Raw genomic sequence first — 144,179 nt, 5'->3', positions numbered from 1 at the left:
TCTGTCAAATAAATAAATAAAATCTTAAAAAAAAAGAATGAAGCCATGCTTCCAGCAATATTTGTTTGGAAAATAGTTCGGATGGCACATACAATATTCAAAAGTGTTGAATGTGCTTTAGCATAGGTTTCATTAAGTAAGATTAGAAATGAATTTTTTAAAAAATTTATACAGTTGGGAGTCTAAGAAAACAGATTTCAGGCCCTGGCCTGGCTTTCGGCTCTAGTTCTAAGATCTCCAAAACTGTGTGCTGGTTTTCTCTGCATCCAGAAAAGATTCCATTTGTGTCTGTGGAAGGAAAGTGATGGATATTCCTGGATCTATGCACATCTTCAAGGACACTGCACAGGAGGCTGGCCTACTACTCTCTACCTTGCCAGCTTTGGTTCCAAATACCATTCTAGCAAAAAGAAAAACACATTGTTTATTTTTTCTAACATTCTAACTCCAAAGAAAATGAAATATAAATTAAGAGATTCTTCGCCAACAGAGTGATAATAAAGCCACGATCCCTGTTTTAACCCCTGGATATATCAATTGGCATACTGCAGAGAAAAACCAGGGCATGAAAATAAATCATAGCCCTTCCTACTCACACCTGCATTAATGATGCCTTAATAAATGGCAGGAGAAAAATGAGACTACTATGCATTTGACATTTAATCAGCTCAGCACCTACAGTGTAAGTATTAGATGCTCATTTTACAACTGGAGAAACTACCTTCCAAAGGTCATATGACTAGGAAGCAGAACTGGTAAGATTTGAACCCATGTCTGATTGATTCCAAAGGCTGCACTTTTGCTAAGGCATCATGGTGCCCTGCACTACACCACGAGCAGACAGCTTACAGCAGACCATTTCTGCTAGTGGCTAGTCAATTTGGTACACATACGTGATTAAGACTGGGTTGGGGATGTCTTTTCCTATCTGAATGGGCAGCAGACAATTCTGTTCTTTTACAGGATGAGAAACGTCAAAGTTTGGACAAATTAGAGCTCTCACTAAAAACTGCAATTAGATAAACTAAAATTAGATAAATATGAAAAGAATAAGATATGTTGGGGTGCCTGGGTAGCTCAGAGGGTTAAGCCTCTGCCTTCGGCTCAAGTCATGATCTCCGGGTCCTGGGATTAAACCCCACATCAGGCTCTCTGCTCACCAGGGAGCCTGCTTCCCCCCTCTGTCTCTGCCTTCCTCTTTGCCTTCTTGTGATCTCTCTCCGTCAAATAAATAAATAAATAAAGTCTTTTTAAAAAATAAGATATGAGGAAGTGGAGATGCAATGTTGGGGGTTTGAGGGGTAGGAAAAGAATAAATGAAACAAGATGGGATCGGGAGGGAGACAACCATAAGAGACTCTAAATCTCGAAGAACAAACTGAGGGTTGCTGGGGGAAGGGGGGTTGGGAGAGGGTGGTAGGGTTATGGACATTGCGGGGAAGTGTGCTGTGGTGAGTGCTGTGATGTGTGTAACCTGGCGATTCACAGACCTGTACCCCTGGGGCTAAAAATACATTATATGTTTATAAAAAAATAAAATTAAAAAAATAAGATCCATCATTATTTCTTTCATTGCTATTTTTGGATTTTTGTCCTTTGTTTTTTCATACGTGCTTGCTGAAACATCAAGGTTAATGTCTTCATCAGGTTCCAACTTCCCAAGTGACCTTTATCCCAATTACCCTTCTACACAATACCTGCTTCAAAATACTGACCTTCAAAATGCTTCTAAGATGCAACTTTATCTATAGATCTCTACTCTCTGAACAAGAACCTCCCACTTACCTTCTTCTAACTTCTGGAGTTAAGCAATTGATTAAAGTTCATTTGAAAGAACAAACCAGTAATAGAAGGGAATTTTTCAACCTGATAAAAAGAATCTAGGGGGGGATAAAAAAAACCCTACGAATAATTTCATGTAATGGTGAACATCTGAGGTCCTAATATTGAGAATAAGGCAGTGATGTTACATCTCACCATTTCTATTTGAGAGAGTACTAGAAGCTCAAGCCAGTACACTAAGGTAAGAAAAAGTAGTAAGGGGCATACAGATGGGAAACCGGAAGAAGGAAACTGTCTTTATTTGCAGATGTAACATGACCACGTATGTAAAAAACTAGTCTAACTAACCTACAGAAAGCTATTTGTACTTACAAGTAAGCCTTGCAAAGTTGTATAGTACAAGAGAAATACACAAAACTTAATTAAATGCCTATATATTAACAACAAACAATTCTGAAATGAAATTTAAAAGTAATAAGTGCAGGGGCGCCTGGGTGGCTCAGTGGGTTAAGCCGCTGCCTTCAGCTCGGGTCAGAGAGCCCGCATCGGGCTCTCTGCTCAGCAGGAAGCCTGCTTCCTCCTCTCTCTCTCTCTCTCTCTGCCTGCCTCTCTGCCTACTTGTGATCTCTGTCTGTCAAATAAATAAATAAAATCTTAAAAAAAAAAAAAAGTAATAAGTGCAATGTTATCAAAAACATGGAATTCCTAGGGAAACAATCAACAATACATAAGAACAATCCACTAAAACCAATAAAGTATTGCTGACAAAAAGTAAATACTATGATACTTAAATAATAGGCAATAGATAAATAAATAGATAATAAATAAATACTATGATAGTTAGATGGAGGAAACAATATTGTTTAGATGTAAATTCTCCCTAAATTTAAAGAAATCGCAGCAAAAATCTCAGAAAGTTTTTGTGTGTGTGTAAATACTGACAAATGGATTTTAAAATTTACATAGAAATTCAAAGGACCTAGAGTCACCTAAACCTTTTTGTTAAAGAAAAATAATATAGAAAGAGGTACTCTTCCCAATTTCAAGACTTACTGTAAAACTACAGTAACCTCAACAGTGTGGTATTGGCATAAGAATAGACATATAGATTAATGGAACTGAATAAAGTGTCTAGGAACAGACACATATGTGGTCTACGTGATTTAAAACAAAAGTACTCAAATAATTCTGTGTGGAAAGAACCGTCTTTTCAACAGATGGGGCTAAAACAACTGGATATCCATACGCGCTAAAAAAAAGGACTCTATCCCTCACACCACACACAGAAATGAATGTGAAAGCTAAGACTTTAGAAAATCTTTGTGGTCTTGGGTTAGGGAAAGATATTTTAAATGGGACGCAGAAAGCACAAACCTAGAAACAAAATAGTAATAAATTGTACTTCATCAAAACTTACAACTTTTGCTTTTTCAACAATACACTTTATAATGTTGAAAATACAAGCCACAACCTGGGAAAATATATTAACAATATTAACAAAAGACTTACAGCCAGGACTTTTTAAAAAATAAACTCTTAGACCCCAGTTAACATTAGGCAAAAGATTTAAACAGACACTTCATAACCAAAGACATATGTACTGGCCAGTAGCTCTACAACAGGTGCTCAACATCACTGTCATCAGAGAAATGCAAAATAAAATCACAATCACCACTACTCCTGCACTAAAATGGCTAAAATTTGAATAAGTGCCAACACCAAGTGAAAGCAAAGATGTAGCACAACTAAAATTCTCAAATACTGCCAGTAGGACTACCATAGTGTACAACCATTTCAGAAAACATTTTGTAGTTACTCATAAAGTTAAATACATGTTTCCCATACTACTGAGCAATTCCACTCCTAGGTGTTGAGCTAAATGAAAACCTATGTCCACAAAAAAACTTATATGTGATCCTGAATATTCATAACAGAGTGTCTCAAAATAGCCAAACACCTAAAATAACTCAACTATCTATCCAGAGGTGAGTGGATAAACAAAGTGCCGTATATCCCTACAACTTATAAAATGCATTTCAAAAAATGAACAGATCCATGCAACAACATGGATGAATCTCACATAGAATCTCAATTCAGGGCGCCTAGGTGGCTCAGTGGGTTAAGCCGCTGCCTTAGACTCAGGTCATGATCTCAGGGTCCTGGGATCGAGTCCTGCACTGGGCTCTCTGTTCAGCAGGGAGCCTGCTTCCCTCTCTCTCTCTCTGCCTGCCTCTCTGTCTACTTGTGATCTCTGTCAAATACACAAATAAAATCTTTAAAAAAAAAAAAAGAATCTCAATTCATATGAACTGAAAAAAATCAAACACTAAAGTATGTACATAAAATTTAATTTATATGAAATTCTAGAATAGGAAAAATTAATCTATAGAGATACAAAGGAAATTCATATTTGCCTGAGATCATGAGTGGGGTAGGGAATGAGGATTAGCTACAGAAGAATTTGGAGGGATGATGGAAATGCTCTATATATTAATTTTGGTGGTAGTCACACAGATATATATATTTTTCTAAATCTGAATGCCGTACACCAAAATTTGTATTTACTACATGTAAATTATACCTCAACAAAGTTGATTTAAAAGCTAGATTTAAGATATTATTTCTCACCACTCAGATTGGTAAAAATCAGAGTTAGAAAACATACTATGTTGCTGTGGAGGGAATAGAAACTCTCATATATTACTAGTGACAGTGCAAAATTAGATCATCCATAGGGAATTTGCCAATAGCGGCCAAATGACATAGGCATTTACTTTTAACTCATGTATCTCACTCCTAGGAATCAATTCCAAAGGTGCATTAGCGAAAATATATACACAATTTTTCATTAAAGTACTGTGTTTTCTGCAACAGAAAGTAGAACAATAGGAAAAACACCCAAACACCTAAGGACCATGATATATTCAGGACAGAGATGCAGGTCAGACTTCTCTGAATATGCCTTGTGTTTCAATTATGTATATGAATATATTATGTTTCCTACTTCTATTCACTAAAATCCCAAAAGTAACGATCAACCCAGTTGCAATGAGCATCTTAATTGTGTTCTCTAAATACCATTTCCCATTTTTTAAAAAAAGCCAGAGTTCTTCTTTTTTTATTTTTAATTTTTTTTAAAGATTTTTATTTATTTATTAGATCACAAGTAGGCAGAGAGGCAGGCAGAGAGAGAGGGGGAAGCAGGCCCCCCGCTAAGCAGAGAGCCCGACGTGGGGCTCGATCCCAGGACCCTGAGATCATGACCCGAGCTGAAGGCAGAGGCTTAAACCACTGAGCCACCCAGGTGCCCCAAAGCCAGAGTTCTTAAGAGAGAAAGGTCATCCCAGGCCTGGGAAAGAAAATGTATGATGGATCATAATAAAAGTCAAATAGGGGCACCTGGGTGGCTCAGTCTTTAAGCGTCTGCGTTTGGCTCAGGTCAGGATCCCAGGGTCCTGGGATCGAGCCCCATGTCTGGCTCTCTGCTCAGCAGGAGGTCTGCTTCTCCCTCTCCCACTCCTTATGCTTGTGTTTCCTCTTTCTCTGTGTCACTCTCTGTCAAATAATAAATAAAATCTTAAAAAACAACAAAAAAAAGTCAAATAAAAATTGGAAGCAACAAAATACTACCCAAGTCAAAAGGACTCAGAGCCAAAACTTGAGAACCTCCCACTGGCTGAAGACGGTACGACTTGAGCATCAGTAAAGGTTATAAATACATGGAGTGAACAAGCAAATTTTTAAAATCCTTTAAAAAGTACACACATTCGTCACTAAGGATTGTTAGGAAACCAATTCATTAATTTGAAAACTGGTAAATAAAGGGAAAGAAAATTGCCATCAACAAATCCAGACTGCAGAAAAAGCAAGATAAAAAAAAAAAATCAGGACAAATACCTAGTTTTTTCAAAACTAAATGCCAAGAAAAAATAAAGAGTTGGGGGAGTTCTCTATAGATTACAAAAGATTAAGTGACTCACCAACCTGACACCAATGTGTACCCTGTATTTATATACTTATTTGAATAAACAATTTCTAAAAAACATTTTATGAGACAACCAAGGAATATGAACATTGACTACATATTAGATGATGGTAAGGTGTTACTGTCAATTTTGCTAAGTGTAATAATGGTGTTAATAAGGCTTTAAGGGAGTCTTTATCATTTAGAAATATATAGTATATTTAAAGATGACAGATCATCTAGGATCTGACTCAACCCAATGAGGCACAGAAACAATGGAAATGGATACACAGACAAGAAGATTGCCCATGAGTTCATTACTATTGAAGTTGGACAGTGGATACAGGGCGTTCATTACGTTATTCTCTCTAGATATTTGTATGTTTAAAATTTGTCAAAATAAGAAAGGTTTTTTTAAGCATCAGTAAATAGTTGAAAGGAAAAGAGAAATCTAATCTGATCATATGAGCTAAAAATAGCTGCCACAAATAAGAGAGATCAGACTTAGTGAAAGCTACAACTCAATATAAAGAATTATATTCTAAAACCCAATTTATGGGGGCACCTGGGTGGCTCAGGTGGCTCAGTGGGCTAAAGCCTCTGCCTTCAGCTCAGGTCATGATCCCAGGGTCCTGGAATCGAGCCCCGCATTGCATCAGGCTCTCTGCTCAGCAGGGAGCCTGCTTCTCTCTCTCTCTCTCTCTCTCTCTCTGCCTGCCTCTCTGCCTACTTGTGATCTCTGTCAGTCAAACACATAAGTAAAATCTTTAAAAAAAATTTTTAAAAACCCAATTTATGCAAAAAGTTAACAGTAAGCTAATATTTGGTAAGTTCTGATTGGTGAAACATAAATAATCAATTCTATAATGAGACCATGAGTTCCTGGAACAGCAAGACAAAAGCAGCATGTGGACCACCAGGAAACATGTATCCACCTAAAGCAGAGACAGCAATGAGGGACTTCAGTCTGGATGGAATAGCTAACACACAGTAATAGAAGGACAATAAGGATCTGAAACCAGAAGCAAAGCAATGAAATGAAAATGCTGCTATAAAATCTAGAGACAGTTCATAGGAACAACTGATGGAATTTGATACCGAGATGAGGGGAGAAAGAGGAGCCAAAGATGATTCAATTGAATTCAACGACTATTTACCGAACACTCTGTGTCTGACATGGCTTTGAAGACCTGGCAGTCTAATTGAAGAGATAAATAATTTAAATAATTAACTATGATATATACAAATGTTTTATGGCAGAAATGAGCATGAAAGTTATAAGAGAACATAGACTAAGGAGCAACCGAATAAATGGCCACATTAAGATGGCCATTTTAGAGATGGTGGAAATACCGGAGAAAGAGCAGTCTAGAAAGGACGGTAGAGGAACGCCTGAGTGGCTCAGTCAGTTAAATAGTTAACAGGTGCCTTAGGTTCAGGTCATGATCTCAGGGTCCTGGGATGGAGCCCCATGTCAGGCTCCCTGCTCAGCGGGGAGTCTGCTTCTCCCTCTGCTCTTCTCCCTGCTTGTGCTCTCTCTCTCTCTCAAACAAATAAAATCTTAAAAAATATAAACTAAAAAAGGACTGTAGCACCTGAAGTGCTTAAGGGACATCGAATTGCATGGGTTCAACAGAAGGTTAGACGGAGGTCATATCAGCATCTAAGCAATGACTTCCAAAATAAATAGACTAGTTAAGTTTGTTAAGATAGGAAAAATTGCCATCTTTACACATAGGTCCTATAAATGAAATATTTTCTTTTATCAGCATCTTCATCGAGTTTACATTTTTATTTATTTCAATCTTTCTAGAATGCTAAAAATATTCCAATTGAATGTTACCATGAAGACTTCATGAAGTCATCTGAGCCTAAAGTCAAATTCCCTGATGCCCTGTTTAAGTGCATCATTTAAGACAGATTAAAGCAATTTATTTACGAATGCTTGCTTCATTGCACTTATCAGTATAGATATCAAATGGTATAGCGATAATAGCTGCTTTCAGTGAGAAAAAATTGTTACCTCAAAGAGGGAAATGCAATACATCTTTGTTCAAGGGCTGTGTACTGAGGGAGGGCAGGTAGATGCAGCTCGGCTAAGGTAACTAAAGAGAGCTAACTTTTCCAAATAAAAACAAATCCTATTTCCCTTTAGAAATCTTTGTGCTCCACTTCAGAAAGCCCTGTTTTGGAGTTGGTCGTTTTCTAGGAAACTCTGGGGAAATGAGAAACTCTCTCCAAATTGCATGGATCACTCGGTCCAAGTATAGGCAGTAGAACAGTGACCCAGGAACCCAGGAGGGCGAGCCCTGGCTCTGCGTGGCTCAACGGTAAGACACTGTCTTCAGCATCACTTGGCATGTGGAACTCAATAAGCCCAGTGTGTCGTGTGGCATGAAGCTCAGATCGCAGCAATTGGGACCGCGCGCCGACTTCGGACGCACCGTTTAGAGTCGTTTTTTCGGGTTGAGAGAGACACCCAGGAACACCCCAGACAGAATGAAAGGTCACCATGAGCTATCACTGGACACTTGCATATTCACTTGTTAAATTTGCTAGAAACCATAACAGAAATCCCCCCGATGGCCGCTTTCATCCTGTACACATCCGAGATATCTTTATAGTGAGAGACGCGAGTCAATATTCTCAAAAAAAAAAAAAAAAAAAAAGAACCTCCCCAACTTGACAAATGAACGGAAGTTGAATAATGGCGTGGACGGAGACGTTTATTTAACCGGCGCCTCCTGGAGATCCGGGACGGAAGAGCGCCTCGAGATCCCCGTCCCGCAGCAGGCGCGGTTTTATTTTTATCTAAGCGGCGGGCGCGATACAGTACATGACTAAACATAATCCGATTTGATTTGTGTTGTAGAAGCTCTCCAAAGAACAAATCTGTAAAATTACAGCATGTGAAAGCTTAACACAGTGATATAAAATGGCAGTGGCACGGTTCATATCTTAAACTGACAGACTGATGGTGATTATTGCAAGGACAATGCCCTGCATATGTCAAACGATTTGCAAATAATTTATGTCACCTTCTCCTCCATTATTGTTTTTGCAGAGGACATAAACTGTGTCACCAATATTAAACTGTCTGCAAAAAGAGCCGAGCTCAGCTTTCTCCTCTCCGAGAACGCACAGCCATCTGCACCCAGACAAACATGCATATGGCCGTCATTTGTCCAACATCTTACACAGTGTGAAGGTTTTTTACTTGAAATGCCAACCTGGGTGGCAGATGATGTATGTGTTTCCCCAGCCCTGTGATTACCGGGCCCGCGCCGCTGTGCCGCGCTCTCACCTCATCAGTTCCACAAGCTGCGCTCCAAGGTGTGTGAGGCATTTGCCGCGATATGGCTTCTGACACGCGGGGAGGCGGGCTGCTCGGCGGCTGAAGAGCGGCCTCCGGGTTTTGTTGCAATCGGGGTCAAAGTCTGACCTGCAGAAATTAGCGCGGGGGAGAGATTTAGGACTCAAAAACAGCGATTTGAAAACGGGAATGAATATATTTTGGTAAAGGGGAAAGCTGAGGGCGCTCTTGCCACCCCCTGGTTAACTGCTGTGCAGGCTCCCTTCCACATGGCCTGGGTTCCGGCTGCTTGGAAGAGAACGTGGTGGAAGGTCTGCTTGGTGTCATCCGTTGTAAACAGAAAGGGTCACACCTACAGCTAGAAGGTGTCATTAATTGTAGGGATTTGCCATGACTGTAGACCAGAAGGAGAGGGAATGGTCATCCCTACCACAACAGGATGAGGCAGCTCTTCTGTAGGTCTAAAGGTTGAGGAGCAGAGAGGGGCCGCCTGGGTGCCTCAGTGGGTTAAAGCCTCCGCCCTTGGCTGAGGTCATGATCTCAGGGTCTTGGGATCAAGCCCTGCATCTGGCTCTCTGCTCATCAGGGAGCCTGCTTCCCCCTTCCTCTGCCTGCCTCTCTGCCTACTTGTGATGTCTCTCTCCCTGTCAAATAAATAAAATCATTTAAAAAAAAAAAGGTTTAGGAACACAGAAATAAGATTTTCTTTTATCTGGATACACATCCCCACACACACAGGGTGCAAGTGAGATCCTAAAACATAATTTCTAAACTATGGAGACAGGATTACTTACTTGCTTACTTGTTTTTTTAACTTGTAAAAACTCCCACAATCCAGACATTTGATTCTTTTCCTCCTATGATCCTCTGTTTTTATCAGGGAGGGAGAGGGAGCAATGAAGAACTAAAAAGTTTAAAGACTGTCCCAAAGGGATGTGTTTAGACATCAAATAGTTTTTACAAAACCACACATTTTGATGAGTTAAGTGTAAATGCATCAGAAACATATGGATTTATTTTCCTATAAAATTCACATGGACATAAAATATCTCCCCCACCCCCCTCTTTCAATGGCGGGTTGTGCGGGGGTGGGGGGGAACTAAATGAAGACATGTGATATTTAGTTCTTGTCCTCTATCATTTACCATATTTGGACATAAACAAAAAATTTTTCAAACATGGACTTTGAAAACTTGAGCAAATACCTAATTTTAATAAAAAGAAGTCATTTCTCAAAATCTAACTTACAAAACAAAAATCCATGTACTTACCAAAATGAAAAAAATCCCATTTAGATCTAGTTATGCTTATGGGAGTAAGTGAAATAAAACCCATCAAGGCCATCTGAGTAGAGACTCAATAGGATGATTTCCAGAAAATGAATACTCTCAACTGAAAAGAACAGCCAGTTAACAGAATTTCAATCAGTATTTGCCACTTCTGATTACCTGTAATTCTTTCAATTAATGACAAGACGGAAGAAAATGGAAACATACATATGTTAATAATAAAATGATAGAAAAACAAGCAAGATGGATTTAGTGAACTTACATGTGGGGGAGTTTTAAGATGTGGCCAGCAGCCCCCAGGAACTTATTCTGACAAGTTTAATTTACATGTTTTAAAACGAGCATTGTCAAGGTTGGCAAAGCCGTTACTCCCAGTTTATCCCTCCTCCAATCCCCAGGCTTTTTGTTCTCCTATACCCTACAAATACCAAGGACATGGATAGTAAAGATCTCTCTCTTTTTTTTTTTTTTTTTAATTTATTTGACAGAGAGCGATCACAAGTAGGCAGAGAGGCAGGCAGAGAGAGATAGAGGGAAGCAGGCTCCCTGCTGAGCAGAGAGCCCGATGTGGGACTCGATCCCAGGACCCTGAGATCATGACCTGAGCCAAAGGCAGCAGCTTAACCCACTGAGCCACCCAGGCGCCCAAGATCTCTCTTATGTATAAAAGATTCTTCAGGTGATTTGTTCAATTAGAATCATAAAAAATTAATCTTTTAAACTGCCTGCTGGACATTGCCATTTGGATGCCCAACTCAGTTTGTCCAAAACTGGCTTCCAAACTGTCAATATCTCCTGAATATGCTTTTCTATCAACTGGGGGTTTTTCTGCCATTGATGCTCCAAATTTTTCCACCACCTTTTCTTCCACCACATCTCATTAGCTATCAGCCCTGTACCCTTTTTCTTCCAAGCTTTTCTCAGATCTGCCCCTCTATTTCTTTTTCCTTGGCAATCTTCGTAATCCAAGTACTCATTACCTCAACTTACTGAAAGGGGCTTTCATTTTTGTCTCCTACCTACAGGAGGCATAGAGCACATCATTTCCTTATCAATCTGGCTTAAGAGCCAATTTAATCATAGTTTATTCTTCTCTTCAATAAAAATAAGACCTTGGATTTGTAGATTGCTTCATAATCCACAAAGAATTTTCATAAAACTTAATTTGTTTGATCTTCACACCAAACCTGTGAGGTGGACAGAACAGGTATTGACACTCCTATTTTGTAGATGAGGAAGATAAAACTTGGAGAAGGCTAACTTGCCTGAGACCATTTAAACAGTTACCAGTTGAAGCCAAGAGTCCAACGCAAGGTTTTTTACTCCAATCCCAGAATAATTACCATTACACCACACTGTGTAGGACGACTGCATGTTGCCTAAGTGTCAAAATTGCTAGTGTGCTCAAGGCCATTTGTTACCTCATCCAAATTTATACTTATAACTTGGTCTTTCATGATTATCCTACAGAAACCTTTGATCCAATCACACTGATTTACCTACCATCCATGAATTTGCCGGGCACTTGCTACTCATGCTGTAACCTTTTTTTTTTTCTTTTTTTAAGATTTTATTTATTTATTTGACAGAGAGAGATCACAAGTGGGCAGAGAGGCAGGCAGAGAGAGAGAGAGGGAAGCAGGCTCCCTGCTGAGCAGAGAGCCCGATGCGGGACTCGATCCCAGGACCCTGAGATCATGACCTGAGCCGAAGGCAGCGGCTTAACCCACTGAGCCACCCAGGCGCCCCCATGCTGTAACCTTTTAATCAAAGTCTTCCGCTATTCAAAATCTACCTATCTTCCTTCCTTCCTTTTAAAATGCAAATCAGGTTTATCTTCTCCATGAAGCTTCCCACAACCATTCCATTAAATGTAAATAATTTTTCACATGTTTAAACTCTGTCATTTTTGGGAAAATTTAATTGTCTATGGCCTTCTGTCTCTTCTTAAATGGTTGCTTTTTGCTTTCTCATTTAACTTTGCACACATCTTTGCCTTATCTGCCCCTATAGATTATAATCTGCTAGAGACCACAGACTGTGTCTGTTTTTGTCTCTCCTTCAGAATCTAACAAATACAGCATTAAAGATGCTCAGTAAATATTAGTTTAGTTGAATTAAATTCATTTGAATTGAGTTTTGTTAGTAGATGGCATTTAGATCTGGCCTTATTATTATACATATTATAGCAACACTTAAAAAATGTATCGGGGCACCTGGGTGGCTCAGTGGGTTAAAGCCTCTGCCTTCAGCTCAGGTCATGATCTCAGGGTCCTGGGATCGAGCCCCAAATCAGGCTTTCTGCTCAGCAGGGAGCCTGCTTCCCCCTCTCTCTCTCTGCCTGCCTCTCTGCCTACTTGTGATGTCTGTCAAATAAATAAATCTTAAAAAAAACCCCAAAACTATTATCATAGTATTCCATATATAGTTATCTTGACTACCCTCTCCTAGATGCTTTCAATTTAATTTGATTTTTTTTTAATTTTAGTTAATTTAAATACTATACATATTATTAATCATCATCAAATTAGGAGTTTAAAATACACTAACTTCTTTCTTGGACTCATTTGGAAGTCAAGTTTCCATGTGGCACATTATTTTCTGATTAAATTTACAGAGAGATGGTGTTCACTGACTCCTATTAGAAAACCATTTGATCAACTTCTATGACAGAAATATGTCATTAATCAATAGTAATTATTGAATAAATTGTAAAGCTTTGACAACATACCAAATGAACTGGACATCTGCCTTCACTTTAACCCTTCATATATTTATTAATCATCTTAAGATAGTTTCTAACACAAGCATAAATATAATAAAGTTCAGCATTTCAATTTGCCATTCAGGATAATTTTCTTTTCCTGTTGTTGGAAAATACAAATAGCAATTTTCTTAAGGTTTTCTATACTTACTGAAATGATTCTTCTGAAAGTCAATCATATTAATCCTGGCTTTTTAGCATTTAATGGGTCCTTAACACACTTTCAGAGTTCTAACATCAATTATATACATAGAATAATATTTATTTTACACAGAGCTCTCTTGTCTACCTTCTTGGACATTTAGAGTATATTTATAATAGCAGTTGTAACATCACTGTGTACTAATTCTGTCATCTGTGTCATTTCTGGGTCTGTTTCTACTGATTGATTTTTCTTCTTGTGTTTCTTTGCATGCCTGGTAATTTTTTTTTTTTTTTTTTGGATTCCAGATATTGTGAATTTTATATTTCTGGGTGCTGGAGATTTTTATGTTCCTTAAATATTTTAAGGTTTTGTTCTGGAATGAAATTAAGTCACTTGGAATTAATTCAATTCTTTTGAAGCTTGCTGTCAAGCTTTCATAGGAATGTCCACACAGCCTTCAGCCTACTAATTTGGCCCTAATCCCCTTCTGAGGCAACACCCTTCTGAGGATCCCATTTAATGGCACATGTATCAAGTGTTCTTTCCGCTCTTGACTGGGTGGAACACAAACTATTTCCAGCCTACCATGAGCTCTAAAGATCATTCTGCTTGTTTTTTTTTTTTTTTTCAATAGTTCCTTGAGTCTTGGTAGTTTCTTCTTATGCATGTGATGAGCAACACTCAAGACCAGAAGCAAACCCTTTTATAGATCTCATAGAGTTCTCTATGCTGTTGTCTCCTCTCTGGTACTCTACTTTGTGTTTTCTGGCCACCTTGGCCTGTTTGAACTCTGAACTCTTGTCTTCTCAACTTTTGTCCTTCAACATGGAATCTAGTGGGCTCTGTTTGTGCTCCCCTCTCTTGTGTTGCAACCTAGAAATGCTCGCTAAGCAGAAGCTGGGACAATTGAAGGACTCACTTTTTTCCCTTTGGGCAAAGATCACTATCCTGAACTAACTACTATTTCTTGTCAGAAAACCATTGTTCCTTACAGTTTGTCTGCTTTTTTTTTTTTTTTTTTTAGTTGTTTAAGACAGGAGAACAACTCTAGTCCCTGTTACTCCTATACTCCTATCATGACTACAAGTGGAACTTCTTAAACCACATTTGAAAGGTAAAGATTACTCTAGGGTATAGAGTAAAAATGAGCTTTTCTTTTTTGAAACTGTCAAAAACAAAAAAACAAGCAAGCCCAGAAATGAAAATTTACCCTTTCTAAAAGAAACCCTTCAGTAACAGTATTCAGTTCAGAGTGAAAAAGTAAAATACATCAACTCTTTAGAGTAAAATCTTTGATTTATACAGGTATGAAGAGGTAATCCAACATTTTAAAGGTGATTTACCCAACCTCTTTTGAAATCACTTTAATTTCTTAAAGGTCACAAAAAGCATTGTATTGAAATGGCTGATACACTATTGAAATTTAAGATATTTTTCCCTTTATGTTATTTGGTATCAAAAAAAATAAAAAATAGTGTGACTGGCTGTACAAATCTACTCATAGTCAAAAGGAAAAAAAGAGAGCAAAAAAGAAAGAATAAAATAAACATAAAAATTGAACTGAGCAAGCTAGTACTTTTTCTTTCTTTACATGCCCCACTTTGTATTGGTAAGACCAGATAATGAGTAGCACTTTTTCTTTGTAACAATTCATTAATCAGAGAAATGATCCTTGCTAGTGTTTAGATGTTTTACTTAATTTGGTACCTCTGGCCTGCTGCCCCACTAGTGCCAAAATTATTATTTCTCACCCAGCAGGTGATAAATAACAACTTCAGTCGTGATTAATACCATGAATCCTTCAACCTGACTAATGCAAAAAAACTTGAGACCTATAGAACAAGTGGGTGATAATTGTTGTGAGGACTGTTGGAGCTCCGCTCAGCCTGTGAGGGAAGAAATCCATAGGAAATGAAGCGTTTGTTAGCAGGCCAGCTGATCCTAAGAGGCTTCATTAAGCCCCACTCAGCGACATTCGCCATTTGAATACCAGTGCTAGGCTTTCTCCTTCCCAATGCTAAGTTTTAAGTATCTTCAGAGAAAAGAAATCACTAACTCATTTTTGCATGCATTTAAATATTTATCGAATGGTTGAATGAATGGATGAATGAATAATAAATGAGAAAATAGAATTTTAGCCCAAGGACTCGACATTGTAATATGGGTCATTTGAGAGCTACATGTGATTATCTCTTGTCATTTCTCTAATAATGCAATTGTGCACAAATGTAGTTTTGTTCAAACCCATAGCAAAATTACCATTCTCTGCTGGCAAAAAGAAAACTGTTAGCAATGGCCAGTAACTAAAGCCACATGGTGCCATCAACTTTATTATTTTAATTTAATACTAGATAGATACCAAGGTAGTAGTATACCAGTGGTTCTCAATTAGGCAGATGGTAAGGGGAATACGTATTGTTTGAAAAGCTTCCCACAATATTCCTTCTCTCCTAATTGAGAAACTCCTTTGATTGAGACTGTATATTTCAAGTCACAAGCCAATAGCTTCATAATGGTGGTCAACCAGTTTAGTATGGCCTATAGACATATTTGTTTGGCAGGCAAGTTGTTTTGTTTTGTTTTGTTTTCTTTTCTTTTCTTCTTTAATGCTTCAGGTAGAGGGATGAATTCTCCAGTTTGGCACAGCCCCCACTATTCCCTATTGTCTTACTATCCAGTCTGTCTCATTCTACTCATTACAAGCCTGACTTCTGAACTGAATTTGTCATTCCTGGCTAAATGGAGAAGTATTAAACAACAACAGAGGAAAAACACCTAAAAACTAACTTGGATCCAGGATACATGGCTAAATATATCAAGAGCTTTTCAAGATTCACGAAATTACATAAGCATCAATTTCTTCAGCTAAGAAATATTTTACTTCTGCCCTTATCTAAACAAGCAATGCCTGGCATGGTATCAAAACCACTAGAAAATTGCACAATGTTGGAAGTGATGTGGAAACACAGAGGAGGGGAAGGTAACCAAACCTAAGTCTCAGGATGACTCTTAGGAATAGTTTTAACTAGGATTTGAAGGAAATGGAGAAAGAGAATGAAACAGAACCCTCTTCCCTCACTAATATCTCACAATTCTTAATAAAAAGTAAAGAGAAGTAGCTTAAATTGGAATCTAGAGTACTGATTTATTTATCACTGATTTGCTCTTTAAGAGGAAATAGAAAACCTAAAAAAATAACCAAAAATGTAAGTAGAATTAGTAGTCAAAAATCTACTCCTCCCCCAAATCCAGTAACTTTTAAAGAATGGTAATCCCTAGGTTTCAGAGAACAAAGAGAAAAGTGTCACTTGATTCATCTCTTTAAATCGACCTTATTTAAGTATAGTATAATTTCCATAGAATAAAATATAGTTTGATGAGTTTTGCAAAAATTTGTTATACATCCTATAAACAACACCATAATCAAAATATAATTTTTTTCCATTACCTCAAAAAGTTCTCTTATGCCCCTCTGTATTCAATTAAAAAAATAAATGAAATAAAAATTAAAAAACACCTCACCCCAGGCAACTGTTGATCTCTTGTCACTATAAATTAAATTTGCCTACTCTAGAATTTCATATATATGTACATAGAGTAGACACTTCCACTTCTGGCATCCTACCCTCACCAAAGTTTTAAGATTCATCCAGGTTGTTGCAAGTAACAGTAATTTGTCCCTTTTTATTATTGGGTTGTAATCCACTCTTTGAATATACCAGAACTTATCAATATATCTATAGATGGACTTTTGGATTTCTCTCAAAATCCAGGCTATTACAAATTGAGTTGGAATGAACATTGAGGTACAATTCTTCATATGGATATGGTTTCATTCCTCTGGGGCAAATACTTAGAAGTGGATTTGTTCAGTCATACAGTAAATGCGTGTTTAAGAAACTGCTAGTTTTCCAAAGTGCTCACATCAATGTATATCCCCACTGGCAGTGTATGAGAATTCCAACTGACACTACACATCTTTGCCAATACCTGTTAGTGTCAAACTTTTCAATTTTTGCCGTTTTTATAAGCATGTAGGGGTATCTCATTGTGGTTTAATTTACTTTTAACTGATAACTAATGACATTAAATTTGTTTTCATACATTTATTGCCATTGACAATATTTTTTGTATAATTTCTGTGTATATCTTTTGTTCTAACCTGGGTTGTCTTTTATTAACTTCTAAGAGTTCTTTATATGTTCTAGATATAAGATGTTTATCAGATATATTATTGCAAATATTTTCTCTCAATCACTCCCACTCCCAGAGTGGAAATCCTCATCATTTCATAGAGTCTCTGGGGGAACAGAGGTTTTTAATTTTGATGAAGTCCAGATTTTTAATAGTTTCATTTTTTTAAAAGTGTTTATGTCCCACCTACAAAATCTTTGCCTACCTCAAGGTCATAAAGATTTTTCCCAGTATTTTCTTTTAGAAGTTTTAGAGTTTTAACTTTTACATTTAGATCTATAGTATATCTTGAGTTCATATTTGTAGGTAGTTAAGATTTTTTAAAATATGATATTGAATTGTTCTAGAACCATCTGTCTTAAAGGCTGTCCATTTTTCTTTTGGAATTATTTAGTTTTATTTATTTTCTATTGTGTTTCTGTTTTCTATGTCATTTGGAGTTTCTCTATTGTATGTCCATTTCCTATTTTACTGATTTCCATTACTTATTATTTCCTTCATAGTACCTATTAGGGGTTATTTGCTCTTTTTCTAGATTCTAAAGGTGGAAGCTGAGATCATTGATCATAAACTATTTTTCCTTTCCTAATATTAACATTTAAAGCTATAATTTTCCCTCTTTGCACAGCTTAAGTTAAATCCCACAAATTTGGATATATTTTTTGTTATTTTTAAATTTAAAATATTTTCTAATTTTCTTTGTGATTTTGATTCTGATCCTGGGTTATTTTGTTTTTTTGGATTTTTTGTTTTTAAAGATTTTATTTATTTATTTCATAGAGGTCACAAGTAGGCAGAGAGGCAGGCAGAGAGGGAGAGAGAGAGAGAGGAGGAAGCAGGCTCCCTGCAGAGCAGAGAGCCCGATTTGGGGCTCAATCCCAGGACTCTGGGATCATGACCCCAGCTGAAGGCAGAGGCTTTAACCCACTGAGCCAGCCAGGTGCCCTGATCCTGGGTTATTTTGAAGTGTGTTGTTTCATTTGCAAATATTGGGGGATTACCCCTGACCTAAATTCACTCAATAACTATTTGTTGAATATCTACAAGTTCAATAAATATGTACACTTCTAGAGATAAGGAACAGTAAATTAGGCAGATCTTTATCCAGACTACTTATATTACACAGATCCTGCAAACTAAAGATCTTTATTAAATAAGTAAAAATAAGCACTTTGGGAAATGGAAACATCAAATCTGATTAGAACGTAACTTTCAAGAGTATTAGTCTAGCGATGAAATAAGAATACGGTACCAAGAGGGTGCCTGGGTGGCTCAGTCATAGAGTGTCTGCCTTTGGGTGGGGTTTTGGTCCCAGGGTCCTGGGATGGAGCTCACATCGGGCTCCCTGCTCGGCGGGAGCCTGCTTCTCCCTCTCCTGTTCCCCCTGCTTCTGTCCCCACTCTCTCTGTTTCTTTCTGTCAAATAAATAAATAAATAAATAAAATCTTAAAAAAAAAAAGAATACAGCACCAAGAGAAAGACTATGTGGTTATTCAAGAACTTGATGAAATGCTTCCTGTGCTGTCCAATAAGAAATGCAACACTTCTAAATTCTCCAAGGGAGCAGACAGATAAGGAATGCCTAATCTGTTATTGCTTTTAGAGAGAAAAAACTTTTAACATCATATAGTCAAATGACTGGCAATAAATGATTACTGTGAATCTACAATATGAATATGTTAAATTCTTGCTCACATAATTATGGCCTTCTATTCAGGAATATATCATAATCTTTCAGTCTATTTAAAACATCAACTATTTATCATGATAACTAGAGAAGGAGTGATCTTTCCTAGTGAGAAGACTGGATTTTTTTTTAATCATTAATTGCCTTAATTTCATTACTAGCTTTGTCTTTTTACTTTGAGACTCCACAAACTGTCAATAATAAGACTTGCTTCTATGTTTTTCCTCACGGTATTTTCTTCTTGGCTTTCATTTTCTCTGTTGTACTAGTTCTGAATAATAGTCCTGTGATCATACTTTGCTTATTCCAACAGAAAAAAATAAATAGGACCGGGAATTCAAACTGAAAACAACAAAAACCTAAACATAGCAATATCCTTAATGTTTTGTTTTAAATTCTCCCTGGTTTTATAGGAATGACACTTTACACTGATGAAAGTATATTGCATTAAGTTCAGTACGGCAACATATCTAATTTAAAGAAAAAAACAGCATAGAATTAATAGTTTTAGTTTATAGTTCTTTTACACATTATTATTTTTAAAACAATTTTGTCAAGTTTAATTTGAAAACCTAGACAGGGAAAAACAGTAAGAAGCTAATCTCCTAGAAACAGCTTTGTGCCTGTGAATGGTATTTTTTTTCAAATATATTATTAAACCAAAATGAAATAATTGCATGTTGAACACTAACAAAATATACATGTAATATGGGAGCAGAGTACACTCTCATCTCAGGAACACAATTTCAACTTAATAATCATTGAAAGTACACATATTAAATACTCAGGTGTAAAAACCACAAATATACTGAATAATATCTAATAAGCCAAACTTAGGACATTGATATAACAGTCAGTAGAATTACCTAAGTTCATATTTCAATAATTTGACATATTTGGTAATGTTTTCAAAATACTTAGTAAATAACAGAGTGTTTTTTAACGTATAGTCTTTGACTATCTCACCCTAATGGAAGAAGGTGTGAGTCATGAGCAAAAACCATCCTTTATCAAATTAGAATAATACTTTCTCCTCCAACACAACCTCTTTGGTATGTAGGCAAGGATAAAATGAATACTATATATCTTTAGTGTTTTTATAGGATGTGAATGCTAGAGTGACATCACCAAGATGGTGACATAGGTTGTTCCTGACTTCACTTCCCCTCACAAGAACAACTAACAATTATTCAAGAGCGAGACACCATTTGGGGTGCCTAGCTGGCTCAGTGAGTAGAACATGTGACCCTTGATCTCAGGGTTGTGAGTTCAAACCCCATGTTGGACATAGAGTTTACTTTAAAAAAAAAAAAAAAGAAGAAGAAGAAGAAGAAAATAACACCACTGAGAATCTTAGAACATGGGGTAAGACCAAAGCACTCCCAGTACCTCAAAGACCAAGACAGACCGCATTAGAAGAGTAAGAAAAGCAGCTACACACTAACCACTTCGCCCCTTCCCAGACCAGCACAGCACCACTCAGAGAGGTCTCCCCTGAGCCTATGATTCCCATTGGGAAAAAAGAACCAAGGGGGAACAACCAGCACTTTTCCCACTACTGCATTGTGGGTCACTTTGTAGGCACCTCTACTCTGATCTTGTCCCACAAGATTGCAGAGGGATCTGCAGGGCCCAGCACCACCAGGAATCTGACTGTGACAGAGGAGAGGAGAGGGATTTGCAACAACCAGCGCACAGATCTTGGCAGACCAAGTGTCTATCTACAGTGCCCAAGTAGTGGTCCCAACCACTGTGGCAACCAAAGTGGTTTCCTCATCTGTACAACGAAGTCAGGGCTGCACTGGAATCATGGAGACTCAGTGAAGTACAGATCTCTTTATCCAGATCCTCAAACAAGGAGTTTTGCTGGCCCTAGAACCCAGGCGTCCATGCCCAGGAAAGGTGCTTAGTCATAGCACCACTCGCTATGGAGTGGCTTCCAGCTCCATCCAACCAGAAGGGCAGGTGACAACTTCTGAAAGCTGTGCTGGTCCTGCAGTACCCAAGCTCAGATGCAGGCAGAGCCAAGAGTTTGCAGAACAAAGCCAGTGGTCCTGCTTGGTCGGGGAACTTGAGGTGTGGGTCGGCTTGAGTTAAGACAACATCAAAGAGTTTTACCAGCTTTAGAGATATTTCTGTCACTGTGCCACTATTTCTAATCAGCCCTGCTCACTGCTGAAATAGCCTCCAGCTTCTTTCCTCAGGAAACCTAATCAGAGCACACAGGAAGCTGTGAAGTCCATTCAACAGCCCTAGGTACAGAGAATGCAGCCCATGGCTTCCCCTATCTTTAGAGCAAAACCAGTGGCCTCACCTGACCACAGAATTAAGTGCACACTCTAGACTCAACTGGGTCCCCAAACAACAAGTTGTGTTCATCCTTGGTCCTGTCCTACATAGCCCTATCTATTACTGATTATGGTACCCAGCCCTTACCATCTCTAAGTCTAACCAGAGAATCCAGTCAACCATGGAGCCCATCCTAAAGCCTTACTTGGGTAGAGAACCAAGCCAGCAGTCCAGTCCAACTGTTCTTAGTCAGAGGCATACCCCGCTCCATCCCTGTCCTCAGAACTCACCCGAAAGTTCTGGGTGAGCTTTGGGTGAGCTGCCTCACCCAAAAATAAATAATGGTAGACCCCACCTGCTCAAGGACATTGCCAGAAGACATACCCAGAAACCCCAAATGAGCTGAATGGCTAGGCTACCAAAGTAAACCTATAAAGTCTTAAAGAGAAGCCTGATTACTCAATTGTGCATATAGCAATGTAACAAATCAAGGATATGAAAAAAACAGGACACCATCAAAGCAAAGTAATAAAGCTCCAATTACTGACCCTAAAGAAACAGAGGTATATGAATTGTCAAATAATTCAGACTAATCTTCTTAAGGACATTTAGTAAATTACAAGAAAACAGACAACTAAATGGAATTAGGAAAACAATACATGAACAAAATAGAAGTTAAACAAGGAAATAGCCACTATTAAAACCAAACCAAACAAAAAACAGATATCCTAGAGCTGAAAAATACAGTAACTGAAGAAGTAAACAGAGTTACAAAAGTAGTCAACCATTCAGGAGAAAGAATCAGCGACCTGAAGGATAGGACATTGGAAAGTACCCAGTCAGAGAAGCACAAATTAGAAAGAACGATAAAAGAATGATTATGGGACTCAAGGAAAAGAAAAAATATTTGCATTATGAAAATTAAAAAAAAGAGAGAGAAGAAAAAGAGATAGAAAGTTTATTTAAAGAGAAAAAGGCTGAAAACAGGGGAGATGAACGTCTAGATCCATGAGGCTCAAAGGACACCAAATAAATTGAACCTCAATTGAGTTACACAGAGACACATTATAATTAAATTGTGGAGTCACATAGAAAGGATTTTAAGAGCAGCAAGAAAGAGAAGTTATATATAAGGGAACTCCCATAAGACTACTGGTGGATTTCTCAACAGAAACTTTTCAAGCCAGGAGATATATTGTTCAGCCATAAAAACTGAGGAAATCCTACCATATGTGACCACATGATTGGACCTTGAGGGCTTTATGCTAAGTGAAAAAAGTCAGAGAAAGACAAATCCGTGTGATTTCACTTACATATGGAAACTAAAACAACAAAAACAAAAAACCAAAAAACAAAACTCATAGGCAAAGAGGTAAGACTTGTGGTTACCTGAGGCAGAAGTTAAGGGGAGAGGAAATATGAAAAAGGTTGCCAAAAGGTACAAACGTCCAGTTATAAAATAAGTTAGTATTGGGGATATAATGTACAACATGATAACTATAGTTAATATGGCTGTATGATACATAGGAAAGCTATTAAGAGAGTAGATCCAAATAGTTCTCATCACAGGAAGAAATCTTTTATTTCTTTTTTTCTTTCTTTTCCCTTCTTTAATATATATGAAAAGATGGATATTAGCTGAACTTACTGTGGTAATCATTTCACAATACATGTAAATCAAGCCATCAAGCTATATGCCTTAAGCTGACACAAAGATGTATGTCAATTATTTCTCAATGAAACTGGAAGTAAATAAATAGTAATGATGTGGGTAAATCAAAGTTTTGGAATTTTATAAAAATTAAAAATTATAATATAAATGTATATCTAGCATCCTGGCAATTACATATATTAATTAGCACTAAAATTCTTCATTCTAATTATAACCGCTTTTAATAAAAGTAACCCTAAAGCATTATAATATCTTAGAATACTTTGATTCATTCCAAGGAATTTGAATTATGCCAGATGCAATGTCACTATTAAGCATATTCTATTGCATTTTAATTATTTGAAAACTGATAGTCCAATGTAACAGGAAAAGCTATAGCTTACTATAATAACTAAGGTTACTGTAACATTTCTGGAAAAATTTCACATTGCAATTTAGTATGATAAAAATGGTATTTCTAATCAGTGAATTCATAAAATAGTATTGGGACAACAGCCTAGCCATTTGCATAGACAAGCAAATGTAAGCAAACAATAAAGCCAAAGTCCTCAACTCTCTCATCTCTTGCCTCACAATTTCTGGATAGACCACAAGAAGCACATGGATCAGAAAGCCCTAATGAAAAAGAATGATATAACTCAACACATTTAACATTTTAAAATTTACTTCTGGAAAAAATAAAGTAAAAACTAATGGCTAATTGATAAGGACAAATATCCACAATACCTATGAAAACAATGGGTTAATTTATCTATGATACAAAGATCACATGTCATGTAACTCAATAAGAAAAAATCCAATTGGTAACAGACAAAACCAGAGATTATAAATAACCAATAAAGATATGACAATGTTAAGCCTCACTTAAATAATCAGAGATACAAAATCAAAGAGTAATAAGATATTATTTTCACCTAGATTGGCAGATATAAATGTTTCACAGTAAAAGTTTTATGGGAATATAAATTGATATAACTTAGTTATGTGACCTTGAATTTCTTAATCTCTCTGTACCTCCTTATTTTTCTCATCTTGAAGAAAGGTGATAATAGTAAATCATAGAGTTGTAAAGAATAAATTAGTATCTGTAAAAAGCTTAGAACAGGGCCTCATACACTGTAAGCACTATATGTCTTCATTAAATAAATACATTTTAAAAATTCAGACTTTGTTTTTTAGAGCAGTTTTAGGTTCACAGCAAAGTTGAGGATAAAGTACAAAGATTTTTCACATATTCCCTGCCCTCACATAGCATAGTCATTATCAACATCCCCCACCAGAGTGGTACATTGTTACAACTGACAAACCCACATTATCATTGTGGCACATCATAATCACTCAAAGTCCATAAGTCACCAAGCATTACAGTTCTCTCTTATTATTTGTACATTTTATGGGTCTGGACAAATGTAAATACAGTTTTTAGGAGGATAATTTGACAATATATACTTTTAAGATTTATCGAAAGCAAGAAGCACATACTCTGACAGAAAATTTCCACTATTAGGAATTTACCCTTCAGAAATATAACCTAAACATGTAAAGATATATGTTCAAGAATGTTCATTACAATGTAACTTATACACACTGTAAACCACCAAAAACTCTTAATGGCATATATTTATATAATGAAATACTATGGAACCACTGAACATGTGTACACCTCTCCTTCTACCCCATAGCCCATAAACTGTCAACAAAGATATATATGTTTAAAAAATATATCCATAACAAAACAGTGAAAAGCAAGAAAAAATGTTCCCAGAGGGCCAGAAATTCTGAAGAACTCCTGATTTAAAAAATAATGCAGGTGGCATTAGATCTACATAGAAATGTTTGGAAAAAACCAAAGGCCCAAATAAAAGCAGAAAGTTATCACAAAACATGAGTCTAAGAAAATTCCATAGGTCAGTGGCACCTTATATAAAGTGCAGGAAGGGATTTATTCAAGTGATAAATTAGAAAAATGAATTCTAAGAAGCCAGGCTGATGAAGCTCTTCTCCATCTCCAGCTTTTGCTAAGAATAAGAAGCAAATGTTCAATAGTTGTATTTGCTCCCAGGATGACGTAGTGAGTACAGATCTGGGACCAGAGAGACAGCGAAGTGCACAAGGAACAACTAATCCCAAGAATGAGAAACAACACACTCACAAGACAAACTACCACCAAACTCAAGTTAGAAGTATATCATGAAAAATGAGAAGAACCAGATAAGATTATATTACTAGCATCCAAAGAAATGTGTAACAATTCTCAAATGCAAAGAAAGATAAGCAGAGAACCAAGAATTCAAACACATGAAGAAAACTAACCCCATGAGAAAGACTCAAATTCAAAACAGAAACTATAATCCAAAAAGAGTGACTTATGCAACCAAAGATAAATTTAAAATAAGATCTTCAGGACTCAAGAGACTAGTTATCTGTGAAACAAAAATAAACAGAAATCCTGGAAATTAAAAATACCCTTATTTGGATAGCAGCTTCTGCTAAGATAAGAGTAATAGAAACCAGATTTATCGTCCAATCCGAAATACCTAAAATCCAGACAAAAACATGAAGCAATGGTTTCAAGACAACTGGATATCAGGCAACAAAGGACAGTGATCCCTGAGAGGTAAAAAGTCAAAGTGATTCCTGTGCTTGCCCCTGATTGTCTCGGGTTTCCAGGATAGAGCACAGGAAAGAGGAAGCCAAGCAGAGCCTGGCAGGTTCCCTAAATTGGGGAGGAAGACAGGTGAGTCCAGGGAGACAAAGGCAGAGTTTGCAGGGTAGAATAGTAGAGAGGAAAGAGAACTCCAGAGATCTGCAGAGGATCCCCTCAGAATATTCAGCAGAGTACTGATCAGTGCACATGCATGGGACAATTATCTAAGGTTGAGGAAAACACAAGGAAAGGATAGAGGGAGCAGTACTCAGAGATCATACAAGGCTAAGAATAGTGCCTATTCCCACCACTGAGATTTTAAATGTCATAATTCACAAAATGTTAGTGCATTTAAGAAGGGTCTTGTTTCAGAAGAGAAAATAATTAGTCCTAGACTAAATACTGTTCCTCTCACATCTGACAAATATTAAAAAGAAATCCAAGAGGATCAAACCATTTCCAAGTACTTTAACTGCTTCCTAGAACAAAGCTGGAGAAAAAAAAAAAAAAAAAAATTTCTGGGTCCCCAAAAGATAAAATTCACAATATCTTGCATCAAATGAAAAGTTAGTGGGCATGCAAAGGAGCAGAAAGATAAAACCTATATTAAGGGAAAAAAAAGTCTATATATAGCAAAACATAAGTACACAAAAGAAGTACACAAAAGTACACATGAAGTACACAAAAGAAAATCTAAATAAATGAAGAGATTTACCATGTTTTAAGAGAGGAAACTCAGTATTTTTAAAATGACAATTTGCATCTAATTAATCTACAAGTAAAAAGGTCTTTTTTTTATTCATCATTAACTTAGAGATACCAGTTACCATAATATGACAAGAAAAAGAAACAAAATTTTAGAAGAAACAAAACTGCCATTTCCTGGGAATTGTATTCTTTTATCCATAGAAAATAAAAATGGATCCTTAGATTGTGAGAATAAGGTTTAGGGGCGCCTTAGTGGCTCAGTGTCTATTAAACGTCTACCTTCGGTGGTGCCTGGGTGGCTCCCTTGTTAGGCAGCTGCTGTCAGCTCACATTGGCTCAGGTCATGATCCCAGATTCCTGGGATGGAGGCCATGTTGGTCTCCCGGCTGGGCGGGAAGCCTGCTTCTCCCTCTCCCACTCCCCCTGTGTTCCCTCTCTGTCTGTCAGATAAATAAATAAAATCTTTAAAAATGTCTACCTTCAGGGCGCCTGGGTGGGTTAAGCCGCTGCCTTCAGCGCAGGTCATAATCTCAGGGTCCAGGGATAGAGTCCCACATCAGGCTCTCTGCTCAGCAGGGAGCCTGCTTCCTTCCCTCTCTCTGCCTGCCTTTCTGCCTACTTGTGATTTCTGTCTGTCAAATAAATAAATAAATAAATCTTAAAAAACAAAAAAAAGTCTACCTTCAGCTCAGGTCATAATTTCCAGGTCCTGGTATGGAACCCTGTGCTAAGCCCTGTGCTAAGCAGGGAGCCTGCTTCTCCCTTGCCCCTTCACTCTACCCTTCCTTCCTGCCACACACTCTTTGAAATAAATAAAATCTTAAAAAAAAAAAAAAAAAGAATAAGTAGGTTCAACAGGATTACTGGATAGATTTCACACAAAAGTCAAAAACATTTCTTTATACTAACAACTTAAAATTTTATTTATAATAGCTAAAAATAGAAAAAGCGAGCAAATGGCAACACCACCAACAAACAAGATGGACTTCTATGCAGAAAAACTTTATTGAAGGACATTAAAGAAACATATGGAAGCATGACACATTTATGAATATTAAGACATAATTTTGAAAAGGTAGTATTTCTTCCCCCAAATAACCCATTCAATGTAAATCCAATCAAAATCCTATTTTTTGCTTTTGGTGTAATTTTAAAAGTTGATTCTAATATTTTCATGGAAGTGCAAAGATCCAACTTCGATTCTTAAATACAAAGAAAAAGACAGGATATTTGCCTTATCAGATGTCAAAACTTGCTATACACTACAGTAATTATGAGCATTCAATTTTGATGCAAAATAGGACAGTTAACTTAATAGACCAATGTAACAGGATAGCCAAGAAACAATCCTATGTGCAACAGAATAGGAAATAGAATTGGGACTATGTATCAGCCAAAAAAACTCAAGACCAGTCAAGAAGGTCAATAAAGAGTGCTGAGAAAATTGTTATCCATTTTGAGAAAAGAATGGAATTAAGTAGCTACCTTATACCATTAAAAAAAAAAAAAATTCCAGGTACATTAAGAACTTTAACATCAGAGGCAAAACTTGTATAAGAAAATGTTGAGGAGTGGCTTTATAACCTTAAAGTTGATGAATATGGTGGATTGATGTTCAACATTCATTACACCACCCTTTTAGGATGCCTTTCTCTCTTGCAGAAGCCAGAAAGTTAAAACTTAACATTTTCTAGACTCCTTTACAAACAGGGTTCTGGATGTTATTCAGGTTCTGTCATCCAGATAGATGCATTTGTGAAAGATTTGAAAAGTAAGGTGCAAGGTACAATTCTGTTTCTCTAGCAAGTGTTTTCATAAAGGTTCTGTTTTTTCCATAGCAGCATCAGCAGAGGTCCTGATAATCTAGTCACTAACTCTGTCAGGTTAAGAAGGAGGGTGTGGGCGTCCATCTGGCCCATGCATAATCCAGCAGGCGTTGTCTTGACTCTTGCTCTGTGCTGCAGCATGGCAATGGCATCCCAATCGTGGCAGCTTCTTGATCATGGCAGGGATGGAATGGTTGGAGAGCCCATGGTTTCCTGATTATAGGAGGCAGGAGCATCACTGGTGACTGAGTTCTGTGGAATCATTGCTGAAAAGTATAACCTAGAGCACTTCTTCAGTATGCTAAAAAATTCTGTAAGCCATTAATATCTTGTAATAAATTTTTTCTTGCTTAAACTACCCAGAGTAAATTCTAGTGGCATTTTGTTTAGTTTTGCTTCTTACTATTTTGGAAGAATTGTTCATTAATGTAGTCATCATAAATTGTCATCAAAATGCCTTGTAAGGAACACAGGAATCAAGTAAGCAGAGTTTAGTCCTTCGTAGGACAATTCTTCATGCCAACCAGTACCTGAAGAACTTGGACTTTTTCCCTGACTTTTATAGAGGTGGGCTATGAAGGTGAAAATTTTATCTTTCTCAACATATCTGATTTCCCATTGTTTTCCTCTACAAATTTCAATGAAAAGTAAAGTGAATGTGCTTAGTTAGGCATTACACACAATGTTCTTTGCCTGTGTTACTTTGACATATGGTTTTTTTTTTTTTTTTTTTACATCTTCCCTAAGTGAATAAAGTAGGCAAAACTTACAAGGGAAACACTAAAATACACAGAAATATCTTACTCAATATCACACAACGCATTTAGTTTCCAGTTATGGGCTCTATGACATTCAGACTCACCACAACCATATTGTTCCTCAAGACTGTGTCCACCTGATAAGTTAAAATACAGAAAACAAATCAGCCTCAAGGACTTAAGGTGCACCTCCCATGGAAAATAATAAGGTGTTATTTTCACAAAAGATGGGACACTAAACCCCTGAATTATACATAAGGATTGGGAAGAGTTTCCTTTTTTATAAACAAGGGACAAAAAAACTCAAATCATAAAGAAAAAGACTGACCAACACTTCAAGTATATAAAACTTAAGAACGTCTGTAAATTAGATCACACCACAAATGGACTGAAAAGACAAACTACAAACTAGGAGTAAATATCTGTAGCACTTACAACCAAGTAGGCATTAATATCTGTAATACAAATAAGACTCCCATAAATTACTAAGAACAGGCAAACGACCCAACAGGAAAACAGGCAAAGCCAACTTAAGTAGTCATATCACACACACAGAAAAGGCAATGGCCAATAAACATGTAAATTTATACTAAGCCCATTGGTAATCTTGAAAAGACAAATTATAGGGGCACCTGGGTGGCTCTGTTGGTTAAGCGTCTGCCTTACACTCAGGTCATGACCCCAGGCTCCTGGGTTCAAGCTCCAGATTGGGCTCCCAGCCCCACATTGGGCTCCCTGCTCACCGGGGAGCCTGCTTCTCCCTCTCCATCTGCCTGCAGCTCTCCCTGCTTGTGCTCTCTGTCAAATAAATAAATAAAATCTTAAAAAAAGTAAAAAGTACAAATGATAACCATGTTAAAAAAAAAGTTAGTAGTTCCAAATGTTGGCAAAAAGAGAAGTATAAACTGCAAACTGGCACAATATTTATGAAAACAATTTGGAATTACCTTGTAAAATTAAATATATACATTACTTGACAACCCAGAAACTGGACTCCTATGTATATGCTCTGGAAAAATTGTCGCACATTCATACCAGGACATATGTACAGGATTGTTCACAAGCAACATTTTTTATAGCAGCAAAACTTTGGACACAACCAAATGTCAACTGACAGGAGAGCACAGAAATCAAATGTTACACTTGCGAATAAAATAATTGTATAATTAACCACTGCTAAATAGAAGAAATAGAAAATATTGTGTAAAAGAAGCAAAACAGAATAATGCATATAGTATGGTTTCATTTATAGAAAGACCAAAAGCAACAAAATTAAATCAAGTGAGTGATTAACACAAAACTCAGGAGAGTGGCAACCTCCAATTAGGGTAGGGTAAAGAGGTGTGATAGGGTAAAGAGGGTAAAGAGCTGGGATCAAGTGAAAATAGTGTCATACACAGGTCATCCAGATACTAGTAAATGTTCTATTTTTAAATCGAGGTGTGGAGATGATCTACATAGCAACAGTAGTAACAAAAAGGAACACATGTGTATATTATATCTTAAAAAGCTAACATCTATGAACTTATGTACAACATATATTAAGTAAATAAAGCAAATAAAAAAGAATGGGATTATAGAGGGCCCTCAGTTGGTAGCAACTGAGGCAAGGGAGTGGCTCATAGGTACACAGGAGTTTTTATTTTTTTCTCTTCTTTTTGCATGTTTAAAATTTTACACAATAAAACCTCTTTAAGAATTTAGCACTTTTAATTCTAAATGAGCATTTATCTCAAGATTAAAAAGCAGCCTAGATTTCCAGATTTCCATTTTTAGAATGTAGAAAGATGAAAAGAGCATTGCTCCCATCCTTAGAATAATGATGAACCACCTAACAAATTCATCCCAGTTCTTGACCAGTAGAGAGCTGAGACTGCAGGGCCAACTAACCCAGTCTAAGAAGAGAAGATACAAAAGCATTTGTTCACTTTAAAAATACTGGTCAACGGTAAGAATTGAGCTAAAATTTCTAATTAATTGCTAAAAGCTGAGTGTGGCCTCACAAAAGACCATTAAAACCCTTGGGGCCAAAAACAAAAGAAGAATTTACATTCACTCATAGGCTCTTGTCCAAGGACCTCACAGGAAGTTTACCAAAAAAAACCTGGAGACATGGTGGGAATCAAGAAGTGTCCCTTGTGGTCCCTTGCAGTAAAGGCACAAAAGCCCCACCTGGATTCTTCTTCCCTGTTTCTCACATGGAACAAAAGATGCCAAACAAAAGCAATTGTATCTCCATATGCAAAAAACCCAATTTAGACTCTTAACTTCACTCCACTAAAATTAACTCAATACAGAACACAGAATTTAATGATATGTAAGAGCTAAAACAATAAAACTTCTAAAAGAAAATCTTTAGGGCTCTGCATTAGGTCAAGATTTCTTAGATATGACAACAAAAGCATAATCCATAAAAGAAAAATTTGAAAAACTAGACTTCATCAAAATTAAAAATTTCTGCTTTTCTAAAACCATCACTGAGAATATGAAAAGACAAGTCACAGACTGGGAGTAAAGCTAGTATATATCACTTGAACATAGGCTCTGATTAAAAAAATATATTGTAGGGATTTGTTCGGGGGGGACAAGATGGCGGGGTACTAGGAAGAGGCGTCTTTTCAGCTGGTACCCCAAAGTGAGCTGATTACCTACCAAAGAACTCTGATCACCCATGAAATCAGCCTGAGATCAGAATTATACACGTCTGGATCTCTACAGGGGCAGAAGCCGCCAGTGAGCAGGTAAAGCGGAATGGGAACAGCGGACTGAGATCGGAAGATAAACAAAAGGGGGAGGGAGCCACCAGAGGCGACCGGTGGGAAAGTAATACCCCGATACGAGCGAGAGTGCCCTGCGTCTGGGGACCAGCATTAACTCGGAGACTGGTTGAAAGCACTCCAAAAGAGCAAAGGATCGCGGGGGCAAACTGTGGGAATCGGGGCGGCTAGGGACAGGGGCTTGAGTCCCCGGTCCCAGACGGCCTCCCCGGCGCGGAGGCAGAGAGAGTGCGGCGGAGAAACCGGCTCCTGGTCCCTAAGCCGCCAGCGTGCCCCAGAGCGCGGGGTTCCGGCTCCTGTGAGGGGATGGGAGCCGGTCTGCAGAACGCGCGCTAGCCCTACCACAAAGCTTGAGATGCGCGTGCACGTCGCTCCAGCTCTCCTGGGTTTCTAAGGCCCTGGGGCGCTTCTTGACCCGCGCCATTGTTTCAAAGTCTAAGCCTCGCGCCCGCGAAACTCTTCCCCGGACAGAGGCGCGCAAAAGCACAGCCTGCGGCTTACGGACCAGCGCCCCGTTCTCAGTGCCCCAGACGCGCGCCCGACCCACAGCCGCCTCTGAAAAGAGGTGCGCGCAAGCCGGGCACTCCCAGCCCCGGCCAGCGGCAAAATCTCAGTGTGCGATCGCTGCTTGGAACCTCTCTGGCGGTCAGGAGCTCCCAGACAGCCGCCACTGCCTTGGCTTTGGGGACGAGCAAAAGATCCTGCGCACCCAGGGTCTTTAACTTGGAACCTGCACTGCCAGCATCCAAGGGGGAATTTATTCAGCTTCTGCACCCAGACTGAGGCTTCTGAGACGGAGATCAGGAAGTGTTCCAGGGTGCACCTTGACTGCACCAGAGTTGATACATCCAGCTACATCTGTTCAGTCTTCTCCCACCAAAATGACTAGGAGGAGGAATGCCCAACAGAAGAAAAATACAGAGGATGGACCTTCCGCAACAGAGCTAACGGCTATCAACATAGACAATATGTCGGAAAGAGAATTCAGGCTAACAATTATCCAGGCAATAGCTAGGTTGGAGAAAGCCATGGATGACCAAACAGAATTGATTAGAGCCGAACTGAAAGCGACCAGACAGGATGTTCACAATGTTAGGGCGGAGCTTAAAGCTACCAGGGAGGAGGTCCACAATGCTCTCAATGAGTTCCAATCCAATCTAAACTCTCTCAAAGCTAGGGTAACTGAGACAGAAGACAGAATTAGTGATCTGGAAGACAAACAGATAGAGAGAAAGGATCAGGAGGAAGCCTGGAACAAACAGCTTAGATCCCACGAAAGCAGAATTAGGGAAATAAGTGATGCCATGAAGCGTTCCAACGTCAGAATTATTGGAATTCCTGAAGGGGAGGAGAAAGAAAGAAGTCTAGAAGATGTCGTGGAACAAGTCCTTCATGAAAACTTTCCGAATCTCGCGAATGAAACCAGCGTTCATGTACTAGAGGCTGAACGGTCTCCACCCAAGATTATACACTCCAAAAAAACATCACGACACCTGATAGTCAAATTGAGAAATTATAATTGTAGGTATAATCTCTTGAAAGCTGCCAGGGCAAAGAGGCTCCTTACTTACAGAGGGAAGCCCATCAGAATAACGTCAGACCTGTCCACAGAGACCTGGCAAGCCAGAAGAGGCTGGCAAGATATATTCAGGGCACTAAATGAGAAGAACATGCAGCCAAGAATACTTTATCCAGCAAGACTGACATTCAAAATGGATGGAGAGATAAAGAGTTTCCAAGACCAGCAAGACTTAAAAGACTATGCAACCACCAAGCCGATACTGCAGGAAATATTAACGGGGGTTCTATAAAAGAGGAAAAATCCCAAGAATAGCATTGAACAGAAATATAGAGACAGTCTACAGAAAGAAAGACTTCAAAGGTAACTCGATGTCAATAAAAACGTATCTATCAATAATCACTCTCAATGTGAATGGCCTCAATGCACCCATAAAACGGCACAGGGTTGCAGATTGGATAAAACGACAGGACCCATCCATATGCTGTCTACAAGAGACCCATTTTGAACCTAAAGATACACGCAGACTGAAAGTGAAGGGGTGGAGAAGCATCTTTCATGCCAATGGGACTCAAAAGAAGGCTGGGGTAGCGATTCTCATATCAGATAAATTAGACTTCAAACTAAAGACTGTAGTCAGAGATACAGAAGGACACTACATAATCCTTAAAGGGACTATCCACCAAGATGATCTAACAATTGTAAATATCTATGCTCCCAATATGGGAGCAGCCAATTACTTAAGAAAACTGTTAATCAAGATAAAGAGTCATATTGATATGAATACACTAATCGTAGGTGATCTTAACACGCCTCTTTCAGAATTAGACAGATCATCGAAGCAGAAAATCAATAAAGAAACAAGAGCATTGAACGACACATTGGACCAGATGGACCTCATAGATATATACAGAACATTCCACCCTAAAACAGCAGAATACTCATTCTTCTCAAGTGCACACGGAACCTTCTCCAGAATAGACCACATACTGGGTCACAAATCAGGACTCAGCCGATACCAAAAGACTGAGATTATTCCCTGCATATTCTCAGATCACAATGCTTTGAAACTGGAGCTCAATCACAAGGAAAAGTTCCGAAGGAACTCAAACACCTGGAAGCTAAAGACCACCTTGCTTAAGAATGCTTGGATCAACCAGGAGATCAAAGAAGAACTGAAACAATTCATGGAAACCAATGAGAATGAAGACACTTCGGTCCAAAACCTATGGGATACAGCAAAGGCGGTCCTAAGGGGAAAATATATAGCCATCCAAGCCTTGCTCAAAAAAATTGAAAAATCCAGAACACACCAGCTGTCTCTACACCTTAAAGAACTGGAGGATCAACAACAAATCAAACCAACTCCACACATAAGAAGGGAAATCATCAAGATTAGAGCTGAGATCAATGAGGGAGAAACCAGAGATACAGTAGAACGTATCAATGAAACTAGAAGCTGGTTTTTTGAAAGAATCAATAAGATCGATAAGCCACTGGCTACACTAATCCAAAAGAAAAGAGAGAAATCCCAAATTCATAAAATTATGAATGAAAGGGGAGAGATCACAACTAACACCAAGGAAGTAGAAACAATCATCAGAAGTTACTACGAACAGTTATATGCCAATAAGCTTAGCAACCTTGATGAAATGGATGCATTCCTGGAAAAATATAAACTACCAAAATTGAACCAGGAAGAAATCGACAACCTGAATAGACCGATATCTAATAACGAGATTGAAGCAGTGATCAAAAATCTCCCAAAAAACAAGAGCCCAGGACCTGACGGATTCCCTGGGGAATTCTACCAAACCTTCCAAGAAGAAATAACACCTATTCTCCTGAAGCTGTTTCAAAAAAGTGAAGCAGAAGGAAAACTTCCAGACTCTTTCTATGAAGCCAGCATTACCCTGATCCCCAAACCAGGCAAGGACCATACCAAAAAGGAGAATTTCAGACCAATATCACTGATGAATATGGATGCTAAGATTCTCAACAAGATCCTAGCCAACAGGATCCAACAACACATTAAAAAGATTATCCACCATGATCAGGTGGGATTCATCCCTGGGCTACAAGGATGGTTCAACATTCGTAAATCAATCAATGTGATACAACAAATTAATAGGAGAAGAGAGAAGAACCACATGGTCCTCTCAATTGATGCAGAAAAAGCATTTGACAAAATCCAACATCCGTTCCTGATTAAAACGCTTCAAAGTATAGGGATAGAGGGAACATTCCTGAACCTCATCAAATCTATCTATGAAAGACCCACAGCAAATATCATCCTCAATGGGAAAAAGCTTGCAGCCTTCCCGTTGAGATCAGGAACAAGACAAGGATGCCCACTTTCACCACTCTTGTTCAACATAGTATTAGAAGTCCTAGCAACAGCAATCAGACAACAGAGAGAAATAAAAGGTATCCAAATTGGTAATGAAGAAGTCAAACTCTCTCTTCGCAGATGACATGATTCTTTATATGGAAAACCCAAAAGACTCCACCCCCAAACTACTAGAACTCATAGAGCAATTCAGCAGCGTGGCAGGATACAAAGTCAATGTGCAGAAATCAGTGGCTTTCTTATACACTAACAATGAAAATACAGAAAGGGAAATTAGAGAATCAATTCCATTTACTATAGCACCAAGAACCATAAGATACCTGGGAATAAACCTAACTAAAGAGGTAAAGGATCTATACTTGAGGAACTATAGAACACTCATGAAAGAAATTGAAGAAGACACAAAAAGATGGAAGACCATTCCATGCTCTTGGATCGGAAGAATAAACATCGTTAAAATGTCTATACTGCCTAGAGCAATCTATACTTTTAATGCCATTCCGATCAAAATTCCACCGGCATTCTTCAAAGAGCTGGAGCAAATAATCCAAAAATTTGTATGGAATCAGAAGAGACCCCGAATCGCTAAGGAAACGTTGAAAAACAAAAATAAAGCTGGCGGCATCACCTTACCTGATTTCAAGCTTTATTACAAAGCTGTGATCACCAAGACAGCATGGTACTGGCATAAAAACAGACACATAGACCAGTGGAACAGAGTAGAGAGCCCTGATATGGACCCTCAACTCTATGGTCAATTAATCTTCGACAAAACAGGAAAAAATATACAGTGGAAAAAAGACAGTCTCTTCAATAAATGGTGCTGGGAAAACTGGACAGCTATATGTAGAAGAATGAAACTCGACCATTCTCTTACACCGTACACAAAGATCAACTCAAAATGGATAAAAGACCTCAACGTGAGACAGGAATCTATCAGAATCTTAGAGGAGAACATAGGCAGTAATCTCTTCGATATCAGCCACAGCAACTTCTTTCAAGATACGTCTCCAAAGGCAAAGGAAACAAAAGCGAAAATAGACTTCTGGGACTTCATCAAAATCAAAAGCTTCTGCACAGCAAAGGAAACAGTCAAAAAAACAAAGAGGCAACCCACGGAATGGGAGAAGATATTTGCAAATGACAGTACAGACAAAAGGTTGATATCCAGGATCTATAATGAACTCCTCAAACCCAACCCACACGAAACAGACAAACACATCAAAAAATGGGCAGAAGATATGAACAGACACTTCTCCAATCAAGAAATACAAATGGCTATCAGACACATGAAAAAATGCTCATCATCATTAGCCCTCAGGGAGATTCAAATTAAAACCACATTGAGATATCACCTTACACCAGTTAGAATGGCCAAAATTAACAAAACAGGAAACAACATGTGTTGGAGAGGATGTGGAGAAAGGGGAACCCTCTTACACTGTTGGTGGGAATGCAAGTTGGTGCAGCCTCTTTGGAGAACAGTGTGGAGATTCCTCAAGAAATTAAAAATAGAGCTTCCCTACGACCCTGCAATTGCACTCCTGGGTATTTACCCCAAAGATACAGATGTCGTGAAAAGAAGGGCCATCTGTACCCCAATGTTTATAGCAGCAATGGCCACAGTCGCCAAACTATGGAAAGAACCAAGATGCCCTTCAACGGATGAATGGATAAGGAAGATGTGGTCCATATACACTATGGAGTATTATGCCTCCATCAGAAAGGACGAATATCCAACTTTTGTAGCAACATGGACGGGACTGGAAGAGATTATGCTGAGTGAAATCAGTCAAGCAGAGAGAGTCAATTATCATATGGTTTCACTCATTTGTGGAGCATAACCAATAGCATGGAGGACAAGGGGCGTTAGAGAGTAGTAGGGAATTTGGGTAAATTGGAAGGGGAGGTGAACCATGAGAGACTATGGACTCTGAAAAACAGTCTGAGGGGTTTGAAGTGGCGGGGGGGGTGGGAGGTTGGGGGTACCAGGTGGTGGGTATTATAGAGGGCACAGCTTGCATGGAGCACTGGGTGTGGTGAAAAAATAATGAATACTGTTTTTCTGAAAATAAATAAATTGGGGAGAAAAAAAAAATATATTGTAAACTCTGGGTAACCAGCATAAAAAAACTTTAATGTATAAGTAATATGCCAACAGTAGAGATAAAATGGCCTCATTAAAAAAAAAAAACACAATCCAAAAGAAGAGTTAAAAGAAACATGGAGCAAGTATAACAAAAAGTCCCTGGCAAGACAACATATTTGAATCCACCTACATTAATAATTACTTTATTTTTTCTGTCAGGCATAATTTTAATTATTAATTATTTATGGTGCAGTTTGTTGATTTTTTTTTTAATAATTACTTTAAATGTTAACATGTTAAACACATCGGTTAAAAGACAGAAACTGTCAGTAATCCAAGATCCAATTCTAAGTTGTTTATAAGAAAAACATTTTGAATAAAAGGATATAAAAAGGCTAAAAATCAATGAAACCAAAAGCTGGATTTCTGGAAAAACAATCATTAAACTGATAAATCTCTAACCAGACTAAGAAAAAGAGAAGAAAAAAATTACAAATATGAAGAAGGAAAGAAGGGACATTACTACAGATGCTATAGACATTAAAAAGATAACGGAAAACCAAGAATTCTATGGCCATAAATTCAACAAAGTGGAGAATAAAGTAAGTTCCTTGGAAAGGCACACAACACACCGAAGCACACTCAAGAGGAAACATATAACCTAAATAGTCCTAAATCTACTAAATAAGTTAAAATTTTAAGTTTAAAATCTTCCAACAAAGAAATCTCTAAGGCTAGACACCTGCATTGGTAAATTCTACCAAACACTTAAGGAAGAAATAATATAAACATAAACTCTTCTAAGAAGGAATACATCCTGACTCATTTAATGAGGCCAGCATTAACAGGATACAAAAACCAAGGCATTACAAGATAACTGGAGACCAACATTTCTCATGAATATAGACACAAAAATCCTTAATAACATCTAGGAAATCACATCCTACAGGATTTACCCCAGGAAAACAAAGCTGAAGCAACATTTGAAAATCAGTTATGTAACTCTTCATTTTCACACACTAAAGAAAAAAAAAAAAGATCATCTCAATGGGTACAGAAAAAGCCTTTAATAAAATATACCATTCATTCATGATTTAAACACACATACACAAACTCTCTACAAACTAGAAAAAGAACCTTCTCAACCTAATAAAGGGCATCTAAAAAAGCCTACAATCACACGTAATAGTGGACTGAATACTTTCCCACTAAGATCATGAATAAGGCAAAGATGTCCATTCTCACTACTCCTGTCAGAACTATACTAGATGTCCTAGTCAGGGCTGTAGGCAAAACAAATAAAATAAAACAATACAAGCAAAAGTCATATGGATTAGAAAGAATTAAATAAATAAAACTATTCCTAGTCACAGAACACAGGATTGTCAAGATAGAAAATCCCAAAGAAGCTACTACAGTTTTATCACAAATTACTGCAATTCGACAAAAACATAAGAAAAAAACAAAATGAAAACAAAACCTACAGCTAGAAATCCAATCCCAATTCTTAGGAACTTAAAAACAGATTAGGAAAATATTTATATTAGTCTAAATATCATCTACCTTTTTAACATTTCCAGACTCAATAAAATATATAAATTAGCTCAAAACAACTGGTTATATAATACTTTAAAACAGTAAGTTAAAATAAGCTTAAAAAAGTTATTATTTTATTTTAGAATATAGTATCTTGAAATATCTCAAGGTACAGCTACATTCTACCTGTCCCCATTAAATGACAATCATACACAATAGTAATAAGTATCAAGATGGGGGCAACTGGGAGATCAGTCTATTAAGTGGCTGCCTTCCTGAACTCAGGTCATGATCCCAGGGCCCTGGGATGGGATACCATGTCAAGAACCCTGCTCAGTGGAGAGTTTGTTTCCCCCTCTCCCTCTGCCCCTACTTTGCTCTCTCTCAAGTAAATAAATAAAATCTTAAAAAAAAAAAAAAAAGTGTCAAGTTGTATTAAGCAAATTTCTCAGATTGACATTTTATACTACTTTTCCTGGATTTGGGTTCCTAATGAATTAATACAATGTCTACCTATCCAATAGTCAACTGAAAAGTAACAAGTTGTTCTAAAGGGTTTCATAGAAGATATGCTAAACCCAGTAACACACATAATTCAGAAACCATCAAATGACACTGTGGACTGTCGCTACCTTGATTTAAGACTTTCTCACTACTCATGATTTAAATTTTAGTTTAAATAGGGGCGCCTGGGTGGCTCAGTCATTAAGCGTCTCTTAGGTGGTGATTCTGAGGTCCTGGGACCAGCCCAGCATCTTGGCTTCCTGCTTGGCAGGAAGTCTGCTTCTCCCTCTCCCACTCCCCCTGCTTGTGTATCCCTCTCTTGCTGTTTCTCTCTCTGTCAAATAAATAAATAAATAGATAGATAAATAAATAAATAAATTTTAATTCAAATAAAGGATCATGCTAGTTATTCTCTAATTCAGTACACACGTTAAGTATTTTGGCAGTAAAACAACATTTAACTTTTTAGACAGCAAACTAGCTTTTCAGTGATCATTTTTAGCTACTATGAATTGGCTTTGTGGACCCAAATTAAAAAGATAAAAGGAAGTATCTGAATCAACATAATGGGATAATCAAGGTTTCTTTCTAATGCTTTGTTTTGATGGTGATTCACTCCACCCTAGAGAAAAACAAGACCTCCCAGAGTGACCCATAGATACAGTAAGTCTTAAGGAAGAGTAAATAACTCAACTTGGAATAATAACCATTATCTCCCAATGTTCCTCATTTTAAAATAAGAATACAGCCAAATAGTAAAGATAAAAATACCACAACTTATTTTGATGGAATATCTTTATATCCAAAAAACTCAAAGATTTTATATACTGAAGTACAAATGGTTTGGGTCCAATTAAATGAATGTTACTGTAAAAAGAAAAAAGACATCATTAAGTACAAAACAAATACACAAAAATATATACCCTCCCACAAAAAACCATCATAAGAGTTCTGCAAAAACACGGGTAACTTAGCATTTTTTAATAATACACATTATAAAACTAATTAGTTTAGGAAAGCTATATAAATAGCACTATAGTCCAAAGAGATTACCCAAAGTTTATATGGGATTTAGACTAAGGTGAACCTAATATATCCCTTATATGGTATAAATCTATAATCTTAACAAAAAATATAGTATTCACTAAAAGCCAAACAGATGCCAGACTGCCAGATAGTACTCACTAAAAGCCAAACAGATGCCAACTCTACTACTTGCTAGCTCTACGACCTTGGGCAAGACACTATGCTTTCTGTCTACCATTCCTTCCTCTGTAAAGTGGGAATATTATCCATCATAGTGTCTTAATAAGGATTAAATGAGGTAAAAATGCCTGATGTTACATAAAAAGAAAATATAAAAGTACTATTATTCTAGATATTTTTTTAAAATGACATGATTTTCACATCTCTTTAAAGCATTTTTGGTTTTTTACAAAATATTAGAAAAATTGAAAGGGACAAAACGCATGATCCTTAGGGCTTACACAGAAATTCTTGTTGATACTCTGTGAGAACTATACTCCCACCTTCCCTATAAGAGAAATAAAATATTATTAAAATGTTCTTGACTCAAAAAAATAAGGTCTCTGAAACTATCCCTTTACCAAATATAAAAATATAGCTGCTCTGATGAAATGTTTACAAATTCAATTAGGTTTAAATATGAAGAATGCTCTTAAGTGGTAATCTGTTCCAGGATTTAACTGCTTTGCAATTATTTACATTTTCTTTTCTTTCTTTTTTTTTTTTTTTTAAGATTTTATTTGTTTATTTGACAGAGAGAGAGAGGAGGAACAGGCTTCCCATAGAGCAGAGAGCCCGATGCTAAGTGCATACTTGTAAAGAACAATTTTCCCATGCCCAGGTTCACCATGTATCTATTAAAGTCATCTTAAAAGTATGGAACACAAATTATCTGCCTTAGAAAAGACAGTTTATTCCATGTATAAAAGCTCAGAGTAGGGACGCCTGGGTGGCTCAGTTGGTTGGACGACTGCCTTCGGCTCAGGGCGTGATCCTGGAGTCCCGGGATCGAGTCCCACATCAGGCTCCCAGCTCCATGGGGAGTCTGCTTCGCTCTCTGACCTTCTCCTCGCTCATGCTCTCTCTCACTGTCTCTCTCTCAAATAAATAAATAAAATCTTTAAAAAAAAAAAAAAAAAAGCTCAGAGTAGCTTCAGAAAGATCAAACAGAAGTAAATACACCAGCCATATAGTTCTTTGAGCTTTATTTTTATATGCATACATGTTTCAAGAAAACAAAAATTTCAAGATACCGAGTACAACGTATCAAATGAAATCATTCAGAATTATTTTAACAGTATAAAGTACATGTATAGTATGCATTATATAATTTATTCTGTTTCAAAAAGCAGTGTTTTTGGTTTTAAAATTCTGATACCATTACTTACTGTAACTTTCAAGTAACATAGTTCAAGTTAAGTTTTTTTAAAAAATAATGACTAAATTAAGACATTATCTCTAAGATGATCTGATAGATGAGCTGCCTTTACCACGATCTTCAAAATAGTGCTGTTCAATTCTTCTACAGAAAGCAAGGAGGTTGCTATAGTTTTTCACCTTCTCAGAAAGTTCATCATTGGTCAACTGTGTGGTAAGAATGGTATACAAATGGCCAAATACCAGTGCATCTAGTTCAGTAGGCCTAAAACAAAAGTAGAAAGGAAAGTAACATGAATAGCATTTAACTTGTATGGCAGAATATACACTACTTTTTAAAACATTTTATTCCTCTATTTAAAAGAAAAAGTCACATAAATAAATCCTACCTCAACTTGATAGAATTTATTTTGTTTTTAACTTGGAGTTTCTGTTGTAAGATATGGAAAAAAAACCATTTTAAATGATAATTTGCTACTTGTGTGACTTGGTTTTTAAAGTGGTAATGCATTAAAATAATATTGGTGTAACTGATCATATTCATTTTATTCATTAATTTATTCACTACATAAATACAGTAGGTCTTCAACGTGCCAGGAACCGTGCTTAGATGATAGAGATGTAAGAACATGAAAGATATCCTAAGACATGGACACAAAACATAAATTACAACACAATTTATTAAGTGCTTTAATAGAAGCAAAACCAAAATGGTATCAAAGCAGAGGATTTCACTGTGGTACTGGACAAATGACACTTGACTACCCAAATAATGCATTAACAACATGATTTAATTTTAACTTTACCACTTTTAAAATAATTTAGCTTTTTAAAATTTATTTATTTATTTTGAGATGGGGAAGGGGGTGGGAAATGGAGAGGAGAGAATCTCAAGCAGACTCCCCTCTGAGCTCAGAGCCCAATGAGGAGTTCAATCTCAGGACCCATGAGATCATGACTGAGCCAAAAGCATTATCACTTAACCAAGAGCCACCCAGGCGCCCTAATAATCTAGATTTCTGAAGGAGAAGTAAAGATATCTTCAACAAAAAAATTTCTAGGGTTTTTTTCCCTTTAATTAGTGTTAGTAACAAAAAATTGAAATTTATTTACCTCACTACTAATGGTCTATAGATGAGGCATCACCAAACTACATTATATTAAAATAATTGCCAATAATATTAAAATACTACTGGAGATAAAATATCACCGTAATTATGAACTATTACTGCTATCAGTCTCATAGTGATAAAATTTTTAAGAAAATGTGTGTTAGCCTACCTAAATGTGAAAGTATGTTTCAGTAATCTGGCTTGGAAGGACAGATTTGGGGGCCCCTCAAATACAAGTTTGAATCCTAACTTCTACTTACTACCTATGTGGTCTTAATCACTAATAATGAATGACCTCATCCTGCTGCATGGCTTTAAATATGTCTTTATGCCACTAACTGCCCAATAATTTATCTCCAATCCCAGTCCCTCTCCTAAAGTCCAGAATCAGACATTTGAATGTCTACATAACATCTCTACTTGAGGGGCGCCTGGGTGGCTGCCAGTTGAGTGGCTGCCTTCGGCTCAGGTCATGATCCCAGGGTTGTGGGATCAAGCACTGCTTCCCCTTCTACCCACCTCTCTGCCTTTCTGTGATCTCTGTCAAATAAATAAATAAAAATCTTAAAAAAAAAAAAAAGTGAATTTATTTCCTGATGCAACTTCCAGTAATATAGATGGGCATCCTTTATCATTAAATGAAGGATCTGAAGGGGTTCAAGTATAAGTGTATATTCAAACTACAGTTGTCTAGAAGTAACCCTGAAGCAGTCAAAATGTTACTTGCTGCAAATGTACATCCATGTAACTCCAAAGGTGCTGAATTATATGGGTAATGAGAACTCAGCAATGGCTCTCATGTTACATAAAGACAACAAATGGTGGCAAGTTACTTTAGAACACCTAACAGGAAGTATAACACAATATACTAAATCAAATGAAACACACATACATAACTTCTAATGCATATTTTTTGTAATCCTTACAAATTTCAGCAATTACTTATATTAATTTATATATATATGAAATATATAAACACCCATTCCTATAATTCTTTCTTTTTCAAAAGTACACTTCTTCTTCTTCTTCTTCTTCTTCTTTTTTTTTTTTTTTCAAAAGTACACTTATGGTAGTGGTTCCACAACTGCATACCACTACTAAAACTCAAGAGCTATAAACATAAAATGGTGTCAATATTAGCATGTGTAAATATAATAAACCTGATTTTTTTTTAAAAAGCAATAAACTCCAAAAAATACTTGCAATTCATGTGAGACAAGAACAAAAAAAAACCCCACACTCTGCCCAATATTTGTACTGAACTGTTTAATCAAGCCAAGATCTTGATTAACATCCAGTTTTTAATTACCTTTCCTATACCACATAGAGAGAGAACTAACCTTTCCATTCTTATGCTTACTAAGTAGTGGGTTGAAATTTTAATACTGATAGTAACTCTCCTCCTAAGACTTTTAAGATCTTTCATATATATATTATATCTATCTTTATAGACCTTTTATTAGAAAAATACTCCTGGATCATAAATACATTTTTAAGAACCTAAGAAATGTGTTGTCTTATCTTGCATTATCATTCTTTCCACATTTTCAATGGCTATCACTACTCTTTTTTTCCCTAGTTTTATTGAGAAATAATTGACAAGTATCACTGTGTAAGTTTAAGGTATATATAGCACGGTTGGGTGTGATTTATATATATTATGAAATGATTATACCAAAAGGTCCAGCTAATATCCATTAGTTATCTACTGTTCTTTCATTTGAATATCAAAATAAAAATACTATAAAATGTAAATGTTTTCCTAATCTTTCCCATTTAAAATTTTTCTATACTCAACTTTTTTTGCTTTCTTTATCATGACTATTTCTTTCTGATACCTTTTATAGTCAGTCTAGTTTCAAAAACATTAATATTGCCTCTGTTCAGTAATTTTTCCCTCCATTACACTATTAACTTGCCATGTTTTCATACTACTAGGAGTAATTTACATATTCCCTCTTTATATACCAATCATTGATCTTAAGACTGTCATTCAAGTTTGTAAACCAAGTCCTTTGCCATCAGTCTTTTTTTATATTTTTGCCTTTGAAATTTTGAGCAATTTCAATTTGAGCAACAAATTACTCAATTTTCTCAAGTGGTGATTTAAAAAAAAAAAAGATTTATTTATTCATTTATTTGACAGACAGAGATCACAAGTAGGCAGAGAGGAAGGCAGAGAGAAAGGGAAGCAGGCTCCCCGCTAAGCAGAGAGCCTGATGCGATGCGATAATGGGGCTTGATCCCAGGACTCTGGGATCATGACCTGAGCCGAAAGCAGAGGCTTTAACCACTGAGCCACCCAGGTGCCCCTCAAGTGATGATTTTTAAAATTATTAAAGTATTTTAAAATTATTAAAGTATAATTGAGGAGAACCTGGGTAGGGCTCTATGGGTTAAGCCTCTGCCTTCAGCTCAGGTCGTGATCTCAGGGTCCTGGGCCTGAAACCCGCATCAGGCTCTCTGCTCAGTAGGGAGCCTGCTTCCCCCTCTCTCTCTGCCTGCCTCTTTGCCTATTTGTGATCTGTCAAATAAATAAATAAATAAAATCTTTAAAAAAAGGTATAATTGATACACAATGCTAGATTAGCTTCAGATGTACAACATACTGATTCAACCACTCTATACATTACTCAATACTCACCACAATAACCAGAGTCACCACACAACATTACTACAATATTATGGACTATATTCCCTATGCTCTACTTTTTTCTATGACATGTACCATAGTGTTTTGATTACTACAGATTAGTAGTATATCTTGAAATCTGGGGTTACGATACTTTCAGCTGTGTTCTTCTTTCTCAAGATTGCTTCGGCTATTCGAGGTTTTTTGTGGTTCCACACATACTTTGGATATATTTGTTCTAGTTCTGTGAAAAGTATTATTGGTGTTTTGGTAGGGACTGCATTCAATCTGTAAATTACTTTGGGATGTATAGACATTTTTAATAATATTAATTCTTCAAATCCATGAGCATGCTTTATCTTTCCATTTGCATCATATTAAATTTCTTTCATCAATGTCTTTTAGTTTTCATAGTAACAGGTTTTTCACCTCTCTGGTTAAATTCATTCCTTGGTATTTTCATTCTTTTTGTTGTAAATATAAATTCTTAATTTCTCTGTTAGTCTGTTAGTGTACAGAAATGCAACAGATTTCTATATATTAATTTTGTATCCTACAACTTTACTGAACTCATTTATGAGTTTTAATAGTTTTCTGATGAGGTCTTTACAATTTTCTATATATATTATCATGTCATCTTCAAATAGTGACAGTTTTACTTCTTCCTTAACAATCTGATGCTTTTTAATTCCTTTTCTTATCTGACTGCCATAGCTAGGACTTCCAGTACTATGTTGAATATAAGTGGTGGGAATAGATATTCTTGCCTTGTTCCTGATCTTAAAAGAAAAACTCTGTTTTTCACCACTGAATATGTTAGCTAGATTTTTCATATATGGCATTTATTATGTCAAGGTATGTTCCCTCTGTGCCCACTCTGCTGAATTTTTATCATAAAGAGATGCTGTATTTTTTGTTAAATACCTTTTCTGAATCTACTGAGATAATCATACAGTTTTTATCCTTCCTCTTATTACCATGATATATTATACTGACTGATTTGAGAACAGTAAACTATCCTCACATCCATGGAATAAATCCCACTTAATCTTGGGGTGCCTGGGTGGTGGTTCAGTCAGTCAAGTGTCCACTCTTGATTTCAGCTCAGGTCATGACCTTGGGGTCGAGAGATCAAGACCCGAGTTGAGTCGGGCTCCACACCCAGCAGAGAGTCTGCTTCAGAATTTCTCTCTCCCTCTCCTTTGCCCCTCACCCTGCTCACATGTATACACACACACACACACACACACACTCTCTCTCTCTCTCTCTCTCTCTCTAAAACAAAAAAATCTTTTAAAAATAAAATAAAATAGGGGTGCCTGGGTTGCTCAGTTGTTAAGCATCTGCCTTTGGCTCAGGTCGTGATCCCAGGGTCCTGGGATCAAGCTCTGCACACTGGGCTCCCTACTCAGTGGGAAGCCTGCTTCTCCCTCTCCCACTCCCCCTGATTATGTTCCCTCTCTCGCCGTCTCTCTCTGTCAAAGAAATAAAATCTTTTAAAAAAATAAATAAAGTAATCCCACTTAATCATGGTGAATGATCCTTTTAATATACTACTGAATTCAGTTTGCAAATATTTTGTTGAGGATTTCTGCATCAGAGCTCATCACAGATACTACCTAGTTTTCTTATTCATTCATTTATTCATTTATTTATTTATTTATTTATTTATTTATTTATTTATTTATTTTTGGTAGTATCTTTGCCTGGTTTTGGTATCAGAATAACATTCTCCTTATAGAATGAATTTGGAAGTTTTCCTTCCTCTTCTATATTTTGGAATAGGTTAAAAAGAACAGGTATTGGGGCACGTGGGTGGCTCAGTGGGTTAAAGCCTCTGCCTTTGGCTTGGGTCATGATCACAGGGTCCTAGGATCGAGCCCCACATCAGGCTCTCTGTTCAGCGGGGAGAGCCTGCTTCCCCCTCTTTCCCTCTTGCCTCTCTGCCTGCTTGTGATCTCTCTCTCTCTCTCTGTCAGATAAATAAATAAAACCTTAAAAAAAAAAGAACAGGTATTAACTCTTCTTTAAATGTCTGGTAGAATTCACCTGTAAAACCATCTGGTCTTGGGACTTTTGTTGGTTGATTACTGAATCAATTTCTCAACTGGTAATTTCAAAAAATTGAACAAACCTCAGTAAAATCCAATTCCTCCCTGAAATTTTTCATCTTAAGATTCCCATGTTTAGGGTGCCTGGGTGGCTCAGTGGGTTAAGCCACTGCCTTCGGCTCAGGTCATGATCTCAGGGTCCTGGGATTGGGTCCCGCATCGGGCTCTCTGCTCTGCGGGGAGCCTGCTTCCTCCTCTCTCTCTCTCTCTGCCTGCCTCTCTGCCTACTTGTAATCTCTCTCTGTCAAATAAATAAATAAAATCTTTAAAAAAAAAAAAAAAGATTCCCATGTTTAATTTTTGCAGCATTTCCTCAATACCCTCTCATCAGTATATGAAGGTATATTTTCAAGTTTTACCATTAAATAGTTTATGCAGAACTTTCTTTTTCAAAAATAAGCCCTCTTCCAATTTCTCAATTTGAGTGACTTTTAACCAACACTCACGATCCTCTGATGTCAAGGTTTTGTTTATACAGACTTGCAAGGAGTTCATAAATGCTTTACAATGGTATAATTCATTCTATCCTGATTAAACATAGGGGGAAAAAGGTAACATAAAAATAACACTGTGGGGCGCCTGGGTGGCTCAGTGGGTTAAAGCCTCTGCCTTCGGCTCAGGTCATGATCCCAGAGTCCTGGGATTGAGCCCCGCATCAGGCTCTCTGCTCTGCGGAGAGCCTGCTTCCCCCTTTCTCTCTCTGCCTGCCTCTCTGCCTACTTGTGATCTCTGTCAAATAAATAAATAGCACTGTAAGAAAAGTTTTACTTTTTCATTCCAAGTTCATGCTCACCACATGAAAAAGAACAAAGGATCTAGTAGCTTTTGGATAGGTATCTCAAGGTATCAGTAAAATACCTTGCATACAACAGAAAATAGAGATTTTGTTTTAGTTTCATTTCAGAAGTATGATTTAAATATTTAAAAGCTACCAACCACATTATATATTATAAAAGATTAAAGAAAAAAAAAAAGGCCACCAGTGTTAGTATCTATCTTATTCTGATTTCTTTCACTTTTCTAATTTTTTCTTTCCACCATTTATCTTCTTTGTCCTCTTTTCCCAATTCCTATTCTTGCTGCAGGATCTCCCTCATCTACCCATTCCCTTTGAATCATCAAGTAAAACTTCTGGGTTTCTTCTATGACTCCTCTCAACATTCCCACGAGGTTAGCTAGGAGAAAAATTTATTCTACTTTTAGAGGGTAAGGGAAAGATACACAGGGAAATAAGGTAACTTGCAAAAGTCTGGTATATATCAGAGCCAAGAACACAATTCAGGGCCACTGACCTGGAATCCGATACTACATTGTCTAGACTTAAGCCAGCACTCTAGTCACTAAAGTACAGTATCTCACAAAGTAATGATTCCTGACAGATAAAAAAATGAGAAAAATTCTGTCACATTAAAGTAAAAATACAAATGACTTTTTCCTAATTACAGTTTACTACTAATTAGACAATGGGATAAAACTAAAATTAAAAAATGAAATCTATTTTTCAATCATTAAAGGAAAATATTTATGTAAGTCTCATACAAGGTAAAAATATTTCAAAAACCTACATCTTAATATGGTTCTTCCATAGCAAATCTTTGGTTTTATGCTTATTCTAAATGTTCAGTTTCTCATTATGAGCTTAAATATAACTGTAATCTTGTAAGAAAAAAATCTGTTTTGATATTTCCACTAAATCACATGCTGAATGATACCTGGTTATGAATGAAGTCTTTGACACTGAGTTGAAATGAGAAAAATAAGTCAGATATATTCTCTTGGCCTCCCATGAAGACAGCATGCATAACAAAACTAACTCCTAACACACAATGATGCACTTCATAGGATAAAACACACCTCTTCTGGGCTTTTCAAGCCCTAAGAATTCCTGTACCACCAAGAAAAAGGAGCAACTTGGCACTAATATCTAGATACATTTCTTTTACGTTAGAGACTAAACAAATAGACTCTGCATAGCAGACATCACTAGAACTAGGAACATATCTGGAGAAGCTTTACCTACCAGGATTTCATGGTTTGAATCCTATGACCTTTGTGCTTCAGTGATCAAGACCCCAAATTTCAGTTATATATATTTTACATTAATATAACAAATGTTTCCAAGCTATCATCATTGTCATTTTTGCTACTAATATTAATATCTCTATCAAAAGATGTATGATAGGCTTACAGAAGATGAATGCCTATAAAGATAAAATAATAGCAAATAAACCTTTTTAAAAATTACTGCAAGCTGGTGCAACCACTCTGGAAAACAGTGTGGAGGTTCCTCAAAAAACTGAAAATAGAGCTACCCTATGACCCAACGAATGCACTACTGGGTATATATCCTAAAGACAAAAACGTGGTGCTCCGAAGGGGCATGTGCACCCGAATGCTTATAGCAGCAATGTCCACAATAGCCAAACTATGGAAGGAACCTAGATGTCCATCAACAGATGAATGGATCAAGAAGATGTGGTATATATACACAATGGAATACTATGCAGCCATCAAAGGAAATGAAATCTTGCCATTTTTGACGACATGTATGGAACTAGTAGAGGGTATTATGCTTAGCGAAGTAAGTCAATCAGAGAAAGACAACTATCATATGATCTCCCTGATACGAGGAAGTGGAGATGCAACATGGGGGGTTTGGTGGGGTAGGAAAAAAAAATGAAAGAAGATGGGATCGGGAGGGAGACAAACCATAAAAGACTCAATCTCAAAAAACAGACTGAGGGTTGCTGGGGGGAGTGAGGTCGGGAGAGGGGGTGGGGATGTGGACATTGGGGAGTGTATGTGCTATGGTGAGTGCTGTGAAATGCGTAAACCTGGCGATTCACAGACTTGTAACCCTGGGGATAAAAATACATTATATGTTTATTAAAAAATTAATCTAAAAAGGAAAATTTTTACTACATAGCCAAGAAAAGGCTAGAATTTCTAAGTAAAACATTAAGATTAAAATGTTAATTTAGGGTGCCTAGGTGGCTCAGTGGGTTAAAAAGCCTCTGCCTTCAGCTCAGGTCATGATCCCAGGGTCCTGGTATCAAGTCCTGTATCAGGTTCTCTACTCAGTGGGAAGCCTGTCCCCCCCCCCCAACTCTCTCTGCCTGCCTCTCTGCCTACTTGTGATCTCTGTCTGCCAAATAAATAAATAAAAATCTTTAAAAAAAAATGTTAATTTAAACCCATCTTAAACTGAATCACAGGATGATTCTAATATATAAAAACTGTAACTTTTTTTTTAAAAAAAGGGGAAATTCATTCTTTGCCTATATTAGATATTCTTTTCCAGATTACAAAATGATTTTCTTAATGAATTATTCAACTTAGATATATGTACATATACATTTAATCCATATCCTTTATACTAATTTCTGTGCTTTATAAAAGTTTTCATTAACTTTTAAAAGATAAGTTCATAACAGTGCTTGTCCATCCAACAAAATTGGTAACTGTTTAGTTTTATTCACTTTTCTGGTCCACAGGGTACCACCCTGTAAAAACAAGTATGGTTAGACTTCATGTTTTAACAGCATTTTCCAAGTGTGGAATTTTGTTAAGATGATGTAGTTCCATACACAGCACCATACACATAGATAGCAGTACCTCTATCATATCATAAAATAATGACTGGTTCACATGTCTGCCCTTAAGAATTTTTAATGGCAAGAACTACATTTCAGAAATTTTAGTATCCCAGAGCCTAGAGCTGTGCCTGATAACCAAGAAATGCTAAGTAAATGTTTAATGAGGGCAAAAATGAAAAAAAAAAAAAAAAAAAAAATCTTATCAAAAATATTTCTTGATAAAACAATTCCTCTATGGCAAAATAAGTTTGTAATCTAACAATATAGAAAAGAAACTAAATAAAAAAAGATAAAGTTTCTTACTGCTTATTGAAGAAATATGGTTGTGTTCCCAGTCTTTGAGAAAGCGCCTGACAGCACTGGTCTACATCTTCTAAGACCTAACATAGGCAATAGACCCAATGGAAAATATTTAAATTAGCAAAACAATGTCTAAAATCTAATTTGTATCACAGCTTATAACAAAAATGTAAATTTAGGTAACCTTTTACCATATATTTAGAATCAGACTATAGAACACATAACACATAGAACATAAGTAATACTTTCTATAAAAGAAATAAGAAGAAAATTTGGGAGAAAACTTCCTTTAAACACAAGCACATTTAAGTTACTTGTAAGGATTACTATTAAGAAAGTTTCTACCTCAAAACTCTACCCCCTACAAAAAAATGTTTTCCTGAATCCATAGCTTCAAATGACTTTACATATTTTTAAAAAGCTGCTTCATAATGGTAACACTGCTGCTGACCACCATGAGTAAAAGCATTTGAGTTGTTTTCCCACTAGTGGAGATGGATTTTATTTACTCGATCCCTATTCATTTGCCCAATTCCCAGTGTGGTCAATGGCACACAGCAGTAAAATGGCTGGCTAGGACTCCAACTACCCTTGGAAAAGAAACATTATTAATGACTGAATTAGTTCAATCTCATGACCTTGAAAAGCTATATATTTTTCTAATTTTGCTATTTCAATAAATTTAAAACAAACAAAAAGATATATTAAGAGCTGTATATAACAGGGTTTTTTAAAGCCCTGATGCTGCAGATCTATATTTATTGACATAAATGCCCACAATATATTGGTGAATAGAAAAAAATTAGATTACAGAGTGGCAGGTATAAGATCCCATTTAAGGAAAACGTTACTCAGAGACATCTAGAAGAATGTTCTCCAAAAAGTTAGCAGTGGCAATTTCTAGATGATAGGATCTTAAGCAATTTCTATTTCCTTTTTGAACTTTTCTGTATTAGATAGTTTGTTTTATAATAAGCATGTATGATTTTTATAAAACAAAACCCACTTTATGTCAGAAAAAAATAAGAGTAAATGTTTTCCTAATTTTTTTATTGTGCTGAGATTTTTAAAGACAAAATATAACATGAATTTAATAGAAATATAATATAAATTATAAATATATATAAAAATTATATATAAAATATATAATTTTATAGAATATAAAATATAGTATATTACATATAAAATATAATTATACATAAAATTATTTTTTAAAATTATATATAAAAATATATAAATTATAAATATAAAACATGAATTTCTTAATGCATTAAAGTTGAGGCAACCCTCTACTTCAATCTGAATTATCTGGATTCACCTGGTCCAGAGTCTTGTTACCCCATCCAATAGCTTTCATCTTACGTTTGACTTCCCACTGTTTCTGGTAAGCCAAAATATGATTCAGAGGCCAAGGGTAAGGAGAGCCGTATCTGGCATGAGTGATCTAGAGCAAAAAGATTTTGTGACAAACATGATTCTAAAAACAAAGCCTGTTTTTACAAACAGAATTCTCAGGAAAATATATGTTCAGAACACAAATACAGCAATCTGAAAAAAATACATAGCTTGCAATTTAAAAAATTAAAATTTCAAACCATTCCCTTTAAAAATATATAAACTTTTATGTACTTTGCAACCAGTTACATCAAACAATGACACATAGCTTCCCTAAAATGTATGTGCAAGCAAAATTAAAGTAAGTGAAAAACTATATCACTAATGGTATAAACCACAATGTTTCATTTATGAGCAGGGACTTACGATTCTGAGCAAAAGTGTTTTCTCATTAAATTTTAATTAAGATAAATGCTGCAGAACCACTCACCTCCCCTACTGTAGCTTCATCACACCACTGAAGATACAACTAGGAACAAAAGAACAGTCACTAAAACTTCAGAATACCAAAAAGAAAATGGATAAAAAAAATTATTTCTTGCCATAGTGATCTTTTATAAAACAACTTTATAAAAGTCACATATATGAGAGTTTTCCCTCCTCTGGCTAATATTGCTATACAGAATTATTAAATTTAATTAATGATAATACTTAATAAAAGCATTTCCTATTCATAAAGTAGTACATCTCTAAATACCATTAAACTATTTTAGAGATATTATTTACGTAAATCTCCCAAGGCCAAAGTCAAATAATGAGTGGACAAGAATCACTCCTTTTTACCAAAAGAAAAACTAGACCTGTAAATGTCAAGACAACTTGTTCGAACAATATAACCAAGTAATTTCAGTAACCATCCTAGCCCTAGAATTGCTTGACTATATTCCTATTTCTCAATAACTATGAAATAACCCATAAGAAAGATATCGTTTGTAAGAGGAAAGTTTCTTTTCAAGGCCTATTATCTTCTAGTATACCTCTGCAGTCAACAGCATATTGTTGACTAATTCCATGTAGGCTTTCATTTCTGCTTTTTGGACTTCATCCAGCCCATCACTAAGAGAATGGCCCTAAAGGGAATTTAAAAAAATTTAAAAGAGCATCATATTAAATAGACAAAAACTTTCAGTTATCTTACTACTGAGTGAATATAAATGTTTTTACTACATCAATGTTTTTACTATAAATGTCTAATAAACTTCGGAAATATCTCTAAAATTATTCATGAAAAAAAGTTAATAATCTATCACAACAAAATATTAATAAGCAGTATTTATATGCCACTATAAAAATATATCTTTCAATGGACAAAATTATATTATCATTTCACAAAAGAAGAAAACAGAATGGTCAGTAAATCTTATTTTTTTTAAGAGACTAACCTTATTAGTAATAAAACAAATGCCAAAAGATTGACATGTGTTGCTTATAAAGTGGTCAAAGGTGGAAAGAAAATGTTAGTAAATGTATAGGGAAATAGACACTAATTTTAAAATTCTAATATACTATAATAATGAGTAGATCCATAAAATGGTATAACCCTTTAGTTCAATCCAGTCATCTGTGGTAAGATGTTTAAAAATGAGTATCTTTTAATATTTCAGCATCACTCTTAGGAATTTATCCAAAGGAGATAATCTGACAGGTGTACAAAGGTGTCTGTAGAAGAATATTTATCTTAACACATAATAAGAGCCAAACACTGACAACAATTTATGTGTCCATCAATAAAGGCTTAAGTAAATAAATTACAATACGTCCATACAATAAAATACTATACAACAACTTAAAAGGATAATATATTTCTATGGTCATTAACATGGAAGAATTTCCAAACATATTTATGATTTTAAAAGGCAGGTTACAAAATAGCACATAATAGCATGATCTACATTTTTCTGTATATGCAAAGAGAAAAGTCTGGAAAGATGTTCCCCAAAATGTTAATGGGGGTTGTCCTTTTTACTGAACTCAAATGTATATATTAATATGTTCAACTTCTAAATATATTCTGTATCTCTCTCTCAAAGGTTAACCTGACGTTTTATAACATCCTAAATTTTCATTTATGACCAAAACTCTCATTAACTGCAAGTTAGAAAATTATCTACCATTTTGTAAAGACCAAATTACATCTTTTGCCATTGATTTACATTATGGAGGAAAAAACTTATACTTTAGAACTATTTCTCTACTAGTTTATATTGGCATTTTAAAAAAACTAGGTTAAAATCAATACAAATATTAAGACACATTAAAGAATGATGAATGACTTATTTAAGACTGTGATCTAAAAGTTAAATAAATAAATAAATAAATAGATAAAATTTTTAAAAAAGACTAACTGTGATCAAATATATTTAATATCTTTTTCATTACCTTGGCTTTAACGAATTGGACTATTGGACCAAGTTCTGATACTACTTGATTTCCTACATGAATAAAAGGTACTTTACCTGTTGAGGAGGAAAAAAATGTATGAAGACACTTCCAGTAAATTAATACAAAAACAGATTGTGTTTTATTAATATACTGATTTTGTAACCCTATAACTTTTGAAAATTATAATTAAGTGTGTACATTAAATTCTATAAACTTTTAAATGATTACTAATTTTAAAAGAAAAAGGAGATTCATTTCTAGAGTTCTCATTTGTATATAACAACTGATCACAATATTAGCTTTTCAGAACTAACACTAACAAACTGCTTTATAATATAATATAGCAGTAAATACTAATTATGGAAATTAGATGAACCAAGGCAGAACACTGGTTCACGACCATTGACAGATTTGAAAGAAATGTAATTGGACTTTCTCTTCAGAGTACAATGAATCAATCTATATTTTAAACTACATTTAAGAAGATGACTTCTTTTTACATCCACTTTTAAATCTCAGATACCATTAAGTTCAATATTTTAAGCACATAATGGTGCAATAATAAATGTCTTTGACTCAAAAAAAATTAGGAATTTAAAAGAATTAGCAATCTTTGAAGATAAGCTAGTTTATGAATTATAACACAAAGTATGTTCCCAGACACATTTGAGGGGAAAAAAATAAGCATGCTTATTAAAAACTGGCTTCTCTAAATAAATATCACATTAAAAAAGTGGGATTTCATTTTAGAAATACCAATAGTTGATGAAATTATCAGAGATGATAACAAAATAAGTCTCCAAATAGCAATAAAGTTCACCTCAAAAGCTAGAGGATGAAGTTTGCTATCAGACGTACGTCAAATAGAGTTCACGCTAACAGTAGGCTGATTCATGGTCCTTTTCAACAGATTCACTCCTCTCTGCCCCACTCAGACCAAGGGTAATGGATGAGGCCTAGAGTACCAACAAGGCTTCATCTAAATCCCTAGGATAAGACGCATTACGAAAGGCAAGCAGGCCTTCACGGAAACAACAACTTAACAATACATTTAGAAGACATTTCTATGTTACCAATATAAAATCACTGAATTCCACATTCCTTTCTTTTACTGCTTTATAAATCTTGCAAAAAATAAAAGAATTTATCTGGGTATTAGGCCATAATATTTTTTAACCTGAGATAAAATCTTTGTAAGTACTCTAATGCTAGAAATAGTACAGGTCCTCTGAGATAAAATGATCTGAGAATGAAAACTATGCGTGGATAAATGCCTAGACTGAAGGCTATTTTTAGGTTATAATATTTTGAAAGAAAAGTGTATTTCTCATTTGCAATATCCAGTATGGCATTCTTGGAAGAAGGAGTTTGTATTTTCTCTTTTTAAAAATACTTTCAGTACTGTAGATTCTGAAGCAGGAAAGCTGTGTGGGTAGTCAAATGAGAACTCATGTATCCCTAAATATAAAGAAATATATACATCAAGGCAACAAATTACATGCCTTCATATATACATCATTACATGCCTTGATATATACATCAAGGCAACAAATACATGAGTACTCATGTATCCCTAAATATAAAGAAATATATACATCAAGGCAACAAATTAGAAGTGAGTAACGTTTTTGTCACTAGCCTGACTTAAAGTGGAGCCAATGTTACATCCTTATTATTGCAGGTATCAAGAAAAGCACTGAGATATTTATTCTCTGGCACCAATTGAAGATAATTTAAAAAACAAACAGAGGGCCCTATTTCTTATTTTAGGCAGAATAATCACTATTTAGGACTTAAAAAAAGGAAGCAAGAAGAAAGAAAGGAAGTTTGTGATTCAGAAAATATTGAAATAAAAAGAGCCCAAATACCATCTAACCCAACCACCACATATTACAGATGAAGTCACTGAAGCTCAAAAAAGAAAAGTGAAATTTCCCAAGGAAACTGTCAATATGTGACAAGGTCACAAAAGGATTAGAGTAAAAATTTCCTAACTCTTAGCTAAGAGTGACTTGATTTCTGATTATTCCACAATGTTCTCTGCTTTAAACCTCTACTACAGTAAGATCAAGCAAACAAATAAAACATTCCCCTGATCCCCCCAATCATATGATGAAAGAAAATACTACTAGAGTTATGATGAAATTTAAATAAATGCCTTAATAGAAAGTGCCACTTTCATCTACCTACAGGAGACTCCTATGAATGCATGTCTGTATGTGTGTGTTTATGTTCTGTAGCCTCTATAATAGTTATTTGTCTTTCATAGAGTCTATAAAAAGGTATCTACCTGTGTGGTACTTAGTATAGTCATTTTAGGAAACAGGTGGATGAACTCTAGGGCTTCTCCTCATTTGCCAAAAATACCAACTTTAGTATTAGATTATCAACTTTTTTACATTTAGGGATACTCTTTTTGTATGACTACATAAAGGATAAAGATAAATAGAACCCAATATGATTCATCTCACCAGAATTCAGAAAGTTTATAAAACCTACATTCAAAATTAACAGAAAATGAGTCAATTAATGGCCTGCAATAATCTAAAATATGTCTATGTTTACAAGTCTAGAAATTTTTTTATGGAGATGTTTTAGAAAGTATATTCATAAATCTGTAAGTGTAGATGTATGGATGTAGGCTTTTCAGTGTGTATGGAGGCTGTCCTCACAGCTTTTGACAATTATTACCACCTTTAAGAAACTAAGATTGGGGAAAAAAAAAAAAAAAAAAACTAAGATGAAAAGAAAAAAAATGTTTTATACAAATCATTTCTAAGTTATTTTCAGAGTGAGAGGATAAATGTCTCCCTAAAAAGCAAAGCAACATATTTATCCCAAACATTTTTACTCAATGGATTTACCCATAAAGGTGTGATTCTATGTTATTATTGGACCAGCAGAACCATAATTATAATCCATACCAATTCTAGTTAACATTTATTTATTAGCTTTGTGGCACTATATTTTGATGTTAAAAATTATCTGAACCATATTTATTTAAAACTTTGCCTTAATCTACAATATATGACACACAGAAAAGGCAATACTGATTATAAAAAATAGGGATAAGGCTAAAAGCTTAATAAGTATCTTAAAATCTGTTGAAATAAAAATTAAACAAAAGGAAGTCATTACAAACCAAAAGCATTCAGAGATGAACTTAAGGTCTTTGACAAGTAAATTTAATTATTCCACAATCTCTCTTCTTCCCTCTGTATATAATAGGAGAACATAGTTTAGAGAAGTGTGGATAATAATGAATGGATTCATTATTATCAAAATTGGTTTTCTAAGTGGAAAAGGTCCTATGTAAATAAGACTGGGGATATCTGAGATTATGTATTTTCTTACTATTTACTACTTAAAACAATTTCTGTAACTTTCCAGTAACCGACTAACACCACAGAGTTGAAACAAATAGCCATGTCCACCCAAAGACTATCAAGTTTACAACTGTTACTTTACAAAACCATGGGAAAATTATTCCAAGGGTAAACAACAAAAATGGGACTTCTAAAATAGTAGGTACAAACTGGATCAGCACTACAATTTTATCAATGCAGAATATTAACAGAATTTTTAAAAACTTACCAGACGGAGACATATATTCTGCATTTGCCCTACAAACCACTTTGATAGGCAGATTACACATTTGCAAAAAGGCCTGCAAATCAAGAGAAGTATAGTTAGCCTAGTGAAAGTATATATAAATTGAACACAACTTTTTATTTATTTAGTTCCTAAATTTAAATAGCAGCTCATAAAATAACACTTTATTAGAATGAAACAATTTAAAGCAAAAGATCTGTATTCCAAACAAAACAAATGGCATTTCAGTACTAAAAAAAAAAAAATCAATATAATTTAGACACCAGTAAATGCTTGACACTTAAAGCATTTATACACTCTTAAGAAAAAAAAAATGTAAACTATCTACACTTATTTTACCACATTAGTTTGTGTAAGCCAGCAATACTAAATATTGACTTAATTTTCTTTACTAAAGTCCAAATTTTATAAAGTATTCCTTAATTCCACTATTCTTCACGGGATCTTTACTTTCTCAACTTAGAGAAAAACTCTCAAAATGTTATTTCTGCTACTTCCAAGTTCTCTCCTATAATACTCAGTATTCTAACATGTAGTTTTTATGCCCACTGATTCATTTTTTTAAGACATTAAGTTGTTGGTTTGTACTATGTTATAGTAAAAAAATCTCATAAGCAACTTAAATGTCTAACAATAAGAAAGTAAGTCATTTGTGGTGAATCCAAATCATGGATTGTTATGCCATCCCTTTTAAAAACCATGAATTATATCTTCACACATGGCTATCTGAAATAAGCTTACAACTGGATGTGGCCAGTGTCTAAATTCCGACCAAAGGGACTTAAAGTTCTGGGCCACTGCTAGAAGTTTCTTTAAAAGGAAGAGATATGGCCTCTCCTCTTTTTTCCCTTCCTGCTCAGCAGAATATGAGAAAGGATGACTATAGCCACAGCAGTCAGACTGAACTATGAAATAGAAGCTGAGAGCTGAAGATGGCAGAGCAACAAGAGTGAAGAAGCCCAGTTCCTCGAGAATCATGGGAGTCACTGAACCTGATTACCTGTGCGTATAAGAAGAAATAAACTTCTTATCTTTTCCAGTCTCTGGTATTTGGGGTTTTCTAGAACTCATAGCCAAACTGAATTCTAACATTCACCAAAAACTACTGCTTCTAGCTTTAAACACCACCTCAACCAAGAGTTGATTCTTCTCTGTGTAATAAGTGTATGCTGTCTTCTAAATACTATAACCTGTCCTCCCAAATTCTAACAATGACAGTGAACTACTTGACTAATTCACAAGTATAGACTAGGATCAAAATCAGGTGGAAGGCTTATGAAAACACAGATTGCTAGGAATGGAAGAATTAGAGACAAGAAGTATCAGCAGCTCTTTCAAAAAAAGGAAGAAGGGATTAGAAGGGTCTTGCTTCTACGATGTATATATCTGTACCCGATGATGAAGAAAGGCTGAACTTGTTAGAAGATAAATAGAAAAGAAAAAAACACACCGGAAACACTGAAATGACAAAAAAGAGGGAGGGTAACAGGCATACAAGATCCATGAGAAGGTAAAAAGGGATTTTAAGAGCACAGGTATAGGTATCTATCTGGTCTTTTGTCAGGAAACAGGACACCTTTCCCACTCTAACACAAGGGGTGGTTGGATCAGTAATGACTGCAAGTTGATAAGCAAGAAGGACAAGAAAATGAAAGAATATTCACATTCTATAAAATTGGAGAAGAAATCACCTTCTGAGAATGAAGGAATAAAAGTGGACTGAGGCCTTCAGAGAACAAAAAGAATCTGAAAGAACTATTTAATATTATCTTCTAAAATGTCTGAATAATATTCCCTTGTTAGTCAACAATTATACTACTATAAGAATAGTAAATATTGTATATTTTGCTAAACGAAATGTACAGTGGTAACTGTACTAACCACTATTCCAAAAAGCTATATTTCACTAAAAAAGATTAAGCAAAATGGTAATGTTCTGCAATCAAAGCCATGTTTCCAGTCCTGTGAATTTTTCACTTTAATAAAATACAATTGATTGCATTTGACCAATTTAGCAACACTAAACTCAGCACAGACCTCAACTAATGGCATAATTCTAGTTAGCAAAGATTAATTTTACATTTACTACAATCCCAGCTTTAAAAGTAATTTATGTATTAACTTGCAGTTAGTTCACAAAGAAGTCTGATATCACAAACACAATATTTTCATTCAAACATTAAAAATGCAGAACAGAACACTACTATGACTGTCTTTGAGGATATAAAAAACGTTAAATCCAAACCAGGCTTTGAGTCAAACAGTACTTCTCCTTTCTTTTGTAGGATGGAAGAAAATTCCTGAGAGGTACCAAAATAATAATTTCAACTTTCACTTTCCGTCTCTTATCAGCCCCCAAATAAAACAGCATGATACACCAACCTAAAACACATTTTATTTTCAGTTGTGAAATTGCAGTCTTCATATTTTTATTCTTATGTAAATCCAAAGAAAAAATGTAGTTCTGATTATAATAAGCAAATTTAGGATAACTCTGCTAATTCCTTTTCTTCAGCTGGATACTTTATTCCAAACTAATTCAAGTGATTAAAAATATAAAATAATTTGCACCAAAAAGTTAGCACATACTATCAGAATCTAGAACTGTGCTGTCTAATATGGTAGCTACCAGTCACCTGTGGTTATTTAACTTAAATTTAAATAAATTAAAATTGAATAAAATTTTTAATTCAGTTTCCCAGTCACACTAGCCATATTTCAAGTGCTCTATAGCCACATGTGGCTAATGGCTACTGTGTTTATTGGACAATACAAGTAACAACATTTACATCATTGCAGGAAGTTCTATTAGACACCATGGATCTACAGCCATGATAATCAGTGCATAAAAGACATCTTAGCAAGACAGGCTGACATAAAAAAATAAATAAATAAAAGGGCAAGTCCCACTGGCAAAAAAAAAAAAAAAGACAGGCAGACATCATCTGAAAGTGACCAGGCTAAATATTTATAAAAACAATCTGCACAATATTAGAGTGTCCACAAACTCTGCAAGAGATCCATCAACTTTTGATGACAGTGACACATTAAGCACCATAATATTTTCAATTTTACAAAGAACGAATATAGAGTTTACTTGGCTGAGAACTCCAACTGTTAAAATGGTCAGATAAGTTTATTAACCTGTGAAAACTAAGAACTTCAGAATGAATAAATTAAAACTAGAGTCAATAAATACATTCATTCTTTGAAAGGTAAGGAATTTCTTAAACATAGATACACACACATAGAACAAAGTACCCAGTACCCTTAAATTTAATAAGCATGTAAACACGAAGAACTGAAGTTACACATTTACCTCTGCGATCTTTCAAAAATTCTACTAAAATAAGGGCATCTGTATGGCTCAGTCAGTTGAGCATCTGACTCTTAATTTCGGCCTAAGTCATGGTCTTGGGGTCATGAGCTAAAGCTCCACATCAGGCTCTGCACTCCTTGGAGAGTCTGTTTGAGATTCTCCCTCTCCCTCTATCCCTTTCCCCCACCACACACACACTTCTCTCACGTGCTCCCTCTCTCTCAAATACACAAATAAATCTTAAAAAAAAAACAAAAAACAACTCTACTAAAATAACAGTGAAGAAATAGAAAACTAATAAATCCAGAATGGCACAAAGAAGGTGGAGAGGGGATCAAAGCAGACCAGAGATGTCTGCCCATTTCTGTTGGATGGAGAACAGACTTAGCAGGGCAGAGGAAGCTGAAACCTATGAGTATGCAGAGAAAAAAAATTAATGTGTCCACATCACAGAAACTAGGAGATTCCAAAACTGGAGGGACCAAGTACCACAGAAGGTGGAGACGAGGTAAAGGACTAAAAATAAGAGGAGTGGCTGAAAGTCTGTATAAGCATCACACAACTAGCCTGCCCCCAACCTGGCAGGAGACAGAGGTTCATTTTCTGAAGAAACCGAACCAGAGAGACTCCCGACCAAGTCTCAAGCATTGCAGAGGGCACTGGGTGGGTGCGGTGGGGCTGTCACACTGAAAAGAGAAAGGTTAAGGGAGAGTGCACACATCGACTGAAGAGAGCCACAGCACCCTTCTCCCCCTTAGCTCCCACACATTGGCAACCAAATTAAGTCCCTCCAAGATAGGAGAGGTAACTGTGGAAAAGCCCTACAAATGCTGACAGTATAGGTCAGGGTTGGGGAGGGGAGGGTAGAAGACAACAAAAAGAGCAACTCACTGTGCAATCAGTCACAGTGAAGCCTGAATGTCAAAAAGTACCCTCATCTCCCCCATCAGCTTTTTAGCACTTCACTCGTAAATATAAATTGTTAGTACAGACCAAGAGATAGTTGAGGAAAGCCTCGAACATAAAACTTAGAGCCAAAATAAGGCAAAAAAAAAAAGGAACTGACAGGAAAGAAAAATTGCAGAGAAAAGACAATTTCAAAGAAAAATCATAATGGTTAATATTTACTGAGCACTTAAGACCCTGTGCCAGGTACTTGCATAAGAGCTTTGCCCAAGAGTTAGGTACAACAGATATGCCTATTTTAATACGGGAACACATTAACATACGAAGAGTTTAAGGAATCTGATCACAGCATATAGGAAGGCAGAAACAAAAGGAGGTAGGAAAGAAGGGAGAGAAAGGAAAGAAAAGAAACAGGAAAAAGAAAAATAAAAAGTGAAGCATACACAGGACTGAGCAAAAACATGACATTCATGTCTCAAAAGCAACTCTGAAACCTCAATGGTAATATAAGGCCTTCAAAATGCTAAGGAAAAAATCTTGCCAACCTAAAATTCTACATGAGGCCAAGGTTATTAATCAAATATGAAGAAAGAATAAAAACAGTATCATATAAGCAAGGTCTTTAAATTTTTATTTCCCATGTACCCTTTCTCAGAAAGCTAATGAAGAATGTGCTGCACAAAATAAAAATAACAAACCAAGGGAGGGAAAGGGGGTGGGAAAGAATAGGGATCCAGAGAATAAGGGATCCAACGTAAAAAAAAAAAAAAAAAAAAGGCAAAGAGAATTCCCTGGATGATGGTGAATAGCAGTCGTAAGAAAACAGCTCTGAAGTCAGCAGAGAAAGGAACTGCTCCAATTAGAGTAGAAGGAACAGAAGTTTCAAAGGTAGTATTTCTGAGAGAAAAGAAAAAAAGTACCTGATGCATTTGACCATTGTGAGGGAGAGCATTATAGTTCAATCAAAGTTTATGAAAGAAACTATCCAAATGAATTAAATAAAACAATTACTAACCTCAGGGGGGGAAAGCACAAAGAAAGATTATGTGCATAGTACACTGAGCTACTCAACAGAGATCAATATTTACATTCTAATTATAATGGAAATACTAAGTATCAGTATTAATCTGACCCAAAAAAGTGAGAACACAATTGGGAAGATGGGGAAGGAGAGAAACGTGAGTTGTACGAGGAGAATTTCATAGTGGAATTCAATAGATACTTAAAAATTTTTAAAAGTAATAGTAACACAAGCATCTTAAAAATACAGAGGTAAATACCTGGAAAAATACCTGGAAAAATAATACAGCTAAAAGAACTGAAAATTGGTTGTCTCTGGGTATCCAGATTTGGGAATGGGGTAAGGGTGGGTCAGTAGACTGTGTGTGTGTGTGTGTGTGTGTGTGTGTGTGTGCATATATATGAGGAGCCTCTCATACATTTCAGGTGGGAGTATAAATTAATCCAACCATCTTGACACTGTTTGGTAATTACTACTGAGTATATGCCCACCCTATCAGCCAACAATTCCATGCCCAGAACTATACCCCCCAAAAAGGCATATAGTCATTAACATACATGTACAACAATGCTCATAGAGTTTGATCCATAATAATCAAATACTGGGAACAACTCAAATGTCTATTAATAAGGTAGCAAATTTGATTCTAAAACTCCTAACCCCAAGCTAAAAAGGATATATAGGGCACCAGGGTGGCTCAGTGGGTTAAAACCTCTGCCTTCCTCAGGTCACGATCCTGGTGTCCTGGAATTGAGTCCTGCATCGGGCTCTCTCCTCAGCGAGAGCCTGCTTCCCTCTGCCTGCCTCTCTGCCCCCTTGTGATCTCTGTCTGTCAAATAAATAGATAAAATCTTTTAAAAAATAAAATAAAATAAAAATAAAAAATGAAAAGAATATATAATGTCACCAACTGTTATTATGAGAAAGGAAAAAAGTAACTACAAAAGGATTATAAATTTTTCTTGACTCTGAATGCTTTAGAAAGAGTATTCATTGAGAATTTTTAAATCAGAGAAACTCTAGAAACAATCCCAGAAGAAGACACCTATGATACTCCATGAAGATTCTAAATTCTATTTGTTCAGTAATTACTTCTGAATCATATCTTCCGGGAACTATGGCTCAGAATTTTTTTGTAAAAAATGATTTTGAAAAATAAAATATATTTTATTTGTACATAAGTAAAACCAAAGCCAAAAGTATAAAGAACAAGAACAATCTGTTACCCATAAAAATACCTTAAATCCTAGATTCAAAAGTTGTTATTGTAAATAAAGCCACTGCTTTGATTAGATTATAAAACTAGCAGTTTAAATGTTGGAAAAACCCTTTCAAATGTTGTAGATAATAGAATATCAGGAATACAGACAGGGATCCTATTATAACAATCTGTCAGTAACATGGTGGCAAGCTTCTGATGCTTCTTGCTTCTCTTTTCAGATACCTCTGTGTTCTAAAACTAGCATTTACTACTTTAATACACAGTTATGTGCCAGATAATGATGATCAGCTCAATAAATGAATGAACAAACATGAAAATCTGAAAATATATCAAATCTCAAAATGAAGACTATAGATGTCTAAAACTCAATAAATTTTCTAGTTCTAATCCTATGTGAATTTTCTTAATGAAGCAACAAAAACTTCTGATAATAAAAACATTTTTTTTAAAAACTGCTTAGTCAAATTTCAAAACACAAAACTGATACTCAACCAGTGCCTGGAGTATAAATCAATGCAGTCTAATCCAATGTTAGTTTGGCAACAGCTACAAAAATCCTTAATGTACATATCCTTTGACCCTTCAATTGTACTGCCAGAAACAGATGAACATCTTCACGTATTTTATAAGATATATGTAACAATATTCATGCCTAAGCCCTATTATAGTTATAATATTTATACTTCTAATAATAATAACAGTAGCCTAATACCCATGAATAAGAGACTGATTGTATAAACTGCGGTGACTCCATCAATAGAATATTTGTAGTCTTCAAAAAAGAATGGGGTCACTCCTCAACTGAACTTCTCATACTGAACTCCAAAAGACATTTCTCATCTGGAATCTTCTGTAAGGGCTACTGAATGACATTAGACAACATGCCAAATGCAGAACTGCTTTTTGTATTATTTTTCTTCCAAAGCCCTGAAGCAAAACATTAAAACAAACTCAGTAAGTCCTGCAAGAGGCTAATTTATTTGGCCCAATGCATAGCTTCTTGTGAACTAAATGGACAGGAAGACACAATTCTGATTGTGTAGAAGAATGGATGGAAAGCATTTATGCATTCATCTGCATACTTGATAGAGTAAGCAGCTACTATGTATCACAACTGTTCTAGGCACTGAGAACAGAGCAGTGAACATAAAGTCTAGGCCTTCATGGATTTTACATTCCAATGGAGAAAGAAGACAAGCAAATAAACTAGAAAATATGTATAGTGATCCCTGCTACAATCCCTTCGTACAAAGCAGTTCGAAGGTCTTGCTGTTATATGCAGAGTGGTCAGATAAGGGCTCACCAGGAAACATTTGAGCATAAACCTGAAGAAAGTTAGGGAGCAAGCCACGTATCTTATCTAAGAGAAGAGCAGTCCAAGTTCAACAGAGCTGATGCAGTCTTATGTGTCAACTGGTGTGTCTGAGGAATAAGACCAGTCTGACAATGCAGATTAAGGAAGTGAGTGGTTAAGTGATGACATCAAAAGAGATCATGTAGGACTTACAGATAATTTTAAGGATTCCAACCTTTACTTTGAGTGAGACAAACAATCTTAGGAAGGTGCTGAGCTGAAGACTGCAAGAATCTGACTAACATTTTAAAGGATTACAAACAGCTATACAGAGATTAGACTGTAGAGAGTAGAAGAATAGAAGCAGGAGCACAAGTTAGAAGGATTCTACAACAATCCAGGCAAGAAATGATGGTGGTCTGCATCAAGACAAGAGTGCTAAAGGGAACAAGAAGTCAGATTCTGGCTGTATTTTTAAGCTAGGGCCAAAAGGTTTTGCTGACAACTGGATGTGAATACAGGAAAAAGAGAGGACTCCAAAGATGGCTCAAAGTTTCTGACATAAACAACTAGAATGATGGAACTGCCATTTACCAAAATAGGAAAAACTGTGGGATGAGAAGGTTTTGGTGATCTCTTCCCAAAAGACTTGGGAGTCTTTAATAGGGACTTCTCTAATATCACTTAGCAGACAACTCTGTTCTCTTTTCAAAGACCTGGTCACTAAGGCACCGTTGTATGTTTTGAAACCATATAAGCAACTCTACTCAAATGTTGAGAAGCCCAACCTTAAAGGCCATCTCCATTTCTTTTGTGGAAGAGGTGACAAAAGTACCTACAAATTAGCATAATCTTTGTCAATATTTTCCTGCAAGTATGGCAATATTGAGGTATTAAGAAAAGGAGAGAGGTAGGGGAGCCTGAGTGGCTCAGTCATTACGCATCTGCCTTCAGCTCAGGTCATGATCCTGAAGTCCTGGGATACAGCCCTTTATCAGGCTCCCTGCTCGGTGAGGAACCTGCTTCTCCCTCTCCCACTTCCCCTGCCTGTGTTCCTGGTCTCACTGTATCTCTGTCAAATAAATAAATAAAATCTTTAAAAAAAAAAAGGGGGGGTGGAGCTATAATTATTATGCAGAATAAAAACACAACCAAGAAGAGTTGTTATCTTTGATCTCTTCTGTCCCCTCCAAGTTTAGCCCACCAAGTTTAAAAACTGAAAAGTCCATATCCAAAACATAAAAGAACTGACATAAGTTAACACCAAAAAAAAAAAAAAAACACCCAAATAATCTGGTTAAAAAGTGAGCAGAAGGGGAACTTGGATGGCTCACTCAGTGAAGTGTCTGGTTCAATTTTGGCTCAGGTCATGATCTCAAGGTTGTGAGATGGAGACCCATGTTGGGCTCTGCACTCTGCAGGAGTCTGCTTGGGATTCCCTCCATCTCCCTTTCCCTCTGCCTCTCCCCCTACTTGTGCACACACCTGCTCTCTCTAAAATAAATAAATTAATAAACCTTAAAAAAAAAAGTGAGCACAAGACTTGAATAGATGTTTTTCCAAAGACATCATAAAAATGGCCAACAGACACATGAAGTCATCAGGGAAATGTAAATCAAAACCATAGTGAGATTTATTACCTTACACCTGTCAGAATGGCTAATATCAAAAAGACAAATTAATAAGTGTTGGTGAGGATATGGAGAAAAGGGAACCCTCATGTACTGCTGGTAGGAATGAAAATTGGTGCAACCATTACGGACAACATCATGGAGGTTCCTCAGAAAACTAAAAATAGAAATACCATATGATCCTGTAATTCCATTACTGGACCTTTATCTGAAGAAAACAAAAACAGTGATTCAGAAAGATATCTGAACACCTATTTCACTGCTACATTATTTATAATAGTGAAGATATGAAGGCAACCCAAGTATCCATCGATATATGAATGGATAAAGATGTAGTGTGTAGACACAAAGACACATACCATGAACTATTACTCAGCCATAAAAAAGAATGAGATCACTTATATGCAGACTCTAAAAAACAAAACAAATGAACAAACAAAAAGACCCACATATACAGAAAACACACTGATGGTTGCCAGAGGGGAGGGAGTGGGGGTGGAGGGAGTTGGGTGAAGAAAAGCAAGAGATAACAGGTTTCCAGTTATGGAATGCACAAGTCACAGGGATAAAAGGTACAGAATAGGGAATATATATAGTCAGTGGTATAGTAATAGAGTGGTATGGTGAGAAATGATACCTATACTTACGGTGAGCATAACAAAATGTATAGAGCTGTGGAATAACTATGTTGCATACCTGAAATTAATGTAGCATTATCAGTCAGCGATACTTCAATTAAAAACAAAAACAAGGAGGTGCCTAGGTAGCTCAATCCATTAAACATCTGCCTTCCGCTCAGGTCATGATCCTGGAGTGCCAGGATTGAGTCCATAGGGCTCTCTGCTCAGCAGTGAGTCTGCCTCTCCCTCTGACCCTACCCCCTTCTCTCATGCCACTTCTCTCTCCCCCTCAAATAATTAAACAACACAATAAAATGGGCATCTAGGTTACTCAATCAGTTAAATATCTGACTCTTGGTATCAGGTCAGGTCATGATCATAGAGTTCTGAGATCAAGTCCCATATCAGACTCTGCACTGGCTGTGAAGCCTGCTTGAGATTCTCCCTCTCCCTTTCCCTCTGCCCCTCCTCTCTCTTTCTCATTTAAAAAAAAAAATTACATTTTTTAAAATAAAAACATAAAAAAACTAAACTAAAATGTCAATTTAACACACAGTTAAAGAAGAAGCAATGAGAAGCTATCCAATAACAGTAGTATTATCTTCTGAAAATATACTGAGAAGTAACACAAACAGAAGCCATTGTCACCAAGAGTCCTTTAAAATCTGAGCATATGGTCCAATATTCAGGGTATTTAAAATAAGTATGGAGATCTTATAATTAAGATAAGGTAAACAATAATATTAATAAGAAATCCAATAAAAAAATCTCAAAAATTATGCATATCTAGTTTCTTCAAGTCTTTATTTCCAAAGAAATATACTAAAAATATTACAGAAAGAATCTGGAGGAGCAAACTTAATTGAAATTAAATTTATTTTTTTAAAGATTTTATTTACCTATTTTGACAGAGAGAGAGGGAACATAAGCAGAGGGAGTGGGAGAGTGCTGAGCAGGGAGCCCAACACAGGGTTCAATCCCAGGACCCTGGGATCATGGACTTGAGCCAAAGGTAGATGCCTAACGAATAAGCACCCAGGCGGCCCTGAAATTAAACTTAAAGCCAAAAACTCGGGGCGCCTGGGTGGCTCATTCATTAGGCATCTGTCTTTGGTTCAGATTGTGCTCCCAGGGTCATGGGATGGAGTCCCGCATTGGGCTCCTTGCAGCTGGGAGCCTGCTTCTCCCTCTCCCTCTGCCTGCCACTCCCCTTGCTTGCTGTGCTCTCTCTTCATGTCAAATAAATAAATAAAATATTTAAAGCCAAAAATCATCAATTTCTTCTATAAAAAACAATAAGTATCATGTTAACATGAGAAAGAAAATAGAATCTATAACATTAAAAACCTTGAAATATCACGCATCTTGTTTGAATTGCATTATGTTCACCAAAAATGAACAAATGATGAAGTAAATAAAAATATTCAGTTCATAAAATGATAAGAAGGGCTCAAACCTGGCTGGAGAGAAACACAGCCAGCCAACAACAGGCCTGGCCTGGTCACTACATTTGCACAGGGAGAATGCTACACATCTCACTGAGACTCTGTCTTTACCATCATTTAGAGTAGGGCAAGTTTCTGTTGCTGACTCATACACACCATACATTACTCTTAAGACTGGGTGACCCAGCACATTCCCACTCTTTAATTGTCACTGGTTAAGTCCCTAGCATAATAGATCTAATAGATCCTAACAGAATACAGACTTAAGAAACATGCTGCTGGGGCACCTAGATGGCTCAATGGGTTAAGGCCTCTGCCTTCGCTCAGGGCATGATCCCAGGGTCCTGGATCGGGCCCCACATCGGGCTCTCTGCTCAGCAGGGAGCCTGCTTACCACCCTCTCTCTCTGCCTGTCTCTCTGCCTACTTGTGATCTCTGTCAAATAAATAAATAAAATCTTTTTTAAAAAGAAAGAAAGAAAGAAACATGCTGTTTAAGTAGAACACTAGAATGTCTTTTGAAAAATGGAAATCCTTTGGGGCACTTGGGTGGCTAAGCATCCAACACTTGATTTCAAATCAAGTTTTGATCTCAGGGTTGTGAGTTCAAGCCCTGTGTTGGGCTCCATGCTGGGCATGGAGCCTACTTAAAAAAAAAAAAGAAGACGACGACGACAAGAAGAAGATGATGATGAGGACTACAACTTCGGAGGAGAAGTAGGAGGAGGAGAAGGAAGGAGGAGAAGGAGGAGAAGAAAGAGAAGGAGGAGAAGAAGTAGAAGGAGAAGGAGGAGAAGGGAAGGAAGAGAAGGAGAAGAAGAAGAACAGAAATCCTCTTTATCAATTTTTTTAATTTTTTTTACAGATTGATTTGTTTGAGAGAGAGAAAGAGAGACAGAGTGAGCACATGGATGGAGATGGAGAAGGAGAAGGAGACACCCTGCTGAGCAGCGAGCCCCATGTGGGGCTCCATCGCAGGACCCTGGGTTCAAGATCTGAGCCTAAGGCAGATGCTTAACTGACTGAGCCACCCAGGCACGCCCCTCTTTATCAATATTAAGAGTCAGAATAGAACAGTAAAGCTTAAGTCTCCCAGTGAGACATCTCTGGGTAGAATCTTGTTGACTGACTGTTAGCTTGAGAAAGCTCCTTCACCTCATAAGCTTTCTCACTTTTAAAGTGAAGACAATTAATTAGGCAGATTAACTGAAGTACTAATGTGTAAAACATCTTATATACTATCTGGCACACAGTAGTTCAATAAATATATTATTAAGATTAACAGTAATAATATTAGTAACAAATACTCATGTACCCATCTGCAAAAGAAGAAAGACTAACCTTGGTGATTTCAAAAGAAAGCTGACTTCGCTTACTACCCTTTAACACCTCCTTAAGAGAAAAAGGTAAATAATTTTCCTTTATAATCAAAACAGTAAAATTGGGCATAAGATTTTAAAAGATCCCTAAATAGATATTAAAAGGATAAATAAGGGAACATAACCAAAAGTACTTTTTTAAAGAATAAGGTAAAGAATAAATAATATGATTTCTATGATCACAGTATGTATCTCATATAATGTATGAAGGCAAAAACAAGTGAATAAAGATGTTTTGATATTAACAAATATTTACTTTCTGAATAATGTTTCAAAGTCACACATACTGATGAAACTGATAAATGAACTCATAAAAGGCCTCCAGACTGTAGGCTCTGTTAGCACACACTAACCACCTCCATCTTATTAACTACTTTATCCTCAGCATACTACAGGTTCTCATGTAACATTTGCTCAATGACTAAGCCACAGATATTCACTATAATATGAAAACATACCTAAATTTGTAGAAAACTAGTAAGCTACAAGAAAGATTAGTATTTTGTTATTTTATAGAACTTTTATTATTTATTATTATTTTTATTTTATTATTATTTTATTATTTTGTTATTTTAATGCTCACTGCATTAAAAAGTTGGATGTAATTCCTGTCAAATTCAGGTTTTTAAAAATCAGTAAAATGACAAATACATCAATAAGCAGATATTGTTTTAGAAAAATAGTAACAGGAATTTAACTTAAAAATTATCACAAACACAATTCAATGAGCATAAATAGCTTCAAATAGAGCAAATTTGGTATCAAAAACATGAAATGCTAGTAAAAGCACAAATGAGACAGATCACATCAGAGAACAGATCTCCCTTAACACAACTCTCACCTGATAACTACTTTTGGAATATCTGACTCAACTTTAGATACACCAACATCTAACAGCTGTAGAAAAAAAATCAAGTTCAGAAGGAAAGCAACAAAAAAAGATAACCAGAATAGGAAAAGGTACATGCTCTCCCTGTTAGAATTAAATGTAAATAAAAGTAAGCTGTAAGGTCGATACTAAGTATCAGGAACTATGAAATAGTCACAGAGACCAATTCATATAACCCAAGAACCTAAAGCAATACCAGTCAGATATTTGGCACTCAATAATGAACAGTCTGGGAGTCAAGAAAGGAAACTACTTTTTTTGAGCTCTTATAAATGATTGTTTCATTATTTACAGATAAATATTCCCAACTGAGAAAAATAACAACAACAAAAAAGTCCAACAAATTTTAAATTCTTAAGATAAGCTAAATAGCAGATGGCAGGGATATAAAACATATTCATTTTGATAAACCAATTGTAACTCAATACTGGATCATTTACCAGTAAACAGCACCAACTATCTTCTTTCCTCTTCTTTACTCCAAAAATAAAATGAACATTTACTTGTCTTACAAGTTAAATACATAAGAAATCTTGTGCATTTAAGCAATAAAATCAACACTGCTTGCCAATGAAAATATAAAAATACTACAAAATTTTAAAGAATTATTCTTGAATGTTTAAAAGATTAGGTGCCTCACACGGAGTAATACTATGGAATTTCAGGGGTTATAAACATAGCTTCTAAAGTATGTAGATCCCATTAACAAAGTTATCCAAATTCTAATAGGGAACAAGCAATTTTCACCCTAACCATGTAAAGCTATCCTTAGACAGCAGACCTTGGGTTTTGTTCTTTAGGACAAAGCTTCTATTCATCTCATAATTAAATTTGAAATATTTCACATAAGAATTCACTAAGGACTATTCTAAAGCATGCAATACCACTTTCAGGGCACAAAATGAAAATGGTTCTGAATTTTAATTCATATCTCATTTTATGGACACAAAAGAAAATCTGTGATGACAACAAAAGAATTATTTTTCACCTTACTGAAGAAGCATGTTTTAAAATTAAAAACCATGAACAAATCTACCTATAAAATGATTCATTTTTTTATATCAAACAGCTGCAGACCCTGTAATTGAAATAATGTATCTAAGGTTACAAATGAAAAGTGTTAGGTATCATTCCTGAAGTGACAGATTAAGTTCCTAATCCAGTTAAAGTAATAGCTATATTTGTAGTTTAACATAAATTAAGACCTTAATTATATTTGTGACTATTTTAAACAAAATAACAAATTCCTTTGTACCTGAGAATGTAATTTATAGCAAAGCCAGGTTCATTTTCCAAACCAATCTATTTCACACTGCAGAAGTACTCTCGTATAATGGTGTAATGTAATTCTTGTTGTGGAATGTTGAAAGAGTAGATACACTAAGAGTACAGAAGAGGTTTGAATAAAGCTATTCATTCAAGGGTAATTTCATCTTAGAACTATATGAAAGATGTTTTGTTCACACAGGCTAGTGTATGGCCTCAAATTTAAGTGTATTTTCAGCTCAAATATAATGCTGCTAGATCGATTATGCTGATACTGTATCTAATAATGAAGAATTCTAGCCCTTTTCTGTATAAAAAATAGACTGTCATTTTTTCATCCTAATGCTATGTCTTCATTGTTCTGTTTAACAGCAACAAATTTTAAAATCCTGCTCACTATTTACTTTTTAAGCAGAAAAGTGTATGGTTGATATTTTAATTTGAAATCTCTCCTGACTGCAGCAAAGTGTATTTTTGCTATGTTAACTAGATACTTATGTTAGCAACCCATTACCCTCCAAAACCATTTTATTTCACTAATCACTAAAAATGACAACTCTAATAGCCACCGAATTCTATTTTGAATATGTTTCATTTTCACAAATCCTGTAACACAAATTTAAATGTTTTGTATATACACCATTTATGTTGAGGAATTAATATTGATACTGAAAATGTTTTTAATCTGTTAAATTGTTTGCAATTTAAATTCAATTTAAATTATCTTTTCTCAAGATCATCTTCCAAGTATTTAAATCCTTCCACATTTTATAAGCATAAATCACCAAAATACTTTAATACTGCTGGCATATAAAAGGTGATAGAAGATAGTCAATCTGAAGACTTTAAATTCAGTGATAAAAGAAAACATCCTACAGCTTCCATTTTTCTCATTTTACTAAAATATTGAAAAGATTTTATAAGTCTCCTATATAATAAATATTCCCTAAATTTCTCTACCTCTAAACGCTCCTTTCCTTCTTCTATTCCTGAAACTAAATACAGAAGCCTCATTTTGCAGAGGATGATCAAAGTGAAGGGATGAAAAAAAACTCAAAAAACTTTTACAGTCTATGAAACTTAAAGCTACGTCAATTTAAAAAATTTTTTTCATAAAAGAGTATTCTCGTAATTCTCTGTTAAGACATACACACTGGTGGTATCCTACTTGGATTTTTATCAGGTTTGAACAGACACTTAAAAAAAAAAAAACTGCAGACAACCATGAATAACTTGTTTAAAGAAAAAAAGATATCCAACCAAACTGAAAATTCAAAATCATTTCCTCCACAATTCTCAAGGTAAGCTGTCCACAGCGGCCACCTCAATGACAAGACATGTTTATAGCGGATGTATTTTCATAAGCACTGTTATTTCTCCAGTGGCACAAGTGACTCACAATCCGAAGGAGAGAGAGTTCCTCCTCTCTCCTGCTCTTCCCAATCACTACAGGAGGAATATTATCATTTAACTGCTAATTAATACATCTACCTAAAAAGCATCATTTGCTAAAAGGAAAAAAGCAAGGGTCAGCTAACAATTTATCAGCAGATGTGACATGTAAGTGTTCATGGCCCAAAATTAATAGGGCCTATAAAAATGCTGACTTTTTTAAATGATACAACATATTCAACAGAAAAAAATAGGTTTTTTGTTGTCTGCCCTTTCATTTTTAAAGACAGAGTATTCATTCACAAGAAGGGGGAAATGAGAATATTAAGTAGAATAATGATATTTCCCTTAATCTGAGCTTAAATGTTATACTTATTGGAAGTGAGTATAAAAACTGAGTAAGTGAAAGGTAGCATTCTCTTGTATGCAGTATTCTAGTAATTGTCATCAGTTCAAGACACTTTCTAAAAGTAAAGCCAAACTTTTGCAAAAGACTAAGCCATACAAAAAAGGAAAACAGGTTTCTTTGTAAGTTGGTTTCCTATAATAAATAACATCCTTTCTAAAACTTACTAGAAAGTAACAATTTTATTATATGCATTCATAAAATATAGGCACTAATTCAGCATTCAACATCATCTTGTATTTCTAATGCTATTTCTATTGCTTTTACTTTTTTCAAAAGAATTTCTCATTTATTATCTAACTTGAGCTTCACAATAACTGAAAACTCAGGTAAGACTGCCTTTATCACATTTCAGAGATCCAAAAGCTGAGACACATTTATCTTTCACATCCTAAAATAATCTATAAATTTGAAGATACAACTTGCTAGGAAATGTCAGAAATGATTTTTGAATTAAAATGTCCACTTATTTTTGAATAAAAATTCAAAGATCTGTGTCCCTGGACTAAACTGATATGCAACAAAGTGTTATAAGCATGGATTCTTGACTCTAGACTCCCTGGTTTTGCATTCCAGCTCTGCCAAGTACACCCATGTAAGTTTGAGAACCTCTCCACTTTAACTTGCTACTTTGTAAAATGGGACTACTACTACTACCCACCTCCTAGAGTTGCTGTGTGTGAAAATTATATATGACATGTAAGGTACATTTAATAAGACCTGGCACACGGAGTAAGTACTGTGTACATTTTAGTTTCGGTTATTATTGCTGTTCTTACTAACACTACCTGCAGAATGTGGATTATAATAGCACCTAAACTTCAAGTTGTTTTAAGGATTAAATGAGTTAATAAGAATAAAGTGCTTAGCACAGTAATGAGCACATCATAGGTACTCAATCATTATTGTCTGTTTACCTCCACAGTCTGTGGGCTCTATGACCTTGGGTAAAGCTCAGTTCCAGTTCCCGCATCTTTAAAATGAGGTTCATAATAGTCCCTTACACCAGGGTTATGGTAAGGATTAAATGAGATACTTCATATAAAAGCTCTCAGTAGAATGCCTTAAAATAAAAGTCTTCAATAGAAACTTTTAAAACAAATCCTATTCAGAATTTAAAAAAAAAATACTTTGAATTAAAGCATTCAATATTGACATTTTTTAGGTATGGCATGAATGATTACAAAAATTAATAATGTTCACACAAATTCAAATATGTCCCTCCCCCCAATTTTTTTTTTTAAGATTTTATTTATTTATTTGAGAGAGGACACGAGTTGGGGAAGGAACAGAGGAGCAAAGGGGGAGGGAGAGAGACAAGCAGACTCGGGCACTGAATGCAGAGCCCGACACAGGGCTAACGCCAGGACCCCAAGATCATGACCTGAGCCAAAACTGAGAGTTGGATGCTTAACTGACTGAGCCACCCAGGCACCCCTCCAAAAAAATTCTTAAACCTAACATTTATTTTAATTACTCCCAGGTGTTTAGGCATTATAAAGCCTGCAAGCTTCCATTCCTCCTGCTGATACTGATTATACACACTTCCATCAATAAATAAGAAAAGGAAATAATAACCAACATTCACTGCATATTTACATTGTACCAAGTACTTTTCTAAGTACTTTATATATATTAACACATCCAATCCTCATGACATTCAATAAAATAGCTTCTTCATATCTTCATTTTACAGAGGAACAACAAAGAGCAATGTTTAAGGCTTTCTATATTTAGAAGAGACAACTCCCATTTCATTTGTGGAAGCTGCTATAAAAGACAGCATATACCAAATCAGTAAAGTCATAAACTTCTTAAGGAAAATAAGACATTTTACTCAGAAAAACTGCAGGGGAATTCATATGTATTGGCTCATACTATATTTCTAGACATGTGCTGTTCAATACAAGTAGCTACATGTGGCTACTGAGAACCTGAAATGTGGCTAGTACAAATTAAGATGTGCTCTAAGTGTAAAATACACATATTTTGAACTTAATATAAAAAACATAAAACATCCCATTAATCAATTTTGTACTGATCACATGGTAAAATAACATTTGGATACAATGGATTAAATGAAACATGATTAAAATTCATTTCGTCGGTTTCTTCTTACATTTTTTAATAGGACTACTACAATTTTTTTTTAATTTTATGTATTTATTTGACAGAGAGAGATATCACAAGTAAACAGAGCAGCAGGCAGAGAGGGGGAAGCAGGCTGAGCAAAGAGCCTGATGCAGGGCTCGATCCCAGGACCCTGAGATCATGACCTGAGCTGAAGGCAGAAGCTTAACCACTGAGCCACCCAGCTGCCCCCAAAATTTTTAATTACATATGTGGCCAACATTATATATCTGTTGGACAATAGTTCAGGTTTAGGAGGTGAGAGTAGTAACAGATAATTATTATTTTTTTAATTAAAAAGAGTAACTGAGGGGCGCCTGGGTGGCTCAGTGGGTTAAGCCTCTGCCTTCGGCTCAGGTCATGATCTCAGGGTCCTAAGATCAAACCCTGCATTGGGCTCTCTGCTCAGCAGGGAACCTGCTTCCTTCTCTCTCTCTGCCTGCCGCTCTGCCTGCTTGTGATCTGTCAAATAAATAAATAAAATCTTAAAAAAAAAAAAAGAATAACTGATTTATAGACATATAATTTATACACCATACAATTCATCCTTTTAAGTGTCCAATTCAATTTTTAGTATATTTATAAAAGTGTGCAATTATCACCATTGTCTAATTTTAGAACATATTCATCACTTCAAAAAGAAACCCTGTACCCATTACATCATTCCCAATACCTCTCACTTCCTATTTCTACCTCTCCTCAGCTCCTGGCAACCACTAACACACTTTCTCTCTCTGTGGATTTGCCTGTTCAGTAACAGAGATTATCAAAGTTCTTTTCCCAATTACACATACACAAAGACTGCTTATACATATATGTACATACCACTACACACACGCACACACACACTGCTCATGAGAACCAGAGGAATATGCTACACTAATACTTCACTCTATTCAACATATAGGACTGTTATATGACCAGACAAACACTGCTGGTTAATACCAGTACTTTGTGGGTGAGGAGGAAAAAGCAAACCTAAGAGGAAATAACAACCATGGGGAAAAAATTTATTTTCTTTTAAACTGAAATCATAAGGGTTCCTTTAAACAAAAAAGATTGACCACTTAGTTCCAGGACTATAATAAATGCCAAGTCTAGGCTCCAGGTAAAATTTAAATTTCCTGATTGCTTAACTGGCAGACTATTAAAATACCTGATGCCTGATATCTGGTATCTTCTAGAAAATATAGTTTATGGATACCTGTCACATTGTTTTGATCAATTTTACACATTTAACTGATACTTCTAAACGGATACTGGTCTACTATATAGAAGAAAATTACTCCATAAAGTTTACATCAGATATCTGGAAAAGTCACATTTATAGTCATGGCTACTATCAGCTGTCAAGTCAAAGAATATTGAAGAAAACTAAGAATTTTTAATATATGCTGGTTAATTTATCATCTAAGTGACATATGTAGGATAACAAAAAATTGAAATGGTTAAGCAAATTCTGCATTTTAAAAGGTTCTCTTTTTTTCTGGTTTTACTATTAATTACAACTATATTTTGAGGAGCCATGGAGAGAAAGTAAATTAATAGGAACCATAAAAACAGAGTTGCTAAATAAAGTGTATACTAAGATTTCTTTTTTCTTCCCTTCCCCAGATTACTTACAACATTATCATTATTATTATTATTATTATTGTTATTATTTTTTTTAAAGATTTTATTTATTTATTTGACAGAGAGAGTCACAAGTAGGCAGAGAGGCAGGCAGAGAGAGAGAGGGGAGGAAGCAGGCTCCCTCTAAGCAGAGAGCCCGATGTGGGACTCGATTCCAGGACCCTGAGATCATGACCTGAGCCGAAGGCAGCAGCTTAACCCACTGAGCCACCCAGGCGCCCCTTGTTATTATTATTTTAATGGTAACATACTGGTATTTCGATTTGTACTAAAAACTAGTTCATTCCAGGGCTTCTCAACATTGACACTATTTACCTTTGGGGCTGGGTAATTCTTTGTTGTGGAGGGACCGTCCTGTGCGCTGAAAGCTGTTTAACAGCATCCCTGGCCTTTACCCCGTAGATGCCAACAGCACCCTCCCCAACAGTTATGACAACCAGAAATGTCTAAACACTGTCAAATGTCTTCTGTCAGGTAGAAATCTCCTTCAGTTAAGAACCACTGCACTATTCCTTCTCAAAATACCTTTTAATTGGTGGAAATGATTTCAATAACTTTTCACAGGGGATCCCCAAACAGCTTCAGCAAGGAGATCCATAAACCCCCTGAAACCATATGCAGAAAAGCTGAGGTATGTGTCTATTTCATGTGTGCACACTGGAATGTTTTCTGGAGAAATGGTTTATAGTTTTCATGAGGTCCTGAAAGAGTTATCCCAAAAATGGCAATTTAAAAAGGGTTAAGAATTAGTGCTTCAGTGAACATACTCACTGTGCTATGAAGTTATTTTTTTCAAAGATAAACATTGAAAAATACTATTTTATACACAGCAAATAATTTGCTTGTGCGTTCAGTTATCAGACAAAGTTGCTTTTACCACACTTATGAATCTTTCACTCAACAAACATTTACCTAGTACACCTGATATGCTATGCAGTTTATTAGTATCTGAAAGCTAAACTTAAATTCACCCTCACCAAAAAAAGAAAAAAGATTAATAGCAGTATGAAGTCCACATTTATTGCATAAAATCAATTGAAAATTTCTGCTTCTCAAAAATTAATGTTAAGAAAAAAAATACACAAGTTGTAATAGTAGTATCTAAAGATAAAATAAGGGGGGGGAGGGTGCCTGGGTGGCTCAATTGGTTAAGCATCTGCCTTCAGCTCAGGTCATGATCTTAGGGTCCTTAGAGTGATCAAATCCCCTGTCAGGCTCTCTGCTCAGGGAGGGTCTGCTTCTCCTTCTCCCTCTCACTCTCACTCCCTTATAAATCTTATAAATAAATAAATAAAATCTTCTAAAAAATGAACATAAAACAAGGGTAAATAAATAAAATACATGTAATTTACATTTTTGGTAAAAAGATTTAAAATAAATCCTAAAGATGGGATGCCTGGGTGGCTCAGTAGGTTAAGCCACTATCTTCAGCTTTCAGGTCATGATCCCAGGGTCCTGGGATCAAGTCCCACATCCAGCTCTTTGCTCACTGGGGAGCCTGCTTCTCTCTCTGCCTCTGCCTGCTTGTGTTCTCTCTATCTCTGACAAATAAATAAGTAAATAAAATCTTTAAAATAAATCCAAAAGAAAGAAAGATACTCATATGAATAAATTATTATCCAAACGTTTCTTCTTTCCATCTTTTCCTTCTTTCCCTGCCTTAATGAAAGCAAAGATATACTAAATGACATGGTATCAGATATAGTAACCAAATGCAGAGAATATCAAGTTAAATAAAAAACGTGAGATGACCAAGTGCTTACCATCATGCCTAGAACATAGCAAAAGCTCAAAGGCTTTTTTCTCTTGCCTTTCTGTCTTCCAGAAGCTCATCATCCCATCTCCAAAAATGCCACATGTCTTAGTTTCTCTTTTAAGCTATCTTTTAGTGCTGCACAATAAAATCCTCTTTGTGATTCAAACTACATAAGCTAACTAAATAAGTAACAGCTACATATGCAAATGTTTGAATAACTTTAATTCTATAATCTCCATAGGCATTTCTCTCCCTTTTTTTTAGTAAATTGTGGTGTATTTATACAGTGGGATAACACTCATCAATAAAAATGAGTAAATCAGAGGTATATCTATCAATATGGACGAATATAAAAAACAAAGTCAAGTACCAAAAAAACAAACAACGTATACAATTTGTTAAATTTACATGAATTAAAAAAGCAATCTATAATACTAGTTATTTTTGTTCTCTTTTTTTTTGTATGAGTAAGTTATCTGTAGTCCCATCATATGATAAGCAAATTCAGGATAATGAAAGAGGAGAGGGAAATAGAATCAGTGAAGGTTATACAGAGCCCTGTAAGCAGTATCTGTAAGGGCTTGTTTTTTTTTTTTTTTTTTAAGCTTTTAATTCAATTCCAGTTAGTTAATATACAGTGTTTTTTAGTTTTTAAAGCAAATAATCCCCAAGTATTCTATTCTTCCTGTGGTGCAATTTAAAGTTTACAGGACCACTAACCGCTTTTTGGATTACACAACTGTGATATACAATGTGAAGAGCTACTGCATTCAATAAGTGGTTTGGGAATAAGAGACACTAATGTAATCAATAAGTATATAAGAAACAGCTAGAGAAGAGAATGTCTGCTTTAAGATTAACAAATGGATTAGACTAGAATGAGCACAGTGAAAGAATGATGCTTAAAAATATGTGGTAAATAAATCTTTTCAAATAAGTTAATAACTGTGTCCATAAATGAACATATCACCACAAATAATCAATACCATCATATCTAGCCAAAAGCTAAACTATTAAGAGAATAATATAGCATATTAAGTGATTTTTAAAAAAAGAATGAAGACTTTTATTTTATATACGGACAATAGCTGAAAATATTACATAATAAAATCACACTTCACAGAAAAGATGTTATATTGATAATGGCAAATCACACAGAAAGATCATAAATATATAACATCACAGACTGCCCAGAGAGAAAAAAATAGTTATAAGTGAAAATTATTACATTATTTGCATATTTACCTGCACAGCAAGAGAAGCTGCATTGTCAGAAAGCAAAATTTGCTCCCCTGTGGAAATACAACGAAAAGTGTGAGTCAAAAGTGAGACTGCTAAATAAGCAAAATATACTCGTAAATATTTTTATTTTAAAACATGATTCCTATTTTTAAAAATAAAAGGTATAGATTTTCACCACAGGAACTATGAAGTTCTATATCAATACAATTGGGTAATCACAATTTTTTATTAAATTATAACAATATGTACATAACACAGACTATTTCTTCTAAAACTATTTGATCATTTTTTGTATTTTATCACCAATATTTAATTAAAATCACTCATTTAAAAACAAATTCATTTTTCAACTTTTCAAGAAATACTATTCTTCTTTTCATTAAAATTAAGTAAAATAGTATGTGCTCAAACCCCTCTAGTTAATAAGCATTCAAAATCATATAACGCCAGCTTGCAGTTAATATTGCACAGTGTGTCTAGGTCTGTCACACAAAAGAAAGATGACAAGTTTGCTGCAATAAAAATTCCATGCTTAGAAGACTAGGGCTGCTGCCTATTAGTCTTCATTACTTTGCAGTCTTCTGACAACTGCAGCAGGCTGCTGAGCCCCAAATGGGGTCCATAATGTGATCTGATGATATATGAAGAGCTGCTAGAGGGAGCCTGAACCATCCTAGCCTATACATTTTAACAGTTCCTTTTCACTGAGAGCCCACTTTACCACAAGACTTCAAAAATCTGCTGTGTCAGCTACTGGTGCAGTAAATCTGCCAACTGCTCCTGCAGCCACATCATTTTACACTGCCTACAGCAGCCAATATAATGAGTCAATAATAAACTAAGGACCTTATAGGCCATGAATAGTTAGTTTACACTGGCAGATTCAAGTTTAGGGAAAATCTCCTAGACAAATTGCACAAGAGAATCACTTCTTTATGTTCTCTCAGAAGAACATCAAATGATGTTGAGGGGATGTGGATTTTTTGGTAACAATATTTTTTGTTTTTTAAAAAGATTTTATTTATATATTTGCAACAGAGAGCACAAGGCAGGGGTGGGGGCGCAGAGGGAGAGGGAGAAGGAAGCAAACTCACTACTAAGCAAGGGAGCCTAATGCAGGGCTCCATCCCAGGACCCTGAGATCCATGACCTGCGCTGAAAGGCAGATACTTAATGAACTGAGCCACCCAAGCACCCCTAGATATATTTTTATATGAGTCATTTTTGTTTTTATATGAGCCGTTTTTAATTGTGGACAAGTACCTACCTTTCAGTTGCTGATACAAGGTAGCATTTTCAGGCCAAGGTTCTGCAGCTATGGAAACAAGGCAGTGATAATTAGATACATAAAGCAAAAACCTATCAATAACCCAATTAATAAGCACAAAGATTTGCCTAGAGAATTTAATTAAAGTCAATTGCCAAGGTTACTTTAAATATGGCAACCAATCACACTACCTTAGGTTGTATGGTATATGGTATAAGTAGGTTAGATAACTTCTTTTAAATGCATGTTTGGTTTATTATTTAGTAGGGAGTTGTGCTGCTGTTGTAATTTCAACAGAGAAGAGGTGGAAGACATCCTGTCCAATCAAAAGCAAAAATTTAAAAACTAAAACAGGCTATATGCTACTATTCCTTATCCTCCAAACACTGATACTCCAAAATGTTACTTATAAGATACTTAATTTGGGGGTGCCTGGCTGGTTCAGTCAGGAGAGCATGTGACTTCTGATCTCAGGGTTGTGAGTCCAAGCCCCACTTTGGTGCAGAGATTAAATAAATAAATCAGTCTTTAAAAAAATGAGATACTGAATTTGATTCACTATCAAAAAAAGTGAAACAGTATTTTACTATAAACTTTAACAAAGTAAACTTTCAAACAAGTAACACTATATGAAAAAATCAAATATATCTCTTTCAGGCTATGCATCTTTCTTTATAAGCCGATAGTATTTAAACATACAGGAGAATCATGTTGTATTATAGAACATTCCGTTACCTTGAACCCACCACCACCACTCCCACAAAAACAAAGTCAAAGAGCGCGATGAAGCAGTAAGTACCTACAGTGTGAAATAAAGCAAGTAAAACTAATTTTAGGCCTGAAACCAGGCTTGACCATAACCCTTAACCTCTCGTTGAGATGCTCTGAACAGTCCAGGGAGTGCGGGGGAGGACCCCTTTAATTTGCTTTAACTCATACTTCAGAATGAAAAGGAACAAAATCATATTATTATAAATTATAAATGCTACTTTTCATTTGGTTTGGGCTACACAAAATTAGACTCGTATTTAGGGATACCATGAAAACCTAGAGCAAATAATGCACCATATATAGTTTTGTATGCTATTGCTCATAATATACATATAAACAAAAACTACCAAGTTTCAACTCATATACCAAAAAGGCAATAAAACTAAATATTTATTATATGATACTGTAAACTTTTAACAAAGCAGAATTTTACTAAGAACCCAGTTAACCTGTGTAACATAGTTTTTAAAAATAAAAGTCAAGGAAACAAAAACAAGGTGACATCAGCAAAGTACTAAAAAATAACCTTTTAGGCTAAACTGTATGGTCAGCACACCTATAACGTTTACATCTATATGAGAAACAATACAATGAGTTTCATTTGTTGTAAAATCCTACATCATTGAAGATTCAATTAATTTTAAAAAGATTTAATTATATGCATCTAAATCTAATTAAAGCAATAAAGCATAAGAATAAAAATAACAAAAATTTCAAAGATACTGAAACTAAGTTTCTTGAGGGCACAGATGTGTCCCATCTATGTATGCTACCCTGTAGCATGTTTTGCATATGTTGATTGTGTGTAGAAAGAAAGACGGGGGTAATTGATTAAACCTACCATTCTGTTCCCTAAATATTCTGGCTAATCTAAGTTTTACTGAACCTAGTATTATTAACTTTGTTAAAGCAATGGGATGTTCTAATTAAATATTGTAGTAATTTTAACTTCAGTTAAAATATAGGTTTTATATGTGATAGACGTGGATTACAAGTTTTCAAAAACAATAAATAACATACACTTAGCATTAAGCATCTGCTCAATATAATTTAAGTATTCTCTGATTAATCAGAAGCTACTTTACTACTCAGCAATATCGCAGAGTTTCATATGAGTAGCAATTTATGTGTTCCATGGAAAAGTTAATTTACTATCACCACCATGGATTCTCCAGACCCATTACAACAGACATATGTAAAAATAAAGAAACCTTGAGACCTACTACCTGATCACAAAAAGAGAAGTTGCCTACAGACACTAAAATTTCTGTTATTAATAGAATCTAAAGATGGAAACTAGGTGGGAGGGGGCTGTTTTCCTTGATCCAGAATACAAAACATATTCAACTCAGAAATTACTGTCAAAAATAAATTCTCGGGCGCCTGGGTGGCTCAGTGGGTTGAGCCGCTGCCTTCGGCTCGGGTCGTGATCTCAGGGTCCTGGGATCAAGTCCCACGTTGGGCTCTCTGCTCAGCAGGGAGCCTGCTTCCCTTCCTCTCTCTCTGCCTGCCTCTCTGCCTACTTGTGATCTCTCTCTGTCAAATAAATAAATAAAATCTTAAAAAAATAAATAAATAAAAATAAAAAATAAATTCTCAAAAAGTAACTCTGCCAAAACATCTGAGGCTATCTTTACAAACAGAACCTATCATTTAAAAAGAGAAGGAACTGGGCTGATACATATACATATATATACATGTATATATACATATATATATTGATACAACTATGGTTGTATGTGTGTGTGTGTGTGTGTGTGTGTATTTATATATTTATTTATCAGTTTAGCAGCATGGCATGCCAATGTATCCATGGACCAGGAGGCAAGAAATGGTAGAGTATGCAAAGAATGATCAACTACCTATCTCACCCATGAGCAGCTCAAAGTATACAAACATCACTGATCTAAGTGCATCCCCTACATGAACCAGCTCAAATAATTACATTTTAAATATGACATGGGAGAAGAAATAGCTAGAGTGTTATTCAATAGAGTGCCAAAAGTGAAAATCCTAAGTTGTGTGGCATGGCGATGGCTCTACAAACCAACCATGCAAGTATCTTTCGAGGAAATGAACTCTATTAACTGCCTTCATAAGTAAATCCATGAATCATGAACACTATTATCCACACATGATAAAGAACATTTCTATTTCTATTTCTTGGTTTGGATAATATTAACTGAAGTTTTCTTTACTGAGAACACTATTACAGAAAAGACAAAGTCCAAAAATGCAACTGCTTCTCTATTCCTCTTTCCCAAGGTTAGGCAAGTCAATACCCTCCCCTTGCTCCTGTCATGTGAAAAAGAGAGGGAGACTAAGAACTTATAGTGTTAACAGACCTTTAAAATCTGTAGCATTTCAAAAGAAACATCTTAAACAATAATAAAACATTTGTTATCCCTTGCTAGTTTTACTTCCATTGACCTAAAATGTTTTAGACCATAAACTAATTCAATAGTGAATAAAATTTCAGGACTCACCTATGCTATTTTCAATTTCTACCATCAAAAACATTCCCAGTATGAAGTGCCTTTTTAAACTTGCCTTTGGTAAAGACTGGCCTTGGAATACATATAGAAGGTGAAACTCAAATTTTCTGTAAAAAAAAGTTTGGTAGTATTGGGGACCGAGAGTGACCACTGTGCAATGTCATCAAGGTGCAAGATACTGGTATTATTAGCACATCAAAAGTAAATTTTAGGGGCACCTGGGTGGCTCAGTGGGTTAAAGCCTCTGCCTTCGGCTCAGGTCATGATCCCAGGGTCCTGGGATGGAGCCCTGCATCGGGCTCTCTGCTCAGTGAGGAGCCTGCTTCCTCCTCTCTCTCTCACTGCCTCTCTGCCTACTTGTGATCTGTCTGTCAAATAAATAAATAAAAATCTTTAAAAAAAAAAAAAAAGGGGAAATTTTATGCTTCCCACACATCAACATTTGGCGTGGCTCTTGTAATAAAGATCAGATTCCTCAACTTGGCCTTACACTCTCCCTCTCTACCTCTCTGGCCTTCTGGCCTCATCGTAACTCCACTCCGCCTACTTCTACACTCCAGTCACACTAGCCTTCAGTCAGTTTCTGGATGCACCATGTTCCTTCCTGCCCCAGAGATTCATTTGTGCTGTATCCTCTGACCTAGAACTATCTCTCACCCCTGCAGTGTATCAGCTCAAACATGCTGAGATGTTGGGCCGGCTCCCTGGACATGCTACCTGAGTAACTGCACAGGGCCAATGCTTAGAAAGGCTCCACATTCAGTTTCACGTTCTGCCATTAGTCTTGGAATTCTTGAGAACAAGGGGCCTCGTGTCATCATTCTGCACTGGACCCTACACATTCTGTAGCCGGTCCTGTCCTCAGGGAAGCCTTATTGACCCTCCCTGAATAGTTCAAGCACTTTCTTCACAAGCCTTGACAGCATGCAGTGTCCTTTCTACCACTTATCACAGACAACAGTTTTATACCAATTTGAGGCCTAGCTGATTGTTTATCTCCCCTAAAGAACATAAACACCATGAATCCAGTGTTCAGCTCTGATCTTTGCTTACCATTTCTTCCCCAGAATTAGTACCTAATCAGTAAATGTTGACTGAATAAATGTTTTTATTATTACCACTATTATCACTGTTATTACTCTGTTCTGTTTAGGCTTAGAATGCAGTAGAGAAGATAAGGAAATTATACAACGTGGCCAAAAAGGGGAAACGACCAGGAAAACTTAAACACTACAACCAATAACACAAATATAAAAATATCAAACAGCTGCCTAAATAGTTGACAGAATCTAATTCCATAAATTTACCCCTTCATTGACCCTAAACCTAGAAATGTGTTTCTTTGCTTCCTACCAAATGTACAGTTCCCACTTGGTATTACTGTTGCAGCCCTCCTAAGACTAGACTAACCCCAGGCCTTGACTTATCAGACATGTCATCTCAGTACTCGCCTTTCCACAGCCTACAATTCTAACCCAGGCACCATCACTTTTTAAAATCTAGTATCCCCATCAGTAAAACATTTGGGCATTCAGGCCCAGATAGATTTAGGTATCATATGGTCAGTACTTCTAAGCTAACAAATCATGCATATTATAAAGCATACATTAAAAAAGAAAAAATACTTAGGGGTGGCTGGGTGGCTCAGTGGGCTGAGCCTCTGCCTTCGGCTCAGGTCATGATCTCAGGGTCCTGGGATTGAGCCCTGCATTGGGCTCTCTGCTTGGCGGGGAGCCTGCTTCCCCCTCTCTCTCTGCCTGCTTCGCTGCCTACCTGTGATATCTCTCTCTGTCAAATAAATAAATAAAATCTTAAAAAAAAAAGTTTAAAAATAAATTGAAGTCCACGGTCTAGGACTTTCTTCTTGTACTTCAAAGGATTGTCTTAAATAACACAGGGGATACACACCCCATTCCACTTTGAAAAACACTGCTCTCATTAAATAACTACTTATCTGACATTTTAGCAGGGAACCCAGCCATTCACACACCCTTAAACAAAGATGAGTCCTCCTCTATTCTAGGGAAATCATCTTTTTTGACGATGAGAAAAAGTTGGAAAGAACACACACAAATTAATGGGGGTGGGGGAGATACAATAAGACCCTCTTATCCTACCTAAAATTTCCCCTACATACTTCATACTTTCTCACCTTTGTGACTTTGCTGAACTTCTTCCTGTCTGTCCAGAATACTCCAGGCACCACCATATACCCAAAACCTATACCTTTTTCAACACCAAGGTTAAATGCCACCTACATCAAGAAGGCTTTTGAACTGAACAAATCTAATTTCTTTTTTATCTATACTGTCCATAGCAGTTTGTACTTGTCTTATATCATATATTACTTTCTACTCTATTCTATTATTATGTCAATATCTTATCTCTCCTTCTAAACATTAAGTCCTTAGAATGTGAAAAATCCCATGGTCCCGAGATTATTTATTAAAGACTTGGCTTCCCAACTGCTCCAAACTGAATGTGGCATTTACAGTAATATATGCTAAAATGAAATACAAATTAAGTTAGATTTAATTTTTTAAGTATCATTTAAAGTTAATATCTTTATTTCAAGAGTTTCAAAGTAAAACAACCCACCTTTCAGAAACTCTTTCATAATAAGAAACTACTACATCATTTTCATAACACAACCATAACTTACTCTAAGGTACTTAGTGACACACATTAATCCATTATCTCAAATCAGAATGGCTTCTCATTCCTTAGCGAAAGACCCATGAAACTTTTTATTATTTTTATTTTTAATAATTTTTTTTTATTTTATTTATTTGACAGAGAGAAACTAGGCAGAGAGGCAGATAGAGAGAGAGGAGGAAGCAGGCTCCCCGCAGAGCAGAGAGCCCAATGCGGGGCTCGATCCCAGGACCCTGGGATCATGACCCGAGCCGAAGGCAGAGGCTTTAACCCACTGAGCCACCCAGGCGCCAAAAAATTCCTATTTTATAGATATAAAGAACATCTAGAAATAAAGCTCAGAGCACCTCATAGCTAAGTTTCTATCTGACAAACTCTGTTGTCTTACCTACTTAGCCTTTTACCTATTTTCCAATTCTGCAAAGGCAAAATTGCCATGGTTATTTTACATTTAGTGTCTTTTTACCGGAAGCAAAGGAGAGGCCTCCTAAATTTTCAGTCTTCAGTGGAACAGGAGTTTTTTCATCCAAATGAGTATTTTTAAATTTTCAAAGACATTTTTCTCCACTCCTGTTTAAGTTGGAGAAGAATAAGCTAAAAAAGGGGGGGGGTGCCTGGGTGGCTCATTCGGTTAAGTGTCTGACTCTTGGTTTGGGCTCAGATCATGATCTCATGGATCATGAGATGGAGCCCCATGTGGGGCTCTGCATTCAACAGGGAGTCTGCTTGAAGGTTCTCTCCCCCTATCCTTCCCCCTACTGATGCATGTACACACACACACACACTCTCTCTCTCTCTCTCAAATAAATGGGTAAATCTTTTTTTAAAATAAAATAAATAAAATTTTTAAAAATTAAAATTAAAAATTTTTAATTAAAAAATTGACTTTTGAAAGCTGTAAGATAAAATAAATGAAAGCATAAATAAATAAATTAGTGTTAGAAATGCACACAGGGTAAAATATTACCTACAGCCTCCCAAAATGCATATTTGCTTCTCATTTAATTATCTTTAAGGTACCCACTATTTTTAAGTTTTACTAACCAATACAATATAACAACAACAACAAAATCTACTAGTCCATTATAACTTATAGAGAAATAACTACTGGCCCATAAATTCACATATATATAGGCCTACATCTCTAAACATGCTAAACATGCTACATTTTACCTGCAATACTCTTTCAAGTATCAAATTCGGTCATTCGAGGAGCAGATAATCTATCTATGCCATTCAATACAGAGTATTCTATAGTATGAAAGTGTTATGACCTAATAAGCAAGTCTAACTCCAAAGTCTATTTCTTGATGATCTAATCTAAGAGGACAAGAGAAGGGCCATGGAAAGACATGCCCTCTGTTGTTGTTTTTTAAGTTCTGCATTCTTAATGCACAACATGACTCTTCTGGCATATGAATGTAGGTGAAGACATAATTTGTAGAATAATAGGCACTAATATTACATGCTGCTTCAGTACTGTCATATTTCCAATCCATCAAATTGATTAATGCTATAATAACTCTACACAACCCTATCATTTGTGCACTAATGAAGTCAAAGCCAGTGTATCCTTAGGCAACTACATTCCAAAAGCTCATAGATGTCATCTCTTCAGCTTCCTAAGACTATTTAGACAGTGTTATACAAATGGAGTAAGAAACATGTATAACCTAACCCCAAATTTGGATGGCTTTCTGCCAAAGGTATAAATGCAATACTACTGAGATAACAAAATATTCCAAAAGCATTTGGCAGCTCACAAACACGAGCAAGTTACTGCAAGACACAAAGAGAAAAGAAGGAAATAAGTGTACTAGTTTGACATAATTACTGTGCTGATGATCTCCATGATATCAACACAGACACCTATCAAGTTTTAGGCAGTTATGATATAAAGCTTTCATTTAAAATGGATTTCTAAGATGTCTAGACTTTCAATATGATGGCATTGGACTTTATCAAAACTAGAATTTTAAGAACTATGTGTTACATTTAAAGCAATTCAACCTGCAGACTATAGTACAATTCAAAGATAACACTGTATCCAAGAAAATACAGACCAAGAAAGTATTAAATAGCAATGTCCCCTGAACTACTGTTTCATAGGGGATGTTTAAAGATATTACACAGAATGTGTAAGCAGGAAGTGACTCTTCCCACAAACAGAGTTTAAAACCATTCTCCCACCACCTCAATAGTCTGATATCAATGTTCATGTCAGAAAATGGCTCACGTTGAAGAACTGAAGTGTAATGTCACAATGACACTTCCATACTTAAAAACACTGGCAGGTAAGCTTTCTGTAAGTGGTGGTAAGACTACTGTCTTAGTTCATTTGGGCTGCAATAATAAAATACCACAGACTGGGTGGCTTACAAACAACAGAAATTTCTTTTTCACAGTTCTGCAGGCTGGAAGTCTGAGATCAGGATACCAGCATGGTCAGGCTCTGGAGAAGGCCCTCTTGTGAGTCTTTGACTTCTGACTTCATTTCTCACATTGGTATAAGGGGCTAAGGAACACTCTGGGATCCCTTTTATAGGGGCAATTAAAATGACCCCAAGTGAAGGTACATGAATCCATGATAGAGTAGAATTACTATGCAAGGCAAATGAGATCTAATAACCTGCCACTCAGAAAACGGAAGATAGAAAGCAAACAAACTGAAAATTCAAGAAAACTAGCAGAGGGCAGAACGTTCCCCCTCACAACGTTAGGCCCTGAATGAAACTAGAAAACAATGAGAATCTGTCTCCTTCTGGTCAAACACTACCTAAACTTCTATCTAGGTAGACAATGATAATGGTGATATCAGTGATAACAGCTGAGATTCCCCAAGACTCATAAATCTTCTACCGAGAATACGGAAAAAACTATTACAACTCAATAATTAAAGACAAATAACACAATTTTTAATAAGCATAGGATTTGAAAAGACTTTTCTCCAAAGGAGATCTATGAATAACCAACAAGCACATGAAAACATACTCAATATCATTAGTCATTAGTCAATGTAAGTCTAACATCATTAGTCAAATGTAAGTCAAAATTACAATAATGAGATACTACTTCATACCCACAGAATGGCTATCATCAAGACAGAAAATAAAAAGTGTTTAAAAGATGTAAAGAATTTGGAACTCAAAGACTGCTGGGAGAAATATAAAAAGTCTGGCAGTTTCTCAAAATGTTAAACACAGAATTACCATATGACTCAGCAATTCTACTAGGTATTCACCCAGGAGTACAGTATGATAAAAAAACATATATCCATGGGAAGACTTGTACATGAATGTTCATACCAGCATTTTTAACAATAGTCAAGAAGTGGAAACAACCCAAATGACCAACTATTGATGAATAAATGAACAAAATGTGGTATATCCATACAACAGAATAAGAAGAACCAACTACTGATACATGCTGTAACAGGGATGAACTTCAAAAGCATAAGGCTCAGTGAAAGAAGCCAGTCACTAAGGAAAGCAAACTGTATTATTCCATTTATATGGCATGTTCAGAATACGCAAATCTACAAAGATAGAAAGTAGAGTAACAGTTGTTTCAGGCTGGGAATAGAAGTGACTGTAAAAGGGCAAGGGACTTCTTTTTGGAGTGATGGAAATGTTCTACAATTTGTGGTAATAATCACAACTCTGTAAATATCCTAAAAAATCGCTGAATTATATACTTTAAAAGCATATGTTAACTATACCTCAATGAAGTTGGGGTAAATAGAAAATTTAAGCTCTCTTACTGTGTTTATTGTGCACTTAAGTGCTTTACATGTTAACTATTTCACAACTTTATGAGGTAGACACTATTATTATTATGCCTATTTTACAGTAAGAAAACGGAGGCACAAGCATAAGGAATTTGCAGAAGTCACAGCATTAGTAAGTATTAGTAAGTAACAAGAGCCAGAGTCTAACCCAAGGTAGGCTGGCTCCAGTCAGTGAACACACAGCTGTCACCAGCTAACCTCTTACAGAGGGGTGCCTGGGTGGCTCAGTGGGTTGAGCCTCTGCCTTCGGCTCCGGTCATGATCCCAGGGTCCTGGGATGGAGCCCAGCATGGGGCTCTCTGCTCAGCGGGGAGCCTGCTTCCCTCCTCTCTCTCTCTGCCTGCACCCCAACTTGTGATCTCTCTCTGTCAAATAAACAAATAATATTTTTTTAAAAATTAAAAAAATAAACCTCTTACACAAATAAACAAATCAATAATAATTAATTATTAGAATTAAAGTAATTATAATCATCCTACAACAGTAGTTCTCAACCCTTAATACGAATCATCTATGGAACTTCATAAAGTTATGTATTTCCACCAAATTCTAAACTTTGAGATTCTGATACTGTAGAGATTAGGACCAAAAATCCAAACACACCACAAGCACTCCCATAAATCTGAAGCAGATGGTCTGTAAGTACCACAAAAAAAGACTGTTGTTGGGACAAAGAATACACCTGATAGAAGATTTAAGTTCTTTTCACCGCTTTCATTCATTTGCCTCAGAGAATGTGGTAGTAAGGGCCTGTGTGGTTTAATGTATTCAAGAAGATTTTTGTCCATCTTATTCTACTTAAATATTTGCACATATGGCTTAAAGCCATGTTTTAAAGCATGTCTTAGGGGCATGCTGCAATTTTATGGTGTTCCAGAGTAAGCCTTTAAGATTAATGAATGAAGGCCTCACTTTTTTTGGAATCAAAGTGGTTAAATGATAGTTTTCCCATTAGAGGTAATCAATAAGGAAAGTAAAATTAAGTTAGTCATTATGAGGCTTGACATGAGCCATCCTAAACCTATCTATGTGAAACTGGAAATCAATTTCAAAATGGTATTCAAGAATCAATTTCATAAAACTAACAAACTTCTGGAGGTTAACTAGGGTCAAGAAAACTAATTCACAGCAACAACAACCCAATAACTGAGGCTAAAGTGAATACAAGTTTAATTTAAAACCTTACATCCTTTCTTAGTAAGTACACATCATCTTCTCAAATGGTCAGGTTTAGACTTTGTCACATTATAAAAATAATCAGCCATTTTTCATTAATTTCCCATAGAAAACAGGCCAACTACGTGTGATTATGAATAGATATGAACTTGGTAGCCAGGACTCAAAATTTGAATTCCCTTCTAAAAAATGGTAATCTGAAATTCATAAAGAAGAAACACTGACACCATGTCTGAACTTTTCTCAGAAATGGAGATGAGTATGAGACCAAGAGCAGAACTATACAAAAACAGCTGGTTATGATAAAAAGTGCAATTTCTGCCCCCCCCCAAAAAAAATCAGAGAAGACAAACTACCCCACACAGGTATCAGACCTCAACAATGTTAACAATGTTAATATTCAAGGTATAATAGTTCCCCAAATCTAATCCTAGAAAATGGAAAATAAGATGTCCCTCAAACTAAAGAACAATTCTCCCACTACTTTCAATCAAACACAATCACTGTAGTAATAGCACCTATGTTTTTAAATATCTACTATGTGCTTACTACTCTCAGTACCCTCCATATACTCAGTCTCTCACATCAAGCTAGGTAACCATTCCTTTCCAACCCCTTTCCATTCCTCCTCCCTCACTCCTTTCAGCTAGCTATGAAACAAATGATCTTACGGAGGATTTAATGTGTCATTATACCTTCTAAAATCTTGGCAAAACTGCAAGATTTCCCCCAAAACAAAAACAAGCAAACAAACAAACAAACAAAACCCAAGAAAAAAAGATAACATAGCCCAACCATCACAGAATCTCTTCCGGAATAAGAGTGCAAAGATAGAAAATCCCCAGAGAGGGAAAATACATATTAAATGTATTTAACTAAACAAACATAGGTTTTTATAAACAACCAAACTACCAAAATATGATGAAAAGACAAATATGAACATAAAACTATCACTGCTGTCTAGGATCTAACTTTGTTGAGTGGGTAAGAGGGAACAGAGCATGGAGAAGGGCTTGAGGAGAGAACAACAAGTGACTGAGATACATATAACCACTTAGAATAGATAAGTGAGGGCACCTGATTGGCTCAGTCCGTTAAGCATTCAACCTTTGGTTTAAGCTCAGGTCATGATCTCAGGGTTGTGAGATAAGTCCCGTGACAGGCCCAATGCTCAGAGTCGCTCAGCTCAGAGTCAGCTTGTCTCCCTCTCTCTCCCCCTTCGCCCCTCCACTCCCCTTCCCCATGTGCACAGATACATGCTTTCTCTCTCTCTCCACTGCTAAAATAAATAAATAAAATCTTTTTTTAAAAATTGTTTTAATGCAGTAACGAATATAGTTAGTGTAGGGAAAAACATAGGTCTTAAAGTCAGACATATCTGAGTTCCCCTCCCAACTCTACAGCTTATTATTGGAGTGATCTTAACCAAGTTGCTTAACCTACTCTTGCCTCAACTACTTCACCTGTGAAAAGGAGAAATATTACCTACCTTGTAAGGCTGTTGGAAGAATAAAATTTGATAAATCATGTAAGTGCCTTATACAGTCTCTAGCTTACAGAATATATCAATAATTACTATTAACATTAGTGTCAAACCAAAAGTACATATCCTGCCTGAGGAAGACAAGAAAGAATGCACAAGAAGAAATAAAATCTGAACTGGTCCAAAGTATAATCAGAAGTGGGCCAGAGAGAAGGTGAGGGGCAGGGAGAAGAGCTGAGGTGTTTGCTAAAAATCTAACATCCCAATTCAGTTTGAGAAGGGACAAAACATGCTCAGTAAAGACTTCCTAAATTACCATTTCTATTAAATACACCATTTTATATTGAAATTATCCATTTCAATGGATGTGCCCTACAAAAAAATGTAAGTTTATCAAAGGCAAGAATTGTTTTACTCTTCTACAGCACCTAGCAGAGGAACTAGCACATATTAGGTAATCAACAAATAAATATATTCTGTAGGAAATCAAGTAGGTCTTTTGCTATCTAAAGCCTGAAAGATATCTGACCACAAAAAATTGCTGTAACTCTGGAAATAAAACCACCAAAGCAAATTAAGGAATGACAACATCTCAATAATATGTACTAAATTCAACACTGGAAACTCATAAACTCACTTTCTCTCCAAATTGTTTAATGGTTCCTAACAAGAGGTGCACAGCCCAATCATCTATGGAGTGTTTTAAAAATATACTTGTCCTATGGCACCTGGGTGGCTTAGTGGGTTAAGCCTCTGCCTTCAGCTCAGGTCATGATCTCAGGGTCCTGGGATCAAGCCCCGCATCAGGCTCTCTGTTCAGCAGGGAGCCTGTTTCCCCCTCTCTATCTGCCTGCCTCCTCTCTGCCTACTTGTGATTCCTCTAATAAATTTTTTTAAAAAATCTAAAAATATATGTATGTATATAATATATATAGACAAGCATGGGTATATATATATATATATATATACACACATGTCCTAGAGCTGCCCTCAACCTTCACATGTAACAGGCTTTTGGTGAGAAAAAAAGGTGTGCAAGTGTGTGCATGAGGTTTGAGAAATGCCTTACAATACAGGCATGGCTTATTTTAGAGAGCTCCACAGATAATATATTGTAATGTGCAGTAACACCCTACCACCTTTACACACCATTCTACCTACACCCACGTCTCATCCACCCCATCTTATTTAGAACCTATGTAAACGGGACTACTCCATTCCCAGAATTAATTTAATTAGTTAATTAATTAATTAAAACAGGTGACCCCTCTGCACCAGTATATTACCACCTTGTCCACTGTGGCATATTACATTCTTAAAAATGGCCACAACAATATAACCTGTCCTACAAGTTCTTCTAGAATCTCACCAACACCTACCCCATCCACCCATTAAGAGGTGAAGTTAAATCCCCTCCCCTTGAATCTGGGCAGACTTGTAACTCTGTTGTGACCAAGAGAATATGGCAGAAGTGATGCTTCAAGACTTCCAAGGCAAGGTCAGAAAAGCTGATGTATCTTCTCCTTTGGTAGCTTGAACACATGCCTTTGGAGCACTAAGTAAAATGTCTGACTACGCTGAGGCTCCTAGGCTCCAAGAAGCCCAGGCCACATGGAAAGGCCATATATAAATATTCCAGAAGACAATCACAGCTGAGTTCTTTGTCAGCAATTCTTAGACGTGCGAGTGAAGATGCTTCCAGATGTTTCCAGCCCTCAATTGTTGGATCCCTAGCCTTAGAGTCTTTCCAGGTGAGGATCCAGACATTGTGAAGTAGAAGCCAGCCATCTCTCCAGTGATCTGTCTGAACTAACCCACAGGATCCGTGAACATAATAAAATGGCTGTTATACATCCCTAAGTCATGGTGTGATCTGTATACTACAACAGTAACTGAACAGTTAGAGTTTGGACAGTTACTGTTAGTCACAGATCTATCATTAAAGATAGAATTAAATATTACACCATTTGACTAAAGCCTCAGAATTCCATCTAAATCAGCTACCAAACTGACTCCTGACCATGTTATATTTATAAATTCCATTTACTGCTTCAGGCATAGATTTTGACATTTCCACTCTCCCTCTAGAAGGAAATATACCTTCCTGAAATCTCACTCTCCAACTTCCTGACCACATCACGGCTCCCTGACCTCCAGTCCCCAGAATTTGGAACCCAGTGACTATAATGGCTTACCTCCATCAGAAACTCCGTTCTGTTGGTAGTTGCTACATTATTCAGGAAATGAGGGGGAAAAGAATGCAAGGGAAAAAAAAATGATATAATTATACTGGCTAAACTCAAAGTTTACTATAATCTTTTTATAAAAAGCAGACCATTAAAGCCACTTACCTATGATACAAAGATAATCCAAGACAGTAAATAATGAAATAATTTACACGTGCCCTTAAATTGCACTCTATCATTTCTAGAACATTGTCTCCCTTTTGAAATATTTAATATCAAAATTACTTTACCTTCTCCAAATAGCCACAAAATGACAGTATGAAAAATCAGTACAAGTATATATGACAAGAAGAAATCTGTCTGAGAAGAAAATACATCAAGACTAATTCACAAGTAGCTCAGTCAGTTAAGCATCTGCTTTCAGCTCAGGTCATGATCTTGGGGTCCTGGCATTCAGCGGGCTCCCTGCTCAGTGGGGAGTCTACTTCTCCCTTTCCCTCTATCCTTCCCCCCACCTGCTTGTGCTTGCTTTCTCTCTCTCTCTCTCAAGCAAGAAAAAAGAATAATTCACAATCTCAAAAAAAAAAAAAAAAGAATTTACAGTTTCAACTAAGAAATAAATATAAATTACCACATAAATAGTTAACATTATATAACCAGTTCTGATCTACTAGCCAAACTAGGGTGTTAAACTGACGGACAGTAAAAATTACAATTATGGGGTGCCTCGGTGGCTCAGAGGGTTAAGCCTCTGCCTTCAGTTCAGGTCATGGTCTCAGGGTCCCGGGTCCAAGGCCCATTTTGGGCTCTCTGCTCAGCAGGTAGCCTGCTTCCCCCTTTCTCTCTCTGCCTGGCACTCTGCCTACTTGTGATCTCTGTCTGTCAAATAAATAAATAAAATCTTTTTAAAAAATTACAATTATAACAATGTCTAATGAAAAAAAGTAAGTAGCTTTTATTTTTACATTCTCGTTAACACGTATCTTTTTCAAATTTATCAAATAAAAAAATCGGAAGCTTATCATTCATGATGCCAAAACATTCCCCTATAATGTAAAGACTAATGATCAAAAGAAAAGGAGGTCAACAAAAGGCCAAATCATTAAAGCATCAGCTGCCAATATTAGCTTACAGAAATAAATGCTGGAATAATTAAGGCCCTCTTCCTGTCTAACAAATGATACAATTTATTTGTATGAAGTTCTAGTCAGTATTCTAGTTTGTCCAGGTAATAGAATATGACATGGGGCCAAGTCCAAGACAATATCTAAGGATACTTATCCCCTGGAATACATACACCCAACAAACTTTTTTGAAAATCCAAATGCAGATTAAGTCATGAAGAAACTTCTTTGGCTTTTAAAAGTCTTAAAGACAAAAATATATAATCAGCACAAAAACACAGCTAAGTGTATAAGTACAATGAAATGCTTTTTACGGTTTCTATTTTGCTAACGCAGTTACAGTTAATGGGAATTGCCATGACAAAATGATTGTTTTTATGAAAAGAAACCTCTTTATCACTAACCAATCAAATTTCATTTTTATTACTGATGTAGAAAAGTTCAAAACCATGATTCATTTATAGAGCGTACAAAAATAAGAAGAGTGTTCAAGAATAGAGGGATCATTTACAAAGCAATAAAAAATTAAAACGTGCATTTCTCTTACTGGCAAGGCAAATACTTCTACACATAAATGACTGTAACTGCATTTGCTGAATATTATAATTTCTGTCTTTGAACAAAAAATGAGAAGCCTGAATTTAATAGCTCATCTCCATTTGGTATCTTCAGTCCATCTGATAACTGCTTATCAAGAAATTTCAAAAACGTTTGAAAAATGTTAAATAAGTTTGATGATATTTTCTTTCAATAATCACTCAAATATGGAAGGCTTGAGCTAACGTTAATAACTCAAAAGTCTTCATAGAAATAAGACTAGCAAAACTTTATGGGATACCTATCACCAAATCTTTTACATTAAAAGCTAAAAATCATATCATTTCAGAGTATGGAGTGTTAATAAAGCACACAAGAAAATTAAAACTCACATTATGATTAACTATGGACTACTTCAAGACCAGAAACTTTCAAATCTTTCTGATTTGAAAGTTTTTTAAAAGGCATCATATCAAAGTTTTTTAAAAGGCAACAAAACACTGCCTCTGAGAATTCAGTTTCCAACCTATTCACGAATTTAAATATGATAAAATAAAATAAGCCACATTGCTCTCAATAAGTTGTACTTTGCCTTTACTCTGAAGTAGAACCTATTTTATCTTTGGCTTTGCTTTTCCATCTGCCCCTTTGATATCCCCTTTACATGTGCCAAGTGATAAGCACAACAGTATGAGACCATCCACATGAAAATATAAATAAAAGAAGATTCTCTGAATGTGATGGCTAGTTCAGTAACTTCTCAATAATTCCTCAGTGCCTTCCTCAATCCTGGAGAATCCTCAGAATACTAAGTAAAACTAACAGTATGTCTTTATTTTCAAGAACAAGAATTGAATGCGGTGTATTTTTTCTTTTTTCTTTTATTTTTAAATATTTTATTTATTTATTTGACAGAGACAGCTCGCAAGTTGGCAGAGAGGCAGGCAAGAGAGAAAGAGGGAAGCAGGCTCCCCGCTGAGAAGAGAGCCAGATGCGGGACTCGATCCCAGCAACCTGAGATCATGACCTGAGCCGAAGGTAGAGGTTTAACCCACTGAGCCACCCAGGAGCCCCCTGAATTGTATTTTTTCAATTATCTGCTACAATCATCATCATTAGATAGTCAGGCATGCGGATATAAGAGCTCTATCACATATAATAATTCTATCACTCTCTGCGTTCTCAATAAACCTTGTGAGCAATAGCATCACTCCTATTTTACAAAGGACTTTTAAACTATGTTTTCCACTTCTTTGAGCTTCTGGTACCCTTCCGAACTGCCTTTAAAGTCCACATTTCCAGGTGCCCGGCTGGCTCCATCAGTTAAATGTCTGACTCTTGATTTTGGCTCAGGTCAGGATCTCAGGACTGTGGGACTGAGCCCTCACCTGGGCTCTGTGCTAAATGCAAGGATGATTAAGATTCTCTCTCCCTCTTCTTTTCTTTCTGCCCCACCCTTGCCCACCCCATGCTCTCTCTCTTTCTTAAATAAGTAAATCTCTCTCTAATAAATAAAAAAAGTCTACATTTCTTAGTACTTAACACGGAAGAGGGATGAAATAAAAAACACTTTATTGATGAGATTAAAAACAAAATGTTATAAACATGCCTTTTTTTTTAAAAAAAGATTTTATTTATTCATTTGACAGACAGAGATCACAAGTAGGTAGAGAGGCAGGCAGAGAGAGAGGAAGGGAAGCAGGCTCCCTGCCAAGCAGAGAGCCCTACTTGGGGCTCGATCCCAGGACCCTGAGATCATGACCTGAGCCGAAGGCAGAGGCTTTAACCCACTGAGGCACCCAGGTGCCCCAAACATGCCTGTTTTGATAATACTTTCAAGATGCTTACAAACGGGTTCCATGGAACCCATAAAAGTACTTTTCCAGATCATAATATAAATTAATGCTACTCCTAGAATGATGTTATTAATAAATTTAAATAATTAAGCACCCACATGCCCACAATGAGATAAATGAAATATTGCAAGTCTTTTTTTTTATGCTTTATATAGTTTACTGAGCTTCTAAATAAAGAACAGATATTGTACTGATTTCAAAGATTAATAATTACAGTATGATGAAATTAACTGATATGCTTCAAGTATAGCAAGGTACCGGGGAAGTAATAAGGTCATTCAGAAAAATGGTATAGAGTTACTAGAAATAAAGATACTTTTGGACTTTTGCTGTCCAAAATAGCAAAAGAATAACATTACAAATATAACATCCTCAAAGGTTCTCAGGCAATGAAAGTGGTAACAGAAACTACCACGTACCAGTAAACTAGATGCATGAAACATGTTATAAAACATCTTACCCCTTTTACAAATAAGGAAACTGTGGCCCAGACAGTCTGCCCAAAATCACAAAACAAGAGGCAGAGCTGAACTTGGAACTCAGTTTTGTCTCACTGCTATGGCCCGGTTCCTAAGCTTTATGTTCTATTACCTAAGCTTCAATTTCCTCACCTATAAAATAAGAATAATATCTATCAAAGAGGATCAAATTGTTAATATTAGCAATTATATATCTAAATCATCTAGAATAATGTCTCGAAAAGGGGTGCTTACTCTTATCAGTAATTATCTAGTTAAGCTAAGTTTTTAAGGCTAAAACGTTTTGGCAATGTCTAATAAAGAGACCACCACTTACTCCCATCAGGGAGTGGTAAAAGAGAAAAACTAACAAGGTAAACAGCTAAAAATGACATTAATGAACACTTATGGAATGCTTACAGTGTGTCAGACACAAGGCTAAGCACTAGTATCTTTTCTCATCATCTTTAAAATATAAAAAATTATCTTCATTTTACAAATAAAATAAAGATCACATATGTATGAAGTAGCCAGGTCTGACTTACTCCACAGTCCACCAGAAGTGTAAAAGCTAGGTGAAAGAAATGACTGATGGGCACCTGGCTGGCTCAGTCAGAGGACCAGGTGACTCTTGATCTTAGGGATTGGATGTTTGGGCCCCATGATGGGTACAGAGAATACTTAAAAATAAAAGCAAAACAAACAAACAAAAAAAAGTGATTGACACTGTGGGAGATTTCTGCTGTTTGGTGCTCAACACCTCTCTCTCCTTTTGTGTGTGTCTGGGGGCTCTGTGGAGCCCTAGAGCCTGGAGCCACTCATAGCACAGGGATAAGCAAGGGGGTCAGGCTTGTCCACCACAGTACCCCATCCTTTTTGGCTACAGTGACTGCTCCACATGTGCTCCCACAACCCAAATGGGGATATTCCACCCTTCCCTAGGATACATACCCCAGTGACAGTAAAAAATTAAAAAGATAAATAAAAATCTCATGTAATGTACTGGAAAAACTTGCCATTAAAAAAAAAAAACCACAAGCAAATGAAAATTTAAAATACACAGGCTGTTGTGAAAAATTTTGAGAGCGCCTGGGTGGCTCAGTCAGTTAAGCTGCTGCATTTGGCTCAGGTCATGATCTCAGCATCTTGGCTGGGCTCCTTGCTCAACAGGGAGTCTGCTTCTCTCTCTGCCTCTGCCACTCCCCCTGCTTGTGCTCTCTCTCCCGGACAATAAATAATGGGTTATTATTAAAATATTAAAAATGGGTTACTATTAAAATAAATAAAATGGGTTGTGGGTGAGCATCTGGGTGGCTCAGTTGTTAAGCATCTGCCTTCGGCTTGGGTTGTGATCCCAGGGTTCTGGGATAGAGGCTGCATCGGGCTCCCTGCTCAGCAGGAACCCTGTTTCTCCCTCTCCCACTCCCCCTACTTGTGTTCCCTCTCTCTCTCTGTCCCTCTCTATCAAATAAATAAATAAAATCATTAAAAAAATTTTTTAATGATCCAATACCCAGGATTATTTTTATCCCTCTTCAAAGTTCTAAATCAAGCATATCATCATCTAAAGATCCAAGCTATTAATTCAAAAATTAAAAAGAAAATTCAAAATCACAATTTACCCTTCCTTTCCATATTATTAAATAACAAAAACAACTCAAAATCCTCTTCCACTTTAAGAAATTTATCAAAGAACCTATGCAGTAGATCCACAAATATGAAAGCACTGCTCACATCAGAGAAAAATAATATATACCAGGGATGGCTTCAGGATCCATCAACTTGGCTAGACTGAACTACAGCTGCCAGAATTCCCTTTTTCCTGTTTCTGGTTATAGTGAGCTACAGGGACATTTCTCTAGCAGGCTCTGGGAGGACAAAAGAAGCAACAGCCATTTTGTAGCTCAAAATGTATTTATACCTTCTCCCAGTTATCCAAACACTAATTTAGATGCTGCTGTGAAGGGATTTTGCTGATATAAATGATGTCCCTAATGAGTTGACTTTACATTCATCTAAAGGGAGATTATCTTGGGTGTGCCAGATTTAATCTGTTGGAAGTTTTTTTTTAACAGAGAGCCTATGAGTTCATACACTGCAAGCAGCACCTGCTACATGTGCCTCTTCCTCTTCCTCCTCTATCTCCCCTTCCTGGCTGCCTACTCTATGGACGTGGTCCTTGGTTGGCCAACCCCCACAACAGCACAAGCCAATTCCGTGTGTGTGTGTGTGTGTGTGTGTGTGTAGACAGATACAAAGCTAGAGTTAAGAGTTCAAGATCCTCCAGTTTCTGCTTCACTGGCTGAACTAATGTAACACACTAAATACACAACAAAATAAGATTAGATAAATAAATTATGCTTTCTTCATTACAATGAAATACTATGTAACCACTGCAAATGATGATGTGTACCTCCATTAGACAAGGAAACACATCTCAATGTCAGGTTACAAAAAAGTACGTACATTTTGTATTATTTACATTTTTTTTTTTTTAATTTAGGGTCAGAGAACAAGTTGGCTCTGCTCACCAAAGTTTTAATGATGATGGTGAAACTTTAAAGTCTTAATCTGGGTGTTAGATTTTAGGTGATTCCTGTTTTATTCTTCAGATTCTTTTGTATTACTTCATTGTCTACAATGGCCATGTATCATAATTACTACCAGAAAAAAAAGAGAAAAAGAACCAGTTCTTATTTGACAGGAAAAAATGTGAGACTTACAGGTTAAAATGTGCAAACTCTTGTTTGTCCCTTAAGAGAACACTATGTGCCAAAGATGAACTCTACAGTTTAGGAGAGTGAGAATTTAACAATGACAAGAGATGAGGCTGAAGAGATGGACTAATTTATGACAGATCTTATATGCCATGTGACAGTTCTGAACTAATGAAGACGTTGAAACAAGAGGAGTCACATTTGCATTTTAGAAAACTAATAATAACATAAACAAAAGCCCACTGAGGCTTGCAATGTGGAGACTGTATTAGAAAGAGGCCAGACTAGACACAAGGAAACCAATTCAGACACTACTACAGTAATCCAAGCAAGAAATGATGAAGTCCTGAACTAAGGAAATAGCAGTGGAGATAAAGAGAGTAAGCCACTAAGGTCCAGTAAGGAGTAAGAACTGCGGGATTTTGGAGGTGAATACACTGGTAGAACAAGACAAAAATAGTTCCCTTAAGCTGGCGAGTTCAGAGAGGTCTTCCTAAAAGATGGGCTCTCAAGAATATCACAGAGAGATGCAAGATGCCTTTAAATGTTTCTAAAGAAATATGAGTGTGTTGGCTCACAACCACTCAAAGGAAAAATAATAAGCAATACACTAAAAATGAGAGCACTCAACTACAAAAACCAATTCACAATTATTTGTTGTATTTATAATAGGACTATATAAATACGAATCTCTAATCTCTTGAGGTTGACCTCTTCCAAGAAAATCAAATTACTGTCAGAAATAAAACACTCTGCATAGTTGCTTGATCTGAGTCACACTCATAGTCACTTATAAGTCAAACATGATTCATATAAATTGTTATTTTAGTCACCTCTTATACCACTGCTTGCCCAAATACAATCTTTTAAATTTTTTTAATTATAATCATTTAAACTACCCAAGTAAAATATTCTCACTATAACAATTTGAATTCAGAAATGTAGTTACTCTACCCTCCACCAACTCCCTACCCTTATTACTCTGAAATTACTAGTTAAAATGAGTTGAATATTCTATTTTTCTTTGCTTAAACATATACAAGTTTATATAGGGTTTATTTAATAACAGTGGGTTCATACAGTATATATATTATCCCATAACTTGTTTTTACTTAAGGTAATCATAAATTTCAAGCCAAAATATTTAACATTTCTATTATTTATAATAATGTGGGCATTCTATAATTTGACATATATTTAGAACATCTGTGGTTTTTTTATACTAAAATTAATGATATAATGAATACTGCTATATATTGCTTTAAATAATGGTTCTTTTTTTGTTTTGTTTTGTTTTTATAAAAACTATTTTAATTCATTAAAACTTCAGTTTTAACATATTCTAAAACTATACACTTTTATCCTTTTCTCAAACTTTTGTTTTTGATGTCACAATATACATCTCATTTATCTTTGTATTCCTTAACAAATTATATTTTTTTACTATTTTTGTCTTTTAGACTTCATACTAGCTTACAAATGATTAACTCACTACCTTTACATTAGATTATTCTGAACTTTCTTATAAGTTTATTTTTACCTGTAAAGTTATACTTCCAAATGTTTTATTGTTACTAATTAGTACCCTTCTATTTCATTTAAAGAACCCCCTTTGGGCGCCTGGGTGGCTCAGTGGGTTAAAGCCTCTGCCTTCGGCTCAGGTCATGGTCCCAGGGTCCTGGGATCAAACCCCACGTCGGGCTCTCTGCTCAGCAGGGAGCCTGTTTCCTCCTCTCTCTCTCACTGCCTCTCTGCCTACTTGTGATCTCTGTCAAATAAATAAATAAAATCTTTAAAAAATAAATAAATAAAAAAATAAAGAACCCCCTTTAACATTTTTCCCCCCATTTGGGATTTTTAAAAATTTTTTATTTATTTTTTAAATTTCTTTTCAGTGTTCCAGAATTCATTGTTTATGCACCACACCCATTGCTCCATGCAATACATGCCCTCCATAATACCCACCACCAGGCTCACCCAACCTCCCACCCCCCCACCCCTCCAAAACCCTCAGATTGTTTTTCAGGGTCCACAGTCTCTCATGGTTCATCTCCCCCTCCAATTCCTCCCAACTCCCTTCTCCTCTCCATCTCCCCATGTCCTCTGTATTATTTCTTATGCTCCACAGTCACCAAACTATGGGAAGAACCAAGATGCCCTTCAACGGATGACTGGATAAGGAAGATGTGGTCCATACATACTACAGAGTATTACGCCTCCATCAGAAAGGATGAATACCCAACTTTTGTATCAACATGGACAAGACTAGAAGAGATTATGCTCAGTGAAGTAAGTCAAGCAGAGTCAATTATCATATGGTTTCACTTATTTGTGGAGCATAACAAATAAAGGTACTTCTAATGGTATTTCTATCAGATAAATTCCCTGAAAAGCTTCTTGGTTAAAGGATAGCATTTTAATTAATATTACTATATTAAGTTCTCAAATAGCAGTAATACTTTAGACTCACCAGCAGTTTGAGGATAGATGTTTTCCCCCATACCCTTGTCAGTTCTAGAAAACTTCATATTCACTTTTGCCCATTTGACTAAATGGAAAACTTTGTCTACTTATAGTGACAGCATCTTTTCATGTGTTCATTGTCCATCTGCATTTCCCTATTTGTGAATTGCTTGTTCCTATCCTTTACTCTTGATCCTGTTGTCTTTTTCATTAATTTTTGTGGAAACTTATGTTTTATCATGTAAAGCTTTTTAAATTTTTCTGCAATCAAATCTGCTAATTTTTTCTCCCAGGGACTTTAGATTCTGTGTCTTGCTTAGGCCTCCTCTGCTACACAAGATTAGTTAAAATGATAGTTAAAACTATCACCTATATTTCCTCATAATTATTTTATTACAATTTGGTTTTGTCCTTATTTTACATCTAGATCTTCAACTCATTTGGAATTTATTCTTCTGGTGTTACAACTTAGGAGATGTCCCAACACCACCTATTAATTATTCATCTTTAAATGCTTCCTTCTAGAGTAATAAATTACAAATAGCCAAGATGGCACACAAGTAAAATTCCTAGGAATTCTTAAATTTCACTAACTGAAATAAAATTCCAAACTTATCAAAAGTTTTTTAAAAGACATTTATCATTTTTGCTTTAAAAGAAATCACACACTGGGACATATGTAAACAGTATACCAAAATCAGCATACAATGGTGAAATAGTTGATTTTTTCTAACATAGCAGAAATGGAAATTAAATCAATGATCTAACATTTTTTTAAGATTTTACTTATTTATCTGACAGAGAGAGATCACAAGTAGGCGAAGAGGCGGGGGGGGGGGGGGGGGGGGGGGAAGAAGGGGGTGAAGCAAGCTCCCTGCTGAGCAGGGAGCCCAAGGTGAGACTCCATCCCAGAACCCTGAGATCATGACCTGAGCCAAAGGCAGAGGCTCAACCCACTGTCACCCAGGCACCCCTAAGTCAACAATCTAACTTTTAACATAAACAGAAATAATCAGTTTGAAATCTCAAGATTATTCATTGATTCAGTCACAAATATTTATTGAGCACCAACTAACAGGTGTTCCGGATTTAATGCGGGCCAAAACAAGTAGATCCCTACTTTCATGAAGCTTATAATCTAGTTTGAGCTTCTCTATTTCAGAAACAATGTATTTAAGCGAAAAAGAAAAAAGAAAGAAAGAAATATATGTTCACACAAATGCAGTGCTATGAAAAACATTTTGGCAAATTTTATTACACATTCAGTACTTTCCATTTCCAAAATACTACTTTATTTCAAATGTACCTATTTATCCTGGTAACTGTCTCTTTACTCATGTTGAAAATCCTGCAAGAAATTAAGATTAACTTCATTTAAAGATTAGTTATTACCCATCAACCTACACCTACAATACCTATGTCTACTCTCCTCACTTCCTCAACAATATTTAATTTCTCTCACTATGGTAAATAACTCAGAAAGAGAAATCTAGTTACATCAGCCACGTTCAGTCCAACAAATCAAAGTTTTTTCCAAAAAGTATATCGAGACTGAGAGACTTTTCGGCGATTCCTACAGATCTAGCAAGTAGCAATACTATATTGCTTGAAGAGGAAGCAAGAACTTCGGTGGTCCTTACATGGCGTCAGGTAACAAGGGCAACTCATTAATGGCAATCACCTTAAACGTCCGATCCCAAGACCGAGGCCACCGCCACTCTCAGCCTTGTAATACCCGGCCCTTGTGGCCACGCCCCCCATACGAACTCTGGGCCTCCTCCATGCACCCTAGCTCCTCCGGACCCAACAGCACCAAGTATGCCCACGAGAGGGAAGGCGGTATTACTGCCCCTACAGTGTGACCTTGGCTAAGTGTCTTCCCGTCAGTTTACTCATCCGTGAGATGAGGCTGGTACTCCGTGCCCGCCTCTATCCCCAGGCCTGGGTTCAGCACCTAATGCCACAAAAGGGAAAGCTGCAGCCCTAAGCTCCACGCTGTTCCCTGCGACTGCCCCACGCCGCCCCCGCCTCCACCCGCAGTCCGAGCCCACGCTCGCTACCTGCGATCTGCGAGACGAAGGCTTCAGCCACTAGAGACATGTCTGCTGGGCGGCTCTGCGCCCGCGGTTCCTACGCCCCCCGGCCCTCGACGTCCTCTTCTGAAACCCGTGCGTCTCCTGCGGCTACCAGGCGTGATCCCGGCTGAGGCTCGGACTCGCACAGCCCACCTAGGTGCGGGTGGAAGCGGTGAGGACCCCAAGGTTACCGCCAGGCCTGGCCAGGAACTTCCGGCGCAGCTGACCGTGGAGAGAGAGCACTTCCGCCCGCGTCACCGGCGCGCTCCTCCCCTGGCGCGGGGGGTTCTCGAGTCCTAATCTCGCCGCAGAGGCTCCGCGGCCGGAGGGTGGGGTCCCTGGTTCCCGATCGCTCTAGGCTCCAACCTGGGGGTGGAAAGAGGGATTCTGGAGGTTTTCAGTATCCTTTCTGTAAGCGAGAATTTTCTAAGCAAGTTAATTTTTTTTTCTTTTTAAAGAATTCTTTATTTGAGAGCGAGAACCCGAGCTGGGGGAGGGGCAGACTCCCTTCTGCAGAGCCAGGGAAGGGCGCTGAGCTGGGTCTCAAAGTACTGAGATCATGACCTCAGTGGGCTGCTGAACCGCCTGAGCAACCCCTGCGCCCCAGCAAGTATTATTTTTAAGCGGCACCATACCAAGCCCTTTAAAAAGCGTATGCAGCATTCTATTTAGTGTTTTCTCAACAACCAAGAAGTCGATATTGTTATGGCCATTTTATGGGTAAGGAAACAGGCTTAGAAAGTTTAAACTGCCTCCTCAGGGAGTATGATGAGGCCCAGATTCAAATCTGTGTTGAATTTCCTCTGTTTCTCTATACTGCTAGGTTGATTAGTCCATGGACGGACATTAGGGTTTATTCCTTTTTTCAAAGGTGTTTGGCAGAGAGGAGGCATGAGAAGCTCCTAAGCTGAGAAATAATTTGCCCTTCAATTCTGGACACCCAAAAAGAAGCTCATCTTGCAGAATAAGTTTCACACACTTCTCCCTTTCGGGGGCGGGGAGGTGAGAGGGGCAGGAAAAGGAGGAGACATTAAATCCATAAGTGACTTTTTATACAGTTTATACAAGCATACAATTGAGGAAACATAAGGATATGTTACAGATTTAGAGGCATAAAATACTACAAGTGAAACTGACTTCAGAGATCATGTGGTGAGCCAAGGCCCCCTTTCACTGCTGAGAAATTCGTAACAGATTACCACAAACTAAATGGTTTAAAAACAAAAAATTTATTCTCTCCCAGTTTTAGAGGCTGGAAGTCCTAAGGACTCTAGCTTTCCCCTTTCTCCAGACTCTTTGTAGCTTCTGGAGGTTGCCAGCAATCTTTGGCCTTCCTTTGCTTATAGACCCATCAACTCAAATCTCTGGCTTCATCATCATGTGGCAGAGTATGTGTGTATCCAAATTTCCCTCTTCTTATAAGGACACCAGTCACTGGATTAAAGTCTACCGTTATCCAGTATGACCTTATCTTAACTTGATTTCATCTTCAAAGGCTATTTCCAAATAAGCTTACATTCACAGGTACCAGAGATTAGAAACTTGAACATACCTTTTTTTTGGGGGGGATACAATTCTACCCACTACACTAAATAATAATTTTTTAAGAATAAATCATCAATATTTGCATCACCCTTTACAACTAGGAAATTTGTTAAACTAATTTAAATTTACCCAAAAATGTACCTGAACATAAATATAGCAATGTATTAAGAAACAGTGTCTTCTCACTGGCTGAGATTCAGAGTTGACAATGGGTTGAAATAATAGGTTTTTCTTATTTGTGCTAAGGGAGATAACACTGATAGTAAAGAATATGCCCAGTTTCCTCCTCCTTATCCCATGAATGATATTGACCAAGAGAAATGAACTGTTCCAGGATATGGGGAGGCAATTAAAAGAAAAGCTTTCAACTCCTGTCTGTTTCTCTGCACAGTGAACTAGTATAACTTATAAAAGTGAAGATCTGTCAACTATTGAAGTTCTGTTACCAAGTTTGGTTTGTCACTTTTTAAAAGCTGGAATAAAATTTTTGACTACTTTTTGACACTTGCAGAATTTTCTTTAAGATTTCTCCATATCACAGAGATTATATGGGAACCTGAACCAAAGGCCTTAGAATTAGACCAGGGAATCCAAAATCCAACAAGTCCAAAGGGCAAAGGTGAGCCCCAAAGTGGGAGGAGAATGGCAAGATCCAGGGATTTGGCATACATGCAAGAAAAATAGAGCAAGATGAGAGGCAAAGGAGAGTGTGCCCTCAAAATTTCAGTTAGGTGTCTATGGCTTGATACCTAGCACATCGATGATCTGGACTGGCCCAAAGGTCCAGGGCTGGTAATTGACACTAACCCTGTTCTAGAAAGCTTTTGAGAAAGAAACTGGGATCTGCTGGGGGCACTGTCTATACTCAACCCTTTCATCATTGTAGCTGTGGAAACAAGACTCATCAGCACCATATGGATTCACTTTTTCTCCCTGACTGATGGTTCCTTTGCTTCCCACACAGGCTAATTTAGACTGGAAAGAATCTATAATGTGGGAGGTCTTTATTACTAAAAATTAGATCCAATAAAATGCAGATGTCCTGACCATATCCACAAACAAGCTGTCTTTGAATAAATAACCAACTGGAGTAAATGTATTTATGCATCTGTATTAGAGCAACTGGCAGATTTAAAACTGAAGATCTGTTTAAGATCACAATTAAGGAAAATACAAGAAAACAAGCCACTGAAAGTTTTAAGGATGAGGTTATAAAACAGAAGTGTTAGGGAATCCATATGTTACTAAAAGGATAATTACACAATTATTTAAAATAAAATATTAATGCATGATATGAATATTGTTTGCCTAATAAAATCACTTTTCTTGCAAAACTGTACTACCATGAAAACAGTTTCATGTCTCTAGTCTAGATTTTATATTACTATATTAAGTAGGAAACACAGAGCTGTCATCATGAATATATACTTTATTAACATTAAAGTATCAAGGCATTTTATCTGCATTTCATTTTTCTCTGACAGAATGTTCATATTTTAAATGTAAATATTTTCTTTTTTGAAAAATGCCTGCAAGATAAAATTTAGGCTGAGAGTCCTTCAAAATTGTACTATTTACTTAACAATGATAAAATAAATTCAGGCCTTATTATGAAATTAGTCCCCCCCTCCTATCTCATCAACAGAATTAATTATGGATAATTCAATCAATCCCAATAAAGTGTTAATACAATTAAAAACACTAAGGTAACCATATTATGCCCCAGAGCTTTTTTGTTCATCTACTAACAGTTCTTACTTCTTTAAAAATAATGGAGCTGTAGGCAACTAAAGGCGGTCTAATATATTGGCTTTGCAAAGATACTTTTTAAAGGGTACAGAAATGTGGCAGCCATTTGTCCTTACACCTCTCAACTCCTCTTTCATCCATTTTGTTTAATTCCTGAGAAATTATGATCGACCCAGAACTAAGTTCTTACCAGTTTCTCACTTTCTGATCCCACCCTCTTGTATCTTAGGCTAGCACACCCTGGAAAGAACTACAGGCATATGGACTACAACACTACACTTCAGGAAATATCTACACTATTGACTATAGTGGGCCTGGATTCTTGGGATATTAGCTGATTTTCAACAGTAATTAAAAGGCCTAATTTCCAAAATACGCTGCCAGGTCAGGTGTTCTCATAGTTTTATGTTATTATTAGGAGCTGAATCTTTTAACTATATCTAGTGAGGGTGCTTTTCTCGGGTGGTTGAAAATTGTCTTATCTACTGTTCCAGGAACTGAGTTAGTTAGGACTTTCCTGGCTGCAAGTTATAAAGGAACAAACCCAGTTAAGCAAGTTTAAGTTCATCGCCTTGTGGTGGTAGAAAATATACCAGAGTAGTTCACAAAACTGAATGAAAACCTTTAGGAACCAGAGTGTCAGCTCTCTCATTCTCCTTCTACCTCTCATTTCTGCTCAGCTTTATTCTTTCTCCCTAAAGACACATCTTCTCCCAGCAGGCAGGAAAAATAGTTGCCTAGAGCACCAACTTGACATCTTCTTAGCTTGGAAGCCTCAATTTCCATAAATTAATCTCAGGGAAGAATTATAATTGTTTGGATGTTGTCACCTTCGAATGAAACACCTTGTCCAAGTGAATGCGTTCACTGACCAAGCCGGCAAGGGAAGTACAGGATCTGTTATGAAAGAAAATGAGAGAAAAGACACAAGGCAGCCAATATTATAGTACCCCGTCCACAAGAAGAATCGAGAGTGCTATAGTGGGGCTACCACTTGTATTAAAACTACAAATGTCACTTAATCTCTTTATTATTTTTATTTCTGGGGCACCTGGGTGGTTCAGGGGTTAAACCTCTGCCTTCAGCTCAGGTCATGGTCTCAGGGTCCTGGGGTCAAACCCCGCATCGGGCTCTCTGCAACAGGGAGCCTGCTTTCCCCTCTCTCTCTGCCTGCCTCTCTGCCTCCTTGCGATCTCTCTCTTTGTCAAATAAATAAATAAAATCTTAAAAAATGTTTTTTTATTTCCACAAAGGGGCTAATAAAGTGTAATGATGCCTTAACTACAGCCCCTAGGGTTGGGGAGGAGGAGAGAAGCAGAGATGATCATGTTAACTAAGAGGAAAAGCTGAGGAGGCCTTCAACAGAATTATTATATTTATATATGTAGCTATTTATTATATTACTATATTTAAGCAAAAGTAAATACTTTCACATAAATGTAATGAGCTAACTCAACCTTAAATCGCTATAGCAATGAACTTACAGTTTTTCAAAACAAAACAAAAAACCCACACACAACTGTTTCATCCCATGGTGTATATAATACCCTTCCACAGCTGGATAACAAGGATATGTACTTTATGAAGCTATAAATAATATGTGTGAATAAAAAAACATGGAAACATGAATGATGTTATGTTAAGTTAAAAAAGCAGTATTAGAAATGTACTTTATTCTGAATACATCTACGTAAAAACGTGTATATGAAAAAAAAATTCTCAAATGTAATAAAGCCTTGATCCAGTAGGGTGGGATCTTGATTTTTTTTTTTCTTTTTGCTGTTTTTTAAATTCTCTGTACTATTTTTATGCTACTTTTACTATTGGGGGGAAAATGTTTTCATCACTCTGGATAAAGGTGACTGACCTGTCTACATCTAGGCCTTGCATAATATAGATCTTATTAGACCTTAATTATACTGCCGAGAATTTATCTTGGACTAGCTCCATGTTCCATAGCAGAGATCCACTTCCACAGTAATACTGAGAGAAGAACACGTGCAGATAGAACCACATCCTAAATACCTTATTGTTTGTATGTCCTTATGAAAGACTTTGTACAGCTGGCAAGCACATCTCGTTGTGTGACTACTCCTGTTTAATACTGAACGATATGTGACAGAAACTGGCAAATTTTGTAGATTGGTTGTAGATACCCTTGTTTTTGCTGATAGTTTGGCATTGGTTTTAAACTTTATCAGAGTTGTCATTTTTATCTTATAACCGGTACACAAAGCTGAAGAGTCGGTGATGGTGATTAAGAAGCCTGAAGCAAGAGCGTCTACAAAATGAGTGTCTAAAACAAGGTAAAGAGATGGGCCTAAGACAACAGAAATTTGAAAGCACTCCTGAGCACTTGGAGTCACTTTGAGAAAAAGGTTCCCATGATGGAGAACTAGGTCACTTCTGATAGAACGTCAGCATCTTGAAGATTATGCCCAATAACATGATCACCAATATTTTCCTTTGCCTTCTTTTCAAATTAGAATCTAACTTAGAGAATGAGATTCATTTCACTCATTCATTCATTCCTCAGGTAGTTATTGGACCCCATTTTGCAATGCTGGGCCCTCACCCAAATCTTGGAGATACCATAGTGAACAAAATTCAGTGTCTGCTCTGAATTACAATCCAGTTGAAAAGATGGTTAGGCAAACAAGCCATTTAGACACGGCGTAACAAGTGCCATGAAAAAGGGTCTGTATGGGGCGCCTGGGTGGCTCAGTCTGTTAATCGTCTGCCTTCAGCTCAGGTCATGATCTCAGGGTCCTGGGATTGAGCCCCATGTTGGGTCAAGGATCAGTGAGGAGCCTGCTTTTCCCTCTCCCTTTGCCCCAACCCTGCTGCTTGCGTGCTCACTCTCTCTCAAATAAATAAAGTCTTAGAAAGGGATGAAGGAGGGAGGAAATGAAGAGAAGGAGGGAGGGAAGGAGGGAGGAGGGTGTCTGTATCCATTTAAAGTCATAGGCAATGTTATCTAAGAAATGTTTCAAGTTGTGTTGCCATAGCTACCACAACTCTTCAGTATAAGCAAAATGCCCTTGCCAGTATACCAAATTTAAATACATGAAAAATAACTTCTTGGGCTGGTGTGTAGTACACCTCCAGTAACCCAAAAGCTTGCCAACTATCTTACACAAAACTTTATTTTGGCACATGTTTAAATCTTACAGTCTTCAAGGGGCACAACATCCTTTTTCATGGCAATTCTTAACTTTTTCCTTTCCAAATAAAATGAAAACATCTTGCTCTATAATTCTTCAAAATTAAAAGCAATCTTTTATGGCTGTTTCTCAGTTCAAATTTCAGTGTGAAATATTTGGTAATTTACCAGCTTCTTTTTATTAAACAGTATCCCAGAACTCAAATGAAATAGAAACAATTAATATGGGTACCAGCAACTCTTAACAATCCCAGCAATGGTTTCTATTTTGTCTCTGGAAAATTTTTTATAAGTGACTGAATATTTCTCTCTTCACTCTTGAACCCAGTCATCCACATGAACCCACATGAATTTTATCTAGATCTTCAATTAGATTTTTTGAAATTTTTATTTAAATTCAATTAATTAACATATAAGGTATTATTAGTTTCAGAAGTAGAGGTCAGGGATTCATCAGTGTTATATAACACCCAGTTCTCATCACATAGCATGTCCTCCTTAATGCCCGTCCCCCAGTTACCCCATCCCCTTACTCCCTCCCCCTCCAGCAACCCTCACTTCCTATGATTAAGAGTCTCTTATGGTTTGCTTTCCTCTCTGATTTCGTCTTGCCTTATTTTTTCCTCTCTTCCCCTATGATGCTCTGTTTTGTTTTTTAAATTCCACATATTAGTGAGATCATATGGTAATTGTCTTTCTCTGATTGAATGATTTTGCTTAGCATAATACCCTCTATTTCCATCCATGTCATTACAAAAGGCAAGATTTCTTTTTTTTCTTCTTCTTCTTCTTGATCCATTCATCTCTCAGTAGACATCTGGGATCCTTGCATAGTTTGGCTATTGTGGACATTGCTGCTAGAAACATTGGGGAGCAGGTGGCCCTTTGGATCACTACATTTGTATCTTTGGGGCAAATAATAGTGCAATTGCTAGGTCATGGGGTAGCTCTATTTTCAACTTGGCAAGGAACCTCCAAACTGTTTTCCAGAGTGGCTGCACCAGCTTGCATTTCCACCCAGTGTAAAATGGTTCCCCTTTCTCCACATCCTCGCCAACACCTGTTGTTTCCTGACTTGTTAGTATTAGCCATTCTGACTGTTGTGATGTGGTATCTCATCATGGTTTTGATATGTATTTCCCTGATGCCAAGTGATGTTGAGTATTTTTTCCTGTGTTCTGTTGGCTTTGTATGTCTTCTTTGGAGAAGTGTCTGTTCATGTCTTCTGCCCATTTCTTGATTGGATTATTTGTTCTTTAGGTATTGAGTTTGATAAGGTCTCTATAGATTTTGGATTCTAGCCCTTTATTTGATATGTCATTTGCAAATATCTTCTCCCATTCTGTAGGTTATCTTTTGTTTTTCTTGACTATTTCACTTGCTGTGCAAAAGTGTTTTATCTTGAACTCCCAATAGTTTGTTTTTGCCTCTGTTTCCCTTGCCTTTGGAGATGTGTCTAGCAAAAAGTTGCTGTGGCCAAGGTCACAGAGGTTGCTGCCTGTGTTCTTCTCTAGGATTTTGATGGATTCCTGTCTCACATTTAGGTCTTTCATCTATTTTTAGTCTATTTTTGTGTGCGGTGTAAGGAAATGGTCCAGTTTCATTCTTCTGCATGTGGCTGTCCAATTTTCCCAACACCATTTGTTGAAGGGGCTGTCTTTTTTCCTACTGGATATTCTTTCCTGCTCTGTTGAAGATTAGTTGACCATGCAGTTGAGGGTCATTTCTTATTCTGTTCCATTGATCTATATGTCTGTTTTTGTACCAGTACCATACTGTCTTGAGAATTACAGCTTTGTAATAGAGCTTGAAGTCCAGAACTGTGATGCCACCAGCTTTGGTTTTCTTTTTCAACATTCCTTTGGCTATTCGGGGTCTTTTCGGGTTCCATAAAAATTTTAGGATTATTTGTTCCAGCTCTGTGAAAAAAGTTGATGATATTTTGATAGGGATTGCATTGAATGTGTAGATTGCTTTGGGTGGCATAGACATCTTAACAATATTTATTCTTCCAATCCATGAGCATGGAACGTTTTTCCATTTCTTTGTGTCTTCCTCATTAGAATGTCATTCTTTCATTAGTGTTGTGTAGTTTTCTGAGTACAGATCATTTGTCTCTTCGATTAGTTTTATTCCTAGGTATCTTGTGATTTTTGAGGCAATTGTAAATGGGATCAACCCATTTCTCTTTTTCTTTCAGCTGCTCCATTGTTAGTGTATAGAAATGTAACTGATTTCTGTGCAGGGATTTTGTATCCTGCCATGTTGCTGAATTGCTGTATGAGTTCCAGCAATTTTGGGGTAGAATCTTTTGGGTTTTCCACATAGAGTATCATGTCATCTATGAAGAGTGAAAGTTTGACTTCTTTGCTGATTCATATGCCTTTTATTTCTTTTTGTTGTCTGATTGCTGAGGTTAGGGTTTCTAGTACTATGTCAAACAACAGTGGTGATAGTGGACATCCCCTGCTGTGTTCCTGACCTTAGGGGGAAAGCTCTCCGTTTTTCCCCATTGAGAATGATATTCACATTGCTTCTCAGCCTTTTGGCTAAGATCAAGTGGAGAATGATATTCACTACAGTCTTTTAGTTTGATGGCTTTTATGATGTTGAAGTATATTTCCTCTATCCCTACACTGTGAGGAGTTTTAATCAGGAAAGGATGTTGTACTTTGTTTAATACTTTTTCTCTATCTATTGAGAGAGTCATATGGTTCTTGTCCTTTCTTTTACTAATGTAGTGTATCACATTGATTGATTTGCAGATATTGAACCAACCTTGCAGCCCAGGAATAAATCCCACTTGGTCCCGGTGAATAATCCTTTCAATGTACTGCTGGATCCTATTGGCTAGTACCTTAGTGAGATCTTCTATTGAGTTTTGTCTGTTTTTTTCAGTCAGTAAAGAACCTAATTCCAAGAATAAAAATTACAAGGAACAGCTGCCTCTGCTTTGTTCAAAATTATATTAATTTTTCTTTTTAATATTTTATTCATTTATTGAGAGTGAGTACAAAAGCATAGGAGGGGGCAGAGGAATGACTCACTGCTGAGCTTGGAGCTGGTCCTGGGGCTCCACTTGGGTTTTTGTTTTTTGTCTTTTATTTTTTTTTTAAGATTTTATTTATTTATTTTTTTGACAGAGAGATCACAAGTAGGCAGAGAGGTAGGCAGGGGGGTGGGGAGAGGTGAAGCAGGCTCCCTGCTGAGCAGAGAGCCCGATGTGGGGCTCAATCCCAGGACCCTGAGATCATGACCTGAGCTGAAGGCAGAGGCTTACCTCACTGAGCCACCCAGGCGCCCCCACTTGAGGTTTGATCCCAGGACCCAAAGATCATGACCTGAGCTGAAGTCAGATGATTAACCAACTGAACCACTCAGGTGGCCCCCAACAGTAGTAGTGTCATCAGGCTACTCTTCCAATTTCGGAAAAAAGATATGCATGTGGGCTATTCAAAGCACATTAGTTGTATGTTGACTGCAACTAAAGTATCAGAAACTCCAAAAAGAAGACCTTTCACTAGCTTAAGAAAGGTTAGGAGAATTCAATATCTCCACACTGGATGCCCTCATTTAGTGTTCTCCAGAGGACTTATAGCTAGATAGAGAGAAGGGAACACCCCATCTGAGTGAATAGAACCTGCTTATATAAGATATCTATAGAAGTGTAGTTACACATATACTTATACACAAATAGGAAAAACAAAAAAATCAGTATGTTAAAATGAGATCAAAATACAGTGAGCAAAGATGATACCTAAAAGAATAAATTTTAGGAGCATGTGGGGGGCTCGGTTGGTTGATTGACTGACTCTTGATCTCAGCTTGAGTCTTGATCTCAGTGTCGTGGGTTTAGGCCCCATGTTGGGCTCCACACTGGGCATAGAGCTTACTTTAAAAAAAAAAAAAAAAGAACAAATTTTAAAGAATTTTAAAGCTAATAATAAAAAATTTACTTTGATATCTATTAACAAAGGTCATATAAATAGCCTATATGTTTTTCTCATGATAAACTATCAATGTATCTTCCCACTTTCCTTTAATGCTCATTATTTTGTTGAAATGTATGATTACAGCAAGACATAAGTCTTTTTTTTAAATATTTTTTTAAAAATTTATTTGACAGAGAGATAGAGAGCACAAGTAGACAGAGCAGCAGGGAGAGGGAGAAGCAGACTCTCCGCTGAGCAGGGAGCCTGATGTGGGGCTTGATCCCAGGACCCTGAGATTATGACCTGAGCCAAGGGCAGCCTCTTAACTAACTGAGCCACCCAGGTGCCCCAAGACATAAGGCTATATTTGTATGTGTATTTGTAAAGGTGAACTAGAACATAGTAAAGTTACTGAAGCCAAGAAATTAACACTGATGTGACACAATTAACTAGTCTACATACCATATACTAATTTATCCAGTTTTCCCTCTAACTGCCTTTTTCTAATCCAGACTCCCACATTGCATTTAGTTGTCTTATTTCTAGTCTCCTCCAAGACATGAGAGTTTCTCTGTTTTTATTTTTCCTCTGTCTTCCATGACTTTGACACTTTTGAAAAATTCTGTTCAGCTATTTTGTAGAATGTTTCTCAATCTGGGTTTCTCTGATATGTTCATGATAAATTGATATTATTTGTTTTTGGTAAAAGTACCTCCAAAGCAATGTTGTGCCCTTTTCAGTCTACAAGGCTACAAGTCAATATATCCTATTACTGGTCATGTTAAATTTGAACCCCTTAGTTAAGTTAGTGTCTGTGACTTTTCTTCAATATACAGTTACATTTTTCTTGTAAGTAAGAAGTACATTGTAAGAGATACTTTGAGACTCTACAATCTTGTTTCTGATATTTTGTCCACTAGTTGTACTATGTGTTGATAGGTCTTGCCTGCAACTGTTATTGCTTTGGTATTTGACTAATGGTGATTTTCTATTTTTATCATTCCTTCTACATTTATGGATTAGAATATTACTGCAAGAAAGGGCTGTGCTTTCTCCCCTTGTATTTATTTATTTTTTCAAATATTTATTTATTTCAGTGTGGATTCATGGATATTTATTTTATTCTATTGGTTATAATCCCAAAGTGTCATTGTTTATTTTCTTGCTCAAATTTCCCCAGACCCAGTTATTGGTAAATTGTACAAGTTGATTGCTGTGTCTTTTCAAAATACCTCTATCATTTTTTGAGCATTTCCTTATTTTCTGACACCAGAAGATGGTCCATATGCATTTTGTATTTTCCCTGCCCAGGAATCAGCCATTTTCCAAAAAAACTCTGGTTTCTTTTAGTAGAGAATGATATTTAGAAACAAAGACCTGGTTGTTAGATAAGCCTAGTCCTATTGGGTATTCATTGCTCCCAGGCCCACTCAGTGAACAAAGATAGAAAATATATGTGCGTATAATAACACATGCACACACACATCTATATTTATTTCCAAACTATTCATCTCTCTGTGCGTATATATATGTTTTATATTTTACACACACACACACATATATACATAAAATCACGAGTTCATACTAATACCTTCAATTTTAATCCAATACCACTAAATTCATTCTATTATTTGTAGCTTCTTTTTATTATTTGTAACTTCTTCCTCTGACAGGGAGAAACGTGGTTCTCATTATCCACAATATATTTTCTTATTTGTTCAATTACAGTATACACATAAAGTAGTTTCAGAATTGTAAGCTCATATCCCCATAAGAAAAAAAAAATTAGTAAGAAGAGTACAGTATTTCTGTGCAGGATTTTGGGTTTTGCCTTACCGTTTATGGTCAAAAACTGTTTTCCAAGATTGATTAGGTTAGTTCTTTCCTTCTCCAACTGCTTCAGTGCAATTATGTTATTCATTTAATGCACTTAAGTTTATTTGTTACTTTTCATTTTCCACTTAAGGCTCCTCCCAAGTCCTGGCTGACTTTACTTATTTATTTTGCTGGGGAGGGTAGTGGGAGTGTGTGAAATATTGCCATGGTCCTGAGTCAACGCAATACAAAAAGGCAGACACAGATAAGTGTCACTCTTCCTCATTCTTACTACACATTATTTCTACCCATTCCCACTCACTCCCTGGAGGTAACCAATCTCATTTCTGGTTTACCCTTTCTGCATTTCGTTTGCACAAATAAACAGATAAATGTTGATTTTCTTAAAATCTCCTTCCTTTTTACATGAGGTAGTTTACCTTCTTTGGTGTCTTTCTTTTCTCATAATTTTTTAATGTTTTTCTGGATATTCTTTTTTTTTTTAAGATTTTATTTATTTATTTGACAGAGAGAGACACAGCAAGAGAGGGAACACAAGCAGGGGAGGGGGAGAGGGTGAAGCCGGTTTCCCACCAAGCAGGGAGCCCAATGTGGGGCTGGATCCCAGGACCCTGGGATCATGACCTGAGTGGAAGGCAGATGCTAAACCAACTGAGCCACCCAGGTGCCCTATTATTCTGAATATTCTTGCCTGCTTATTTTCCCATAAGAACTTTAGTATCAATTTATACAGCTCCATTAAAAAAAAAAAAAAAACACCTTGTTGATATTTTTTGGGGAATTGCTTTCAATCTATAAATTGACTTAAAGACATTTTTATAATCTTGACTCATCCTATCCAAGAACAGATGATGCTTTTCCATCTGTTCAAGTCTACATTTTTGACTTTCAGGAGTGTTCTAAATTTTTCACATCCAGTTTTACACACTTATTATTACGTATATTCTGAGTATTTAATCTTTTTATTGTTACTAATATGGGGCTTTCTCTACCTTTATGAACTGTAACAGGTTATTGTTTGTGTATGTGCATCAAAAGGGATACATATTGTGGGAAGACAAGCTTAGACATGTTGAATTTGAGGTAATAGCAGAATATACAAGTGAAAATATTCTGGAGGCATTTTGAAATGTAGGACTAGAGCTGGGAGATACTAGGGTTTGATTTTTTTTTTTTTAATCTATATGGGTATTGATTGAAACCAGAAGGTAGAATGTGATCCCAAAGGAAAAGAGCTATTAAAAAAAATTAAAATAGAATAAAGAACCGCAAACTGAGGCTTGAATGTTGGAGAGCACCCAGGTTTAGGACACAGAGAGGGGGTAGAAGGAACATCAGAATAAGGGAGGTCACAAAGGCCAACAAAGAAAGATCCAGGGAGTAAAAGTGGGCCTCTGTGGCAGAAGCTACAAAGAAAATGAAGCCTGAGCAAATGCCATCAGATACAGGTAATTAGTGTTTTCCAAAGCTTGGTCCCCGCCATCCTAGTTCCTTCAAGATAATAATATGTATTCTTCAAAAAATGTTATGGAAATCAAAAAGTTTGGAAAGCACTGATTGATCTAAATTAAAGAGGTTTCTCTACCAGAGGACTTCTAAGAACTATTAACATGCTCCTAGGAATTCTGAGTTTCCATAATGAGAGTGGCATGCAGATTTCTACACTTCTGTTTTCCAACTAACCTAGAGTTTCCTTAACCAATCTTTTTTCTTCCAAATGAATTTCTCAAAATGAAACGCATCTTGGAACGTACTCTGGACATTTTAGAGCATACTCTAAACCAATTTTCTTTAGCCTCCTCTCTGCCCTCAAAGTCAAACAACAGAATCTAGGAATTTTATTTCTGTTTTACAGGAAACAGAACTTTCTGACTCTGGAAGATTGCCACAAAGTACTGCCAGTGTTGTCACACCACAGGCACAGTCGAACAGCACACTGAAAGACACTCTAAGGCAGGCTCCCAGAACTGGATACAACAGGAGGGTGCGTTGGGGCCGGGGGGGTGGGGTGGGAGAGGGGGCTCTCTTGAGGGCAGAGGGCAGCAAGGAGCCATTTAAGTCAAAAGGCCCAGGAGTTTCTGGAAACTCACAAGCAATCCGGCAGCACAGTTCCCAAGAGGTCTGACCCAGGAGGGTCATAAAGACTCTGGTTCTCAGAAGCAAATCCCCAACCCTGGGAATCCAGAAGCTGCAGGCTCTTTCCAGAAGTGAGCAACTCCTGCCAGGGTCCTTCCCGACTAAATGGGCAACAACATGGCAGCAGAGTGGGGACAGGGCTGACTGGGATTCTATCTCTCAAATAAAAACCATCCTAAATATTTCAACATTCTAAATGTTAATTTAATTTTAAATTAAAAACTTTAAAGGAAAAGTCACTCCTCGAGAAATACTTTGTCAGAATAGGAGAAAGTGCTTCTCTCAAAAAACACGTTAAAAGAAATTAATACAGACAGTGGAAGACAACAAAAAGTTGGATGGATTTATCATAAATCTGTTCACTGAGATGTAGCATTCACTTAAATAGAGGTCACATGAAAAAGACATCTTCTGCGTGATATTTTGTAGTAAATTAGAAGGCATGACAATTGCTTGATTATCCAATACTAATGCAATGTTCTTAATTGTTTTAAGACCTCAAGGCCTTGCACAGTCTAGAGATAAGGAGATATCTAAATACAGTCGCTGGATGGGTGCCTGCCTCATGGAATTTCAGGACCAACGTCAGGTCCTCAATTTGCTCCAGCTGTGAATAAGTCCGAACCAAGCCTGGTAGCATATCAGAAACCCCATTTCCATCAGTATGTAGGGTCTGGAATGAGTCTTGTTGTTCTAACTCTGGGATCGAAGGCTCCCGTACCCACCTGCCTTCCATCTACCCTGCCCTTGTCTTCTTTGTGCATACCTAATCTGCATAATGGGACTTCTTCTCCAGTTTATTTGGTAACCCATCTCCTAGATATATATCTGTCCTAAACTCAAGCCCTTTTGACTGGGGTCTTGACAGTCACCCTTGTCCTTGTCAGTAGCTAACCTTGACACCTCCCCAACACCATCACCAGCCCTACACTCTACTGGACTGCTGGGGTCTTATTTCCAACTGGAGAGAAATCTCACAAACACTGCTCTTTTACTTAATTTGACTAAAATTATCACCACTTCATTGGAGATCCCTGCCACAAGGCCTCACCCCTGATATCTGAAATTTTTAGCATAGGCACTAATTGAATAGGATGAAGGTTCATAGCAGTTCCCTGGACACCATGATTGGAATGCTGACAACTCCCAACCATCAGTCTTAACCATGCTGATGCCCAAATAGCTCCCTTTTCCTAACAATCTGCCCAGAATGACACCCCAAAATGCTTTTTTAAAAATTTAAATAGTTTGTTCTTTTATTATGTTCTTAATGTCCTCTTTGGAGTCCACAGTTGTATAATCAGATATTTTATAATATCTAACCAATACTTCCATGAATTGAAGTTCTTGGGGCCAAATCATGCCATATGGTGCATTTGCAAAACTTCACTCATAGTAAATTATTTCCTGTGTATTTTATAATTTTAGTCTGCCAGGCTTCCTCTGTGGAAACTATGTGCCAGTATGACTAAATGCATACTCTTCCAGAAAGGTTTTCATTTTCTTCTACCAAGCACTCCATGAGTAATACCAGCCTTGCCTAAACCTCATTTTTTTTTTGTGGGAGGGTGATTTCTCAGTGTGGGAGAGTTGCTGGGCCCCTACAGATAGTATAAGTTCAAACAACAAATCCATGTGAGGACCTGTGTTTACGAATTTAACGTGAATATGATTTCAGTTCACCTAGAATACAGGTGAAAAACTCCTGGTTGCCTCCTTGTGTTGGTAGACAGATTTTTCCTTGCTTGCCCTTTCTCTGAGGACACAATACTTGGGAACTTTAGCATTGTGAGGATGTCCAACTTGATACTGGCCCAAAGCCTCTCATGTTCTTGCATGGGATAATAAACCCCAGGTTCTGAGTTAACAAGACCAATAAACTCTCCATGGCAGTCATAACTTTGTCCTTCACCACACTGTTTTCATTCTCAACTCAGTCTTCACCTTTGGTGTATAGGGATGCTTTATTTTACCCTGATTTCCAAGTGTTTTATAATAAGAGACTTTTTCAGATGGTGTAACCCACAATTTCGCTGGACATACAAGTACCAGTGTGCCTTTTTTAGATTGAAAAGTTCTACTGGTTACTGTATCAGTATAATTATATAACATTAATGTGATTTTTATATAAACAAAAACTACCTTCAAGAAAAATAATACAAGGTTTTGCAATGATGTTTTTAAGAGACTAGTCCCTGAAATTTATGTTTTTGTTATAAATCAGAAAGCCTAGAGAATAATTTCTGCTGTGCGAAATAACAAGATATCACTCATTTCCTGTTATCTTTTTCCATGTTCTTGGTATATCCACTACCACTCTGGGTTAGGCCATTATCTCATGCCAGGATTTATGAAATAGACTCTTAATTAATTTTCACATTTCCGGTCTCTTTCAGCTCCAAATCATGCCACAGACAACCACCAATTAATCTTCCTAAAAATGCTACTCTTGCCTTAACATTCTTTCTACATATCTCTGATACTTCTCTTCACAAGTTAAGACAGTTACTCACTATCCCTCCTGATCTCTTCTAATCCCTGATTTTGTTCACGATTTTTCTCTCATCTAGAAGGCCCTTCTTCCTTTTCTCTGTCTTCCCAACTCCTGCCCACTCTTAAAGGTTCTGTTTAAAAGTCCCATCTTGAAAAGTTCTCTCACTTACCCCTCTGTAAGCAATCTTGCCCTCCTTTATTCACTGTTACTGGCTAGCACCTGAAATAGTCATGTAGCATTTATCACATAGAACAGCGAATTCTTGATTTTCAAACAAGTGTGTTCCAAAGGTATTTTTGTAAATTGGCTGCTTAACACACTGAGTTCAATTTCCCTTAGAAGTCAGATTGTAAATACTGGTTAGGTTTTGAAGGTAGCTCTCAGAATTCTATTCAGGCTCTGAGGAAACTGAACCAAAATACCAATAGTAACAATTCAAGAATCTGTAGGGCAAACTTCATGCTATCTAGAAAAAGCAAAAGATGAATATTAATTTATTTCTCCCTTTTGATAAAGCAATAATGTCCACTCTTAGGCAAATTTCTACTTAATTTAACAAATATTTATTGGACAATTATTAAGTGCCAAGTACTGTAGAAATCTAGTGATCAAGACAGACACATCCCTTGGCCTCATGACAGTCTCATCTCTACCACCTTCACGTATGCCATTTTCCCCTATCTCAACGTGGCCTTCTTATAGGGCCCCAAGTTTCTGGACCTGGTGACTGGGTTGAAGGTCAATCTGGAAGTAGTGCTGTATACCTGTGTGGAAATTACTAGAGAAAGGACAGGCTTGGCTTTGCTTGCTCTGAAGTTTTGTTGGTGGCTGGCCTTCTGTGATAAAAGTGACAATGAAAATGGTTTCTACTATTGTTATGTTTTGTTTGAAGAGAAATGGTGTGTTAGGGAGAGAAGATGATGTGTTCTTGCAGAACTTAGAGTTTGGTATGCTATGGGACACCATGAAGACATCTGTAGAGGGGCGCCTGGGTGGCTCAGTGGGTTAAGCCTCTGCCTTCGGCTCAGGTCATGATCTCAGGGTCCAAAGATCGAACCCCGCATCTCGCATCGGGATCTCTGCTCAGCGGGGAGCCTGCTTCCTCCTCTCTTTCTGCCTGCTTCTCTGCCTACCTATGATCTCTCTCTGTGTCAAATAAATAAAAAAAATTAAAAAAGAGAGATCTGTAGGTTAAAAAGAGAAAGGAAGTACTTGTCTTCTTTTTTTTTTAAGATTTTATTTACTTATTTGACAAATACAGATCACAAGTAGGCAGAGAAGCAGGCAGAGAGAGAGGAGGAAGCAGGCTCCCTGCTGAGCAGACAGCCTGATGTGGGCCTTGAACCCAGGACCCTGGAATCATGACCCGAGGCGAAGGCAGAGGCTTTAACCCACTGAACCATCCAGGCACCCCAAATACTTGTCTTCTTATGGGGATAAGAAGAGACTTGGACCCAAGCTAGAGGTTTAGATTCATCAGTGATTTTTCTCATCCTAAGTATGAGTAAGATCATTTTTGTAAGTATAGGTTGCTTGAAGGTTTATTTTTTTAAACTGCTAAATTGGCTGTATGATCTTGTATTTTATTTTGTTTTTTTTCCTTGGGGGGGGGGTTATAACAGCAACAACAGTCTGTTCCCTTAGGGTTAGAACCTTTCCAGTCTAGCTTTATGCCTCATGAAGACTCACATACTGTATGGATTCAATAAATATTTGCCGATTGTTCCACTGTGTCAGTGTGAGATTCTGAGACACATCAATAATTTCCCTAGGGTTAATAAAAGTAATTGTAAACAGTTGGATAGTCTGATGTACCACAGGCTGGCTAAATATAGCAATAATAGCTACCACATTTGCTAAAATAACAGCTAAGCTGCTATACACAATTTGGGATTAAAGACTCATTAAATAATAATATAATTCTTTCCAGCCAACCTGGCCTGCTCACTCTTCAAAGACAAGCATTGAATATTCCTGCTCCCATGTTTCTGAGGACTCCAGTTATCCCACCTGGAAAAACCTTATCACTTTTTCCCGCAGGTCCACCCTCTTCTACCTTGTTAACCTTTCTCAAGTCCTGTCTGTAAAGGCCTTCCTAAGTCCTCTGGCCCTGGGTCTTCATCACCACCCGGTACACATCACCCTGTTTCCCTAATTCTATCCCAGCTATATTCCCAGCCAGACTGAAAAGGAGTCTTTTTAACTTTTTGGTGTCCTCTTGCCTAGTCCAATATGGCAAAATAATAGATACCCCATAACTCATTTCTGTTGATGACGATTGAGGGAAGATAGGCACCCAATAAATCACAGGATCATAGAATATTAGAATCTGAAAGAAACTTCGGGAATTCTGTGATGCCCACCTAACACCTAATAGACGTTATGTACTTGTCCTCAAACTAACCCCATAAGCTAATTGGAGGTTTCCAATGAGGATTCCCCAGACAATTGCTATCAATGAAGTCCTCTGATGGTGAAAAACAAAACAAAAACAATAGTCTAACCGAACATTCCTATTTTGGAAATGAAAAAAACATAGTTCCAAAAAGCTGGAATTATTTTTCTGAGGTTGCACAACTGGCTACTGATAGAATCTAGAAACCTAGTTTACTGATCCTTCAAGGTTTCTGCATAACGCCGATATATTTGGAGACTGGTACCTTAGCTATAGTACCTGTAGAAAGGGCATACATACCTAACAACTTATCCTTTCTGCTTTTGATCATGACATTTTGAGTTCAAAATCTATTGAATAATTCAATTAGACAGTGATTGGATAAAAATAGTCTTTTGAATTAACCAAAATAACTTTGGACTTAAAAATGTTCCCTATGGTTATTACCACTGAAGCTCAATTCTAAATGGAGTAAAGTAGGAGAAAGCTTCCAGAATGAAACTGCTTCCACTATTTTATCCTTGCTATTAACACAGGACAAAGACACCATGAACTACTAAATCCTCCAAAATACTTCTGTAATGTAAATATGGCTTCTTTGGTGTTGTGAAATTACATGTTTCATCTTTTTTTTTTTTAAGGTAGGCGCTATGCCCAGCATGAAGCCCAACTCAGAGCCTGAACTAGACCCTAAGATGAAGGCCTGAGCTGAGGTCAAGAGTTGGATGCTCAACCAACAGAGCCACCCAGGCACCCCTAGTATACTTCCTTTTGTTTTGGACATCCTCGACAGAATTCAACCAATAGCCTTAAAATACAGGAAATTCTAAAAAGGGAGTATGCTGCAACATTGTCAATACCTCAAAAAGAGAGTTTTCTAAGTAAATAAGCACATTTAGCTTCCATTGCATCCACTCCAAAGTCTACAATGGGAGTAATCAATGCTGAAATTTAAAAAAAAAAAAAAACCTATTCATTTCATATCTATGCTTGTAAAAAATTTGGGGTCTCTCCATTGAACATTTGCAAAAACCCTCAACAAAATATTAGCAAACTGAATTCAATAGTACATCAAAAAGATCATGAAGAGTAAAAATCATGTGATCACCTCAACAGATGAAGAAAAAACATTTGACAAAACACAACATCCATCAACATCCATTTATGACAAAAGCACTCCACAAAGCGGGAATAGAGGGAATGTATTTCAACAAAATAGAAGCTGTATAGGACAAGCCCATGGCTAATATCATACTCAAAAGTGAAAAAACAGAAAGGTTTTCCTCTAAGATCAGGAACAAAGTAAGGATGTGCAATCTTGCCACTTTTATTCAACATAGTGTTGGAAGTCCCAGACAGAACAATTAGGCAGGAAAAAAGAAATAAAGCCATCCAAATTGGAAAGGAAGAAGTAAAACTCACACTATTTGCAAACAACATGATTTTATATATTGAAGACCTTAAAGACTCTACCAAGAACTATTAGAACCAACAAATTCAGTAAAGTTGCAGAGTACAAAATCAAGACAGAAAATCTGTTGTGTTTAGGGACACCTGAGTGGCTCGGGGAGGTAAGCCTCTGCCTTTGGCTCCGGGCATGATCTCAGGGTTCTGGGATCGAGCCCCACATCAGTTTCTCTGCTCAGCAGGGAAACTGCTTCCCTCTCTCTCTCTCTGCCTATCTCTCTGCCTACTTATGAATCTCTGTCTGTCAAATAAATAAATACAATCTTTAAAAAAAAATCTGTTGTGTTTCTAGACAATAACAACACACAATTAGAAAGAGAAATTAAGAAAACAATCCCATTTATAATTGCATCAGAAAGAACAAATAGCAAAAAAAGAAACAAAGAAAGAATAAAATACCTAGAAATAAATTTAACCAAGAAAGTAAAAGATTTGCACACTGAAAAATGTAAGACATTGATTAAAGAAATTGAAGAAGACACAAACAAATGGGAAGATATTCCATGCTCATGGATTGGAAGAATTAATATTGTTACTCAAAGTAATCTACAGATTCAATGCAATCCTTATCAAAATTCTAATCATATTTCTCACAGAAATAGAACCAAGAATCCTAAAATTTATATAAACCATAAAAGATACTGCTTAGCCAAAGCAATCTGGAGAACAAGAACAAAGCTGGTGGCATCACACTCCCTGATTTCAAACGATATACAAAGTTGAATATAGTAATCAAAACAGAGTGGTATTGGGATAGTATTGGCATAAAAACAGACACATGGATCAATGGAACAGAAAAGAGCCCAGAAATAAACCCACAAATATATGGTCAATTAATTTATGACAAAAGAGCCAAAAATATACAATGGGGTAAATACTATCTCTTCCATAAATGAATGTCCAGTTCGGAAAACTTGACAGTCACATGCAAAGGAATAAAACTGGACGACTATCTTATGTAATACACAAAAATTAATTCAAAATGAGTTAAACACTTGAATTTAAGACCTGAAACTATAAAACTCCTAGGAGAAAACATAAGCAGTAAGCTCCTTGACACAGGTCTTAGAGATTATTTTTTGAACTTGACTCCAAAGGCAAAGGCAACAAAAGCAAAATTAAAATTGGAACTACATCAAACTAAAAGCCTTCTGTCCAGCAAAGGAAACAATCAACAGAAATTAAAAAGGCAACCTACCAACTGGAAGAAGATAGTTGCAAAGCATAAATCTGATAAGTGGTTAAAATTTGAAACAAATATATAAAGACCTTACACAACTCTGTAGCAATTAGAAAAGTGATCTGATTAAAAAATGGGCAAAGGATCTGAATAGACATTTTTTCAAGGAAGACATACAGATGGCCAACAGACACATGAAAAGATGCTCAGCATCACCAATCAACAGGGAAATGCACATCAAAACCACAATGAGATATTACCTCACACCAGTCAGAAAGGCTAAAGACAAGAAATAACAAGAGTTAACAGTTAAGATGTGGAGAAAAGGGAACCCTCATGCACTGCTAGTGGGAATGTAAATTGGTGCAGCCACCATGCAAAAGAGCATGGAGCTTCCTTGAAAAAGTAAAAACTGAACTGCCATATTATCCAGCAATTCCACTTTTGGGTTTTCATCCAAAGAAAACAAAACACTAATTCAGTGTTTCCATATGTTCACTGCAGCATTAGTTGCAATAACCAAGATATAGAAACAACCTAAGTGTCCATCAGTGCATGAATGGATAGAGAAGATGTGATATAGGGTGCCTGGATGGCTCAGTGGGTTAAGCCTCTGCCTTCAGCTCAGGTCATGATCTCTGGGTCCTGGGCTCATGTCCCAAGTTGGGCTCTCTGCTCAGCAGGGAACCTGCTTCTTCCTCTCTCTCTGCCTGCCTCTCTGCCTACTTGTGGTCTCTCTCCATCAAATAAATAAATAAAAATGTTGTTTTTTAAAAAAGGAAGATGTAATACATATATACACACATACACACACACACCATATGTATGGTATATATACATAATGTGTGTGTATATACATGTATACACACATACACACAATGAACTACTACTCAGCCACAAAAAAGAAACTTTGCCATTTACAACAATATGGATGGACCTTCAGGATATGGTACTAAGTGAAATAAGTCAGAGAAAGCCAAATACCATATGATTTCACTTATATGTGGAACGTGAAAACAAAACAAATGAACAAAGAAAACAAAACCGAGCTCATAGACCCAGAGAACAGACTGGTGGTTGCCAGAGGGGAGTTGGGTTGGGGAGTGGGCCAAATGGACAAAAAGGGGTCAAGAGCTGCAGACTTCTAGTTATCAACTAAGTAATTTATGGGACGTCATGTACAGCATGGTGATTATAGCCAATAACATAGTATTGTATATCTGAAGTTTACTGAGAGTTAATGTTGAAAGTTCTCATCACAAGGAAAAGAATTTGTAGCTATGTTAGGGGATGAATGGTGACGAGACTTACGGTGATGATCATAGTAGCAACTATACAAATATCAAATCATTATCTTATACCCCCCAAACTAATATAATGTTATAAATGAATTACACTTCAGAATAAAAGATTTTTCTACCTCAATATGACAAAGTACCATTTAATAGAAGAATCAGTTTTCTTGCTTTTTCCCTTCCCCCATCTTTTAAGCTGACAATAAAAAAAAGAGAAATACGAATTTTCCTTTTCAGACAATTTATTCAGTCTTGCTATTGTTGTATCTCCAGGGATTAGATTTACATTTTGAAAAAATACCATGGTGTACAAATGTGCATATTCTATTCAGCCAACATATCATAAGATACTATATAATAACATCTGGGAATATTAAACTTTGCCTTTACTGGCAACCCAATTGGCATCTTTAATTTATAGTGCAGATGTTTTATACTGATGTGCTTTGGAAATATTTGAAGTATTCTCCAGACAGTATTCTGAGGTTTCTGCAGTGGTCCACTTCAGTCTTTTGAAGTTCTCTATACAATAGGAGGCATACATAGATTTTCCAAAACATGCTTTGGTGGGAATAAAAAAAGAAGAAAAGTCCAAGATGGCATTATACAAAGCTTCCCTGAGTAGTCTGTACCTAATTCCTTTCTGGCACCGTTGTCTTGGCCGTCAGTGAGCTTTATGATACCCATCTGATAAAACCGTTCCTGTTCCCAGACCACTTTGTGGAATCTAAATCATTTTAATGCCCCATATTTAAGAAACACTCAGATTTCTAAAGTACGGATATGAAATTTTCATTTTACCTCTGGGCCCATCATATTTTGGTCGTGCACTAACCAGTGGTAGTGATTATCGTCTGTGTGTGCGAGGAGACGGCGGATAAACCTCACCTGTGATCAGAAGTCCTTCTACAGTGTTGCCGCTGAACAGAGGCCTTTCATCGGAGGCCTCAGCCACTGCGCGTAGACCTTGCTCCTGCTCACCCCACCAGCTTCTCAGCTTGAGCACAGTCCGGCGTTTGTTTAGGAAGAGCTGCCTTTCAGACCATAGGAGATGCTGCCCTCTAGGAAACAAACTTGAGGGTTCCTGGAGGGGCGGTGGGTGAGGGGAAACAGTAACTGGGCGATGGGAATTAAGGAGGGCACTGGGTCTTACATGCATCTGATGAATCGCTCAATTCTACCCCTGAGACTAATAAAAAATAAAATAAAACGAGCTGTCTTGAACCATCTGTTGCTCATGTTTACCAGGAGTCCACCACTGTGCCACGTGCTTATAACGTGGACTTTGGAACTTTTTACAGCAGAGTTCACATCTCCACTGTGTCGGTGTAATGTCGTTAGCTCATAGAAAGCGCATAGACTCCGGAGACATATACACTGGGATAGAATTCCTAGCTCCATTATTTACTAGTCCTGTGGCTTTGGATAAGAATGCTTTGGAGCTCCCAGTTTTCCTTTCTCTGCAATGGAGACAATACTTTGATGATTAGGCTTCAGTGAGAAATAAATTAGAAAAAGTGAATAGAATACTTTCCTCAGTGTCACACCTCTTTGAGGGTCTCTGGATTGACATTCTCTGAACTGAATTGGATTAGCAAGTATTAAAATACACCCTACTTCAATTCCCTTTTTTTTATTGTCATGGTAAAAAATACACCCCACATAATTTACCATGTTAACCAGTTTTAAATACAGTTCAGTGGTATGAAGGACGTTCACATTGTTGTATAACCACCACCACCATCCGTCTCCAGAACTTTCCATCTTACCAAACTGAAACTTTCTACCCATTCAACGCTAACTCCTCTTCGTTCCCCCTACTCCCCACAGGGCCCTGGCAACCACCATTCTACTTTCTGTTTCTATGACTTCGACTATTTCAGGTAGCTCGTATAAGTGGACTTGCATGATATTTGTCCCTTTTTGTCAGTTCTTGTGAAAGTAACTGCTGTTTGCAACTTCATTATTGATTACCTTGTCTTGCTATTAAATTATTAAGTTAAGCCTGCCATACATATGTCGCATTCAGGGTGTTACAGTCCAACCCAATGCACCTAGGTGTAAAGGTATCTTAACTACCCATCTAATGGGAGACTGGACTGTATGATGGTGATGATGATGATGATGTATCCTACTATTACCTCCCCAGTTTCTTCTTTCTGCCCTTTGAAGAGTAATTTCAATCCTAGCCACTTCCTCTTATTCTCAGTCTCTTCACAAAATCTCGCTCCTCTCTTGTCTCTGGAGAACTTGGAAACTTTCTGTGCCCCAGCCACCCCCCTACAGCCCTGTAGAATGGAAGCTGCTCATTTTCCATCCCTTACATTCAATGAGCCTGGAAGCTGTCTTGGCATTCTCCCAACATTTCTGTTTTATAAAACTTGACTCAGAACTTTATGCAAAACTTCTTCCTCATTTGGGTCTCCTATGCACTGAGCTAGCTAACAAGATTTGATGAGGAAATAGAGGTGGGGTATGATAGAAAAAAAAGAGGTGTCAATGATGATGCCAAGGTTTTAGGGCTTTGGAAGGATGGAGTTGCTATTTGCTGAAGTAGAGAGAACTGGAAAAGCATTTGGGGGCAGAACAGACTATGTGGAACTGTGCTTGGACTGAACATTGAGATGCTCAGTTGCTCATTAGATATCAATGGGAGGCGACAAATAGGAAATCTGAGTGAGAGTCAGGGGTGAGTTTCAGGGAACTTGATTTTCATCAGTGTATAGATGGTACTTAAAGTCACAAAACTGCACGTAATCATGTGGGGAATAAGTGTAGACAGAGAGAGGGGAGGTCAAAGGATTGGATACGCCAGCATTTCCAGGCAGCAAGGCACCAAAGGAAACTGAAAAGGAAAAGCCAGAGAAGTCAGAGGAAAAACAAACTAGAATGGTACCTTGAAGAGAGAAGAAAATGTTTCAAGGAATAGAACCATTAACCGTTGAACGTTGCCAGTGGGTCAAGGAAACTAAGGGCTGGGAAATAAATACAAATTTGGAAATCTGAAAGCCGCTGGTGACCTTAGAAAAAGGGCAGTTTTAATACAGTAGTGAGGGTGAAAATTGACCTAAAATGGGTTCAAGAGAGAATCGGGCAAATTCCAGGAGTTTTGCAAGAAAGGGACAGAAAGGTTAAGGGTGCAGCTGGACAGGGATAGAGGGCCGAGAGGTTTCTACGATGGGAGAAATAACAACATGATTGTATGCTGATGTGAAGGACAGAACAGAAAGGGGGGAATCATGATGTAAAAGGGAGGGGGAGAGTTGCCAGAGCCCCATCCTTGAGTTGAGATGGCATGACCCCAGTGTACATTGAAAGGATTAGCCTTTTCCAGAAGCATGGCAGTTCATCCATAATAACATGAGAAAGGACAGTGTGTATGGGCACAAATAGAGGTCGGTGAGTCGACATGATGGTGAGAGCTCGTGAAATTCTCTTCTGAGTCATTCAAGTGTCTCAGTGAAGCAAAATCACCAGCTGACTGAGGAAGGGGAGGCAAATAGGAGAGGTTTCAGAAGGGAGGAGAAGGTACAAAATAGTCACTTAGAGCAGTGCTACCCACAGCATAGTCTGGGGACCAGAGCTTTTTCACAAAGTCTTTGTTACCAATCCATGCAAAGACAGGTATAGGAATTAAGAGTAACCATGTATAAGCTTTTAGAGCAATTGGATGGAATAATTTTATGACTTAAGTTTAATGATAAAAATTTTGGACTTGAAATTTGTCTGTCTTTGTTTTATTTCATTTTTATTATAATTCATTTAAGTTGTATTTTATGAGAGTATTATTCCAGGGGCACCTGAATGGCTCAGTAGGTTAAAGCCTCTGCCTTTGGCTCAGGTCATGATCCCAGAGTCCTGGGATCGAGCCCTGCATAGGGCTCCCTGCTCAGTGGGAAACCTGCTTCTTCCTCTTCCACTCCCCCTGCTTGTGTTTACTCTCTAGCTGTCTCTCTCTGTGTGTCAAATAAATAAATAAAATCTTTTTTTTTTTAAGTATTATTCCAAGATGGATTTAAAATTGTTAGAAGTTGACCCTTCACCCAGATAGTTTGAGAAGTACTTGTTTAGAGAGTAGGAGAGATTGGACAAAGCAAATACAGAAAACTGCTGGGAAGCCTTATGTCAGTAATCATGAATGTAGAACACCCAAGTCGATAGAGTCTCTTTTGTCTAGTCTTATTCAACCATACAGATAATTTTTTATTGGTTGGAGAGCTGGGTTTAAGCAGGGTTTTGGTTTCTCCAGGTGAGTAAAGAAGAAGTGACAAGAGCGTTGGGGTGTAGCAAGGAATCGATTACAAAGAGTGACAATTGGGTTTGCCAAACCACAACAAATGTGAAATTTAGATTTACATATTCCTTTGTATGTAAATTTTACATCAAAAGAAAAAACTGTACACAAAAATTGAACTCGATACGCATGCTGAAAAGAAAGTAGGGATGTCTATAACTTACTTTGAAATGCACTTTTTAAACTGCTTATGAATGGAGGAATGGCTAAAGGGATAAATATGTGATAAAATTGAATATTAGAATTTAAGTGATGGCTATATAGCTGGTCACTATAATTTCCTTCCATTTTGCTATTTGTTGGCAATTTTTCATAAATGTTAGAAAAACTATTACCTTGAATATTTTTGTGATCATTTCATGTTCCCAGATTATTATCTCCTAAAGGATAGAAAAGTTATGTCCAGGTTATCTACCCCATACCTCTTTACTTCACAGATAAGGCAACTGAGTCCCTAAGATGCTGAATGACTTTATCAAGATCAGATGCCAAGTTAGGGGTCTATGTGACTCCTACTAATTCACAAGAAGCCAATAAAAGGGGCACTTGGGTGTTTCAGTCCATTGAGCGTCTGCCTTTGGCTCAGGTATGATCCCGGGGTCCTGGGATCGAGGCCCATGTCAGGCTCCCTGTTCTGTGGGGAGTCTGCTTCTCTCCCTGCCTGTGTACCCCCACCTGCTCCCACACATGCATGCTCTGTCTCAAATAAATAAAACCCTTAAAAAAAAAAAAAAGAAGCAAGTAAATTCCATAACTCACCCCTCCAAGATCCATGGAAGAGCTTCTGGAATGCCCATAAAACCTCAAAAGCTAAATGTTAAATCTTGAGTGTATGTTCAAATGTACATTTTCTAAAGGAGAAAATTCATAGCTTCCAAAATACCTTAAATAGTTTATGACTGAAGAAAGATTATTCTATCTTTAAAAGGGCAAACTTTATGTTCATGTGCATTCCTTGTAAGTACAGAACACAGTGTTAAGACATTCAAGAAATATTTTTAAACCAATAGTGTTTTACTACTGACAATCAGTGTTAAAGCGATAATATTTTAATCTGATTAGTGATAATGGTGTTTAAGAAGGTTTTTTGTAATTCCGAGATTATAAAGGTGTTTATAATTTAGGACACTCAAGTGCTTTATAGTTTTTAATTATTGTTGAGCTTGCTGCTTAGTGACCCTCATAAGCCTGGCTGAGTTCTGATAAAAGATTTTTCTTTCTTTCTTTTTTTTTTCCTACTTCTTTGACATTCCCAGATTGCTGTATTGTTTAGCAAAATCCATCCAAGGCTTTCAGTTCCTACTTTCCAGTAAAACACTTTATTAGGGGTGCCTGGATGGCTCAGTGGGTTAAAGCCTCTGCCTCTGGCTCAGGTCAAGATCCCAGGGTCCTTGGATCAAGCCCTGCATCGGGCTTTCTGCTCAGCAGTGAGCCTGGTTCCCTCTCTCTCTCTCTGCCTGCCTCTCTGCCTACTAGGGATCTCTGTCTGTCCAATAAATAAAATCTTTAAAAAAAAAAAAAACACTTTATTATATAACGTCTTTCACGGCTGGGCTATAAGCTTTCTTGCATTTGTATATGGGATGAATAAGCAGTTGCCTTTGGGTGTAGAATTAGGCTTGTTCGTTCTCCCCTAGTCCTCTGCTTTACCATTCATTAGAGGAAAGCCATCTTCCTGACCTTTAGCTTTTTTACCTATAAATTCAATACCTCCTGAAGTATGTCACAAGGTGCTGTCAGTATTATTTTTTTAAAATAGTTTGAAGAGAATGAAACAGTAAAGTATAAGTATTCAGTACAAGTAAAGTATAAAGCATATAGTATTATATTTGGTCAAAGGAAAAAATATGTTATCGATATGGTTTTTATACTTCAAGAGACCCAAGATTCTGTATTTATGGAAGAAATGAATTATTGGGTGAAGCTGCTTCTAACATTAGGGGGAAAATATTCCTCATCTCATTTAAGCATCTTTCCAGAGTGATTCTCCCATCTACCTGTGCCCGCATTTGCCATCTTCTATTTTTCTTATTTGTCAATTCAGTCTATGCCTACCTAAATCTTCTAAAGGCCACATTTGTTAAGCAAATATCATAAAAGCTCATAAACACTGACTGCAACGGGGTTCTCTTGAATGTCCCAAGGATAAGCTGAACAGATAGGTCGGCAGAGCTAAAACTGGACTGCTATAAACCTGCTTGGGCTGTCAAAAGAAAGAGAAGAAGAATAGTTCAGGAAGTAAAACAGTCAATGAGACAAATTAAAGGAAATAAAGAATTCTGGTGTGGATTGAACTGACAAGCTCAAGAACAAAATGATAAAGACCTCTCATCACGTCAGAAAGTCTATAAAATTGTATAAGTACAAGGACTAGAAAACGTGAATAGTAAGCCTTATCCTATTACATAAAGAGACAAAATGAACTGCCAAAACTTCAGAAAGGTCAGCTCTATCATATATGTATCTGTATTGAATGCTGGTACTGAAGACTAATTGGAAGTTTAAGAAAGAATTTGCATTGTTAAGAAAGAATGATCTTTTTAATGAGGCAGATCATCAAAATATGGAAGGCTCTTGGACCTTTGTAAAACCAGGAGAACATGCCTGGGCTAGCCTGCTATAGATTGAGACACAGGAAGAGATGAACCATGGCCCCGGAGGAAATTCTGGATCAAACAGTTAAGTTGCCCAACTAATGTGGAAACCCTAGATGGATCCAGAAAAAATAATTCAATCAAGCTCAGCCAAGATTAGCAGAATTGCCCATCCAACCCACAGCTCAGTCCTGCATGGATAATATCCCCTGGAGGTGGGAGCAAGGGCAACGTGGGGAGACCAGTGAAGAGTCTACTGCAATATGCTATGCTAACAGCCCCTAAGCTATGGATCAGTACTAACATCACAAAAAGAGGGGCAAGCAGACATTCTTGGTCTTTTGATATGATATGATGAAACTACCACTTAGGTGGTAGTCTTCCCAAACAATGGCAACTACTCTAGGCATTCAGATCTAACTACTAATTTACAAAATATTAGGGGACAGAAAACATGTTAAACAATAACAGAGAGATGTAATCTGTAAAATCCAAGCTATGGAAAACTCTATGGGACAAAATGCTCCATTCCTTCAATAAATAAATGTAAGAAAAAAATAGGGAGGAGGTAATCAATGGGCTAAAAGACAGTCGATAATCTATACAGGAGTCAACTGGAAAAACACATTTATGACACAATCAGGTAAATTTTAGCAATAATTGGATATTTAATAATAATTAAAACTCCTTGGGGATTTTTTAAGATGTGATAATGTTATTGTGATTATTTTTTTTTGAGTCCTTATGGGAATACATACTGAAATATTTATGGATGAAAAGATATGATATCTGGCTTTGTCCCAAAATAATTCAATGAGATGGGGAAGTGGGCAGGGTATTAACAAAACAAGATTGGACATGAATTGATCATTGCTGACACGGATTGCTGAATACATGGGGGTTCATTTTTTTCTACCTTTGTGTATGTTCAAATTTTTCATTTAAAAAAAGTCTTAAAATTATGAAGGAATATTATTTATATACACCATATGACAGAAAAACTTTCACAGATACTGCTCTTTCTCATGACTGACAATTAAGCTGTACTATTGCAAAAAGCCCTCCCTTTGCAGATGCATGTTCCTCAGTGATATGGTATTAATGCAAGAATCACCCTGGGTAAAGAGGGGCTCCAACCAACTGAAGAATGAAAAGAAATAATAATAGAGACCCATACGTACAATGTCTGCCTGTAGATTGCAGTATGTGTTTTAGTGTGTATTCACTGAATGACCTTTTTTAACTAGCCAGTTTTAAAATTATTAAAATAAAATCATACTAATGGTAAAATATCCAAACAGTACAGAAGGTGAAGGAAAGGTGAAAAGTAAAATTCATTCTCTCAATATCTAGTCTCATTAGATAGAACCACCTAAGTAACACATTGAGTATCCTTCTGGAAATGTTCAATACACAATCACATGTATAGGTTGTATGGGTGTGTGAGTGTGTATATGTGTGTTTGGAAAAGTTAGTGTTAAACACTATTTGAATAAACACAAGAATTATCTCGGTTTTGATTAATTTTATTAGGAAAAACTATTAGTGAACATGTAATACATCTTTAGTTTATGGTGACACTTTCATATTCACTAAGTTGTATATTCATAGAACTTCATCTTAGCCCTCTTGTCACATGATTTCCTGTACATTCTAACATAGTTATTATATTCTATTGATCATTTGAAAACAAAGCTCAATTTTTCACCTTAATATAAAAGAAAAAAGAGTGCTGTGAAGTGTGTAAACCTGGCGACTCACAGACCTGTACCCCTGGGGATAAAAATATATTATATGTTTATAAAAAATAATTTAAAAATAAATTAAAAAAAAAAAAGAAAATACACTGGGGCACCTGGGTGGTTCAGTGGGTTAAGCATCTGCCTTCAGCTCAGGTCATGCTCTGAAGGTCCTGAGATCTAGCCCTGCATTGGGCTCCCTGCTTGGTGAGGGATGGAAGAACATTCTCCCTCTATCTATCTCTCCCTCTCTCTCTCTCTCCCACCCCCTCCTGCTCATGCTCACTCTTGCTCACTCACTCTCTCTCTCTTTCTCTCAAATAAATATCTTCTGCCCATTTTTTTAAAAGATTTTATTTATTTATTTGACAGAGAGAGATCACAAGTAGGCAGAGAGGCAGGCAGAGAGAGAGAGGAGGAAGCAGGCTCCCTGCTGAGCAGAGACCCCCGATGCAGGACTCGATCCCAGGACCCCGAGATCATGACCTGAGCCGAAGGCAGCGGCTTAACCCACTGAGCCACCCAGGCACCCATCTTCTGCCCATCTTTTGATGTGATTATCTGTTTTGTGTATGTTGAGTTTGAATGTGTATGTTGAGTTCCTTACAGATCTTGGATATAAGGCCTTTGTCTATAGTGTCATTTGCAAATATCTTCTCCCCTTCCGTGGGTTGCCTCTTTGTTTTGCTGACTGTTCCCTTTGCTGTGCAGAAACTTTGGATCTTGATGAAATCCCAAGAGTTCATTTTTGCTTTTGTTTCCTTCGCCTTTGGGGACATGTCTTGAAAGAAGTCACTGTGGCCAATGTCGAAGAGGTTACTGTCTATGTTCTCCTCTAGGACTAATGGATTCCTGCCTCACATTGAGGTCCTTTATCCATTTCGAGTTTATGTGTATGGTGTAAGAGAATGATCGAATTCATTCTTCTATAGCTGTCCAATTTTCCCAGCACCATTTTTTGAAGAGACTGTCTTTTTTCCACTGTAATTTTTTTCCTGCTTTGTTGAAGATTATTTGATCATAGAGTTGAGGGTCCATATCTGGGCTCTCTACTCTGTTCCACTGGTCTATGTGTCTGTTTTTGTGCCAGTGCCATGCTGTCTTGGTGATCATAGTTTTGTAGTAAAGCTTGAAATCAGGCAATGTGATGCCCCCAGTTTTGTTTTTCTTTTTCAACATTTCCTTAGCAATTCAGGATCTCTTCTGGTTCCATACAAATTTTAGGATTGTTTATTCCAGCTCTGAAAAATGCCAGTGGAATTTTGATCAGGATGGCATTGAAAGTATAGATTACTCTGGGGAGCATAGACTTTTTTTTAAAGATCTTATTTATTTATTTGACAGAGAGAGACACAGTGAGAGAGGGAACACAAGCAGGAGGAGTGGGAGAGGGAGAAGCAGTCTTCCCACTGAGCAAGGAGCCCAGTGCGGGGGTCGATCCCAGGACCCCAGGATCATGACCCAAGCTGAAGGCAGATGCTTAACCATCTGACCCACCCAGGCACCCCGGCAGTACAGACATTTTAACAGTTTATTCTTCTGATCCATGAGCATGGAATGTTCTTCCATATTTTTGTGTCTTCTTCAATTTCTTTCATGAGTGTTCTGTAGTTCCTTGAGTACAGATCCTTTACCTCTTTGGTTAGGTTTATTCCCAGGTATCTTATGGTTCTTGGTGCTATAGTAGATGGAATCAATTCTCTAATTTCCCCTTCTTTATTTTCATTGTTAGTGTATAATAAACAAATAAAATCTTTTAAAAATATATACATTAAGATGAAAACAAATTAATGGTTTATTTATTATTTCTTTAAGCCCTTCAAATTGAAAATATTTAGATGGATTTTCTGTTGGGGTTATTACAGTGCTCTCATCAATGAAGCACAATAAAATTTTAGTGCATGAAAAGAACAAGGTCAGTATCATAATCTTATGTCATCTGTCTGTATCAGGAGTAAAATAGTTATGTTATAAATGCATGCCACAAGTTTTACAAGATACATTAAATTTTGAGAGTAGCTTTTTATATTACTTCTCTGTCATGTTTAGCCTTTTTTTGTTGTTGTAAGGGTTGCAGCAATAAACACAAACATTTCTATTCTTTAAAAAACTTTCACTAATTTTCAATACAACTATGTAATTATTGCCCTTAAGATAATTCTCAATTGAACACTAACTACAAACTCTTTTTTCCTGTTAATTCTTCCTTTTTTAAGTTTATTTATTTATGTATTTTCATAATTTTTACACCCAGCATGGGGCTTGAACACATGACCCTGAGGTCAAGAGTCCCATGCTCTTCTAACTGGGCCAGTCAGGCGTCCTTCCTGTTAATTCTTTTACAATATAACGAGATTCATCTTAGACTTCAGTTAGCCAATACAATATTATTTTTCAATATGTCC

The 144,179-nt window shown here is 36.6% G+C and overlaps 1 protein-coding gene across 2 annotated transcripts; it reads right to left on the bottom strand.

Annotated features, from left to right (window-relative positions):
- Nucleotides 1-42,027: 42,027 nt before the first annotated feature.
- MTX2 (metaxin 2) lies at nucleotides 42,028-110,180 on the bottom strand. Of its 2 annotated transcripts, XM_044242393.1 has the most exons (12): nucleotides 109,941-110,180; nucleotides 109,187-109,228; nucleotides 98,735-98,766; nucleotides 84,173-84,220; nucleotides 82,909-82,955; nucleotides 59,339-59,411; nucleotides 55,742-55,818; nucleotides 54,340-54,432; nucleotides 53,793-53,831; nucleotides 53,286-53,411; nucleotides 51,971-52,047; nucleotides 42,028-42,481 (listed from the first exon to the last, which is right to left on the bottom strand). In XM_044242393.1, exons 2-12 carry the CDS (start codon nucleotides 109,216-109,218, stop codon nucleotides 42,298-42,300), a joined length of 828 nt encoding a protein of 275 aa, XP_044098328.1. In that variant the 5' UTR covers nucleotides 109,219-109,228; nucleotides 109,941-110,180; the 3' UTR covers nucleotides 42,028-42,297. The 2 variants fall into 2 exon arrangements, with proteins under 2 accessions (XP_044098328.1, XP_044098329.1); XM_044242394.1 differs by lacking the exons at nucleotides 98,735-98,766; nucleotides 109,187-109,228.
- Nucleotides 110,181-144,179: the final 33,999 nt, after the last annotated feature.

The sequence above is a fragment of the Neovison vison genome, chromosome 3, assembly GCF_020171115.1.
Source record: "Neovison vison isolate M4711 chromosome 3, ASM_NN_V1, whole genome shotgun sequence".
Lineage (NCBI taxonomy): Eukaryota > Metazoa > Chordata > Mammalia > Carnivora > Mustelidae > Neogale > Neogale vison.
The sequence above is the reverse complement of the archived record's forward strand: the minus strand, read 5'-3'. Positions and strand labels throughout refer to the sequence as shown.

Bases quoted from the DNA above. Each gene is read 5' to 3' on its own strand.
- MTX2 (XM_044242393.1), bottom strand. From the start codon at position 109,218: ATGAGTAAAGAGACAGTTACCAGGATAAATAG. The intron at 98,767-109,186 runs GTACATTTGAAA...TGAATAATGTAG, and splicing joins ACAGTTACCAGGATAAATAG to CAACTACCAACAGAACGGAG. The intron at 42,482-51,970 runs GTAAGAAACTTT...CTTTTGTTTTAG, and splicing joins CCATATTTCTTCAATAAGCA to GCCTACTGAACTAGATGCAC.